Consider the following 107,222-nt stretch of genomic DNA (forward strand, 5'->3'; position numbering starts at 1 on the left):
GCTCCTACGGTCTCAGGAAGCACCTCAGACTTGGCCCCCAGAGGCTCTGCTGACCTCTCAGGCACTGGGTCTCCATGCTCCGCTCCCCTCACCCTGGTCCCACACACTGACCTATCCCTGATTGCTGTGGGGTCCAAGCCTGCTCTTACCTTCAGGTCTCCCCCACACTGTTCCTGCTGTTCCCTCTACCTGGGACTCTTCCCCTGATCTTCACCTGGATGACCTTTGCTCATCTGCCAAGACAGTTAGAGGCCCCTTTCCTCCCCTTCTCTTGACAACCCGGGCTGTAGTAGGGACCTGGGCCCCCACAGTGGATTATAATGTAGGCTCACCTGTCCTTGCTCTGTGGACTGGGAGCTCCGCCAAGACAGGGCCCACATCGCCCACGTCCATCTTGTTCACCATGGAACAGCCACCACCCACTGCAGGGCACAGCTGTTGTCTTGCAGTGTGTCTGGGATGAGAGGGCAGGAGGACATGAAAGTCAGACAGATGTGGCTGAATCTTTCCTTCCATCTTCCACTCCTACCCATCTTCCTTCCTCAGAATCTTAGAGAACACTTTTCTCATATGGAAAATCTTAATTTCTGTTTGAATGTGTGTGCGTTTTATATGTAGGACCTTTATCGAGAAATAATTTGCATACCGTACAATTTACCCATTTAAATTGTACAAGTCAATGGTTTTTAGTATAGTTAGAGTTGTGCAACCATCACTGCAATCAACTTTAGAACATTTGCATCATCCCAAAAGAAATCCTATACATTAATAGTAGTCATTTCCAATTTCCCTCCAACTTTGTCTTCTCCCAGCCCTCGGCAACCAATAACCTGTTTGTGTCTTTATAGAGCTCCCTGTTCTGGACATTTCATATCAATGGATTCATACAATATGTAGACTTTTGTGATTGGCTCCTTTCACTTACCGTGTTTCCCCGAACATAATACCGGGTCTTATATTAATTTTTGCTCCAAAAGACTCATGACGGCTTATGTTCAGGGGATGTCATCCTGAAAAATAATGCTAGGGCTTATTTTCCGGTTAGGTCTTATTTTCAGGGAAACACGGTAGCATAATGTTTTTAAATTTCATCCACATTGTAATATCTGTGAGTACTTCCTTCCTTTTTTATGGATAAATAACATTCCATTGTATGCATAGAGCTCATTTTATTTATCCATTCATCTGTTAATGATCATTTGGGTGTTCCTACTTTTTGGTTACAATGAATAGTACTGCGGTGAACGTTCACCTGCAAGGTTTTGTGTCAATATATGTTTTCACTTCTCCTGGGTATATATCTTGGAGTGGTGAATGTGTTGTTTTAATTAAAGATAAGTTAGATTTTAAGTTACAAACGTGATACATTAGAGATCACCAAAGTGACAAATTAAAAACAAAAAAATATAGACTCACCCATAATCCCCACAAACAGAGATATCTACTATTTGGCTCTGCAGACGCCCCTTTGCTCATGTTTACTTATATGGAGCGTGAACGGGCAGCAGTGTGAGTGGAAACTGTGACAACTGCCTACCCTTGCAGAAGACAGCCTGTGTCTGCTTCCCTCTGATCCCTTGTGTGACTATCCATAAAGAACCATTCAGTGAAGATTAGGAATGAAACTGTCTTTGACTTCAAAGGACAAACAGCTAAGAGTAAAAGAAAGAAGGAGGATTTTCAGCTGCCTGGAGGTGGGGAAAGATTTTCAAGGGGCTGGAGCCTCTCTTTTTTGGAAAACAAAACAAAACAATCACTAAAAAGAAAGGAGTCAAAAACCTGGGGAAATCATATCAAGGTTAATGGATTACAAATGATTTCTTTCCTTAAAAAAAAAAAAAAAACTGTATGGGCAGCCAGATGGCTCAGGTAGTTAGAGTGTGAGCTCTCAACAACAAGGTTGCCTGTTCGATTCCCACATGGGATGGTGGGTTGCGCCCTCTGCAACTAAAGATTGAAAACGGCGACCGACGGGATTTGGAGCTGAGCTGCGCCCTCCACAACTAAATTGAAGGACAACGACTTGGAGCTGATGGGCCCGGGAGAAACATAGTGTTCCCCAATATTCCCCAATAAAATTTATTTTTTTAAAAAAAATGTAGCTATAAGATTAAAGTTTCTAAAAAATTTAATTATATTATAATATTATTATAATGTTTTGCCACTAAAAAGATTCTAAGAGGCCTTCGAGGGATTACTGATGAAAAAGAATGATTTTATAAAACTCAGCAATTTCTTAAGAAGATTACTGCCAAAAAGGCTTTCTTGCTCCTTTATAGTTTCTTCCAAGAACCGGCTCACTGAGACAGAGGCCAAGCAAGAAGACAGCTACAGACCTGAGCAAAGCTGCGAACATCTCAACTCCGAGAACAAGAGTTGTTTATGAGCACAAAGGAAAAAGCAGGTAAGAAAAGGTATTAACGGTTTCTCTTTTTAAAACTATTGTGGAAAAAAATAAAAATTCTTAACCAGTCATGACTCGTAGTAAGAAAGGCTGATCTTTGTGTTTGCTTTCTTAAGTATCTTGGGCCTCTCCATTCCCAAAGTATATGTTCTTTATTACAAAAATAATTATTGGGCGGCCAATGGCTCAGTTGGGTAGAGTGCGAGCTCTGAGGGTTGCCGGTTAGATTCCCACATGGGCCACAACTAGATTGAAGGCAACTGAGCTGCCACTGAGCTTCCGGAGGGGTGACCGGATGGCTCAGTTGGTTAGAGCAGGAGCCCTCAAGAACAAGGTTGCAGGTTCAATTCCCACATGGAATGGAGGGCTGTTCTCCCTGCAACTAAAGATTGAAAACAGAGAGTGGACTTGGAGCTGAGCTGCGCCCTCCACAACTAGATTGAAGGACAACAACTTGGAGCTGATGGGCCCTGGAGAAACACACTGTTCCCCAATATTCCCCAATAATAATAATAATAATAATAATAATAATAATAATTCTTATAAGCATCCCTTCTTAAACAGTAATTAGTAATTCTAATCTTTATGCTCAAGTGTTTTTAAAACAGTCCCACTTATTCTAAAAAGTACTATTGAATAGAAACACATACTTGTGTACTCAGAAGTGCAGTCTCGAGATGGCTGGATGCTTGGCTCAGAAGCTGCTACTTTCTACTCATTCACCCTGGGCAGACATTGCCAACTGATCACAGCACTCGTTTCCACCAATATAAGGACTGTCTCTGCAACCCTGTCTATTCTTCTCAAAAGACAGGGTCTAGGTGTGGATCAGAGCCGTACCAAAAAAACCAAAAAAACAAAAAACTCATTTCTTTGCCGGTGCAAACCCAAGACGCCACCTAGTGGCAAAGCTTCCTAATTGCAGGCAGAGTACTTAGAAAGAGGACCGGTTCCCTGAGCCAGCAAAGCCAGACAAAATGACAGTATGTGAATGATTCTGCCTAGTCTTGCATAAATACAATAGCACTGTTAGGGAAGAGCTTTGAATTATAACGTGGGTATTTCTTGCTTTATCGCAAGAGATTAGCCAACAGAAGCATTTCAGGGAAAAATTAGTAGTAGCAAAGGGCCTTTAGGAACCTCCAGAGCCTTCCCCAATATTCTATTTACCAAAGACCAAGCCTTTGATCTGTTCCAAGCCTCAGATCCCCAGGCTGCCCAGATTTCTCATTCTGCCAACTACATGTAACATGCTTTGGAATCACCACGGTTTTTTTTCCTGAGCGGTATGTGCCAGGCACTGGGCAAGGAGCTCATTTAAATGTTCCTCATAGCAACCTGCCCTGAGACAAGTGCAGCTATCCCCATTTTCCAGGTGAGAACACTGAGGCTCAGAAAGGGGAAGCAATTTGGCCAAGGGCACACAGTGAGGAAGACATAGGCAAAATCGAAACCTCTCCTAGCTAAGTGGGGGCTACAGATCCCACAAAATTAGCCCCATGTTGGGTCCCTTTCTTCTTGCCGGAGGAGTCCAAGGCAGGTCAGTTGTGCTCCTGGGAACGTCCCACTGGGCCGGGGCACAAGCAGCCCAGATGGGCCAATGGGCCCCTCTCAGGAGGGAGATGGACACAGTGCAGCGTCCCAGGTCTGATTCTGGATCTGGACTATCCTGGCCACCTGCTCCAGGATTCTGCAGCCAGACTTTGAGTCCCATTCTGCTATTGCTAGCTGTGCGGTTTATCAATTTCCCTGGCCTCTCTTTCCTGGACAGAATACCTCTGCACGGGTGGCTGTGATAAAGCATGCAGTGTGCAGTCACGTAGATAAAGGCTCAGGGCTGACCCAATAGGAAGCAGGTCACTGCTGGCCCCTGCCCCCTGCCCCCACCCCTTCCCTCTCCATGTTCCTGTCCTCCACCGGTCTCTTCTCTCAGCATCTCTGTCTCTGGCTGTGTGACTCTACTCTGAGCAGCTTTCTCTGTCTCAGGCCCAAGCTCCTCTATGCTGATTTTAGGGCTCAGTCTGTCTCTTTCTGCCTCTGTTGTTATCTCTGTCTTTGACATTCAATCCCCACCCTCCATCTCTCTTTCTCTCTCTCATCTCTCTCTCTCTGCCCCTCCTCTTCTCTGTCTCTCGTCCCTCCCTCTCTCTTCCTCTTCCTCCCTCCCTGGGATAAGGGAGGGCAAAGCCAACCTCAGCTTCTTGTGGCTCCCGCCTGCAGGCACGGGCGCAGCCCTAGCTGTCTGCCAGCCCAACTCCTGAGGCAGGCCCTTCCCTCTGGCCAGAGCCCCCACCTCCTCATCACCTCCCTGAACAGCCACCACTCAGGTGTGCTGTGAGCAACCTAGTACCCTGGGCTAGGCCTGCTGAGGACAGGGGCACAGGTTCCTTCCTGGGAGAGCAAGGAGGGGGCTGCCTCCTAGGCTACAAGCTGGTTCAGAGGTACAGTTCCTGACCCAACCCTGACACGTGGATTCTCTGCCTGGCCAGAGGTGGAAATCTGTGGGGAAAGCTCACTGCAGGACCCTCCCAGGCTGCAGGCATAGCTACCAGAGCTGGAATAGTAAGTGTTGCCATTTTATACATGCACATACACATATTTCATTCTTAGGGCAAAGGATGGCAATGGTATGTATTCTTCTTGGTATAAATCTTTTACAAACCATGCAAAATGATTCACAACGAAAACTAACACCCTCAGCCGCACAGTTCACCTTCCCAAAGGCAACCATTACCAGTTTCTTGAGAAATCTTCTAGAGACAGTGCCTGATTCAAGTATTTATGGGTGTATATTCCTGCAATTTCCCCACAAAGAGCAGCACCCTTTACACACAGCAGCACTTATTTTTTTCACTTAACAACTGATGTTGGAAATTGTGCCACAACAAAACACTTAGATCTATCTCATTTTCATATATATTCCACATATAACAAAATTCATCCTTTAACACATACAGTTCGGTGGTTTTTAGTATATTCAGAGTTGTGTAACCATCACCAGTAGTTTTAGAACATTTTTATCACCCTAAAAAGAAATCTCATACCCAGTCACTCCCTATTCCTTTCCCTCAGCCCCTGGCCACCACTAATCTACACTCTGTCCCTGTGGATTTGCCTATCCTGGACATTTCATATAAATACAATATGTGGCCTTTTATGTCCGGCTTCTTTCACTCAGCATAATGTTTTTAAGGTTCATCAATGCTGTAGCATATATCAGTACTTTGTTCTTTTTCAGGGCTGACTAATTCTCCACTTTATGGGCATGCCACCTTTTGTTTATCCCCTTGTTCTTTTTAATGGCAATATAGCATTCCATTGGTGGATGTACCTTAATTTACCAGTCTCCTGCAATGGGCATTTCATTTTTTTCCAGTCTTTTGCTACCACAAATAGTGTTGCAGTTAATTTCCTTTCATTCTTTGCAAATATATGGGTAAGAAACTTCCTCAATGTGGAATTCCTAGGTCAAAGGAGTATACATTTTACTTTTATTACATATTACCAATTGTGTTCCAAAAAGGGCATATGTGAAGTGACATTTTCCCTCACACCCTTGCCAAGCCATTGTACCAAATATTTTAAGTTCTTCCCATCAGTTTTGGAAGGTGCAATCTAATTGTGGTTTTTACTTGCATTGCTTTTCTTTTGAATGAAGTTGGATGCTTTTTCATTCCAAGTTGTTTGTTTATAACTTTTGTCTGTTTCTCTATTAGGCCATTGATGTTATTGATTTGTAAGAACTCTTTATATGTGAGGGAAATTTATTTTTATTTTTATTGATATGTTGCAGATTTTCCCCCAGTTAATCATATTACTTCTTCTCTGGGAAGAAATTTTTATGTATCCAAATGTATCTTTTATAGCTTCTGGTATATGTATCTTTCCTAAAACTCTTAGAAAAACTACAAAAAGTGCCCAGCATCTATGCCTATTTATGATCCATCAGGGGAACCAGACAAATCAAAAGATGGCTTCCGCACAGAACGCTGTGAGTGGGGAAGCTCCGTAGACATGTGACCCAGTCTTGGGGAGTGGGGTACCTTCCTAGAGGTAGGGAGGGGGTGATGTCTGAGCTGAGACTGACGGGTGAGTAGGCTTCGACAGGCAGAGCGGACAGGGTGCGAAAGTCCTGTGGCCAGTTGGAGAGCACAGGGTGGGCTCAGGTCCTGAGAAACGTTTGGTGTCCAGGGTCTGAGACAGAGGGAGAGGATGAGCAGGCCATGTTCAGCTCAGCCTGAGAGCAGCCGGGAGACTGAAGGTTTCCCCTCACAGGGTTACTTGGCTCCATTTGCCTTTGGGAAGATCCTGAAGAACTGAAGGGTCAGAAAGGAGGTGAGAGGCCACCGAGGAGACCCAGGCCACATCCCATGAGGGGGTGGAGGCTGAATGGGATAGAGCCAAGGAATAGGCAGATGGAGAGGACCTAAGGTGGGCGGGGCAGGGAGAGCCTGGAGTCCAGGTGCTTGAAGAATGCATATCCCCCATTAAGCTGTTTATCCACTTAAGAGTCCCCAGGCCAAGCTCCAGGCTAGGAATCCATTTCTCCTGGGCCCAGTGGCTCCATTTGTCTAACAGGGCTGCCCTTTCATAATTTATATCCGTAGCAGGCAACTCAGAGCCCAAGGGTCAGCTAGTACCAGGCATGGACAAGAGATGGAGGAGGGACTGGCTCCCCATCCTTGGGCGTGTGGGGGTGCAGTTCTTAGGTGGGCCAGAACCTGTGGGATGCATGAGGTCCTTGGTGTGGTGCTGGGCTGGCGCCCTGGTCCTGCCCTTCTGCCTGGTTCCCACAGGACCTGAGACCAACAACCTGGGTCCTCTTCCCCAAGTGCCCTCTGTCTCTGTCTGTCTGCCCATCTCTTTTCCTGTCTCTCAGTCTTTCCATCTGTCTCTTTCTACATCTCTCTGACCTGCTTGTCTCACTCTATCTCTGGCTTGCTGGCTCTCTTTCTCTCTCTTTCTGAATATCTCTCTCTGTGTCTCTCCCTCTTTCCATCTCCTCCGCCTGTTCTCCTCTTCCCTCTCAGAAGCACTTCCTCAGAGGTGGAAACCATTCATCTTGGAGATGTCAGGTGGGGCAGGCCCATGTGCTCACGGCCCAGCAGGTACCTCCTGACACTGGGGGCCTGGTGGGCAGCTCCAAGTTCTCTGCTCTGAGTGGCTCCTTTTGCCTGCCCTTCCCATCTGCCAGATCCATCTAACCTGCACGGACTTTTTTTTTTTTTTTTAAGATTTTATTGGGGAAGGGGAAGAACAGGACTTTATTGGGGAACAGTGTGTACTTCCAGGACTTTTTTCCAAGTCAAGTTGTTGTCCTTTCAGTCTTAGTTAGGGAGGGTGCCGTTCAGCTTCAAGTTGTTGTCCTTTCAGTCTTAGTTGTGGAAGGTGCAGCTCAACTCCAGGTCCAGTTGTCAGTTGCTAGTTGCAGGGGGCGCAGCCCACCATCCCTTGCAGGAGTCAAACCGGCAACCTTGTGGTTGAGAGGACGCGCTCCAACCAACTGAGCCATCCGGGAGGCAGCTCAGCTCAAGGTGCTGTGTTCAATCTTAGTTGCAGGGTGCGCTGCCCACCATCCCTTGCGGGACTCGAGGAATTGAACTGACAACCTTGTGGTTGAGAGCCCACTGGCCCATGTGGGAATTGAACTGGCAGCCTTCGGAGTTAGGAGCTCGGAGCTCCAACCGCATGAGCCACTGGGCAGGCCCCCTGCAGGGACTTTTGGCCGCCACTCCAGATGCATCCAGCAGGGGGTGGGTTTCATCTCATTGGGGCTGAGAGATGGACACCGTACACAGAAGGTCCTCTCTCTTGGCCGACCTTGTTCCTAGACCTTTGGTCACCAAGCATCCCCTTACCAGCCTAGAAGTTCCACTACCAGTGATTTAGGGCTTAAATGAGGAAGAATCCCTGTTACTGACCCCAACATTTAACAACATTAAACATATCAGTCATGAGCACTCTAGCATGACAGCCAACAACCCCTCCCTCTATCCCGCAGCTAGGTGGATGCTGCCTAAGGAAACGTCATTAGTTCATTTTTGCAGGAGAGGAGGTGTGAAAAGAGAAGCAGAGCAAGGCACCCCAAGAAAGGTAGAAAAGAGGGGATTTGGGGGAAGTTACCAGAGTAAGGGAAGTGGGTCAAACGTTCAGGAGCAGACCTCTCCTTTGTCCATTCCTTCACAGTCAACAAAGCACAGTCACAGAAAAGTCCCCAACTCTTGTATCGACCCATTTTCCAGATTGGGACGGGGGGAGGCGGACTGAGGCCCAGAGAGAAGAGACTCACTCACACTGAACATCCACATCTCCTAACTCCAAATGCAGGCACCCTGTCCTGCCATGCTTGCTTGTACCCTGCCCTGTCATTTTATTGTCCCCCTCCAACCCACAAAGGTACCTCTTCTCCTGAGAATTCCTGAGGAGGGCGGGAAGGCCCTCTCAGAGCCCTAATTTATGATCTTCCGGCAGCTTCCTTCCTCCCATCACTCCCTTCCAGCCCCAGTCTGTGTTCTATGAGGAAGGAATGAGCTGGGTGAGAAGGGCAGCTCCATGGAGCATAAATAACTTGGCTGGCAGCTGCAGGCTCTCTGGGTCCCCCAGCACTCTCGCCCTGGCCCAGTGGGGTGCCCCCGGCTCTGGGACTGAGGGGCAGTAGGGCCAGGCCTCCAGATCAAAGGCTCAGAAAGCGGGCATTGTTCCCTAACCTGGAAGCCTGGGGAAGGCCGAGCCCTCCAGCCAGATCTTTTGTCTGGGCAGAGGCTTTGAAAGTCCCTGACATTTACACGGACCCTTCCCTTTTATGACATCCAAGGCTGCTGCCACAGTCTCTGGGTCCTTGGGGGCTGCCACCATGGACTCTGGGCAACCTTGGTCCCCTTGGACTGCATTCTCACCTATAGAATGGGCACAGGTCAGGTGGAGCACCTGAGCTCATACAAACTGGTATGTGAACAGGGCTGATATGGGCACCCGAGCTGGGGAGGCTGTTCTGTGAGATACAGGCAGAGGAAAGAGGTACTTAGTCAGGGCCCCGTGGGAGGTCACAGGGAAGAGAGGCTGTGACCCAGGTTTGTTTGCTATGAGGAGAATAGCATTTCCTGTTTGGACTAGGCCAGGGTATATGCGTCAGTGAATGCACACCAGAAGAGCTGTTTCCCGGACCCCATGGCCTGCTCCAGAAGGGTGTGTTTGGTGAGCGTGTGTGTGTGTGTGTGTGTGTGTGTGTGTGTATGTCTCCTAGTCCATGCCCCTGTGTGGTCCATGTGTTCTCTCTCACCTCATCAGCTCCCAGACGGGAGTCTAAATCTGAGCTGAGTTCTCATTTTTCCCCCCAAAGAAGCCCCCCTGAGGGGCTCTAGCAGAGGACAGCAACGTGATCTGGTGGGTAACCATCACTCGCCAGCTATGGACGTGGGGCAAGCCCCACACCTGGGGATAATAAGGCAGCCCCCTGGATGCTGGAGAGGAGGGCAGGAGACAATGCAAGCAAAATGCTTAGCACAGCGCCTGGCACACAGTCTGCTCTGGAACGGAAGCTGCTGTCGTTACTGGCGGTTGTGGTCTGGTCTTGGCAGCAGAGAGGACCAGGCCTCCAGGGAGGAGGCCCCGCCCACAGGGACAGGCCCCAAGACCTCAAGCCAGGGGCCCCTCTCCTCCACATCTCTGCAAACACTGAAACCTCAAGTGACCAAGACCCAGTTCCCTACAGCATTTCTTGCCCTTCATGCTCAGGGAGGAAAGAGGACCAGAAAACATGCTGACATCCATCAGAAAAGTGCACCCTTAAAAGGGAGCTTCAGACTTGTGCCTGTACAGAGACCTAAAGCCTTCACACTTTCCTAGAAGCATGAATTCTTAAGCCAAAGGGATCTTGAAAGGGTCCCCTGACTTTTTTCCCCCCAGACAAAGAAATAAGGCTCAGAAAGGAGAGGTATCTTGTCCTAGGTCACACAGCTCCCAGTGGTTGCTCCTAGAATTGACATCTAGGCCTATGAAGTGCTGCGCCTATTCAGTAACCACCGGGCTACACCGCCACAGGGTGTGACTGTAGTCATAAATAAATACCCTGGACCAAAGGATCCCAGCCTCAACAAGGACAGAATCCCTTGATGTCAAAATGTTGATAACAGGTCTAATGGAGAGGGTCCCTTGCTGGAGAAATTCTTCAGGGGCCTGAAGTTCTCATGAGTCTAACGGTAAAGCTGTATGTGTGCCATTAAATCACAGGAGCATCTTGGACATGTTGCAAACAGACCTGGTGGTGTCTCCTCATTCTGTGGCGCCCAGCGGGGGTCCCAGGCACCTCACAGGCCCTCCAAAACCCTCCCCAGGACAGATGCCAGCTCTTCTCCTTCTTAAAGAGCTGCATGCCCCTCAAAGTGCCCTTTGGGGTGAGGTTTCTGTTCCCAGCACTTGACTAGGCTGAAGATGGGCCTGGGAGCCTCTCAGGAAAAGGCCCCTTGAGAGTGATGAGTCATCCAGGGGATTAAGTCACTGATCCAATTGTGTCAAAACGAGGACTAACCAGAGAAGCACAAAGCTGCATGTCTTGGGGGTAAGACAGGTGGCACGTAGTCGGTGCCCAAAAATCACATATGGAAGAGAGGGAGGCAGGCAGCTCCCCAAGGGGGCAAAGTTGGTGCCATGGTGATATCATTAGAAGAAGTAGGGAGCCTTTGAGGGACCATGTGAAGCAGGGGAAAGTGCGTGCCAGGACATTACCATATCTCATTCCTGTCTACACCCCCATAAGGAACGTGCAACTGTCCTCCTTACAAGAGGAACTGAGGCTCAGAGAAAGGCAGGACTTGCCCAAGCTAACTCAGGCAGAGGCGGCAGAGGCCAGGTTTGAACCCAGTTCTCACTACCTACCTGCCCCTGCAGGAGACAGGGGTCAACTGCTTCTATATCAGCACAGCCTCCCACATCCCGATTCAGCTGCAGGACCTGCTGCTGCCCGACCCTGGTGAGTCCAGGACAGGCAGTCTCCAGGAATCTGAGGTAGGGGCCGGCAGATCCTTCCCACTGGAGTGTTGCTCACAATGATCCTGGATCTGGACAAGCCACAGCAAGATTCTGAGGGACAGGCCCCCAGTGCACCACCAAGCTTAGCAGGGGAGCTCCCCAGCCCAGGACTGCCTGCTGCAAGTCAATTCAGGCAGAAGGGGGTTAGAGACTCCTGGAGTTTTGCAGGGTTTTGGGGTCCCCTCTAATGAAAGCTGTGGTCCCTTCCCATAAACACATACTCGTATCACACACACGCCCACAGGCATCACACACACCTGCACACACACGTACACACACACACACATTTGCACACACCTTGGTGGTATTCACAGCCCTCTTCCCAGAAGCTCATTCATGTACCCCAGATGAAGAAATTCCACTCTAAGTAAATCCTCACCTTGTTACAGATGGGGACACCTAGGCCCAGACCAATGTGCTGTCTATATTCTCCCCTAATTGACTCCCTCTGAAGTCAGGAGATCTGGATTCAAATCCTAGCTCTTCCAACCACTGGCAAATGACATCTCCTTTCTGTGCCTCAGTTTCTCCATCTGTAATATGGCAACGAGTGGACACTTGACCTTATAGGATTAACCCATGTCTTCTTCCAGGGGGACGATGAGTGCCTGGGCCTCAGTTTTCTTCTCTGTAAAATGGGGATAACTGTGCCCACCTCTTTCAGAGTGGTTTGAAGATTAAACAGACAGGATGTGAAGCGGAGGTGAGGTACCCTGCACACTGCTCCCTGCTCAGGAAGCCTTTGTTGCATGGATGGACGGATCCCGCGTGCCTCAGGAACTGGATCTCCCAAATATGAGGGGAAGAGCCCCCGCCCCATCATTAGCTCAGGCCTGGCGGCTTCAGGTCCTGGCTGCGTCTGAGACCGTGGCCCTGGGACTCAGTTCCCCAGTCTGCAACACGTGGGAGGGCATCTCCGAACTGGCACCCCGCCCCCAAAAGGACCACGCGGCGCAGAGCGCCAGGCTCAGGTGGGCACCTGGCCGGCCTCCTGGCGGGGGCGCCCGGCCCCCCCGGGGCTCCTTCCGGGTTGGCAGCAGCAGCGCAGGGGGAGGGGGGCCGCGCAGAGGGGCCGGGCGAGGCAGCGAACGCGCGCCCCCGCCCCGCGCCCGCCTCCCGCCCGCCCTCCCGCTGCTGCGCTGGGAACCGGGATCTGCGCGTCCGGGGCGGCTGGCGGCGCCGGCGGGCGTGGACGACAGGCTGGGGGCGGCGACGGCGAGGGGCCGCGCGCGGAGGGCGCCGGGCGCAGCATGGGCGGCCCGCAGGCCTGGGCACTGCTCTGCCTTGGGCTCCTGCTCCCGGTAGGAAGCGCCGCGTGGAGCGTCGGAGGAGCCCAGTTCTCCAGCCGCAGGTAAGGGCTGGCCCCACCACTTCTGTGCCCTGCCAGCCCCGGGTTGGGGGCCGGGACTTCAGGCACTCCCTCCCCCGCCCCGCAATGTCTGTACAAGCCCGGGATTGGGAGAGGGACCAGTCCCCCACCGCAGTGCCAACCTGGGTGGGGGCAGGGACCCTGGGCCGTCCCGCTATCTGGCAGAGACTCCCAGCAATGCGGGAGTCCTCTACTCCATGTGTCTGGAACCGGCAGCCCCCGACAGCCTCCTCTACCCTCACCATTTCACCCCCAGAGCCCCGGAAGAGGGAAAAGGGGAACAACGAGGGAGAAGCTCCCCCAGGACTTCCGTCCCCCTAACCCAACATCCCCCCTCACGCCCCCGCCCAGCACATAGGAAAACCCAGGACACCCCCAGCGCACACTTCGGGGACCCTCCTCCCTTTCCTTGCTCCTGGCTTTTTATAGTACCGGCTATTTATTTCCCTTGGAAGAGGAAGAGTTTGGGGTGGAGTTTCACTGCCCATGGGTCAGTATCAGCCCCCAGGGACCTGGCATTTGGGACAGACATGGAAGGGAGTACTCTGTCTTCCTGAGGCTTTCTCAGGAGCCAGGAGCATTCTCTCTGCTGGTGTCCGTGGAGCATCTCCCAGTACCAGTGAGGGGGCCCTTTATATACAGTGTCCTCATGAATCCTTAAAGGACTGAATGCGTTTCAGGAGCACTTGTTTCCATTTAGCAGATGAGCAAACTGAGGCCCCAGAGAACAAGTATAATCTTCTAGGCTCATGGGCCATTAATAGAAGAGTTAGGATTCAATACTGTGTCTTTCTGGCCTTGATGACACTGTTTGGACCTGCCAAGTCCTATCCTGGCTGCAGCCCCCACTCCTGCTGGGGTCCCCTCTTGAGGGCCAGCTGCCTCCGCCTCCCTTGTCTGAGGCAGACAATAAAGAGTAGCCAGGCCTCTCCAGGCCTTTTCATCACATTCAAATGTCTGCCCAGCCCTCACCCCCTGTGGCCTCACTTCTTTAATTCTTTTCAGAAATTCTCCTTTCCCAGTGGTCAGGGGGCAGCTAGCAAGAGCAGGTGACATGGAGAAGGCTGGAGGGCAGAGATGGCTGAAGCATCAGAGGCCAGAAGAGTAGTTGTCTGAGACAGGGATGGACAGGTGGCAGATGTCACAGCCCCCACCTACTGCATGCTGACCACTGCTGACCTGGGCTGGGTATTTTACCTGTATCCATTGCCTCCAGAATCTTCCTCACTGCCTTGCGAGGCATGCATTTTTATGGTCCCCATTTCATAGCGAAGGAAACTGAGGCTCGGAGAGGGGATATGACCTGCCGAGGACATGGCTGTGAACCCCCAGGATCCCAGGTGCTAAGATAACTGAGACTCTGAACTGGAAATTCCCAGTGTCAGGCTCAGGATGATGGTTTAAAATACTTAAGGTCCTGACTGCCCTCCATCCAGTTCAGGGCAGATCCTCCCAGCTTGGGTTCTTTGCTGGCCCCCTGCGCCCCGAGCTTCCTGGTTGGGAGTGGGATGGTGGCTGTGGGCAGGTGTCTGTTCACAGTGGCCTGAGCATCCAAAGGCCCCGTGGGCAAGGCTCTTGCTCCCATGTTACAGATAAGACTGAGGCATAGAAAGGAATAAAAGCACCTCAGTCCAGGCCAGCCAGTTTCCAAGTCCAGTTTCCTTTTCACCCCAGCGGAGGTCATCAGCTTGCGGGTCTGGTAGGGGTTTGCAGGTCTTGGTTAGGAGTTAGGGGCTTGGGCCTGGCTCTGTCACCCACTCAACATGTGATCTCAAGTAAGTCACTTCATAGCCCTGGGTCTCAGTGTCCTTCTCAGTTTCCTCACTGTTTCTTCCTTCCCCTCATCCCCTGCTCATGGGCCTGTTCTGAGGGTGGGCAGTGCCCCATGGGAAGGACCAGCTCAGAGCCTGACATACAGTGGTTCCTGCTATCACCAACATTAGATGGGGGAAGGGACCTCTAGCTGGAGGAATCTGGTCCTCAGCTGCCAGGACTTCCCCTTGTGGCCCCATCCCAGCATCGTTGGAGACAGCAAGGGGATGTCTCGCCGCATCAGCCCTCCCTCCACCCCCAGCCCGGCGCCCCAGGCGCCCCTTGGCAGCCAAGGGACAAGAGGCAGAAAAGAGGCTTTGTGCCTGGGGAGGGGGAGGCCCGGGAAGGCATCCAAGGGGCCGCCCCCAGCCCCAGGAATGTGGTGAGACTTTGAGACCCCACGAACCAGGGTGCCCGGAGGCCATGCAGAGCTGCCTTGGCTCACCCCTGCCCCTGTCCACCCCTCAGTCCCTGCTGGGGCTGCTTCCGGCCCCTCGGAGGTCCCTTCCAGCCTGAACCCCTGTTTCCTTTAACCACCCAGCTCAGCACTGTGGCTCTAGAGTTAAAGGCATTGCTAGTGTCCTGGCCCAGGCTTCTTCCCCCTGCAGTACTGGCTTCCTGTGGGCAGATCCTAGGATCAAAGAGAATGGAGCATTCTCTACCCCAGCCCCTCTCCAGGGAGCTCAAATCCCAGCTGGATGCCCAAATGGGTGACCTGGGTGACTTCTCTTGGAGCCTCAGTTTCCCCCTCTGTAAAATGCAGAGCCTGCCTGACAATCCCTATCCGGCAGTTGAGGGGATGACTTCACATGGAAGGTACTATGCTGGTGTCCCCAAGCCCAAGGGAAGGCTGTGGGACCCCTATCAAAGTCCAGGAACAGGAATGCTCAATAACTGTTAGCACTGTGCTAAGTGCTTTGCTTGAAACCTCCCCTGCCAGAGAAAAAATCTGCTGTCCCCGTTTGCAGATGGACAAAGTGAGGCCCAAAGAGGGTCAGGGCCTTATCCAAAGTCACCAAGTTAGGAAGCAGCAGAGCTAGGACTGGGACTTCCCCTCCAATGTGGGGTTCTGGCTCTAGTCACCCCACCCCCACCCGGTACGTCTCCTCTCTTTCCTCTCCTTTTCATAACGGCCCTTGGCCCCCAGCCCGCTTGGCTGCCTCCTGCAATTAGCCCCTATCACTGTTCCGGATCGCAGCCCTGGGCCCCGCAGAGACAAAGTCCCCTGGGCCCCTGTGGCAGGGGACGGAGGGCAGGTGGGGGGGGGCTAGTGGGGGTAGCTGGTGCCAGGCTGAGCTGGTCTGGCCTGTTTTCTCTCCCCCGGCAGCCTCTGGGGGCGCAGGAGGTGCTGAGTGGCCAGAAGTGGCAGGCCCAGGAGAGAAGGGCTGCCTCGTCCCAGGTCCTGCCCTCGCCCCTTCCCACCGCAGGTGGCCCAGCCTCGCCAGGTTCTTGGGCAACTTACCGCTGACCACACCCCAGGAAAGGAAGCCCCCAGGGACAGCACGATTGAGGCAGGGTTTCCAGGGACTGCAACCATCTCTTGGCACCATCTACTGGCTCCTCACCCAGGGCCACTGTCACTCAGCCATTCAGCAAACCTTCCTTAGTGCCCTCAGGCTGAGCCTCATCCTGGCTTGATACTGTGCCCTTCCCCCAGCACCTGCCTGGGAGGGAAACGCTCAGGGCTGCTGCAAGTTAAGGGGCCCCTGGAGGTGCCCAATTCTGTGGGGAGTAGGGGGTTCTCAGGCCTGAGACCCCCAACGATGAGTAGGAATTTGCTGGAGTAGAAGAGGCCTTTCCAGGCAGAGGGAATCTAACATGCAAAGATCTGAGATAGGGGAGAATTCAACACCTGGGAGGAAAGGCAGGAAAGTCAAAGAGGGGCGACAAGAGTGTTCGGGAGAGGAGAGCAGCATGTGGGACAGGCAGTCAGGGCTCACAGGGTGATGGTGAGCCTGACGGGCCTCGGATTCCATGGCGGGCAGTGGCACCGTGAGGTCTGTGGTTTACAGAATTCCTTCTGCCTCTGGAAGATGGACTGAGGGGCAGGAGGGCAGCAGGCCAGGCTGGGACCCTGTCGGGGAGCTCGGGCTCATCCCACAGGGACCAGCGGGGCTGGGATCTTCAAGTTGTTGGTCACCCCCCAAGGGGAGGGGTCAAAGGGCTGACCTTGACCTCCACCTGGCCTCAGTGTCCCCTCCTATCTAAACTGTCTAGTTAGCTGGCCACCAGCTCCATGTCTCCTAAGCAGAGGATTCAAGTAAACCCCAACTCGTGGGAAATAAACCAGGGAGCCAGGCAGCAACTCACATGGGGGAGATTTTAATTAAGGAAGAAGAAATTGTTTTCTCTAGCTCCCCACTAGGAAAAGGAGGGGCAGTCACAGGCCATCTCCGCTGCTGCGGTCCAGGTCCACGTGTGAGGGTGCACAGCGCTGTGTCTGCAGGTGTGGACCCAGTGCAGAAAGGACGGTCATTTCTGGAGCCCTGTCCTGCCGGATTCGCCTTGGTCTGATTGCTTGAGTGTGTGTGTACGTGTGTGCTTATGCGGGTCTGTGTGTGTGCACATGGGCACATGTGTATCTGGGAGTCGTATGCACATATGTGCATATGTGAGTGTGTCCGTGTGCATGTGTGTTTGCAGGTGCCTTATGCTCACTGTGTGTGCATATGATGTGTGTGCATGTGTTTGCGTGCGTGTGTCTTATGTGTGCATCTGTATAGTCGCATGGGGTCTTCATTCTGTCCCCAGGGCCCCCTCTGTGCCCGGAGCGTCTGACTATCTTCTGCTCGGGTTGCTCCCTTCCTTCCTCCCTCCTTTCTCCACTCACAGAACTCCTGGCCCAGCCTGGGGGGTGTCACATAGGCTGCAGGGAGCTCCCATCTCCCCTTGAACTTTACCCCAAATTTTATCTATTTTTCTGTAGAGGAGACACAACTCACATCCCTTTCCTAAGGGGGTTTCTGTCCCACCCCCACTACAAAACTCCAACAGGTTTAAAACCAAACCTCTGGGGACGCAGAGACTCTGAAGGGTTGGCGGCCTTTTTGAAATGTATCTTTTTAAACTTATAAAATCCCCAGCTGCTTGTTAGGAAAAACCTTGCCAGCATGTGGTTAAGAGCACAAGCTCTGGGTTCAGACAGACCTGAGTTCCAGCCGTGACTGTGTCACTCATCACGGGTGCCTAGGGCATTCCCAGACCCCAGAGCCTCAGTCTTCCCAACTGTAAAGTGGCACTCATAATCAGGCATGCGGATGGCCCTGGGCCCAGCTCCTGGCTGCAGCAAGCATAACTGGATGCTGCCCTGAGCACAGGAGATGGAAGCGATGGAAAGCCCCTGCCTGCTTCCACAGGTGGCAACATGATGTGAGCGTGTGATATTTCCTAACTTTATACACATATAGCTACGTATATATGTGCATACGTGTATAAATATTCTTTTGGCTTTCTCCTTCCTTAGTGTAATTGGAAAGCACTCCTTTTCTATTGGTCTGCACAGGCTTTTCTCCCTTAACTAGGCACAGTGGCTTACACATGGAGACCTTGGGCTCTGTCACAGCATCTGGCTCTCCGTGTTGCGTGGTCCTGTTTAGGCTGTTCCCCATTTTGCACCATTCCCGACGGCACTGCAGCAAGAATCTGTTTCCTCTTCCATGGGATGGCAGACCCAGGGCTCGGTTGAGTTTCTGCCACATCATTGGACCAAACAGAGCCATTCCCCCTCCCTGGTTTCCCACCTCTTTGCCTTTGGCTAAGCTGTCTCCTCCTCCTGGACTGATTCCAGCGTGGCACAGACTGGTGAAGGGACTTTCCCAGGGTCCCACAGCAAGTTAGTCAACTGGTCCCAGCCAAGGTCTGTCTCCTTCAGGTGGGCCTGGGAGGGGGCAGGGCAGCAGCTGGGGGACTGGATTTCAGTGGTGGCAGGCACCTCTGTGATGGCTGGGACATTCCAGGTGCTCAGCAGCCCTCAGCCCTGCACGGGGTCACGGGCCTTGTGTTTTTTGCCAGGGCTGGGAAAGGAGGGACCGTTTCAGGTGACCCTTCTCAGCCTGAGCCCCCCGCCCCACCAGACTTTCCTTTGTGGCCTCGAGCCCAGGGTCAGCAGGTTCCCATGCTGGGGCCTTCACAGAGCCACGGACCGTGGCTTCGGAGACGGGGAGGAGACGGGAGCTGAGGCCTCTGGGATGGAGTCAGGGGCCAGGCTAGGCCATTCACATTCCTCGGTTCAAATCCGGCTCCACCATGTACCAGCTCTGTGACATGAGCAGTTTCTTTCTTCTTCCTGAGCCTCATTTACCCCTCTATAAAATGGGGGGGTGCCTTCCTGGCTCACCATAGGAAGATGTAAATACCCTTAGCATACAATATGTGCTTAATATGTACATTGCAATATGCTTTTTAGCTGGCATTTGTTGAAGTCAGTCGTCCATGCTTGGGACGCTGTGTAACAGCCGGGACCCAAGAATAGGTGAGACAGGGCATTTCCTCTTGAATGCCAGGAGAGGGGCGGGGCCGACATTAATCACTAGCTGAATTCCACGTGACAGGTAGACAAAGTGCTACGCGATCCAGGGCAGGGAACCATCAGTTCTGTGACAGATGGAGATGGGAGTAGGGAGGGTCAAGGGGAGAGGTGACAGCACAGCCAAGCTTTGGCAGTGCAGAGTGAAGTGAGGGAAGACTACTCCGGGCAGTGGGCCTAGCATGAGCAAAAGCCTGGAGGTATGAAATCTACAGCAGACGTGGGCACAGGAGATCTCAAGAACTCAGGGTGAATGGGGTAAGCAAGGGAGGGACACAGCCAGGTTTCCATTTTATGGTACTCCCTCTGGGGAGAGACACGGGCAAAATGGAGGAACCACTGCTGTTGTCCAGGTGGGAGGCAGGATGCAGTGAAAGCCTGGACAGGTTGGGTTGAGAAGGGAGAGGCCCTTCAGAGATGCCCTCTTCCCATCTTGCCCCCTAAAGCTCATTCCCCAAGATCTCCCGAGAGCCAGAGCTGGACCAGAGCTGAGCCGCCAGCACAGCCACCTCCTCTAGGGCTGTGGAATTAACTCCTTAGCCACCGAAGCACAGAAACTCCCACTGGGGCCCAAAGGACTCTGAGAGCTCAGGGGTCTCTGCCTGGAGACTCAGGGCTCCTGGAGAGAACACAGACCTTCTCACTTGTCCTCCCAGCGTCTTGGGCAGGGGACTACACATGGCACCTCAGCTTCCTCTCTGGGGGTCTGTTTCAGGAACTGGTGCTCATACGTGGTGACCCGCACCATCTCGTGCCACGTGCAGAATGGCACCTACCTTCAGCGAGTGCTGCAGAATTGCCCCTGGCCCATGAGCTGCCCCGGGAACAGGTGAGTGAGCCTGTGGTAGAGAAAGAGCTGATGGCATTCCAGGGGGAGGCACAACATGGGCAAAGGCCTGGTGGTGGTGGGAGGGCATTGGGAGTGCCCAGGAAGGCTAGGACCCCGGGGTGGGTGGAGCAAAGGGAGCGTTGGCCCTATGTCCATTCTCAGCACCTCTCCTTGTACTCTTGGGGTACCCTGGAGGACTTCCTGGGGGAGGGGTCCCACCATTCACCCACATGCCTTCTCTCAGCAAGCATTCACTGCTAGGGATAGGCTGGCCCAGCTTGCAAGGGCTTCTTGTCTAGCTGGTATGCAGATCCCCACAGCTGGAAGGTTGGGAAGGAGTAAAAGAGCTGAATCCTAGAATGTAGGAGGAGAGAGGCTCCAAAGGGGCCCAGAGGCGGCAGAGGACCCTGGGGGCTCTGGGTTTGTCCCCACGGACAGTGGGAGAAACAGCAGAGGACCCTGTCTGAGCCAGGCCACCTGGGCACTCTTTCAGCTACAGAACCGTGGTGAGACCCACATACAAAGTGATGTACAAGACAGTGACCGCCCGAGAGTGGAGGTGCTGCCCCGGGCACTCGGGGGCTAGCTGCGAGGAAGGTAGGACTGCCCCCAGGTGTGGGCCAGGTGCTTCCCCAAGGGTGTGTGGGAGGGAGCTGTAAACTGTTGCTTAGTCGATAGGTACCGCAGTGTACAATGCCATGCACACTGGGGTACCCTGCATAGAGCTGCCCGCAAGGCACAGCTCGGACACAGTTGGCACCTGTTGTTTCCTGGGTGTTGGCCCCCTGCCTCAACGAGAGACTCTCGGACCCCTGGAGAAATTTCCTACATGCTGTGTAGCTCACATCTTAAGTCACACCGTCCCAAGCCTTTCCTCTACACTTGGGGAAAGCTGATCCAGACATTTATAAGGGATATAGTAACAGACAGCACATGGAAGCAGGGCTCCACTTAGTTCAGTGGGTCAGCAAGGTGGGGATGGTTGTACCCTTCCTACAGGTGACGAAACAGGCTCAGGAAGGTAGTGGACACACAGCTCCTAAGTGGCAGTCAGGATTGGAACCCCAGTCTGCCTGGCTCCCCCCAGGTCCTCAGGGATGGGAGGACTCAACTGGGTGTCCGGTGTATAGAGTGCATCCCAGGCAGAGGGACCCGCTTCCCCCTCCCCCTTTTCTGTGTGCCATGGGGTGGCTCAGGGGTGAGCACCCAGCAGGGGCACAGAGGAAGCAGCCCGGGCCTCCCTATCTCTCTGCTAAGTGGTCCAGGCTGCACCCACCTTGGCAGCCGGGCGGAACCCAGTGAGAGAAAGGTTTTTAAGCACCACGGGCTGTGTTCCCAAGAATGGCCCAAAGAGATTGGGCTCAGCTAGAACCAGCCCGAGACCCAGGTGTGTGAGAACCTCAACAGAAGGAGGCATTCAGGGCCCCAAAGCAGCGTGTTAATGTCATCACCGCAAGACATACTCTGATGCCAGAAACACAAGCATCTGAATCAAGGAACGTGTGAAACACGGCCTCTGAAATCAAGGAAACGTGATGCTAACACAAGTCGCCATTCCTAGGTGCTTCTTGAAAGATTTACGTGCTTCACCTCCCTGGGACCCCACAACAGCCGCGGTTCACAGAGGGGGCAACAGAGGCCCAGAGAAGTGGAGTCACATGCCCAGAGTCACATGGGGTGGGGGGCAGGGCTTACCAGAAAGTAGAGCAGGGAGAAGGCCTGACAGGTTCCGAGGAGGGGTGGGGGAGTCCCGAGTGGAGCTGGGGAGGAGTGGGGTAGCCAGGGAGAAGGAAGCAGCCCAACGCCCAGCAGAGGTTCTGTACAGAGAGGCAGCCACCAAGGCCAGTGTGGGAAGCTGGGAGAGGCAGGCATGAAGGGGAGCCAGGTACAGCACCCTCCTGTCCCTGCTGGGAGGAAGAGGGGAAGGCAGGACCCTGGGGGCCAGGAGGAGAGCCAACCAGGAGGAACTGCTGCCAAGGAGGCCACAGAGGAGCTGGTGGTGGGGAGGAGACAAATCTCAGGGTGTGGGGGTCACCTGGCCTAGAGCGCCTGAGCCCAGGCAGGGCGTGCTCAGACAAAGGCTACTCTGTCCCTGGCTCCTCTCCCAAGGACAGACCTTCCCGGGTCTGCAGGGCCATCATAGAGCAGGTGAGGGCAGACAGGTGGGAGCAATACCTATGCCCTGGAGTCCAACAGCTCAAGGCCATGCATCTGGGAGCCAGAGTAAGGGCTGGGAGCTCTGCCAATGGAGAGGCAGGGGTGCAAGATGGCCCAGGCCAACGCCAATGTCTGCCAGCTCCCTCTTCAGGGCCTTCAGGTTCCAGGCCAGGGACGGGGTTATCCAGGGCTTCATGGGCCAGGCCAGCTGTACCATACACCAGCTGTGTGGCCTTGGGCTGGGGGACTTCCTGTGCATTGTGTAAGTCCTGGTGCAAGGGCACAGGGCTAGGGGGCGGGGAAGCTGCAATTCAAGCAGCACTTGTCTCATGCCCACTCAGAGGGAGGGAGCCTTCTCTAGAGAGCACCACGCTGCTGTGTACTCTTGCAGCAGCCTGGGGCACCCCGTCCTGAGCCTCAGTGTCCTCACCTGTGAAATGGGCAGGATAGTAGAGCCTGCCTGCCAGGGATGTTGTGAGAATGAAACGAAGCAGTAAAGACCTGCAGGTGGTATGGTAGCCCATGGTGGGCACTGCATGATGACTGATGGGACAGGAAGGGCCTCTCCCACCCACCCACAGGGTCAGAGCTGAGTAAAGGGATGCCCTGGCCTGGATATTCTGGAAAACTGTTCTGCTGGAGCCCTGGGAATGGGGGTGGGGAAGCATGGGGACATTGCTAGCCCATCCTGGGCCCTGCCCTTCCTCTCACAGCCAGGTTCAGGCAGGCTCCCCCAGCTGTTTCCCCTGCTGGTGACCGCCCTCATGGTCTGCCCAGTGCTGTGACATGACCCTGGGGCCATAGAGCTGCGTCACCAGGGGCGACAGGACTCAGAGCAGCCTGTGGTGAGCTGAAGGAGGACAGTGAACACCCACCATTCCAAAATCCAGCCCTGGATCAGTTGCACTCTGCTGTGTGACCTGGGGCAAGTTACTTTACCTCTCTGAACCTTATCTCTATCTGGAAGTTACCCGAGATTGAAAAGTGCCCACCTCATACCTTATTATGAGGACCAGACTTACAGCTTGCTCATAGTAGATGCTCCGTAAATGTCTTCTCTCTTCTTCGGCCCCTGTGCTGGGGGTTCTGTGGTGGCTCTCAAGAACTGCCCTGCCTCCCACTTCTGAGACCCCACTTCTCAGTCAGCTGCTCAGCAAACAGGCCTTGAGTCTCCAGACCTGACCTTTGTGAGGCCATGGACTCCAAGGCTCTTAGCCCTGGTTTTCCCCTCTGCGTAATGAAAACATTCACTCTGTGATGAGTGAGGATGGTCTCTGAGGTTTATGACAACCCATGGCCTTAGTTTTACAGATGGGGAAACTGAGGCTCAGAGAGTGAAGGGGCTGGCCTGGGGCCACTCAGCACATGAAAGCCAGGATTGGGACCTGCCTAACCATGGATCCATCAGGGGCTCCAGGCTTTGGGAAGTGGGGCTAGATGGCGGGAGAGAGCCTGGTTGAGGCTCTCAACTGGCTGCCTGCTCCTCCACCCCCCAAAACTATGGGCAAGGAAGAGCCAAAGCCAAAGTGTATCATGTGGGCTGGTCCTGACCCGCTGAGTGGCCTGGGCTGGTGAGCTTTGCTGAGAACAGGGCTGCTGTGGCCACCATGTCACCTTGCCTGCGGGGGCTCTCTGCAGGCAGGTCTCTCGCCTATCAGCCCCACTGTTCAGACAATGACAGTGAGGCTCAGAGAGGGTGTGGGTCTCACACAAGGTCACACTGCAAGAAGCATTATGGCCAGGATTCTCCCAGGGCTCTGACCTGAGGTCTGCAGCATCCCCTTGCCTCAGACTCTTCTGCAGGAATAATGACAAGGAGAAGAAACGTTCCCACCATCCTCTGTGCCAGGCACTGTGACTTGTACTCACCTGCCTCGTGCCATCATGTCACGGTACAGAAGGTCCAGATGTGGAAACTGAGGCTGGGAGAGAGGAATGCCTTTCTTAGGGTCACAGCTGAATAAAACGCCCAGTATGATATGGAGCCAGGGTCTTTGCTCTGCAGCAGCGCTGGCTGAGGACTTCCAGGGGTATGTTCCAACATTTGGGGCACCAGGAAGCTGGCAGAAGCCAATCTCAGCTCTAGCCTCTCCCAGACAGAAAGAGGAATAGGGTCTCCCTTGCCCTCCTCCTCCATGGGGCCCCCTGGGAGCCAGGCTGCTTCTGTGTCTCTCTCACTGTCCTACTGTCCTCAGCACACACATCCCTTCCCCATCTGTGGGTCCCCACAGCCTTTCTTCCATGATGGGGAACCAGAGAGCAAAAAAGTTTGCCCAAGGTCACACAGCAGAAAAGCTTAAGAACAGACTGGAGGTTCCAGCCTGGGCCCTTCTTGGGCCCTTGGTCTCCTCCCATCCAGAGCCAGGCCCTTCTCACACACGTCTTTCAAACCCTAATCACGTGCGACACCTGTGCTTTACTCTGCCGATTCAGAGTCCCGAGGGCTAAACACTGTAGGAATCGGCCCGCATCTGCTACCATCCACTCCACTCCTGTCTGGGTGACCCCAGAAGCCCCACCTCCCACCTCCTGTTCAGTGCATCCTCCACCCCCAGCCAGGCAGCTCCCCTCTTCGCCCTCCCAGATGCCCCAGCGATGTGCCCCAGCCTTGCCCTCTCCATTTTACCCCCGGCCCACACTGGCCCTTTCTCCCACCCCATCGCCTGGGTAGTGGTTGCTCCCTCTGCCTGTGACCTTGGAGCTCCGACCTGACTATGGTGACCGCCCCCACACTGGACATCACTACCCTGTGTCTCCAGTACCTGGCATGGACCTGGCATAAAGTGGATGCACAAGAAATGAATGGGAACCTCTTTTTACCAAAGAAGAGGCCAGGCCAGTCGCAGACTGAAGTTTCCCAGACGCTTGCTGGAGAGTTCTTGGAGCTCCCAGCCCCAGCCCTGACCCCAATCCCTGGCTCAGGCCAACAGCAGCAAATATTTACATTTGCAAAGTAAATTCCCTGAGAGAGAGACCTGGGCTGGAGCTGGAGAGGCTATACCCCTGTGGCCTGTGGTTACTGGACCCAGCTGACTTGGGGGTGGCTTGTGAACATGGAAGCCTCTCTACTGGGAGAGAAAGTCAGAGATGGAGCCCACAGGCACACACCCCCCAATTTCTCACATCCCTGTTCCTAGCTTAGGGCAGGGTTTGAAGCCCAGCTTCCCTAGTCCTACTGTGTGAACAAACAGTCTCTTCTCTGTGGGCCTCAGTGATCTCATGAGGATCCAATGAAAAGGAGCATAGAAGCTTCTTATCTCAGTCCTGGCACTGGGCAGAGAAGGCAGCTGTTTATGGGGGGCACAGGGCTAGAAACTGCAGATGGCACTGGCCTTGTGGAGATCAAGACAGGGAGTGATAAGAGCATCAAGTGGGGGCTTTGTGCCCTGGTCTGTCCAGGAAGGCTTCCTGGAAGAGGTGACATGGGAGCAGCAGCTGTGGGGAGGGTCGTGGGGAGGCTGGGTATATGTGTGTGTGTGTGGGGGCGTGCTGGTGGGGACCTCCCAGGTGGTGGGAAGTGGCCTGAAGTCAGGCTCCCAGAGTGGATCTGGGGTTTGTGGTTCTGGGATCAGCTTGGAGTCCCTGGGAGGGTATGGCTGGGGCTGGGAAGAGGCCCTTCAGGACGGACCACCAGGCCAGGGTGAGGGGGACTCTCAACCCATTGCGACCTGCTCCAGGGACCCTAGCCCAACACCAGTAGGAGGGATGTGACAGTTTTGTCCTGCAGGAGACCTCCCCCTCAACCCATGGCTTTTCCCCTACTGTGTGCTATAGGGCTATTTTATAACCTGGTTCATCCCTTAAAGTATTTCTGTCTATCAGAATTTGGGGGAGTTTAGGGGCTAATTTTTGTGAGTCCTGAATCCAGAGCCAATATTTTCTAGTCTTCTTGATAGTTTTATTTCTTTAAACTTTCTTCTTTCTTTTCTTCTTTTTTTTTTTAAATTTTAACTTACAGTTCCTTTGAGCCAGTTACATCTGCACTGCTGGTCAGGCCATGTTTTCATTAGTTTTTCTGGTCCTCTCTGGCTTCCAGCGAAATGTCCAGAAGCAAATTAGTTGAAAAAAAATATTCAACCACAAGTTCATGAATTAATAACTCGAGGACACCCTAGGTGACATGAGAACATTTAAATTCATTTACAAGAGAGTTATGTCTGCCGTCCCATTATTTGTCTTTTATTTTGTATGTTTGCTTTAAATTCATTTTCAGCCAGTGATTCATGCATTCATCAACAAAAGGTTTATCCAGGCCACTGAGGCCCTACTGCACGCCGGGCCCTTTTCCAGGCCAGACACAGGAAAGAGGAGGTCCCGGCTTTGGTGGGTGCATGTTCTAGCCAGGGGGGCAGGTGATCAGCAGGAGGCTGGAGATCTGGCACAGTAAATGACATGTTAGAGGGCAGAAAGTGCCATGGAGAAAAAAGGGAAATGATGGCAGAGTAGTAGGGAGGGCAGGCAGGGCCGGTGCTCTGCCAAAGCTTCTTCCAGAGAAAAATCCACCCTTACAGGCTTGGAGGATTGGCTGCTGCTTTTGGTTAACTTCCTGAAAAGAATAAGAGTATGGCCTTTTACTTCTTTACCTGGAAGCAAAGAGGATGAAGAGGGCTTGGCGGGGCCATTATTCTCAGAAACTAGCATTCTTGCTGGCACCAGGCCTCCCGGTGGGGCTTGGAGGCTGACTCAAGGTGCCAGGTGACCCAGGAGAGAGGAGGTTGGGCCCTGGAGTTATACTAACCTGGGTTCGAATCTAGGCTCCAGCCTTTAGGTGGACGACCGAGGGCCCATCACTTCACCTCTCTGCCTCGTTTTACCCCAAGGTGAAATACTCATATTCACTCATCCATTTACCTGAGCATTGGGGACCGAGGAGTGGTAATACCAAGCTTCTCTGTGCCTGTTTCCCCATGTAAAGTGGAGGTGATACTGGCACCCCCTCATAGGGTTTTGAGGGTTCAGACTGTACATGTGAAGTGCTTAGAATGTGCCGGGCCCAGTAGGACCGAGCGGAACTTTGTAAAGCACATAGCACTGGGCACGGCTCACAGTGGCATACCACCCCCAACCATAGAGCCCCCAACCTCTGCCCAGTCCTGTGCTGCTAACCCACCTTCCTCTGTCCTGGGAGAGATTTACCCCCTGAGCCGGGCTGAGTCACAGGTGCCCGAGGAAGGTATGCTGGGGATGCAGGCCCAGCCTGCACACGCCCATGGTGGGGCCTAGAGCAGAGTCTGACAGCGTCCCTGCTGGGGGCTGGCCAGAGGGACCAGTCTGGTTTGAGTTCCCGGCGTCTCTCACTCCCTGCACCAACCCACAGCCTGGCTCAAGCTGCCAGACCCGCACCTTATTTGGGTCTTTTCTCCCCCCAGACAACACTTTGTGGCCTTAAAAGGCAGGCCCAGGGGGCAGAGTGGGGCAGTTGCCACTGCTGGCTCCAGAGCACCTCCAGCTGTGCCCCCTGACCCTGGTTTATCCAGCCCATCCCTCCAGCTGTGGAGAAACCCAGGCCCCCAAAACCAGACCAGCCAGGCAGCCTGTTCCTCATAGGGGTGGTGTTGGGGGTGGGCTCCTGGAACAGGCCCCCCTTGCCCTCACAGGCAGCCAGGCTCCCTCTGGTTTTCATTTAAAACCTTGGCTGGATACACTTCAGCATCTTCTTACCAAGTGGGGCAGGGAGAGGATGGACAGCAACGTCGCAACTGCCATTATTGAGTGCCTATTGTGTGCAAGGCCCTGTGTGTTCTCAGTGGGCTTTTTGCACACATCGCTGTCCTCAGGCCTTAAACCAGCCTGGGAGATATAGTGGCCCTATGACCTCATTTTACAGATGGGAAAAATAGAACCAGAGAGCACAAGTCACACAGCTCAGCAAATGGCAGGGCTGGGACCCAACCTTGCATCTGTTATCTCTAAGCTCTTAACACACGCAGCTTGCTGGGGTTGTTGGGGAAGCCCCCAGCCTCACCCATGGCCCCTACCCATTGTCAGCCCCTCTCCCCAGCCCATCAGGTTTGCAGCCTTGTTCCAGCTCAGCCCAGTTTATGCTGTGTGGCCCAGGTAAACTGTCCCACCTCTCTGGTCCTCTGTCTCCCTCTCCATTAATGGGAATATCGTGTTTCCCCGAAAATTAGACCTAGCCGGCCTATCAGCTCTAATGCGTCTTTTGGAGTAAAAATTAATATAAGACCCGGTATTATATTATATTATATTACCCAGTCGTATAAGATTGGGTCTTATGTTAATTTTTGCTCCAAAAGACACATTAGAGCTGATGGTCTGGCTAGGTCTTATTTCGGGGAAACACAGTAGGGATCCCTGCTGAGGTAGGAGGGGCGGGGCGGGGGCTCTGACCAAACACGCAGGCCGGCAGGCTCTCATCCCCACTCTCCCTTAGTTGCAGGCTCCTCTGGCGTCGTGGAGCCTGGCTGGTCGGGCAGTGCCATGCGGCGGATGGCGCTTCGGCCCACAGCCTTCTCAGGTGGGTCCTGGGGCAGCTGCTTGGGGTCCCTCTGGGCTAGGGAAAGTCTGCAGGGGGCATGGGCAAAGTGGGGAGTGCCCTAAAAGCCATCTGGATCCAGCAGTAGAGGGTCAGGAAGAGAACCCTGCCCTTGCCCACACTGGAAAGAAAACTTTGGGGGGTGAGGAAGGGCCCCAGAGGAGAGTCTGGCCTGGGCCCCAGCACCCAGAGACCCTTGACCCCCAGACTCTTGCAGACGCAGGTCCAAGCCCCCAGTTTCCTCTTTTTATTTAAACTATGCTTTTCTGAGCGTCTTCAATGTGCAAGCACCATGCCAGGTGCTCTGCATCGCCAACTTGTTTAATCCTCACAGCTGTGTCCCTACCCCCCTGGAAGGCATCACTGTCCCCATTTTAAAGAGGAGGAAGCTGAGGGTCAGAGAGAGGACTTGCCCTGCCTGAGGCCCCACAGCCAGGAAGGGGCAGCGCTGGGACTCAACCCCAGGCTTTGTGCCTGTTACACACTCATCCACCATTGCTCTGAGCTCAGTGTCCTCAGGTGGGAATGGGGGTGACGCTTGTCCTAAAACACAGGATATTGGTAAGGACTAGAGAGTCGGGCTTGTAAAGTGCTCAGCGGTACCCGGCAGCCAGGAGGCTCCAAAACCTGCCGGAAGTGTTATGAATAACTAAGAAGTATCGCCACGGAGGCTGGAGGCACAGGGCTGCACCGTGGTCTGGAGGGAGGGTCAGAGGGTGGCAACTCTGAGGCCAGCTCACTCCAGACTACAATGTGTTGGTCCCCAAAGCCAGCAAGCCCAGGCCAGACTCATCCAGGTAGGAAGCAACAGGATTTCCTGCCCTGGCTTCCCGGAAAGGAGTTATTTTGTTCGCAGAGGCTGCAGGAGTTGGATCCCCGGTCCTGCGGTGGGAGAAACCCACAGGGCGTGGTCCATCCTGGATAAGTTGTTCTCTGTAGCCCCTTCCTTGCACTGGGCTATCTCGTGGGTTGGGATGATCAGATGTTTGTCCGCTCCCTCCTTCCCGCTCCCAGGTGCTCAGGGACTCCAGGGGAACCTGGGATCCCTGGCCCCAGCCCCAGCCTCCTCCCTCCCACAGGTTGTCTCAATTGCAGCAAAGTGTCGGAGCTGACGGAGCGCCTGAAGGTGCTGGAGGCCAAGGTGGGTGAGCGGCTGCCTCTTTGCTCCTAGCCTCTCCACCCCCTTCCTGCACCCCCTGCCCAACCTGCTCAGCGGTCCCACAACACCCGTGTTCAGGCAGCTAACTTCCCTGCCAGGCACTCACCACCCTCCCTTCAGTTTCCATCCAGCTTTTTTGGCCTCTGCAGAGTGCCCCTCCCCAGGAAGCCTGCTCATAGTCAGATAGCTGGCCTGCTCTTCCAGGAGGCCCGTGAAGCTCCCCCTTGCCCCCCATCCCCATCCCAGCCAAATATTCATAGAGACCCCCCAGAGCTCTTGGCTGGGTCCCTCCTTCCTCTGTCACCTTCACCTTTTATCCTTCCTCTCCCATAATACTATCTTCCTAGTTTCAAAAGCAAAATATCTATTGCACTTCTCAAATTATTTCAAGATAAAAAGTTTTTAACAATTAAAAACGAAGACATTCTAAATTCAGAGACACAAGAATCTCAGAACTGTGGAAAACCTACCAGAAAACCATTCCCAGCAGTCACCTGTTCCCTCAGAGAGAGCGACTGTCAACATTTAAGCATCTTTTCTGTCAGATTTTCTAAACACACGTAGACTTTGTCTGCATATCCTTTCCGCCATCATTCTCTCCTCTGGAAATTTGTCTTAAGATTAGTTGCAAAGATGTTTACCAAAGTGTTAAGTATTAATAAGGAAATTTGAAAACCAGACAACAGAAAAGGTGATTGCATAATTAGGGAGGATGGCTCAATGGAATACTAGACAGCTGTGAACAACACCTCCATTTTCTAACCTGAAAAGATGCCCCTGACGTATCAACTGGCAAAACCAAGCTTCTGAACAGAATGTGTTAGAACCCCAGTTATGAGGCGTGGGAGCCCTAGGAACCCCACACTGTTCCCCAAACTCCCTCCGAGAAGAATCTGGCATGAGGGCAGCTCAGTCCTAGATCCGGGGTATGGTTCTCAGATCTTTCCGAGAGTTTCAGCTTTTCTCTGGACAGACCCACACGAATTTCCCACCCCCAGTGGGCATTCTGGCCTCTCTTTAATCCTCAGTCAGCGGCTCGGGGCGCTACCAACCTTTCAGAGTCTCCCCGACACTGCATCCAAAGTGTTTTTGTATACACCTCAGGCTATTTCATGTCAGACCCTCCCAAACTTCCCTCCAAAAATCCTTCCAGCCGTCGTGCTTTAACAGTCCAAGAGAAGTTTCACATTATTTATGCAGGTACGATAGGGAAAAACCACACGGCCGGGTCACAGAACTCAACCTGAGTGGCAGTGGTGGTGGTGTGTAATGACTTTTCTACGATGAATGTGATGAATTGTGCAGTTTGAAAACCACAATGGCTTCTGATGAAGTTCTGGGCCAAGGTGGGCTTCACTGGCTCCTGGGCCTCCTGCCCCTAATCCTGGGGCCCTTCGGCTGGCCTGTCCCTGGTGAGACCCTGGTACCCATCCCTTCTCTCTTCCTCTTCCTCCACAGATGGCGGTGTTGACGGTCACCGAGCGGGCAGTGCCCCCGACCCCAGCGGTCCCCGAGGACCTCGCCCCACTCTGGGGCTCCCCAGCTGCCCAGGGCAGCCCTGGGGATGGAGGCCTCCAAGGTGAGTGGGTCAGTGGGGAGCACACGCCCTGGTGGGAATGAACTGGAAAATGAGATGCCACTCCCCTCCCCCCCACCCCCGCTGCTGATTCCCACTTGACCCGCTTGTGGGCCCCAGCTCACCAGTGGGCCTCAGGGAATGGTCTCCAGGGGTCCCTGAGCACTGGAGTCCTGAGAGGCAGCAGCCTCAGCAGACACTGCCCACGTCCCCCTGGTGGAACTGGGTGCAGGGACTCAGGATGACACACATCTCTGCCTCTCCACCAACTCCAGGGCTACCGGGATCCAGAGAAAATATGAGGGCCCCCCTGCTCCCTCGAGATGGTAGGTACTGGCTGGGGGGTCAGGGCCAGGGTTGGGGTAAGAGCAAGGCCAGAGCTAATGACATTTCTCCCCCAGATCGAGTTGGTACCCGGGGGCCTCCTGGGCCCATTGGCCCCAAGGGAGATACTGGTAGCCAGGGCCCAACAGGGATGAGAGGCCCACCAGGTGAGTGCCCACAGCACTGCCCTCTCCAGCTTCCCTGGCCAGCCTCCCAGGTGGACCCACACCGGGGCCTGCCTTCCCCGACCCTGACATAGCCAGAGGTGGTCTGGGCCCTTTCTACTCGCTTCTGTCAGCTCACCACCCTTCCAAGGGTGCCACACTCACACCAGGGCTCCCCCAAATCCTCTTTTACATTCACTCAGCCCATATTCCCTAGGCACTTACTCCCAACAGGCTGTGAATTGGGCCTTGGGGTGGGGTCAGACCAGTCCCTGCCCTCCTGGAGCTCCCAGACTGGTGGGAGGGTGGGCTCAGGCAGAAGAGAAACAGCAGTACCTACCCAATATGACCAGGGTTCTTATGGGAGACGTTGCAGGTATGGGAGCCCCAAGGAAGGAAGCCCAGACCCAGCCTGGTTGTGGTGGGGGGTGGGGAGGGCTTCCCAGTGGGGTGACATCTTAGGTGAGGCCTAAAGAATGACCTGAAGTATACACCGTGCATAGCAAATGGAGAACTGATAGACGCAACAGCTTGTGCAAAAGCCTAGAAGGGAGAGAACGTTCTAGAAATCAACATTTGGTAAGCGCCGACTGTGTACCAAGTGTCCATTGTCCAAAGCCTCCAGAGGAGGACTATGTTCTTCCTGCCAATAGACTGTTAGGGAAGTAAGTGCCAGGATCTGCCCTCTCGTACCTGCTGTCCCAGGCTGTCTTGTCCTGCCCCCGGCGGCCACCCTGAGCCTCTCTGCCTCCTGCATACCCACAAACCCCCCTGGTTCTGTTGCAGGTCCACAGGGCCCCCCAGGGAATCCTGGCCAGGATGGAGCTGTGGGTAACCCTGGAGAGAGGGGCCCTCCGGGCTCACCAGGGCCTCCTGGCCCCCCTGGACCCCCAGCCCCTGTTGGACCACCCCATGCCCGGATCTCCCAGCATGGTGAGTCCCTTGGGTTTACAGCAGATCCAGGTAGAGGTGGGGAGAGGCTGGCATAACCATCACCACGGGGCTGCTGCTGTCTACCAGGCACCTTCTGTATAGCAGGCTTGCCCTTGGTTAGCCAGTGTCCCCTAATCCTCCAGTGGGTGCTGTTGTTCTCCTCTGTTCACTGATGAGGTAAACTAAGGGCCAGAGAGAGGAAATCACACAGCCAGGGCATTGGGGGCCGGCTTCAAACCCAGGTGGCCTCCAGAGCCTGTGCTCGGAACCACCCATCCTCAGGCCCTCCCACCAAGGCGTGGAGCTGGCCAGGATCCAGCCCTCAGAGCACAAGGAAGCTCAAGGCCCAGCAGCAGGGAGTGAGCCCAGAGCTCCCAAGGCCACAGCCATGCCCCTGTGCTCAGAGAGGCTCTGGCGCGCTCTGCCTAGCTGGGCCCTTGTGTGCCCTTCGCCTCTTCCCCCGCCTGACGTACATGTGTACTGCCAGAGGGCAGAGCTTGGACTGCCGTGTTCAACCCCATCTGGCTGATACCTTTGGTGCATGACCAGGCAACATTCATTCATTCCCCTGTTCATTCCATCTCACCATTCGTTCTCCCTCTCAGAGCCTCGGTTTCCTCATCTGTACAGTGGGGATAGTGACTGTGCTAGCCTACCAGAGCTCTGTGACATTCATGCCCAGAAGCATGGCCCAAAGTGCGTAGTCAATATATGGTAGTTTTCGTTATTATTCCCATTTGACATGTGGCATTACAGGCTCAGTGAGGTGGAGAATCTTACTGGATGTCACCAGCTAGACTACAGCAGGCTTAGAACCCTGGTCTCCTGCCACCTGGTCCTGTATGGCCAACATTTTCCTAATTCCCCACCCTTGGAGCAGGTGCCCAGTGGCCCCAGCCATGCTGCAGGCTGTCCCAGAGGTCAGTCAAAGCTGGCTTGGCAGAGGTGGCAGGTGAAGACTGACCACCCCCACTTCACTCAACCCTGCCCAGCCCAGCCTTTCCCTGCCCATTCTCCATCTTTTTTCCCCCAGGGGACCCATTTCTGTTTAACACCTTCACTGAGACCAACAGCCAATGGCCCCAGGGACCAGCTGGGCCCCCAGGTCCCCCAGGGCCCATGGGTAAGTTGATTCCAGGTCTGGGATAAGGGGTGGGGTTGAGGGATGGCAGAGGGGTTAGGGCTGTGACTATCAGAAGGGAGCTGATCGTGGACTTCCTGGCATTGTCCTCTGTTTCGGTCCTGAGGACATCCTGTCTTTTTCCAGGTCCCCCTGGACCTCCTGGTCCCATGGGCATCCCTGGGAATCCTGGACATATGGTGAGTATTCCTGCAAGTACTCCCACTCAGACAGTACTCCCACTGTCCATCCATCCACCCATTATCCATTCATCCTTTCTTTCCTTTGTTCAAGCACGTATGGAGCACTTAATATGCAAGCTACTTTCTATAAATCTCATTCAATCCGTGTCACAAGAACCAAGAAAGGCAGAGATTCTTGCCCTAGGGCTATGGCTAGCACATAGTAACTTGCAGAACAAGGTGGGCACTGTCTGAGTCCAGGGCCACAGCTCTGAACACTGAGCTATATGCCAGGCATTGGGTATGTGGTGAAGGGCCTGGAAGGCCCAGCCAAGCTGGCGCTCCCTCCCCGACCCTTCTGCCCCCCAAGTCCCTGCCCATTCTACCCTGCCCAAGCACGAGGTTGAGGCCCTGTCTTGTTGCTCAGGGACCCCCAGGCCCCACTGGACCCAAAGGAATCTCCGGCAACCCAGGAGAGAAGGGCGAGAGAGTGAGTACTGAAGCGGCCCCCAGGTGGGGGATTCTGGCAAGTCTTGGGAGCCTGCCCCATAGCTAACTCCATTCCTTTCCTCCCTCCCACACAGGGACTTCGTGGGGAGCCCGGCCCCCAAGGCTCCATGGGGCAGCGGGTGAGTGATGCCACCCACCCTGCAGCACCTGCTCCAGGATCCCACTGGCAGAAACCGCTGCTCTGACTCCACGCCCTGTGGCCAGAGCCCCTCTCCGTCTGGTCGAGGGCATGCTCCATCTCCCTTGCTCTGTGTCTCTGCACCCGGTTCTCTTTCCCTCTCTTTTTCTCTATATCTCTAACTCTGACTCTGTATTTCTCTTTCCCCATCTCCCGAACTGTGATTGTAGATTTGTCTATTTCTCCTTTTAGTTGGGTCAATTTTTGTTTCATTCAGGATTTTATTGTCTTCTTGGTCCTTTTATCTTTGTAAAATGAGTATCTTCCTCTATAGTAATCCTCCTTGTCTTAAATTATACAGATACTTTGTTTTATATTAAAATAGTCATGGCAGCTTTCTTATGCTGTTTGCATGGTGTATCTTTTCCAGTCCTTTTCCTTTCAGCCTGTCTGCGTTGTTCTGTTTAAAGTGCATCTCTTGTAAACAACCCATATTTGAGTCTTGCTTTTTTTTAAACAGTCTGATGTTGAGTTTACATTTAATGATATGTGTAATTATTGATATGATTCCGTTTAAGTCAACCATCTTGCTATTTGTGATCTATTTACACCAATCTCTTCTTTATTTCTTTCCCCTCCTTTTTTTCCTTCCTCCTTTTGGGTTGAGCATTGTTTACAATTCTGTTTTATCTCTGCTAATGACTTTTCAGCTATACCTCTTACTGTTATTTTTTTTATGGTTGATCTAAGAAAAGCAACATGTCTCCATGGCTGATCACAATTTACTTGAATTAATATTATACCATTTCATGTAGGAACATTACAACTGTATAATTCATCTCCCTCTGTCCCTGTACTATAGCTGTCATATATTTTACTACTGCATTTGTTACAAACCCCACAGCATATTGGTGTTACTGCTTTAAACAGTCAGTTGACTTTTTAAAAAGTTAAGAAAGAAAAATAGTCTTATGTCTATTGATATATTTATCATTTCTTTATACTTTCCTCTGGTATCATTTCTCTTCAGCCTAAAGAATATCCTTTAGTCTTTCTTGTAGTGTGGGTCTGCGGACAACAAATCCTCACTGCTTTTGTTTATCTAAAACTGTCTCACTTTACCTTAATTTTCTTTTAATTTTATTGGGTAACAATGTGTTTTTCCAGGACCCATCAGCTCCAAGTCAAGTCATTGTTTTCAATCTAGTTGTGAAGGGAGCAGCTCACTGGCCCATGTGGGAATTGAACCAGTGACGTTGGTGTTATGAGCGCTGTGCTCTAACCAACTGAGCCAGCCGGACACCCACCAGCAGCTCAGCTCCAAGTTAAGCTGTTGTTTTCAACCTACTGTTTTTTCCCCGAAAATAAGACCTAGCTGGACCATCAGCTCTACTGCGTCTTTTGGCAAAAATTAATATAAGACCCACTCTTATTTTACTATAAGACCGGATCTTATATAATATACTATAAGACTGGGTCAATATAATATAATATAATATAATATAATATAATATAATATAATATAATATAATATAATATAATATAATATAATATAATACTGGATCTTACATAATGTAAGACCAGGTCTCATATTAATTTTTGCTCCAAAAGATGCATTAGAGCTGATGGTCCGTCTAGGTCTTATTTTCGGGGAAACACAGTAGTGGTGGAGGGGACAGCTCACTGGCCCATGTGGGAATCGAACTGGTGACCTTGGTGTTATGAGCACTGCACTCTAACCAACTGAGCCAACTGGCCGCCCTTACCTTAATTTTTGGAAGATATTTTCACTGGATATAAAATGATAGGTTGGCAGTTTCCCTTTTAGCACTTAAATGATGTTGTTCCATGGTCTTCTGGCTTACATAGACCATTATAATTTCTCACGAGAAGTTGGCAGTCATTCTTATTGTTGTTCCCCTGTATATAATATGTCTTTTTTCTTTGGCTTTTAAGATTTTTCTCTTTACTCTTGGTTTTCAACAGCTTGATCATGATGTGGTTGGATGTGATTTTCTTTGTATTTATCCTGTTTTGGGTTCTCTGAGATTTCTGGATCTGTAAGGTTGCTGGGGTTTTTGTTTTTATTGGTTGTTTTGTTTCATTAATGAAAAAATTAAATTTAAAAATAAAATAAAAAATTTAAATATAAATATAAAATTAAAAATTCATTTAAAAATAATAAATTAAATGTAATTAATTTGCTGGGTTCATAGCAAAATTGAGTGGACAGTTCAGATAATTCCCTGTCCCCACACATGCATATCTTTTCCCACCCCCCCACAACTATCAACATCCCCTACCAGAGTGGTACCTTTGGTACAGTTGATGAACCCACATTGACATGTCATTATCATCCACCATCCATAGTTTACATTAGGGTTCACTCTTGGTATTGTACTTTCTATGGCTGTTGACAGATGTATAATGGCATGTGTCCACCATCATACAGAATAGTTTCACTGCCCTAAAAAATAATCCGTGCTCTGCCCAATCATCCCTTCCTCCCCTCTAGCCCCTGACAACCACTAATCTTTTTACTGTCTCTATAGTTTTGCCTATTCCAGAATGTCATATACTTGGAATCATACAGTATGTAGGCTTTTTAGATTGGCTGCTTTCACTTAGTAATATGCATTTCAGTTTCCTCCGTGTCTTTTCATGGCTTGATAGCTCATTTCTTTTTAGTTCCGAATGATACTTCATCGTATGTAGTACAGCTTATTTATCCATTCACCTACTGAAGGACATCTTGGTTGCTTCCAAGTTTTGGCAATTATGAATAAAGCTGCTATAAAGATCCATGTGCAGGTTTTTGTGTGCACATACATTTTCAGTTTATTTAGGTAAATACTGATGAGTGTGATTGCTAGATCATATGGTAAGAGTATGTTTAGTTTTGTAAGAAATGGCCAAACTATTTTCCACAGTAACATACTGTTTTGCATTTCCGCCAGTTACAAATGAGAGTTCCTGTTATTCCACATCCTGACCAGCACACACACACACACACACACACACACACACACACACGGTGCCAAAAAAAATGTGCACACATTTTAAGAAAGGAAAACTGTATTAAAATTGTAATACTCAATATATACTGATAACGAAAGATGAATACAAGTCACATTTGACTTCTGCAATTACAAGAGGTGCTCAAAGTGGTTACCATCAGCGTAATTTTAATACAGTTTTTTCCTTTCTTGAAATTTCTAATACATTTATATTTATATATATATATATACATGTATATATGTATACATGTATATATATGTATAATATATATATGGTGTATTTTCTTTATTCATCAATGGATGCTTAGGTTGTTTCCATCCTTGATTGTTGTAAATAATGCTGCAATAAAAATGGGAATACAGATATCTCTTAAAGATAGTGATTTTATTTTCTTTAGATATATACCCAGAAGTGGGATTGCTGGATCATATGGTGGTTCTTATTTTTCATTTTTTGAGGAACCTCCCTATTGTTTTCCATAATGACTGTACCAGTTTATAATCCCACTAAGTGTAAAGGGTTCCCTTTGCTCCATGTCCTCACCAACATTTGCTATCCCTTGTCTTTTTGATAGTAGATATCCTAACAGCTGTGGTAAGGCGATTTCTCATTATGGGTTTGATTTGTATTCCCTGATAATTAGAGATGTTGAGCATCTTTTCATATACCTATAAGCCATTTGTATGTCTTCTTTGGAAAAATGTCTATTCAGGTCCTTTGCTCATTTTTAAATAGGATATTTGGGGATTTTTTTGCTATTGAGTTGTATGACTTCCTTACATATTTTAGATATTAACCCATTATTGGATATGTGGTTTGCAAGTATTTTCTCCCATTCCATAGGTTGCCTTTTCAGTTTGTTGATGGTTTTCATTGCTGTGCAAAAGCTTTTTTTAATTAGGTTGTTTTCTTATTGTTGCATTTTAAGAGGTATTTGTATATTTTGGATAATAGTTCTCTATCAGATGTGTCTTTTGCAAATATTTTCTCCCAGTCTGTGACTATCTTCTCATTCTCTCAGTATTGTCTTTTGCAAAGCAGAAGTTTATAATTTTAATAAACTCCAGCTTATCAATGATTCCTTTCATGGATCATGCCTTTGGTGTTATATCTAAAAACACCATTGCCATACATAAAATCATCTAGGTTTCCTCCTATATTTTGTTTTAGGAGTTTTATAGTTTTGTGTTTTACATTTAGGTCTGCGATCTATTTTGAGTTACATTTTGTAAAGGATGTAAGGTCTGTGTCTAGATTCATTTTTGCATGTAGGTGTCCAGTTGTTCCGGCATCATTCGTGGAAAAGACTGTCTTTGCTCCATAGTATTGCCTTTGCTCATTTGATTAGTTGACTGTATTTATATGGGTCTATTTCTGGACTGTCTGTTCTGTTCCGTTGATCTATTTGTTTATTCTTTTGCCAATACCACACTGTCTTGATTACTGTAGCTTTCTAGTAAGTCTTAAAGTTGAGTAATGTCAGTCATCTGACTTTGTTTTTCTTTAATATTGAGTTTACTATTCTCGGTCTTTTGCCTCTCCGTATAAACTTTACAATTAGTTTGTGAATATCCACAAAATAACTTGTTGGGATTTTAATTGGGATTGTATTGAACCTGTAGATCAAGTTGGGAAAACTGACATCTTGACAATGTTGAGCCTTCCTATCCATGAACATGGAATATCTCTCCATTTGTTTGGTTCTTTTATCTCTTTCATCCGAGTTTTGTATAGATCTTGTACCTATTTTGTCAGATTTATACCTAAGTATTTCATTTTGGGGATTGCTAATATAAATGGTAATGTGTTTTTAATTTCAAATTCAAACTTCAAACTTGTTCATTGATGGTATATAGGACAGTGATTGACTTTGTATCCTACAACCTTGTTACAGTTGTTTATTAGTTCCAAGAATTTCTTTGTCGATGCTTACAGATTTTCTATATAGATGACCATGCTACCAGCAAACAAAGACAATTTTATTTCTTTCTGTATACTTTTTGTTTCCCTTTCTTGTCTTATTGCATTAGCTAGGACTTCCAGTATGATGGTGAAAAACATTGGTGAGAGGGGACATGCTTACCTTGTCCCTAATTTTAGCAGTAAAGCTTTTAGTTTCTTATCATTAAGTATGATGTTAGGAGTATATTTTTTGTGGATGTTCTTTATCAAGTTAAGGAAGTTCCCCCTCTATTCCTAGTTTACTGACTTTTTATCATGAATGGGTGTTATTGGATTTTGTCAAATGCTTTTTCTGCATCTATTATTATGATCATGTGATCTTTTTTCTTTAGCCTGTTGAGGTGACTGATTTCATTAATTGATTTTCAAATGTTGAACCAGCCTTGCATACCTGCAGTAAATCCCACTTGGTCATGATATATAACTCTTTTTATACATTGTTGGATTTGATTCACTAATATTTTGTTGAAGATTTTTACATATGTGTTCATGAGAGATGTTGGTCTGTAGTTTTCTTTTTTTGAATGCCTTTGTCTAGTTTTGGTCTTAGGGTAATGTTGGCGTCAGAATGAGTCAGAAAGTATTCCCTCTGCTTCTGTCCTCTGAAAGAGATTTTAGAGAATTGCTGTGATTTTTTTCTTAAACATTTGGTACAATTCAACAGAGAACTCATCTTGGCCTGGTGTTCTCTGTTTTGAAAGGTTATTAATTATTGATCCAATTTCTTTAATAGATATAGGCCTATTCAGATTGTCTAGTTCTTCTTGTGTGAGTTTTGGCTGATTGTGTCTTTCAAGGAATTGGTCTATTTCATCTAGGTTATCAAATTTGTGACCAGAGTTTTTCATAATATTCCTTTATTATTCTTTTAAGATCCAGGGAAATCTAATGATGTACCCTCTTTCATTTCTGATGTAGTAATTTATGTCTTTTCTCTTTTTTTCTTAATTATCCTAGCTAGGGGCTTATAAATTTTATTAATATTTTCAAAGAATTAGCTTTTAGTTTTGTTGATTTTTCTCTATTGATTTCCTGTTTACAATGTCATCGATTTCTGCTCTAATGTGTATTATTTCTTTTCTTTTGCTTCCTTTGGGTTTAATTTGTTCTTTTTTTACTTGCCTAAGGTGAAGCTTGGATTATTGGTTTTAGATCTTTCTTCCTTTCTAATTATGCATCCAACGCTACATATTTATCTCTAAGCACTGCTTTCACTGCATCCCACAAATTTTGATGTTGTAATTTTATTTTCGTTTAGCTTAAAATATTTTTAAATTTCACTTAAGATTTCTTTGACCCCTGTGTTATTTAGAAATGTGTTGTTTTAATCTCCAATGTTTTGGGATTTTCCAGTTATCATTCTGTTATTGATGTCTAGTTTAATTCCATTGTGGTCTGAGAACAAACACTGTATGATTTCTATTATTTTAAATTTGTTGAAGTATATTTTATGGCCCAAAATGTGGTCTATCTTGGTGAATGTTCCATGTGAGCTTGAAAAGAATGGTATTTGCTAATATTGGGTGAAATAGTCCATAGATGTCAATTCTATCTAGTTGATTGATGGTATTATTGAGTTCAACTATGTCCTTACTGATTTTCTGCCTGCTGAATCTGTTCCATTTCTGACAGATGGTGTTAAAGTCTCTACCTAATAGTGGATTTATCGATTTCTCCTTGCAGTTCTATCAGTTTTGATCTCATGTATTTTGATTCTCTTTTGTAAGGCACATTCATGTTAAGGATTATTATGCCTTTGTGGAGTATTGATCCCTTCCTTTATCATTATATATTGTTCCTCTTTGTCCTTGGAAACTTTCCTTGCTCTGAAGTCTGCTCTGTCTGAAATTAATATAGCTACTCCCACTTTCTTTTGATTAGTGTTAAAATGGTTTATCTGTTTGCTTTTAATATATGTGTCTTTATATTTAAAGTGGTTTCTTGTAGAGCAGATATAGTTAGGTCTTGTTTTTTTTTTTAATCCACTCTGACAATCCTGTCTTTTAATTGATGTTGTAGACCATTGATGTTTAAAGTGATTATTGATGTAGTTGGATTAATATCTACCATATTTGTTACTGCTGTTTTCTATTTGTTACTCTTGTGCTTTTTTCCTCGTTTTGCCCTCCACACTTTATTTTGCCTTTTGTTGTTTTAATTGATCATTTCATATGATTCCATTTTCTCTCCTTTCATAGCATATCAATTATACTTTTTTTCTCCACTTTTTGTGTGGTTTCCCTAGAGTTTGCAATATAAATTTACAACTAATCCAAGTCTACTTTCAAATAACACAATACTGCTTCATGAGTAGTGCAAGTACAGTACAATAACAAAGTGTTCCCAATTCTTCCCTTCCGTTCTTTGTATCATTGCTGTCATTCATTTTACTCATACATAAGCATATGTAAATATATGTATATATAGAGGATGCCAAAAAAATGTATACACGTTTTAAAAAAGAAAAACTGTATTAAAATTGTAATACTCAATATATACCAATAACAAAAGATGAAAACAAGTCACGTGTATACATATTTTTGGCACCCCCGGTACATATATATATACATATAAGCATACATAATCGAATACATTGCTGGTATTCTTCTTTTGAACAAACTGTTATCTGTTAGATCAATTAAGAATAAGAAAAATGAAAGTTTTTATTTTACCTTCACTTATTCCTTCTCTGATGCTCTTCCTTTCTTTATATAGATCCAAGTTTCTGACCTATCTTTCCCTTCTCTCTGAAGAAGTTCTTTTAACATTTCTTGCAAAGCAGGTCTACTGGCAAAAAATTTCCTCGATTGTTGTTTGTCTGAGAAAATCTTTTCTCCTTTACTTTTATTTATTTATTTATTTTTCTCCTTTACTTTTAAAAGATAATTTCTCAGGGCACACAATTCCAGGTTGGTGGTTTTATTCTTTCAATACTTAAAATGTTTCACTCCACTCTTTTCTTGCTTGAATAGTTCCTGAGGAAAAGTTGGATGTAATTCTTAGCTTTGCTCCTCTAGGTAAGGCATTCTTTCCCCTCCTCTAGATTCTTTTAAGATTCTTCTTTATCTTTGATTTTCGGAAGTTTGAATATGATATGCCTACATGTTGGTGTATGGATGGGGGGGTGTTGTTTGTTGAGTTGGTTTTAGAGATTTATGCTGCTTGGTGTTCTCTGAGCTTCCTGGACTTGTGGTTTGGTGTCTGACGTTAATTTGGGGAAAATTCTCAGTCGTTATTGCCTTACATATCACTTCTATTCCTTTCTTTCTTCTCTGGTCTTCCCATTACATGTAGTATGTTATACCTTTTGTAGTCATCCCACAGCTCTTGAATATTCTGTTCTTTTTTTTTTTCAGTCTTTTTTTTCTCCTTGCTTTTCAATTTTGGAAGTATCTGTTGTCATATTCTCAAGCTCAGAGATTCTTTCTTCAGCCATGACCAATCTACTAATAAGCCCTTCAAAGGCATTTTTCATTCTGTTACAATCTTTTTGATTCCTAGTATTTTTTAAAATATACATGCAAAGTATTTTTAACCTGAAAATTTTAAATAATAATATGGAATCATATGCCTCATATGCCCATGTGCCCAACACCAAGCTTAAGGCATAGAATCTATCAGTACCTTTCTTTCTTTTTTTTTTATAAATTTTATTGGGGAATATTGGGGAACACTGTATTTCTCCAGGGCCCATCAGCTCCAAGTAGTTGTCTTTCAATCTAGTTGTGGAGGGTGCAGCTCACTGGCCCATGTGGGAATCAAACCAGCAACTCCATTGTTAAGAGTTTGCGCTCTAACCAACTGAGCCATCTGGCCGCCCCCTATCAGTACCTTTCAAGTTTCCATGTGCCCCTCCCCTGTCACTTCCTCCTTCAAAAGTATCTTTAAAGGAATATGAAATCTTGGCCAGGAAACTGAAGGACGTGTGACTGTAGGTAGTGTTTTCATTATTTTTTGCTGCTCGGGGAAGATTCAGGGAGGGGATGATCTGGGAGATAAATGGCTGAAATTCTTTTGGATTTGAGTTTCTGGACCATAGCTTCTGATACCAGAAAGAAGGGCCTTTTCTAGGTTTGGAGTATTTCTTACGAGCCTTGGGAAGAATGATTGCCCTGAGATACCTGACCATATGAAGAGGACCTTCAACTGAATTCTAGTGTGTTTTTTTTTTTAAGATTTTATTTTTGGGGGGAAGGGGAACAGGACTTTATTGGGGAACAGTGTGTACTTCCAGGATTTTTTCAAAGTCAAGTTGTTGTCCTTTCAGTCTTAGTTGTGGAGGGCGCAGTTCAGCTTCAGGTCCAGTTGCCGTTGTTAGTTGCAGGGCTGCAGCCCACCATCCCTTGTGGGAGTCGAGGAGTTGAACCGGCAACCTTGTGGTTGAGAGCCCACTGGCCCATGTGGGAATCGAACTGGCAGCCTTCAGCATTAGGAGCACAGAGCTCCAACCGCCTGAGCCACTGGGCTGGTCCCTCTAGTATTTTTTTTTATTCTGTCTTCAGATTTCCATCTTTCTGCTTACATTATCTATCTGTTCTAGTATGTTGTCTATTTTTTCTATTAAAGCCCTTAGCATATTAATCATAGTTTTGGGGTTTTTTTTTTATTTCTTTTCTGATAATTCAAACATTCATGCCATATCTGACTCTGGTTCTTATATTTGTTCAGTCTGTTTAAACTGGATTTTTTGCCTCTTAGTATGCTTTGTAATTTTTTGTTGAAAAACATGATGTACTGGGAGAGAGGAACAGCAGTAAAGAGGCCTTTTGTAATGTAGTGGTAAGGTGTTGGGGTCAGAGGTAGCAGTCGATCGTCCTATGATTAAGTCTCAGTTTTTTGGTGACCCTGTGCCCCTGGACTGTGAACTTTGCCAGTGCTTCTTAGTTTTGTTTTGTTTTTCCCCTTTAGTGGGACAAAATGGCTAGAAGGGGCTGGAGTTGGGATATACCCCTGCCCCCATGTGGAAGGCTAGAGCAGATTAGAGTTGGGTATTTCCCTATCCCTCGGTCAATTAGGCTCTGATAAGACCTGAGCAGGATAGGATGTGATAAAATATCAAGTTGGTGCAAAAGTAATTGTGGTTTTTGCAGTTATTTTTAACCTGTCAAACCACAATTACTTTTGCACTGACCTAATAATTTCTCCTGAGGGCAGGCCTTGTTAAGAAGAAGAGAAAGCTCTGGCATATCTCAAGATGGCTTCTTTCCCCTTCCCCCTACAGAAAGTGCAAGGGGATTTTTCTCTGAAATTCACTGTAAGGACCTGGTATAGCTCCTAGATGTAAAACTCACAAAAGTGTGGGGGGCTCATCCACCTCTGCCCACAACTGGGTCCTCCTGGAATTTTTAACTTTCAGAGTTGTCCACACTGAGCCCCAGCAATTTGTCAGTTAAGTTTAGGATTTCTTACGTGGCACTGATTCCCAGGGAGATTTCTGCTCCAGTAAATTCTGCCTGTCTGTCTGCCATTTGGGGGTCAGTGGCTCGCCCTATAACCTCATTTCTTTGATGGATCTAAGAGCTGTTGATTTTTCAGTTTGTTCAGCTTTTTACTTGTTGTTAGGACACCATGGTGACTTCTAAGCTCTTTATATGCTGGGCCAGAAATTTTGTTTTGTTTTGTTTTGTTTTTAAATCAAATTTGAGGGAAAAAGATTTGGTTAACATTTCTTCAGAAATTTCTTTTTCTGTTCCTGAGCTCTCTTCTCTCCTTCTGGGATTTCAGTTACACTCAATACTCTCCCATGAGTCCCTGAGGCTCTGTAAATTTTTTTTGAAAATCTTTTCTCTGTGCTTCAGTTTGAATTAGTGCATTGACCTGTCTTCATGTTAATTGATTTCTTCTGTTATGGCCAATCTTCTGTTAATCCCAGCTAATGATTTTTTTATTTTAAATATTATCATTTTCATTTCTAGGATTTCCATATTTTTAACAATTTTCACATCAGGATTCTTTTTCTTACAATTTTCACATCTCCTCAAATTGCCCATCTCGTTAACCATTATATGAATTCCACTAGATTCTTTAACATATTTATCATAGATGTTTTAAAATCCATGTCTGCTAATTTCAACATCTGGGTTGGTTATGGATCTGTTTCTACTGACTGATTTTTCTCTTGAGTATGGGTCACATTTTCCTGTTTTTTCATATGTCTAAAAATTTTTCATTGCATGCTGGACAATGTAGATAAGATAGTGAAGAGACTCTGTTATATAGTGAAGGATTCTGTTATCTTCCTCTGAAGAGTATTGATTTTTGGTCTAGGATGTGGGTTGAACTCAGCTTTGTGACTTTAGGATGGACAGTTCATGGACCATCCAAGGATTAATGGGGAATAGTTATTCAGATTCACTCCCCTACCTTGGCTCTCTACTTTTTAGTAGTTCCCCTCAATTTCCTCCTTCTTTGGAAGTCTTGACTCCATCCTCTGACTCCTCAGGCCCCAATAAAACTAAAGCTTTCTCTTTGAGCTGTTTGCTGGGCTGAGGGGTCTAGGGTGTACCCTCAGAGGAAAAGCTATAAGTATATGGATTTTACCCAGTGTAGTTACACCTTCTTTCAAAGATCCAATATCCTCCAGTTTCTGGCTGCTCTTTATCACTTTCCATTGCCTTCAAACAGTTGTGTTTTGCATTTTATCTAGTGTTAGTCTATTACAAGCTACTCTCTGTCTCTTCTTCTCTCAGTCTCTCAGCTTCTCTCAATATTTCTCTGTCTCTCCCTCCTGCCCTCCCTCCCTCCATCTCTCCTTCCCTCTCTCATTGCTTCTACCTATCTCTCCTTGCAGGGAGAACCTGGCCCCAAAGGAGACCGTGGTGAGAAGAGCCACTGGGTAAGCTCCAGCCCAGCACCGACCTCCCGCTGTTCCCTCCTGCCCTGGGCACTCAGGAGATTATTTTGGAGTGGGGGCACCCCAGCCAAATCCCTATTGCAACCTGGTCTCCCAGGGAGGAACCTTGATAGTTCTTAGCCATAGCCCCCTCCCCAGTCCTGTCCCTCTCAACTGGGCAGAACCAGCCTTATCAGTAGACCCCACGCTCTCTGTCTCTGTCTTTGTCCCTGTCTCCGCCTTCCCTCTGTGGCCTTTCCAGGCCAGGGCGACCCTGCCTGTTTCTCCTGGGCAGTTTGGGCTGACCCAGTCCAGACTGCATCTCCTGCGTCCAGCCAGGGCTTTGGCTTCTGCTCCCCTGCCTACAGAAGAAAGGGAAACATGAAAACAATATCCACACAGAAGAATGGGACACAGGCCCTTAGGAAAGCCATGAAGTACAGGAAGGGAGGCATAGAAATGCTGAGGTACACAGGAGTCCGTAGTAAAGTCACGGGACCTAGACACCACCATACACACAGGAAATCCATGAAGCATGGAAAGAGAGGCCTAGAACCTGTCATATACGTATATACATGGCAAATGAGGTTAGGGGACCTAGACTCCATTATACCCAAAAGACCTATAATTAACGTGAGGTCCTAGACACCATCACATACATGAGAAGTGGAAGGAGAGGCCTAGAAGTTGTTATAGGCACAGGAGAACTATGGAAGGTAAGATAAGGGGCTCTAGAAACCACCATACACAAAGGAAGCCCATGAAGAATAGGAAGGGGGGCCTAGAAACTCACATACACAGGAGACATAGAGTAAATGAGAAAGGGGACCTAGAAATCCCATGTGGGGTCCTAGAAACCTTCACAAGTATTGAAGACGGTATATGAATTTCAGGGCCTAGAAAGCTATCCACCCAAAGACACATTGGAGGAGGGCCAAAAGCCCCACGATGCAGGGACCTAGAAACCATCGCCGACATAGGAGACATTTGGAAAATGGACAGGATGGGGGCAAACACCCCTACAGGAGAAGCTCTTTTGGAGGCTGTTATTGTGCCTTCCTCCTCCTCCCCCTTCCCTCTCCCTGGTGCAGTCTGGCTGGGACATCCTACTTCCTGGCAGACACTGGTTAATGAGGATGTGGGAAGCACCCAGCGCCTGCCTTGCCCTCTCTGCTCCTGATTGTGGGGTCAGTGATGGATACAGCCGTGGGAGCCCCCCCACCCTGCACGAGCCCTCCCCCATGTCTTTCCGTGACTTCTGGGGCCCTGCTACCTTTCTGGCAAGCCTCTCCCAGCTTCTCGTTGCCACTCTACTCCCTATCCCACCCCCACCCCCAGTGGCTCCAGAGACTCTTAAATATTCTGCTAATATGGGCATGAGCTAGGCTGGGGGACAGGTAGATCCCTATGAGCCCAGCTCTCTGCCTCCCTCCACCCCTTCACTGGTCTCTCCCAGCACATTTTCCACCCAGATCAGGAAAGGTGGGAGAATGAGGTGATGTCTGAATTAGGCTGGGCAGTCCCATCCCTCCAAGGGGATCCTGGCAGGAGAACAGATGCCTGAACTGTCCCAGACCAGGCCTCGAACTCAAGACTGCCTGTAGGAGGGGCCCCCAAGAGGTAGCAGGGCCCCTGCCCATCCACTTGCCTCCCCTTACCCACCTGTACTTCGGCCCCTGCTTGCTGCCTGCCTGGGAGGGGGCCTGCTGGGCTGGGGGGGGGGGTGCATGAGGCTTTGGGGGCTGGGGGAGCAGTTCTGTCTGGGGCAGGTGGGAATGAGGTCCAGTGTGGGGAAGAGCCCTGAGGGCTCCTATACACACTCTACCTACCAACTGCACTTAGCCAAGCGTTCAGATCCACTGGCCTGGCTGCGGCTCAGCAGTGACACCCAGTGGTCATGGGCCTGCACTGTACGCATTGCCCAGGAGTGATTGGGCTGAAGAAGCCTATCTACGTAGACCTTATTCAGACAGGAAAAGCTGTGGCCCAACTCCACAGCAAATTGTTGGTAGAGGAGGAACTGAAGCCCAGGCTTTTCAGCTCCCAGGACCAGAGCAACCAGTTAACATTCCCCTAAGCACCTCCTTGGTGGGTGCCAGGCCCCAGGCGAGGCACTGTGGACACAGATGAGATTTAGACACAGTCCCCACCCTTAGGGTGGTCACAGTGGGCTGGGGCGGGAGGAGAGCAGACTAGTAACCACCAGTGACAGGACGGGGAAGCTCAGCTGTGATGAAGGAGGATTTAGCATCCTCCTAGGGGAGGAGATCCTTGCTGAGGCCTGAAACGTGCATTAACCAGGCAAAGGGTGTTCAAGCAGAAGAGCAGAACGTCATGTGCAAATACCTGGGGTGGCAGTGTGATAGGCGAGGGGTGAGATAGAGATCAAAGAGGCTCTCAGGACTTAGGAGGCCTGAAATTGTGAGGAATTTGAACTTCGTTCTATGGGCAGTGGGAGTCATTGAAATAGTAATGAGCAAGGAAGTGATGCGGTCAGATTTTTGTTTGCAGGTGATCCTTCTATTGCCATGTGGAGAATGGATGGGAGAAGCGGAAAGAGACTAGGCAGGAGGCTGTCAGGGTCATCCTGGCAAGAGACTGTGGGGCTAGAAGTGGGAGGAGGAAAGTGAGGATGGACAGGTGTCTGGGGCTGAGAGACCCTTGAGTGCTAGTTTGGCTATGAGGGGATGCGAGAAGTTAAAGGAGACACAATCGTAAAGGAGAGCCAGGAGAAGCAGGCCCGCTGAGCTCCGTCCATGGAAAATAGGAGATGTCTGTCAGATGGCCAAGTGGGGTTGTCCAACAGGCCCTGGACACTCAGTTCAGGCTGGGAGGGGACTGGGGCATCATCAGTGCAAACAGCAGGCCACGCATCTGGGAAGGATCCAAATAGCAGAATCTTTTTTTACAATTTTTCCTCAAGATTTTTATTTTGAAAATTTTCAATATACAGAAAAGTTGGTGTAATGATTATCCTTCTACCCTTCCTCTGCACGGACCAATTAGTACTTTGCCACATTTGTTCTCTTTATATATTTACAGACCTTTTTTTTCCCTAATCCATTTGAAAATAAGTTGCAAACCTGCTAGTATGGGCATGAGCTAGGCTGGGGGACAGGTAGACCCCTGTGAGCCCAGCTCTCTGCCTCGCCTCCACCCCTTCACTGGTCTCTCCCAGCACATTTTCCACCCAGATCAGGAAAGGTGGGAGAATGAGGTGAAGTCTGAATTAGGCTGGGCAGTCCCATCCCTCCACGGGTTTCCTAACACATCAGTGTGTATCTCGAAAGACCATAGACATTTTGCCAAAGAGCCACAATACCACTGTCACACCTAAGAAAGATGACATTAATTCAGTGAAATGATGCCATTTAATACATAATATATACATTTTACCAGTCATCCCAAAAATGCCTTTTATAGCTGTTTTTCTCCCCTTCCGCTTCCCCCGCCCCCCACTCCAGTTCAAGCCATTGTTTCTCAGTCTAATCGTGTAGGACACAGCTCCCTGACCTATGCTGGTATTATGAGCCTTGCGCTGCCCCCCCTCCAGCTGAGGCAGTTGGCCGCTCACAGCGGCCCTTGCCAGTTGCCAGCCACTCACGCTGGCCACCGGCCACCGGCCACACCTGGCAGCACACGGTAGCCCATGGCAGCACTCAGCAGCCCACAGCCAACCTCCGGCTGCTCACAATAGCCCAGCTCCAGGGAGAGCTGTTGTTCACAATCTTAGCTGTAGAGGGCGCAGCTCACTGGCCCATGTGGGAATTGAACCCCGAACCTTGGTGTTAGCAGGGTGCAACCACATGAGCCACCGGGCCGGCCCCTTTTTTTAAACTTGTCATCAAGATTCATGCATTACATTTGGTTGTCACATCTCTAGTCTCTTAATGTAGAACAGGCCCCCTGCCCTTTTCTTTCTCTTGACTGTCTTTTTGTGAATGTCTCACCATCTAGATTTGTCTGTTTCCTGGTGTTGAGATGCAGGTTAAATACTCTTGGTGAGAGCACTTACGGGGGATGTGGTACCCCCTTACTGCATCTCATCAGGAGGTTCCTGATGTCAGCTTGTCCCACTGTCTATGCCAGCAGTGGCTTAACATAATTTTTGAAGGTCATCCATTTTTAGATCCTCCTCCTGCGATACTTGAAGAGGGATTACTTTGCTGTACAGCCTGTGTTGACCCTGTGACCCCTAGGCTGCAATGGCCAGTCAGTGGCCTAAGGGTAGCCCCACCCATGTGATGTGGATAGGATACCTGGATCATAACACAGTCACAGAAGGGCCACAGTGGGCTTACTAAGGTGTTGGGAGGCCTCTTGGTTGTTACTTAGGGGGATAAACAGCTACTTTAAAGGGCTGAATTGTAATTGTAGCAATATGCATAGTATACATCATTCCTTCACTTCATACTGAGTAAAAGACGCTGAGAGAGACTCCCAGTTGTGTCAGGGCTGGAATCGTTCTATTTGCTGTCCTGGTGCTCTGTTGGAATTATGATATCTACATCCCAGAAATAGCTTAAGGCTGGACTAGAAAAGAAAAAGGAATAAGGGAGTGGAGTTTGGGCAAGACCATGGACCCTGTGCTGGGGAAGGAAAGGACCGACAGATTGGGAACAAGTGCAGGTGAGTGCCAGCTGGCGGTCTCTGACATGAGCCCCGGCCAGCAGCTGGCACTGTTTGGAAGTGGGGAGCCCCAGAGCAGAGAGGCCTGGGGTAGGTGGCTTTGTGGGCCTGCTGCTACATCCCTGGGCCTGGGCAATAGAGATGCTGCTTAGAGGGTGGGGCTGAGGGCTGGGCTCCGGGACATGCAGAATATGGACCTGAAATAGTCAGAGCCTGGGAGGGATAAGCCCAAACTGAGAAGGGCTGGAGAGGGGGTACCAGGGCCTGAGCCTCAGCTTTGCCAGCATTTTAAACACTGCTTCCCATCAGCGATGCCACTCAAACATATCCTAATTTTACTTAGATATATTCATTTTGACATGAATGAAAAGGGTACAGCAATAGGCTTGATCCTACTGGTGGAGTTAATTGGGGTGAGACTAATGTAGTATTTAAGGCAAAAAGTGTGTCAGTTTAAAGAATATTACATAAACAAGAGTACAAGTGGCCCAGGGATGTGGCAGAATCACACAGGTGATGTGAAAACAACTGGTGTCTGGCAACAGAGTTGGAGGGGGGACAGTACGCTGTGGCAACCTCCAGGGAACTTTCTGTGGCAGGTTCTATGGCAGGCTCTGGGACAGCAGCACTGCCCCTGCGGAGTGGCATTCCCCCACCCCCAGTGCAGCAGGATTTGCAGCCAGCTGGGATCCATCAGGACTTACTAAGGGGGCTGCTTCCGCCTGTCTTGTCCCCCTCCTGTCCCCTCCTGGTCTTGTCCCAGCTGTCCATGGGCCCTGGGCTGTGGCAGGTGGTGCGGGCTGCAGGTGCATGTCCAGGGTGGGGCATGGGCCACCAACAGGCTTTGCAGGGCCCCCTCCCCTGCCCCCTTCACGGCTGCATCTGTCTCTTTCCTCCGCAGGGGGAGGGGTTGCACCAACTACGCGAGGCTTTGAAGATTTTAGCTGAGAGGGTTTTAATCTTGGAAACAATGATTGGGCTCTATGGTGAGTAGAGACAGACAGACGGACAGACAGCCCAGCCCCTGCCCACCAACCTTCCCCAGGCCCTCCAGGGTGGAGCTGCCTGGGCCCAGTCATGAGGCCGGAGAAGGTGCCTGCCCCAGGCAGGTGGGGACCTGAGAGGCCAAGACCACCCATCCCTCAATGGCTGGTTCCTTTTCCACAGGTAAAGGGGAGCCCAGAAACCTGGACCCCACCTCTGTGGTCAGGCCTGCGCCTCCAGGCATTGTGGGTAGTGTGGTTTCCAGGCCTGCAGGGGAACCGGAGGTGACAGATTTTGAGTTTGGAAGAAATTGTGGGCAATGAATTCAAACTCCAGGCCAGCAGGGAATTATGGGTAACAGAGCCAGACTACAACAGTGCAGGGGATTGTGCATAATAAAAATCAGAGCCCAGGCCCACAGGAGGATTATGGATAATGGGTCTAGACTTCAGTCAGGCTTCAGCTCTAGACAAGAGCCAGTCTCCAGGCCCACAGGATAATAGGTCATGGAACTAGACTCCAGAAGTGCAGGGGACTGTGGGTGACAGAGCCAGGCCCCAGGGGACTCTGGACAATATATTACGCACCAGTTCTGATCCACCCACCCACCCATGAGCCCCCAGCGGCTCTTACAGGGTAGGCCTTCCTGGCCCTGACAGTTCCAGTTCTCCCTCTGGTACTCCTGCCCTGCCCTAAGGGTCCCTTTAGGGACCTGAGAGAGTCAGACCCTCACCCCAGGCATTCACCCACCAGTTCTCCACCCACCTGGTCACTTGAGGAGCCAGGCAAGCCCTGTCCCCTCTTAAAAGGGGAGACTGAGATCTCCACAGAAACTCACACCCAGGCTTCTGCCCTGAAACCTGCTGGTGCCTAGCCCGTAGACCTCACCCTTGGCTCCCCGGCCCAGCCCTCGGAGGCCGGACTCGCACCGTCTGCTCTTCTCAATCTCCCATCAGGCTCCTAGCTTACAGAGTTTCCTGCAGCAGCAGGCTCAGCTGGAGCTCCTGGCCAGACGGGTCACCCTGCTGGAAGCCATCATCTGGCCAGGTAACGGCAGGGTGGGCAGGAAGGGGTAGCCCCTTCCAGGAAGGGCCTGGGAAGGGCCTGGGGTCACAGAAGGCGACTCCTAATGCTGGACCCAGGCCAGCACACACTCATTCTTTAGTCCTTCCATCCAGCTAGCAAATGGTGCCTGGCACAGAGAAGGCTCTGGTAACTATTATGTTGGTGCAAAAGTAATTGCGGTTTAAAAGGTTAAAAAAATTGCAAAAACCGCAGTTACTTTTGCACCAACCTAACAGTTCTTGAGTGAATGAGCATCTGCTCTGTGTTGGCACCTTGCTGGCACAGATTCCAACATATAAGACAGACATAGTCCTGCTGTCATGGGACTTAGGGTGTGGGGGTGCAGGAGGGAGCCCCACAACTGCCTGTTAAATCCAAGGTAAAGAATACCATGGTGGAGTGAAGACAAGCATCCAAGAAAACACAGAAGTGTCCCTGACCCAGGCTGGGGGGTGTGGGAGGGCATCTCAGGGAGGGCTTCCTGGAGGAGGTGTCGGCTAAGTGGAGCCCTAAAGGGCAAGACTCAGGATTGAGTGAACAGGTAGAGGAACAGCCTGGGCAAAAGCCAGGAAGCCAGATAGAGCCTAGAGGGATTGTTCTGAGAAATTGCTGAGGAGTGAATGCTGAGGCTAGAGGATCTGGCAGGGCCCAATTTGAGAAGGTCCTCAAAGGCAGGTCGGGGAGGCATGGAATGTTAGACAGTGAGGGGGCAGTACCTTTCCCTGTTCCTAGCTCGTCAAGATGGGGCTAAGAGGTCTCTCCTCATTATAGGAGCTTGTGGCTGGCCCTGGAGAGAAGCAGGGATTGGCTGCCCTCGGGGCTGAGCCCCATTCCTGACCTACCTGCTAAGAGGCCCCAACAGCCACCCTTCTCCCACCTCCAGCCACCCCGCCCCATCACACAATCCAATCGTAGTGCACAAGTGCACACAGGTCTTGGACGTCATTTCCAACCTCGCATCTGGGGGAACTAAGGCCCCCAAGCAGGAAGGACCAAAGTCAGAAGCAAGCCTCCTTCATTCAGCAAAACTATAGGATGCACCTACTGAATGCCAAGTCTGGGCAGGCACTGAGGCAGATCCCAAGGGTACCTGCCTTGGGGAGCTGCCTGTCGAGTGGCAGGGGATCCCCAGTATCTGTGGAGATGAGAGTCATGAGGTACAGGAGCATCAGAGGATGTGAGGAGCAGTCACTTCTCATTCGGGGGGCTGGGCAGGGGGTGGGGGTGGAGAAGGCTTCCAGGAAGACAGGACACTTGTGTTAAGATCCCTACGAGTGCGCCAGGAGGAGAAGGTAGGAAGGCCAGCCCTCACAGAGAGTGCTACATGGGCAACGGCCTGGAGGTCAGAAGGTGTGTATGTGGTCTGCTTCCAAAACTCCTCTTCCCATATCACAGGGCTTCTCTAACGTCTAAAAACATCACTGACCTCCTTTCCTCTCACAGAGGAGGGACCAAGGACCTAATCCCGGGCTCTCAGCACCTTCTCAGGTGTCCCCCGTCTCCTCTCTCAGGAAGATTGGGGCAGACGCCAGAAAGGGACACCTGTGGTCTTGGATCTATACCTTGCCCTCCCTCAGCCAGCTGTCTCCAGCAGCTCAGGGAGGAGGTACCGGTCACCTGGAGAGGCCCACGCCCACTCGATGGCCATGAGCCTGGGAGAGGGGCCCCACGAGCCAGCTCTGGTTGTGGGCCTAGAAGGGGTGGTGTGGGAAGAGGGTGGCAGAGAAAGAGATGGAACCTTCCCCAATGGCCATCATACACAGCAGGTACTAACTAATGACCCCAATGGGGCTCACAGTTAGGTTATAAACAATAATGATGATAATAGTAACAGCTGTCACATATCCGGCCCACCCGGGCTGGGGGATTTACAATAATCACCTCCAGTCCTTACAATAAACTGGCTAGGTGGGTGATACCATGCCCACTTCACAGAGGAAGTAACAGGTTCAAAGGGCTCATGTGACTCCCTCAGGGTCACAGGGACAGCAGTGGTAAGGCCAGGGATCTATCCTAAGTCTGTCCTCTAAAGCACTGGCTCCTCTGTCTCCATCAGCAAAGGTTTGCAGACACCTCTTCTCCACTTGGCACTGGGTGAAACCCAGGGGAAACCAAGTCCCTGAATTTGGTCATGTCAGAACAGCACCTCATGACCAACCCACAGTGACCAGAACTGCAGGAGACCTGAGTCGAAAGCATACCAACCTAGTGACCATAATAATCCGTCATGTACTGTGAAAACCACTTTCCACTCCTTCTCATGTTTAAACACTTACCACATGTGACAACAGGAGTGTTATACCCATATTCCAGATGAGACTCAAAGGTCTGTGACTTGCCCAAGGCCACATGGGACATGGTGGGGCCAGGACTTGGCCCTAGCTCATGTGGAACCTGAGTTCTGTGCCACCCTCCTCCTATGCTCCCTGATTTAGGGCAAGAAATGTCCCATGACTGTGACCATACATGCTTATTTGCCCCAGGGGCCCCAAATGTCAACCCAGAGGTGTATCAGAGGCTGGGGCACATAGGGTCAGAGCACTGGACAGTTATGAGGGTATAGGCACTCTCCTGGCAGTGCCCTCAGTGAGAGGCTGGTGCTCACCAAAGACCAGCCTTTGAACAGGGCTTTGGAGGCTTAGCCAAGCCCTCCATCCTGGGGCTCTCCTGCCTGAGTGTTGCTCACCCCCTGGAGAAAACAGCCCATCCTTTTAATCTGCCTGACCAGCTTATTTAACTTGGAGAAGGGAATGAGGTGATAGTCACAGAAGGCTTCCTGGAGGAGGTAGGTCCTGCTCTGGGTTTTGAAGAACGAGTAGGAGTTTTTCAGGTGGCAAGAATGCCAGTTACTCACTTTCACTCTTGGGGGCCAGCTCATTTCCAGGCTGGGGCATATCACCATAGCCAAATTGGAACTGACTTCAATAATTATAGGAGTTGGCTGGGACCTTAGAGTATATCTGGAACTGTCCCCCTGGTTTTAGAGATGAAACAACAGGCCCTGACACATGTCCGATTTGCCCAAAGCCACAGTCAGTGGTACAACCTGGCCTTCCTAAACCCTTCCCCACCACAGGTGGCCTAATCTGAGAAAGGAAGAGTCTGTTCCCTGGTCTTAGTTTACCTAGCTGCGAAAGGGGGATGATTCAGGGCACACCTCCATTCCAAAATGTAGAGAACAAAAGAACTATACTTTTATGGAGTATTCACTACACTAAGCATTTCAGAAACATGGTGGGTTCATTTATCCCCACTTGACAAAAAAATCAAATATTAATAGACACCCTGAGTGCTTTCATTGGGTTGGGGGCTAATAACCATCCTTGGGGTGGGGGAACACTAACCAGCTTGCAGACCCCCTTCTTTCCCACAGCTCTGCCTTCCTGGTGCCAGGGCAGAGTGCCCAGTCCCCCCCAGTCCCCGAGAAGGCCAAGAGGAGGTGGGTGCTTCACATAGACCTCACTAACACAGGTTCTCTCCTTCCCTCCGGCAGAACCAGAGGGGTCAGGGGCAGGCCCTGCCGGCACGGGCACCCCCAGCCTCCTGCGGGGCAAGAGGGGAGGACACGCAACCAACTACCGGATCGTGGCCCCCAGGAGCCGCAACGAGAGAGGCTGAGGGCGGTGGCGGCCCCTCGGGGTGGGCAAGGCCAGGCTTCGCCTCCCAGCCTGGACTCAGCCAGCTGCCTCCAGGGACCGCCCATCCATATTTATTAATGTCCTCAGGGTCCCTTCTGCTACCTAGACCTTAAGGGTAGGCAGGTCTAGGCCCTGGCACCCAGTGCCTGTCTGCCTCCTATGAGGCTGAGCAGGGGCTAAGGCCTGAGACGGAGAGGTGGCCCTGGCAGGAGGTGAGGCCTTGCCTGGGGCTGTAGGCCTGTTTCCCTTTATGAAATGGAGTGAGGCCTGCAGAGAGGAATTGGCAGGTTCAAGGTTTCTGTCTTCCCATCAGCTGCCCAGGCATCCAGGCCCAGAGGCACTAAGGGAGCTGCTCAGCCCTCAGCACCTGCGGGGATGACGAGGGAGGACAGTCTCACCTCCCTTCCTCCCCACCAAACCTCAGAGCCCACCCGTGCCCCTCATCTCCTTGTTTTCTGGTGCTGGGTTCCCAACCCTGTGATCTAGCTGCCTGATCTTACAGGATGTTGGGAGCCCCCAGTCCCCGCCATGTCCCAGGTGGGGGGTGGGGGCATGGAGAGGGATGGGCCACCTGCTCCTACAAAGCTTGACAGACACCAGGAGGTAGGTGTCTCCTGGCCAATAAAGGCCCCCAGCCTGATTCCCCACCCGGCCTGGTCTCAGTGTGTGCTCAAATGGGGGGCAGTGGGGCAGGGCCAGGGCCTCATACCTCTTCTCAGTGGCTTTCACTGCCCACTTGCAAAGCAAGTCTGAGCTGGCCTGTACAGGGCTGAGGGGGCCAGAGCTGCCCTGGCCATCACCTGGGCAGCTGGGACATAGGGCTAAGTGGGCAGAGCAGTCTCAGGTCACCCCCACCCCCTGGCCAGGTGTCTAGCAATGGCTGTAGCTTCTGAGAGACCAGGGAAGCAAGGAGCTGCGAGACCTCAGGGCAGCTTCTAGGTCGGGTGACACACAGCTTCCCGAGTCTGTTTCCTCACGTGAGAAAATGAGACTGAAGGTGTGGACCTCAGGTTTCCCAGTCTATTTCTGGCCCCCAGCTGGTGACCAACAGCAGGCCCCGTCTCTATCTAGATGACCAGTGTAGGCTGCTCCAGGATATGTGGCCCCCACACCACCCCTCAAAGTCCAGTTTCCCAGTGCCTCTGCCTTACCCCTATGCCCAGCCCATCCACAACTCACACCCATGCCCCACCCTCAGCCTCTTGGCTGTGTAAACCTCCACTCCCTGGGAAGGAGCAAGGACAGAGGGGCGAGGAGGGAGGAGCTGCTGCTTCAAAGCTGAGGAAGTTCCCCCACAGCACCCCCCCACCTGTTGCTTCCTGCCCACAGGGCCCAGCAGTACACAGCCACTAGCTACCAAGCCTGCCCTGAGCCAGACCTAGGAAACCTACTGAATTGGCCCGACCAGCAGGGACACTAGGGGCTGTGGACAATCTTCCTGGGGAAGCAGGGAAGGCTTCCTGGAGGATGGTCTGGCCTCTGTGTAGGCTGAGATCTGAGAAGGAATAGAAATTAGCTGGGAAACAAGCAAAGAGTGCTCCTTGGCAGTGACTCCAGCCCAGCAAAGGCCCAAAGCGGAGGACACAGCTTCCTAGAGGAAGAGGCTGCAGGGAGCAGGGACATCAGGAAGCTGTTCTCCTGCAATTGGCTGTTCGTTCACTGTTCATTCATTCACCTCCCTGATGCCAACAAAGAAGAGTCAGACACAATTGCCCCCCCGAGGAATCCAGTTGAAAAGTAGACTGGTTTTTATTCTAAACAGTACCGGGGCAGGATTCTGGAAGGTCCTCTCCGGCCACACAGGAGACTCAGCACGCGGCTGGGACTCAGACTAACCACCCATAGGCCAGGCCTTTTGTCACCTGAGGGCCTGCCTGTGCTAGGGGGGCCCAGGACCCTCAGGATGTGCGGGCCCACCTCTCCCCTGAGTCACCAGGGCCTCAGTGCCCACCTCCCCACGGACCAACAGGGACACGGCGCCCTCAACATGGCCTGTGGCTGCCAGTGCCACCACCGCCTGCTCCGTGGGGAAGCCCATGCGCTCCAGCTGCTGCAACCTGTCAGATGGAGGGGACAGGGAGAGTGTCAGGGCCACCTCCAGCCCCACACCAGGGTACCCCACCCCTACCCACCCTGCCTTACCGCAGAGAGGAGACAGAGGACTTAGGCAGCCATAGTGGGCTCTCGGGACCCTGGGCTGGCCCCTCCAGGAGCGAGGCCTGGATCCCCTCCTGTAGCATTTGTTCATCCAGGGATGCCCATCGTGGGGTCCCTGGGGGGAAGCTGGGCTTGGTCCATGCCAGGCCCACCTCTGAGGAGCCCTTCCAGGTTGGCTGCACAGGCCCCAGGCCTGGCGGGAACAGGGCAGAGTCTTCACTGTGGGACCAGAGACTAGGGGGGGCCATGTAAGGAGGTCCAGGGGTAGAAGACCTGGAGGGGCAGAAGCAGAAGAGAGCCTGACTGCCAGCCACTGCCACAGCTCCTACCACCAGGGCTGGTGTCCTCAGCTTCACCCTCACCTCACTCCAGGATGAGTGACAGGCAGGTCAGCCATGCTGCCCGGGGTGGGAAGGAGTCTGAGTGGCCAGCACCCCGCCAACGACCTGCACAAGATGCCCTCCTGCAGTGCCTGCAGCCGCCGCTCAGAGATCTCCAGCCACCGGAAGGCCCCGGCTGCGTCTGTCTGCCCAGGGCAGGGCGGTTGGTCAAGGAAAACCAAAACCAGCCAGTGGTGAGCCCACACTGCATGCCAGGCCCTGTGCCAAGTGTGTGGTGGGCATTTCCTCCTCTCCTCACTATGGCCCTGCAAGGGACGTGTCGTTACCCCAGTCAGCTGTGGAAGTTCGGAGAGGAAAAGGGACCTGCCTGAAGCTACTCAGCCAGTGAGAGGAGCAGCCAATGTGCCTCACCCCAAAAGCTGTATCATCCAGTTTCAGCCACCCCGTACCCACTGTTTCCAGAGCCCTACCTACCTGCTCAGGTCTGTGACTCAAGGCGCAGCTTTGGGCTCAATAACACATCCCCTATTGCCCTGAGCCAGGGAAACTTGCTCCCCATACTGGGATTCAGCCAGGCCTCAGCAGCTGGTGTCCCCGATCCTAAATAACTACAGGGGTCTGCCTGTGCCCGCTGTTCTCTCAGATTGCAGTTTTCCCCAACAGGCATTCAGCATCTGGAGCAAAAGCCTGTGTTTAATGCACATGCACCACCAGCCATAGGTGGTTCTCCCTTTCGGCGCCCAGAGAACCCCAGCTCATTCTCACCCCTGGCCTTTGTATTTTCTGTGCCCTCTGCTTGGCCCTCTCCTTTTTCACTACATTTTAACCCCTCATCCTGCACGCATCAGCTTAGATGCCACCTCTACTAGGGAGGTCCAGGTTAGGTGCCTCCTTGGGCCACCTCAGCACTCTAGGCTCCCCTTTAAATTGGTATTGGTACCTCCACCTGTGGCCACGAGCCCCCAGGCCACAGCCCAGAAGCCTGGCTGGAGGAGAACATGGAGATGCTCCTGGAACGTCTACGTGTGCACAGCTTCCCGGCATTGTTGGGTCTGACCCCCTTATGCCACCTCCTTTCCAGGCACCTTGGGGGCCCAGCCTCAGAACCCACATGTCCATACAGGCCCAGAGCCCAGCCAAAGGATACAGGCCAGGCCAGCAAGGAGGCCACAAAAGAGTTGCAGGAAGGGTGGCTCAGAGCTGAGCAGGGGTGTCAGGGCGAGCAGCAGCCATGGCAACAGCCATGGTGGCAGTGCCCCATGGGGCCGTTGTGGGCGGTAACCCTGCCCTGCCAGCATGGCCAGGTGGACAGGCATATATCCGCAGCCACCAGCTGCACCGGACACCCCGAGGCCTGCCAGTAGCACAGCCATTAGCCCGGCGGCCAGGGCGAGCAGCATGGAGGCATGCAGGAACTGCAGGGTGCCCAGGTGGCACTCTTGCTGCCAGCCCAGTGCAGGCAGGAGCAGCAGACTCAGGAGCAGGCTGGGTAGGGCCGTGTGGCCTAGAGCATGGGTCAGCAGCCGGTGTGCTGGGAGAGAAGAGGGGCTTATGTGCCAGGTTAGTGGCCCCAACCCCAAAGGCTGTCCCAGGTGTGCCAGGTTGGGAATTACCCTCTGCCAGGGCCACCCGCTGAAGCCAGCCTCCCCTCCCCAGGAGCCAAAGTCTGCCCACTGCCAGCAATCACTCGTGGAGGGAACCAAGGGTTTCCAAACACTGGAGCTGCTCCCAGGACGTATTAAGCAGAACAAGGTGGACCTACCACTCGGTCTTCTCAAGAGTAACCAACTATGGATGAGTCACTTAACCTCTGTGAGCATCATTTGGGTTCCTCAGATGTAAATGGAAGCTGCTATTATTATTGGGGAACAGGTACTCAGCTGGGGTCACTCCTGAACCCTCAGCGCCTCCTCCCCATTCTCATGCTTAGCTGAAAGCCTTAGTTCTTATTTCAAGGAAAGCCCTCAGAAAGGGAAGCTGTCTGAAAAGAATTCCTATTCACAGGCTCTCACCCCTCCGCTGGCTCCTCCGCCCTCCCTGGCTGTGGACGAACTAGGAGTACTCCCATCCAAGGCTGACCTTCCCAAGGGTACTGGTTCTATCCCTGCCTGACCACTGCAGGAGGCACACAGCTCCTGCCAACTGGTCTCAGGCCCTAAAGCAAGTCTCTTGCTTCCTCCAAGGCCCATGTGACCAGCCCTCACCCTGCCAGGGATCCAGCAGCAGCTCCGGGGCCAGGGTGAGGCTGGGGCCGGCCCCCACCAGCCACAGGCTGCTCATGAGCAGCATCAGGACTGAGGAAGCAAGAGGCAGCGCCGGGGAGAGGAGGGCAGGGGGGCCTCTGCCACGCATAGCTTGGCTGAAGGTGGTCAAGGGTGGTCCTGAGGCTGCGTGCTAGGGGTAAAGGAAAACAGTAACAACAGTTATTATTGCAGCTTTTGTCTGACTCTTTCAACTACCCTACCAAGAGCTCCATTTTACAGAAGTAGGAACTGAGGCTGGAGAGGCAGTCTCAGCAACTTGGCCAGAGGAACTCGGACCGTAACCATGTGCTTAGCCATCTTGCCAGTCCACCTGCCTATGTGTGCGGATGGAGGGGCGAGGCCAAAAGAGCCCTCATGGGCCCTGAAGAGGAGCCAGGGGTGGGAGGCACAGGGCCAGGGAAGTTAATTGGGGCCCTGGACTCCCAAAGAGGTACCCCTGGGGCAAGTTCAGAGCCATCTCCAGCTTTCCTCAGGCTGCGACCAGCCACCTTCCTCCCTACCCCCTCTACTGTGTCCAGGCTTAGAGCTCTGGATGGCCTCAGATGCCCTTGACCAAGGGAGAGAGACCAGCCAATGGGCAGGCAGATTAGGGAGGGAGTGGGGCAGAAGAGCTTGGGGGGGGGGCAGCAGGAGTCCCACACCCTGAGAGCATACAAAGTGACACTGGACTGAGACATCCCCTTCCTTAGAACCCTGAGCACAGCCCCTCCCCTTCTCACAGGACCGGTCCAGTATCCACTTCTTCCTGTTGTGTATCCCTGGGCAAGCTTTGCATCCTCTAAGCCTCTCCTTCCTCTTCTGTAAAATGGGGATTAATAAAAGCCTTTCCGTGTAGGATGAGAAAAAGGAATGGACTAAGGCAGGGCGAGCCCACAGCAAACTGTGGGAGGCAGATGCTTCAGCCTCAGTGGTTCAAGCTCTGGCCTTCAATCGTGCCCATTCCCTGCCCACATGACAAGGCTTTTTCTCCCCTGTGCTCTCCCTTCACACCCCACCTGTCCTGCAGGCCCTGCTGGAATCCCCTCAGCCTTGGCCAGGTCTGTCTATCTCAGGAGTCCCACTGAACTGATTTCAAAGGGCAGGAAGCAAAATCCCACAGAGACAAGGTGGCCTCATCTGCTCCCTTGCCAAGGGCACCCTCAGCATCAAAACCCACCTGCCAGTTTCCTGCAGGAAAAATGTAGAAAGCTCCTCTGTCTGCAATGTCCTTTCCTCCATCTCTTCAACAGGCAAACTCTTTTCGCACCCCTTGAAGCCCAGTTCAAATGTCCCCATCTCCATCTCTGGGCCCCCACATCATGAATCTTATCATATCTAATGAGCACGGCTTAGCCTTTCTCCCTGGCAGGTGATCTGAGCTGGAGTGGGGGTCGGGGGATTCGCTCCTCTCACTCATCCCCAAGTTCCTCAGGGTGCTGCTCCCCACATATTGCTGGTGCTGTATATGTATTCACTGAAAGAAAGACACTAGCTTGGCACCACGACCCGCTGAGGGATTTGAGTGAGATTGGGTTGAGAGTAGAAAGGGAGACAAGTGCCACCCTTGTCCGGAAACAAGGAATCCACTTTAGGCTTTCTCCTGCACCCTCACAACCAAGTCCCCCCTCCACCTCTCCAGTCCCCCGCCCTCAGGTACCTTAGCAAGGGTGAACTCGCCCATGGACAAACAGAATTGGGATTTGAACCTCCCTGGCCTCAGTCTCTTTATCTATAAAATGGGGCTATAAACCATCAGACCCTACCTACCTTACTGGGAAACCGGCGGACAGAATGGGAAGGCAAGGACGGGGAAGATTCTTCCGGGTGATGGAGAGAGTGGGGGTCCCAGGGTGCGGGTCGGACTCAGCTTTGTGACTTTAGGAAAAGTACCCAAATTCCTTGGACCTCAGTTTCCCCTTCTGTAAAAACAAGAGTATTGGATGAAGAATGATTAAAGGGCCTTTTCAACCTCGACCGTTACTGGGGGGCTCTCGGGGCCGGTCGCAACGTTCGGGGCCTCCCATCCTGCCTCAGCCCCCGCCCTCGCCGGCCTGGGCCACGTGTCCGGGGTACTCACTGCTGAGCGCGCCCCGGCCCGCGGAAGGCCGGGCACGATCCCAGGCTGGGAGTCGGTACTCAACCTTCCCCCCAAGGCCCGAGCGCCCCAAACCCATTCTGCTCGCGGTCGGGCGCGTGACCCCGGCGGACCAGCCGGCGCGCCACCCCCTCCCCCGCGGCCCGCCGATTAGTCAGCAGTTGTTCTAGGCCCAGATCCCTTCCCCCAATCCTCCCTCCGGCCTCCGTTTCCCTTCAAGGCAGACTCTTCAGAGACAGTCCCTAGAGCCAGCGGACGTAACCATCCAACAATTTAGCCTCGTGCGAAGAATCACTCCGCCTTCGTATCAAGATCCGCTCACCGGCCGCTTCAGCCCCTTCGCTGCTATTTGGACCCGCGCGTCAAGTCCGGCGCTCTTTAGAGAGGATTAGGAAAAGAGTAGAGGTCGGGAGAACGAGAAAAACTGTGGCTCATCCCTCTTTCCCACACCCCCGTGGCCTGGCCCCATGGTAGCGCCCGAGGTTGCGGGTTTCGCGCCTGCGCAGTGCGGCGCCTAGAGGGAAAGCGAGAGGGAGACGGACGTTGAGAGAACGAGAAGGAAGGAGAGAAAATGGCGTCCACGGGTGAGTGTGGTGGAAATGCGGCCGCGCCGGCGATGGCCGGGACTCCCAAATCGGGACAGCTCGTCTCTGGGGGTGGCCGGGACAACTGAGTGGAGTTTCTGAGAAGTGTGTGAGGTACCCGCCGCGGCCCGACGAGCTCGAGGGCCCACGTTCCCGTCCCCTCCCCCACTGGGTAGGCCGGCTCTGGAACCTTCCAGCGCCCCCGCCGTACGGGGGGCTCGCGGCGGCAGGGGCGCGCGGGGCCTGCGGTGGCCTCCATTGTGTGGCGGCCGTCGGGCCCCGCGCGCCCGGCCTCCCGCCACGTGGGCGGGGCCTGCGGCCTTCAGAGCTCCGCCGGGGATGGCGCTCGGTCCGGCTTCGAGCCGGGCACCCCAAAACCTGAGGTGGGGGGGGCCGGACGATGGTTCCCGAAGTCGTGAGCCCGCTGCCCTTCCGACTTCCCCACCCCCATTTACAGAGAGACGGCCCAAACCCGAAGGAGACTCTATTTCACCGAAAAGCTTGGGGAGAAAGCAAATAAAAAAAGCCATCGTGGATTTGTGAGCCGAGGGGCGCCGACCTATGAGCAGGAGCCCCGTCATGCTTAGGGCCTGGTCTGCTGGGGCGTCCGGTGCCACCTAAGCTGCCCCTTTCGGCGGGTTCCAGCCCCAAGCCGAATTTCTGCCCGACTGGGCTTACAAGGGATGTGCTCCCCCTCCCTTCAAAATCTCCCCAGTCGGCTGTTCCCTCCGGCTTCTTCGTTTTCACCATCATTAATCCCGCCCCAAAAAGCAATTAAGTGGCTTCTCAGGGTTATTTTTCATCAAACGCCGAGAGATCCGTTGTATGATGAGACCAGCCCGGATCGCGAGGCCAGAAATCCCTACCGAAAGAAATCTCTCTAGTTTCTGGCCTAAGAGAAACAAAAGGCCCGGGTCGGCATTTGTACTATGCTTAAGCAGTCGTCTCACACTTGCACTTGCCTAGGTTAAGCCGGTAGAGAGGGAAGGAGGCGCGGAGTGGGAGCTGGAAATGTGGTGTCTAGGGTGGGCCTTCCTGCGAGGAGTATTTAAGAGTGTAGCCTAAACATCACCTGCACTTGGCAGCCTGTTCCCGCACTAACCTGAGGTTATCGGTAGGGTGGGGCATTTTCCCCCGGGCCTTATTCTTAGGCGGTCTAAGTCTAGGCCTTAGAAGCTGTAGGAGAAAAGGTTAGACGGAGCTCTTCTCCAACTGTGTGGTCAGTAAGCAGGCAGGTAAATGCTGGTTGTTGGTGCCAGGGTACAGAGTGTCCCTAGAAGAAAGGACTCTGAAATATCACAGCCCAAGACATCCTGGTGGAAAGGGATTTCCTCAGCCCATTCCACCTTCCTCTTCTCCCTTCCCTGTTAAAGCTTGGGCAGTCAAAATGTGTTAAAATTTTTGTGGCTGGATATGCCAGTTTTTTGTCTGCTTTGCTCAGACTCTGTTTACTGCTAACCTCTGAGTACTATGTACTATATTAGTATTACAGTTGCAGTTTATGTAGAAAGTGACCCAGCTGGGGTATGTTGGGGGAGTCACATAACTTATCTGAACTTTGGTTTCCTTTCGTTCAAAATAAAGGAGCTGCTACACCTTTTAAGAGCTTTCAAAGCCCTTAACTTTTGACCTTACAGCAAAGCATTTTTGGCTCCCACAAAATTGCCTCATACTGACTTTCACTTTTTATGTAGTCTGAAGTTCTAAATCTCCACAGTTTGTATAGTGACTGCCCTAAAGTATCTAAAAGCCCCCATATCTTGGGTAGTGTTAAATGTGTTTCCTCCTCACTTGCATCTATATAGAAAAGTATCTAAAATGCAGGGTATGTCCATTTTAACAAATTAAAATGCACACCCCGAGTGACTGCATGCAGATATTGCCAGCACTCTAAAGGCCCACCTAGATCACAGCCCTCGCCCCCAGTCTGTCCATTTTCAGTAAAGTCTTCAACTGCACATTTGGGGGTTAAAAGCAAAACAGTGATCGGTAAATAATCTGACTAGTGTGTGACAAGAGCATTTTTGAGGCCATATAATTGTGTGCTGTGAGTAGATAACGTAAGTTCTCCTAAAACAAATTGGCTACCTTCCATAGCCCACCAATGTGGGGCTAAAGCATCTGGTTTCATGTTGATTGAGAACATTGGTTGTTCTATATCAGCTTTGCCAGTTTTATGTTTTACATAACCGTTCTTGTATAAAAGTGCTCTTGCAAACATTGAACTTAGATGTCATGATTTAGAATCATTTCTCAAGCAGAAACCTCGAAATGTAGGTTAAACTATCAATTTTCAATGCTTCCTTGTTGTATTTTGTGAATACCACATGGAATAAGTGATTTTCATTTACTTTTTATTTGCCACATAAAGAGCATGGTTTGTAGTGCCATTGAAAATGCCTTAACGTTTAACTTTCAAATGCTATAAGGTTGTCTTTGAACAAATCAATTCATAGCCTTTGGGCAGTTGATTTAATAATGTTGATTCAGGTTTCTGAACTAAGGGTGTACAGAGGAAAGAAAGTTGAGTCAAGTGTAGGGGTAGAAAGATGAGCCAACTGCAAGAGATGAGTTCAGGCAGGCCTTTGATGGGGGGGTGGAAACCCTTCCATAAAGAGCTGAGATGTCAAACTGTTGCTTTCAGAGGAAGGTCTACTTTCTAACTGGAATAGAAAGGACACTTGTTTGGGCCTAATGGAGGTATTGTCTTCTGACAGATACGTATATTCTTATGGAGAGCAAAGAATTGGACAGAATTTTTTAAAATAATTAACTTTATATATGTATACTCGTACATTTAATTCGGAAGTGCTGTGAGAACTTCTTAACCATTTTGTTTTCTGTTTTCACTACTTGTAGAGACCTCACTGGACCAGAATTTTTAGTCCCTTTTGCTACATGTTGCAAATTTCTTAGAAAAATTATAGAAAGTTTTACTTAGAAAAAGAAGGGGAAGAAAAATTGCAGCATTTTCTTAAAAGTTGAAATCATTTTAAGTTTTAAAAAGATGGTGTTGCCAGAAAACAAATTCTTCCCAAAAAGATTAAGTGCTTTCTCTGCCAATTAATTAAGGATTCTGCCTTAACTCTGCTTCACTGGGAGTTATAGCTTTCTAACTTTTGAGTTATTGTACAGATGTAGCACTGATAGCTGTGAGCTATCAGTTTTAAAGCACTGATAGCTTTAAAACACTGGATTGAGATGACTGTTCTCTGGTTTTCTGCCATTCCATTTCATAGTCCTAGTGCATTAAGTTTGGTCTAACTTACCAAAGGGAGGGAGCAATAGAAAAACTAGCTTTGGATGAGATGTAGCTACTAATGTAACCAGCCTGACTTTAAACATTGTTGATGTTTCAACCTACATTTTGTAATGTTGCTTGCCTCCTTTTTATATGAAGATAAAACTTCTGATCCTGTTGGTTTGTCTTGTTCTCTGATAGTCTTAGAATGATGATCATGTATTTGAAATGACAGCCTGTGGTTAGGGCGGGGGGGTTCGTGGTCATGGGAACATGCAAAGTATCTCTGCCAAAACGGCTGGTCTTGAACTCATTAGCTGGCACTTTTCTGAGTTTAACTGGCTTAGACTGATTTTTTGGTTTGGTGTTGAGAAATAAGAGGTACTCATTTGGACCTGTGTTGGCCTGTAGGTCCTCTCTAAATAGTTTTCAGAATTTACCTTCCTGCCATCTGAATTCCTACCCCCTTTTTTCCCTTGTCTTTGCTGACTTCACACTATTTTTTCTCCTTGTCTCCTCTAGATTACAGTACCTACAGCCAAGCTGCAGCCCAGCAGGGGTAAGTCATTCTTTTACAACAGTGTTTTGTGTGTAACTGATTAATGTCAGTACAGAGCCTGCTGTAGTTGTAGAGGATTTAGTAGTGGAATCTGAATGTTCCATATTCAGTTCTTGCATTTAATTTCTCTTACAGCTACAGTGCTTACACCGCCCAGCCCACTCAAGGATATGCACAGACCACCCAGGTAATCTTGATAATAATATGCAACTTCATCCCCAAGTAAAATGCTTCTATCAGCCATTAAAACAATGAATACTTTTCAGAAATTAGGTGCTAGAAAAGTGTAATGTGCTTGTAATCATAAAATAACTAGTCGTTTAAAATTTTCACAGTAGGAATGCTATTATGGATGATACCATCCCCACATTGGGAATTGCTAGCTCTCCGTACTTTTTAGTATCGTTTCTCAAGTTAGGTGCCCTGCTCCATGCTTGGTCCTTCTGTGTATTTTATTGTTTAAATTTATTTAACTTAATCATACAGCAGTTCTGCAGAGGAAGGTGATACTATGACATTTTGCAAATGGGGGGGGGGAATGCAATGCATAGATATTGAGGCATTTGCCAGTGGCCAAACAGTAAGTTCTAATGGCTACCCAGCTAAGGAGCTTCTGAGGGCTCCAGTCCCTGAGTCTGTTTAAAAGCCAAGGCCAACAGTTTCTAGAAGTCAGCCTCCTGGTGTTCTCAAGATCACCTCAAATTCAGAATATGATGTCTTTGGCAGATTTTCGTAACTGGTCAGATCTAGGATATGATTATGCTAATATCTGAAAGAACACCTCATTCCTTGCCAGGTTTTATGTATTGCTGATGTCCAAGTTCAAAAGACAGTGCTGTTGATGTGCTAACCTTGAGACGTGCGGTGTTCTAGTTCATTTTTGATAAGTTTTTTTAAATCTTTGGTGTGCTGAAAATTTGGTTTTCAAAATTGTCTGACAGGTTTCAGCCCCATTTTTCTTTTCTTTTTTTTTTTGTTCTTGTCTTCCTAACATTTGTTTCTAGTGAAACTGCTACCTGTGCTTAGTGCTGGCAATTATACACCTGTTCCCTTATTGTTCATCCCTTGAGACTGTCTTGTTAATCTGTATAATTAACTGCGATTTTGCCCAGTTATCTCAGGAACTTTTTTTGTAGTTAAGTTTACAAAAATATGAGTGAATTAGATATGGGAAAACAAATATTCATAATACTATGATTACTTGTCCGTTTTTTAAAATCTTTTTACATGATGCGACGGCCGGGATGGACCTGGGGGGTATTATGCTAAGTGAAGTAAGTGAGACAGAGAAAGACTGTCTGATCTCATTTATGTGGGGAATCTATTAAACAACAACATAAATGAACAACAAAACAGAAGCAGACTCATAGATACAGAGAACAAACTGATGGTTGCCAGGTGGGGAGGGGGTTTGGGAGTCGGGTGAAAAGGACCCAGGGATTAAGAAGTAAAAATTGGTAGTTACAAAATAGTCACCGGAATGTAAAGTACAGCATAGGGAATATCGTCAGTAATATTGTAATTACTGTGTATAGTGCCAGGTGGGTACTAGACCAGTCGGGGGGCTTACTTTGTAAATTACATGAATATCTAACCACTATTCTGTACACCTGAAACGAATATAAAATGTTGAATATCAACTAATTGGGAAAAAATTGAAAGCAGTGTTTTTGATTCTCCAATTTAGAAATTTAGAAGTAAGTCAGTCTTTTTTTGCTAAATACAAGGTTCTTATGTGAAGTTCTTGCATCCATTTTCTTTGAGCAGGCATATGGGCAACAAAGTTACGGAACCTATGGACAGCCCACTGACGTCAGCTATTCCCAGGCTCAGACCACTGCGACCTATGGGCAGACGGCCTATGCAACTTCTTATGGACAGCCTCCCACAGGTCAGGCCTGCCTTGGAGATACTTTTGGGTCACATCAACTAGGGTGTTTGCTAAGAAGCTTGTTACTTGTGCTCTTTGATGTATATTCCGGTCCGTTATCTTGGCATCTGGGCATCCTTTATTCTTAGAAGGAGCTTTTTTTTCCCTTCTCTTCCTTTCCCTTTTCTTTATATTCTTCTTGAGGGATTCCTAATAGAATGTGGGTGGAATAAATTCCAAGGGAGAAAAGAACTTTTCCTTTTTAACTATTTTATACAGTGTATTGAATAATCTCACGACAAAATAGAGAATATATAAAAGATTATGCTAATACTAAGGCTGGGTAAGAATGAGCCTTCTTAAACCGAGCTGCTTAAAAATCAAACTGATTTTCACATGTTTGCTTCATCTGATAGTGTACCCTCTACTTTTTGTTTTGTGCTTTCCACAGTAGAAGGGACCAGTACAGGTTTGACTATACTGCTCATTCTTGCATGGGAAATGCTTTCCATCTTGTTTAACCCTGTAATGTTAACCCTTTAGGTGTTTTCATTCGTTTAACCCTCGAATTTTCCAACATCACACACAACAAGGTGCTAATGGAAAACTGCTTCAGGTGCCATTTGCAGATCCATGTCTTTTTCTTTATGTGATTTTGGGAAAGGTTTTTGTTTTATTTTACATTATCTTGTGTTAAGCCTTAATAATAGTTGTTAACCTTCCCAAAGATATTTCGGATGACTACACCCCAGCTGATTTCCCCATATTCCCTGAAGGATAGATTGCATGATTAGATTTATTTAGAGGAGCAGACTGCCACCCTGCATGTTAATTATGTTTGTCTGTTTGTTGGTTTCCAGTCCAGACATTTTATTTTCTGTTTAAGTGTTAATGAATTATTTTAATCCATAGTATGTCTTATATGTATGACAGCATTCCCGGGAGCTAAAAAATAAATAGTAAACTATTCTAAGATTAGAATAAATTGTATCCTGGGGTACTGTTGTATCCTGTATAATGGGGTTGAGAGTGGAACATGTGAAATATTTACAATAATTTTATGTTTAGTACTGTGTAACATTTTAGGATCCCTACCTTCTCCCCACTCTCATCTTTATTATCACTAAAGAATGTTTAATACAAAAGTCTCACAGATGTAAAAACTCTTTATTTTCAAACTGTTTTCAGTTTCCCCAAGTTACATATAGTCTTATCAGTCTGTAGTGGGGGAAACCTATTTGTAATTTAATGTATTGAGTGACAATGTCCTGGATTTTTGATGGGAAGTACTTCCTAATCTATCTAATACATGTCTTGAATAGGTTGAGAAATGTTTAAACTTTCTGTTGGTGACAGTTACAACTTTAGGAAAAGCTGGAACTAAGACTATGCAGTTTGGATTTTTAGTATGGGGTATTAAAATTGTGGGTTGAACTTTATGTAGTCAAGCTATTACATTTTTTTATTGGGATACAATTGACATATAACAGTTTCAAGTGTACAACATAATGACTCAATATTTGTATATACGGTATTGTGAAATGACCGCCACAGTAAGGCTAGTTAATATATCATCACACAGTTACAAATTTTTTTGTGTGATGAGAACTTTTAAGATCTCCGCTCTTAACATCTTTCAAATAACATATGCGGTTCTACTCTATTTTATATAAAGGACTGGAGCATCCTTGGATTTTGGTACCCTCGGGGTCCTGGAACCAGTCCCCCACAGATAACTGAGGGACGACTATATACAATACAATATTGCTGACTGTGATTACTATGCTGTATGTTACGTCCCCGTGGCTGATTTATTTTATAAATGGAATTTTGTATCTTTTGACCACCTTCAGCCATTTTTTAAAAACAAGCATCATTTGAAAATAAATAATACCACTTAGATCTAGGCTTTGGAGTCCCTAGATCATTTTATAGGGACATGATAAAGTCAGTTATAGGAAATGCAGTGGTCTTCCAGGCTCTCTAGAGCCATGTATTCACATTGGCATTGATTGAAAAAGTCCTGTTATGACTGGGCACCAAAAGTATAGGACATTCTAGTAACAGAAATTAGTAGCTTTGATGAGCAAGAGATTGCACTTAATAAGGAATGATTGTATAGACTTTGTGGAGGACGCTTCATATCTCCCTTAATTCTCCCATGAACCTTTAGAGCAGGGGTGTCCAAACTTCTTTCAATGTTTTTTACCAAGGTCCATATGCAGTAAAATGCACAAACAGCCGGGCCACTCACTCAAGGTAAAGTACGTATTGCCTCACCTGGTTTATTTAAGTAAACTAAACATATTTTTGGAATTTGCTGCGGGCGAATAAAAAATGGATTGTGGGCCGCAGTTTGGACACCCCTGCTTTAGAGTATAGGAACCAAAATTAAACCTGGTGAACAAACGGAGGCCGAACCAAACTAAGTAGGGCCTTAATAGGTAGTAAATAGGTTTGAGCACAGATACTACTTTTATCTTTGCCTCATGTTGCCTTTACATGTAAACATCATTGGATAATTATTGGAAGGAATGTATTAAAACACATTTTTCTCTTCTAGAATTTTTAAAAAAGTTTCACGAGAAATTGGTTATATAAACCTCAATTCATTAATTGGAATAGAAATCTTAAAGTTTACTGTTCAAGCGAAACAAATATTTTGGTTGATGTGTGTAATATTTTTTAGTACCTTTTTCTTAAAGTTGTCAGCACATAGATGTGTTGTCTTTTTGCTGTTGGCCTTTTTATTATTGTCATTAAATCATTTTGCTCTGTTAATTTTTGCTCATTTTGCTTGGCTGCTTGTGTTGGTACTGCAGATTAATTAAAAGATTATTAATTAACCCAGTGTCTATAAATGTAATCTGTAGCACTACAAGGCTCTAACTGTTGCTACCTAGTTTTGTGACATGAATTATTTCCTGATCAGCTTTGTTTTTGTTGTTGTTTTGGTTTTTTCGTTTTAATTGCTCTTGTAAATCTTAAAGATGGCCTGTCATGTAGGGGGGGGAAATCTGTGTGGGAGTAATAGGGTAGGTGGAATTAGATTCCAGTTAAATTTAAACAAATGAGCTCTTTATATGATTGACATTAGGACTGTGCAAAGAACTTTAAAATAAGTTCAGATAAACAATACCAACTCAAAAAACTTCATGGCTTGAGGCTCCCTGTTTTGTGAAATAATACTTTCACAAATACATGTCAACCCAACAGTTTTGAGAAGGAAATTAACTGTCTTTGTGTATATTTAATTTCAGAATTTCCCCAAAATGGGATGGAGAATAAAGTTATTGTATTCTGTGCTACAAAAGGTGTCACTTTAGATTGTACAAAGGGAAGTTGGTATTTATTTTTAGCTCGTAAGTTGTTTGTATAGTGAGGACACTTTATTCTAACTGAAGTTTAAGGTCCTAAACCTTAACTAAACTTAGCAATCTTGATTCAAGATTTGTTTTTAGTGCTCAAACTATTTTACATTAGGGAGATTTGGATGTTTCCTTAATGGGTATAAATGCTGACAGCCAGACCCAGCTTTTTAAAGCATGGCTTACTTGTGCTTGTTGCCCCTGAGAAGTTGGAGGAAGGAGAGCCCAGCACCAGAAAAGGTTATAACATCTCTCAGAGGAAGGGACTCAAGTAAGGAGCTGCAGATTGGGGGGGGGGGGGCAGGAGGGTTGTCACACTTCAAGCCCAAGATCCAGATGAAAGTGCGTGAGATCTGGCAGAGGCAGGAACTAGAGAGAGAACCTGTCTTGGTGTGTGAGAGCGGGTCTCTGTGACACTTGGTTAGGGAAATAGAGAGGCCCTAGGGTCCACCTCCAATAATGGTAAGCAGGAAAATGGCCTGTTTGCTTGTGGTGGGTAAATAAGGGAGGAAGAGAGGTGGTTCATTGGATGACCAGCCTAGACTCGCAGTTTTATTACATGAAAAACATTTACCTTTTAAAGATCTATCTTTGGAGTATTGAGTTTAATTTTAAATTATTTACCAAAAACAAGGTAAATACAGGATTTCCTTTGTTGGCTATACTTAAGCAAATATAATTTGTAGTGTATCTTTATAACTCATATGTTATTTCACATCTTAGTGTGGTAACAAGTGTTTTTTTAGTTTTACCTGAAACAAAATTAGCAGTTCTTAGAAGTGTTTGTTCGTTAACATCTCCCATTAAAAATTAAACATATGTTCTCTGGAATTTCCAGTTTTCCTTAATGTGAACTGCCTGTGATACAGTGCTTGGGACTGAAAGCAAGTAATTCCAAATTACAGATTTTAATGCTAAAACTAGTATCTGGATCTTTATTTTGTAGCTATCTTTAGATGCTATGTCATTTGCCTTTTGCTTTCTAGGACATTTTATTCCTGCTTTAGAGGTTTTTGGGGTACTTAAGTAGTTAGCTGACTAGCTTGTTAAGAAGTATGCCAGCAAAGCCAGTGTAGAATTAGCAAAAGCAGACTTCTCTCCTATTGAATCCTTGCCAAGAAGAAGGGGTGCAAAGGAACCCTGTTTTGTATACCAACACTTTTCTGTAGTATACTCTGTCCCCTCCTTTCTGTTTGGTGTGGTTTTAAAGCAGAAGAGACAGTGCTTTACTGAAGACTCGGTATATTCAGACAACTTAGGTTTTAAATACTGGTTTATTGTTACTCTTACTGAAGGGGAACTATTTAATGGGATTAAATATGATGTTTGCAAGTAGGTGGTTTACAAATTGTTCTGATAATGATTGTTTAGGCAGCTCTCTGAGGAGCCAGAAATCTGACGTTGCTCTCCTTTGTTCCAGGTTATACTACTCCAGCTGCCCCCCAGGCATACAGTCAGCCTGTCCAGGGGTACGGCACTGGTGCTTACGACACCACCACTGCCACGGTCACTACCACCCAGGCCTCCTATGCAGCTCAGTCTGCGTATGGCACTCAGCCTGCTTACCCAGCTTATGGTCAACAGCCGGCAGCCACTGCACCTGCAAGGTAAGGCCCCACTCACCCACTCCTAACTCGACAGTGCGTCAGCCTCAGGAGGGAGAACAACTATGCACACTTAGGGAATTCATGACTGAGTTTCTTTTCGCTTGTTGCTCTCACCATCAAATACTCTCAGGTGTTGACCATGTTCTTATAGTCGTTACAGTAATACAGTAGAACACACCACACGTTATTCTCCATTTAGTAGAGGAATGGTGCCGTCCAGGGGTCAAAATAAGGAGTGTCATTGAATGGGTTGTCTAGTTTCAGAAGAGTGACTTTGGGGGCTAGGAAGAGGCTATTATATTTACTTTTCTAAACGCACGAGAACATTTGAGTGTGTGGTTTCCCTCACAACAGAATAACTGACGGAACTGTACTGTACTTTTGATGCTTTTCTCTTTGGTTTTATTGGCCCTATAAATGGGTGACAGCCTTCTGTTTGGGAAAAACAGTAGTTCGCAGTTTTGGGGGGTGGGATGAGATGGGATATAGCATGACGTGATTCAAGAAATAGTCATGTAATCCATTTGCCAATAAAGGGTATGTCCATATCTGGAAGTCAAACATTGGTGTCTCAGCTTAAGGCATTGACGTGATTTTTTTTCTCTGTATTATGTAGTGGCTTGGTAATCTCAATGTGACAGCAAGGATAAATTCTTAACTGAGTACCCTGCTATGGGGTGACTATTTGGGCAAAGTTTATACTCCATGAGACTTGTTAGCAGGTAAACAGTATTAATTATTACTTAACAGAAGATTTCAGGTCTTTGCTTTAGGCAATGCACTTAGGTGGCTTCTGCATACAGTCTTGAAGGAACATTGAAATTCTGATTTGAAAGAAGACTTTTTAGGGAATAAACGAGATCAACTTGTAACCTAGACTTTTTGTCTGCTGTAGAGGTAAGAAATTAGCTCTGGAAAACACTCATGAAATTACTTCCAAAATGCACAGTGAGTAATCAGAGCTACTTGATAGTTTAAATTTGCTAGACAGCCTGTGTGATAGTTAGGTGAACTAATTACTGTAGGACCCCGTTTCAATTGACCTGGGCATTTCAGAGTGTTGGCACATGTTTGAAGTCCCATTTGGTGCTCCATTGCAACAAGATATCCAAGCCATAGCTGGAGGGTTTTATATATTGATTGGTTTTTTAATAAGTCATCCTTTTTGGTTCCCTTTTTTTTTTAATTTTCAGTGCTTACCACTTTAAAATGCTGTCTTGTGATCAGTGACAATCACTCCCTTTTCCACTGGAAGGGGGGCAGTTTGTGACCCATTTCAGCTCCTTATACAAACCAGTACTTCCCCATCTTTTCTGGTCTACCTGCTGATTCTTGGGGCTTTGCTTAAAACAGCTCAAGCTCACTTTGCTACAGCCCTGTTGCAAACTGTTAGGACAAAGAGGTAATAATACTACTGTGGTTTTTTCCTCGGGATTGATTTTCATCACTTCAGGATATTTCCCGGTTCATCTGAGCAGTCTGTCTGCCCTGCAGTGGTAGTCTCCATTGTGGAGACTTTGAGGCAAGGTTAGACTCAGCTTATAGCAGTCCAAGTTAGGAAATGTTTTCTTAGATCTGCTCTAATATTAATAAGTGAGAAAAATAGACCCACAGATAGTTCAAATTTATAAATGCCATGGACTTAACATAAATGTTACTCTAAACTAAAACTTGTATTATTCAAGTTTGTCTGTCTTCAGTCCTTTCTGAGAAATAGCATTTTCTTCCCTAACAAACCACCTCCCCTCTCAGGTCATTTAAATTGGTAACACAAAATATTGTAACTGCCTTTTATAGCTGTTAGTATGGAACCAAAGGAGCATGTTGATGTCTCTTCTGTGGATGTGATTAGTTCACCCCCTTCCTTAGTGTTTTCTTCCAGTAAATACAGTGGCCCGACACTGGGTATGATGTAGTTCATTTCTCAATTGTATATATTTCCTAGCTCAATCCTACCATTGCATATTGCTCATAGATTATAAAGTTCTTACCCAAGAGTTTGTGGTTGAGAATAAAGTCTCACTTTTTTATTTCTCCTTTTAGACCACAGGATGGTAACAAACCCGCTGAAACTAGTCAACCTCAATCTAGCACAGGGGGTTACAACCAGCCCAGCCTGGGCTATGGACAGAGTAACTACAGCTATCCCCAAGTCCCTGGGAGCTACCCCATGCAGCCAGTCACGGCACCACCATCCTACCCTCCCACCAGGTCAGTCTCTTCCTTCTGGGTGGCTGAGCTAGTAGAATAACAAAACACTTTTTTTCAGGCCATTGACCAGCTTGCTTCTGCTTCCTCCGGTAAAATATGTCATCTGACTCCCAGTATAAGCCTGACCACATATTGTTACATTAAAACCTCAGTCCTAGGTTCCCATAGCAGTACCTAGCAGCCAAGAACTCTTCCCTCTAAATACAAACAAAGACAATTTTTTCCACTCTGGGTTCTTTAATTTTGCGCTCTCAGTTAATTCAGATGAATGAGAAACAAAAGTATGTGAAAGCGAGTCAAGTGCAGGACATTATTTTAAAAAAACTTCATCTTAAAGTGCAACACATAAACAAGTTCGGGAGCAAATACAGCTAGCTGACTTGGGTGGGTGTCTCTCTGCAGCCTGGAGCAACAGTGGGTAGGACTTCAGTTCTTCCACAGAGCCCTGCCAGACCTGTAGGGCCAGACCTGTTACTACGCTCTGAGCAATTATTGGGGGGTGAAGTTGAATAGTAAGTGCACTTGGTGAAGAGAGGCTGTTGAATCCATACAGCTGTGGTGAGGGATATGGTGATAGAATCTTAGTTTAATTGTACTTTAAAATGTGTTGTCTTTGTTTTTCAATTATGGTTTATCTGGAGTTTAATACCAGTTCTTTAAAGCTTTATTTCTATGTAAGAATGTCTGTTTCGTTTCCCTGCCATGTAGTTGACATATTGAAAGATGACTATCAAACTAATACTCAACTTTCATACAGTGTCTTGATTGTGAAGTTTTCTTATACATCTTTTCTTTATTAATGCCCAGATTTCATAGCTGATTGATTGGCATGGCTGAAAGTTTGAAACTATAATATATATAGCGAAGTAATTTGAAACTTAGACAAATCTTCAGGAGAAAATTGCCATTGGTACAAGTGGACTGGTACCTTCAGAAAAATCATTGTCATTATTCAAGGGAATTATTGGAGGTAGACTTAGAACTGAATGGTACACTTAATTCTACCTCCTTTTTCTCACTGCTTTTTTCATTGGGATGCCTTCCCTGAATGCACATACGCATATTCTTAATACAGGAACTCCCAAATATGCCTTGAATTTAGTTGAAAATAACTTGTTTTAATGAGGTAGGAGGTAAAAAGGGAGGTTCTCTCAGGGTTGCACATTGTACAGATTGGTTGTTTTTAATAATTACCTCCCTCCCATTTAAAGCTTTATTGTTCTGAATATAAAAATACCTGCTTGTTTTAAATTCAAACTGTTAATATGTAAAAAGTAACTGCATTTTTAAGGGTTTCTATATCACATGCTATGAATATCTCTTGTATCTGGGGGGGGGGCTTCAAGAAATAAGCTTCTCCTTCCTAAAAAGCTTTTTTTCTTTTTCTTTCAGCTATTCCTCTACACAGCCGACTAGTTATGATCAGAGCAGTTACTCTCAGCAGAACACCTATGGGCAGCCGAGCAGCTATGGACAGCAGAGTAGCTATGGTCAACAAAGCAGCTATGGGCAGCAGCCGCCCACTAGTTACCCCCCCCAAACTGGATCCTACAGCCAGGCTCCAAGTCAATATAGCCAACAGAGCAGCAGCTACGGGCAGCAGAGTGAGTTGCTAAGAGAGAAAACCAAATAAGAATGGTTATGTTTGGAGTTTCTGAACAGGGGGAGATGCTCGTTACCATTGTTTACCTTGGGACTGCAGGATGCGGCTTTAGGGCATAGCATCCTAGCTAATAGCTTGGATGTCCCAATAAAGCCTTCAGTGTTTTTCTCCAATTTAATTGTTTATTAGTGCACCTTGCAAAAAGAAAGTTTGTAACTGACTAGAAAAAAGGTTTTGCACTGCCAACCCCGCTCTATTTGGGAAGGTTTTATGCACTGAATGAGGCCGGCATTCCTTATGGCCTGCCCACACCAACTCGCTGAGAGAGAGAGCAAGTAGTTTTTAAAGACTACTGCAATTTTGATAGTCAAGTAAAAACTATGTTTTGATTTTGTTTATATCCATAAAGCAAAAGAAAAAAATCCCTACAGAATAATTAGTTTTATTTACGTGGAGAAGTAATCAAAAACTGTCTTCACAGTTTAATCTCTACACGGATTGTTGTTTTTTAATTAAATTCCATTCATGGGCATATTTTGTTACGACTGAAGTGAGTAGTGCTGCTTGATGGAGCCCAACCCTTAGCAACTTGCTAAAGCCCTGAGAACCCTGGCTCTGTTTTTGTTTGTTCAGTGTAGTTTAAAGCAGCAGCTTTTGGAGACATCTTAGAATACAGAACCCTGTAAATTGTGAGCCATAGGGATGTCTGTTTGGGAGTGGTTTATTCTAAACTAACTATATAAGGTTACTTCAGCCTTGACGAACCAGCAGTTTTTGTTGAGCTTAAAAGAGCCTGCTGATGAGGGGTGCGGTATCAAGTGTAAAGAAGATGGTGCCCTGGTTAGTGCCTTGCAGTTGAGAATTGTGATTCCAGGAGCAAGTACAACAGGCAGTGGTGTAAATGCTCGTCCGTGGCTTACAGATGTGACTCTTTCCTCAGGTTCATTCCGACAGGACCACCCCAGTAGCATGGGTGTTTATGGGCAGGAGTCTGGAGGATTTTCCGGACCAGGAGAGAACCGGAGCATGAGTGGCCCTGATAACCGGGGCAGGGGAAGAGGGGGATTTGATCGTGGAGGCATGAGCAGAGGTGGGCGGGGAGGAGGACGCGGTGGAATGGGGTAAGAGCAAACCTTTTCTCCTTTTACCTAATTTTGTTTCATCCGTAGGATTTTCAATGGAAAAAAGGGACTGAAAGACATAAGAAATTTATTTCTGCATTTCCATGGACAATCTGTTGAGCCCAAGCCACTTCTAAAACATGGAAATGTCATCTTTATGGCACATACTAAGTGGCAGTTTGCTTTTTTCCCTGCCAATCTACTTGGTTGGGTTGGGGAGAACAAAGAATGGTTTTGAAACTAGAGCTTTCAGTTCCCTTCGTGGTTTCCAGAGGTCAAAAACCTCTGTGGGGTAATAGATTTGGGATGGAACACACACAACCCATCTAACAATCCTAGGTTTTTAACTAATTGCCTCTAAATAGTTGTCTTGAAATACCTGGTGTACATACTGCAGAAAAGGAATGCAGCTGTTTTCCACAATGTTTGTCCCCAACTTCTGTTTGTACTTGGAACTATTGAGCGTTATGTTGAAGATCTTGGTCCCATAACCCTTGAACTATGACCTGAGGTATACCTCGTACAAGAAAAATCCAATAGCTTTTTGCAGAGAAATGTGTATAATTATAGGATTACTCCTTATTGGAGATTTTGAGAAGTCTAAATCGGTTTGACCATTTTGATTGATGGCACAATCTGGTTTAGAAAATTTTGTTCAGATTAATAACATAACTTTGCTATCTGTACCTGCCCTTCCCCTCCCTTCTCCCATCCCCTCTTTCCTTTCTGGTATTTGTACTTTGATGAAGGTGAGGGATAATGTTGGTGGTTAACATGATCAGAAGGCTTAGTTCTGTGTGTGTTCTGTCCCGATATAAACTAGTAAAAAGTTATGCAGAATGTTAGATTAAATGTGAATTGTATTTGGTGCCACTGTTGATTCAAGGAAAAATTGAATTAAGATTTCTTTTTTATAGAGGTGGACTTCAAAATTAGACTTAAAAAAATTAATCTTTTACATTAGAAAATCTATTTACTGTTGAAAGATACTGATTGAAAATACTGTTTTGCATATTCTGCATAACTTAGAAGTCTTCAGTGAAATCTTTATTGGAAGAAACTCATTTTACAACATGCAAAAATTTATAAATAATTCGGTATAGAGTAAAATCAATCTTTTAATTTGGAGAATGTCATTCCATTATAAAGGTTTCACTTCTTTATGGATGTTTTAAAATAGACATAGACACTTGAAATTACTATCATCACGTCTCCAATCACCTAGAAGTCGTAGTATTTTTCAATCACAGAATCAATTTCAAATTTATTCATTTGATACTCCAGAAGTAATAATTCTTCTGATTTTGCTAGACGTTGCTAGTAGAGGGGGTCCCCTCTTTCTGGATGAGAAGTCTCTCCTGGAGCCATAGGAAAAAAATCATGGCTTTCCCCATAGGTTTTTCAACAGACTGTGAAGCAGTCAGTTGGATCCTTTGGGGATAGGACAGGGGCGTTCCCCCCTCCTCTTTTTTATTGTGGTGTGGTGATGGTTTTCAGTGTCTTCTGCAGGTAAGGCACTCAATGTTGTTAACATGCCCTTTTTCATTGCCTCAGTATTTTGATATTTTCATTGGCTGTTAAACGTGGAAACTTTTTAACATGCTTTGTCGCATTTATATGCTACAGGTTACAAAGTGAGAGCCTTGTATACACTTCAATACTTAAAAAGTACCCGTACTCAGTACTCAGCCCAGTACTCAGCCGGCAGCATAATGAAAAGTGGGACTAGACACGTGTCCATATGGAGAGGAAAAATATACATAGAATATTTTTAACAAAATGTATTCATTGTATAAATGGAATCCTTCTGTAACTTTGGTAACTGCATACTTGTTGTTTGGTAATAAATCAGAGGAGGTATAATAATACTCTAGAATTGTGTAACATTAAAGTGTAAAATTTTGTGTTTAAAGAAAGAGAACATTTTATGGTGTGTACTTTTAAAAAGGAAACAAAGCTGCATGCAACAGCTTGAAATTGTATATTCAGGTATTAAAGTGCAATACTGGTTAGAAGAAGTTCAGGGCCTCCCACTGAGGAGCTGCCTTTGTTTAATTTTAACGAAGAAGAAAACAAGGCCCAATTCATATTCCCTCCCCCTTTAAAATAATACAAGGCAGTAATTTTATACTGCCATTGTCATTCTCAACTGATATGTCTATAAAGTTGCACCCCCAGTCCATTGAGCCTTGGTATTGGTTGTAAATTCTCCTTTCACAGCGATTGTTACATTCATTAGTGCCTTGAAATGTATGGCTTTATGCTGAAGATTGGCTGGATGCGTCCTCTGATGTGTGTTGTAGGCATTTAATGTGGTGTCTCCTGCTTTATCATACTGTGCCTTGTTAGGAATCCCAGGGCCTCACTGGGCTCTCCCCTGGGAGAATTTGAGGGTGCACCTTTATGAACATGGAAAGTCTCGTCACAGCAGTTGCCCAACTTGTTACTCCTCTACACCAAGCTCTCTTTGTTTTTCAGCTGATGGGATGGGTGTTTGGGATCTATTTTTTCCCCCTCCTTTGCCAAGTATTGCACTATTAATACCAGCCCCCGAAATGAAAGGAACCAACCATACTGGTGTGTACGATCAGACAAGCAAGGTTGTATATAAAGGAAATTTGAGCAAGCTGCCCTGAAGAAAGGCATAGTGACAAGATGAGAGAGATGCATTGTTTGGAGATGTGTTTAGCCAGTGCCCTTCTTCCCCACGAGCCCCCCCAAGGCTCAGAGCGGTACTGGCTTTTAAAGGGAAAGGCCTTCATTTCTTCGTTTATCCCCCCAGCAGCGCTGGAGAGCGAGGTGGCTTCAATAAGCCTGGTGGTAAGTTTTTGAGTATTACCATGGATAGTGTTTAAAAAAATACAGTCAGTTTTTAGAAAACTATAATTTGTTATTAGTTTCATAAGCGGTTTAAAAATGATCTATACAAAAGAGACTAATGGGTACTGCCGGCATTGTCTTAGGGGTAATAAGGTTAACCTATGGTTACAAAACAAAGGGTAACTTGAAGTATTGAGCAACTGCTTCTGTAATATGGGGGAGACTACAGTTTTTAAATTTGGTTTATGTGGAGAAAAAATTTTGACTTAAATTTAACACTTATCTGGCACATAAGCATTGAGAGTGAATTTGGTTAATGGTTTGAAAGTAAACCAGCAAAGAAAAAGCAAACCCTAGCAAACTTTTCACAAATGTTAAAGGGGCACTGCTCCATTTTAGCAGTGCAGGTCATTTTGAATTTAATGAAGCCCCATCAAATGGTGGTGTAGTAGATAGTTATGTGTGTTTGTAAGGTTTGTAGCTTGCAAGACGTGCACTAATAATATTTTATATGCTCTTTTCCTGGTTGGCAGGACCCATGGACGAAGGACCAGATCTTGATCTAGGTAATTTTGAATTCTTGTATTTTACCATGTGTTTTATAAACAAGTAGCACAGAATTGAGTGTGTGCTAGAGTTCAGCAGTCAAGGGCAGTCTGGGGCTTCCTCGAAGAGCATCTACTTAAATAGCCTTAAACAAAGTAAACCAGAAGTCTTCGGGTGTTCTTATGGTCGGTGATTCTCTTAGCTTTATAATGAATGCCAGTTGGCGGTAGGGACCAGTTGGTTACTAAGTCCCTGCGGATTCATGACAGTAACTCCCTTCTGTCGTCTTCTCTCTGGAAGGCCCACCTGTTGATCCAGATGAAGACTCGGACAATAGTGCGATTTATGTGCAAGGATTAAATGACAATGTGACCCTGGATGATCTGGCAGACTTCTTTAAGCAGTGTGGAGTAGTCAAGGTAAGTACAAGCATAACCATGCAATCTGCCAGATCTGCTGACCGCGGGGCCTTTACAACAGACTAAATTGATGTTGAAAGTAGTTTCTGAAGTTGGCTGACTTTTCATTCTGGATGTATTATGGTTTGCTCCTTAAAATTCAAAAAAAAAAAAAAAAACACTTTTAATAAAAGTGCTAAATGTGGTTTAAGCATACTTGATAACTCAGTCATTTTTATAATAATCAGTTAATTGTAAGAACACTGGGACCTACTTATTGTGAAATACAGAATGCAACTTGAGTTTTTAAGTAATGAACATTAATGTATCCACTTCCCAGCATAAGAAGTGGGGTTTTATGAGTACCTCTGAAATACCTGGTGTAGTTCTCCTCCCAATTTTATCCCTTCTCCCCACTCCCATCCTGAATAATGTTTATTAAACACTACTATAAGGCAGTACTACTCTGGGACTATACCAGAAACAAACAGGTAAGAACCCATGGGATCTACATATAGCAGGGAGCATATAGTTAAAAAGGACTATAGTGTGTTTAATGGTGATAAGTGTTGTGGGGAAAACAAATACAGCATAAGGGCAGGGATAAAATGAATGGGCCCGTACACGTCGGAGTGGGGAGGATATTTCAGAATAATGGAGAGAATAGCAAGGCAGAGGTCCTTGAGCAGGAGTTTGCCTGGCAAACTCAAGGAAGCTGGTGTGACTAGAAAGTTGTGGTCTGAGCTACTGGAATGGTGGTGGGGTTGTTACGTGGGGCGGGGGGGGGGGTGGTCCCTAGGTCAGATGCTCAAAAGTTTGGGAATTCTGTATTTCATTTATAAATACATCACTCATTACTCATACGTTCTCTTACAGACAGACGGGTGGTTTTTAGTAATAAGCCAGGCTGCAGTGAGCGTTCTTCTGCACTCGTTTCTCTAGTGTGTGTAGTTGATTCTTGTTACTCACGGTAGTTAAGTTCTGTCAAGTCACTACAAACACTGAATTAGTGAGCGCAGAACCACTTCTCCTAGGGGACGTGTGTATGCATATAGACGCAGATGTCTCACATAGATTCTAATCATAAATGCTAAAAACAACTCCTCAGGTAGATTATTTTACAAAGAGAAAAGGGGGTTCAGAAGTGTTCACTGCCTGGCATGGTATTCAGATTTACCCAACTAGCCGCCTCTGGTCATCTCGAGAGAGAGCGGGAACGAGAGGGCAGAGTGTCATCTTGTGTGACCTCAGCTGGGTAAACGTGTGCATTAGGCAACTTAAAGTTTTTTGCTGCTCTGTGTGTCTGCAAATAACCACAAAAGTACCACTAGTGTTGATTGTGGAATTACAAATAAATTTTATCAAGTAGGTAAATTTGCAAATGTTGAATCCACGAATAATGAATCAGTTCTACCCAGGCGTAAAATTGCTGGTTCTTGAGGTGTGTGTGTGTGTTTAACTTCACAAGGTAATGGTGTGGCTGACCACCACATTCACCACATCCTTCCCACTCCTGGGAAGCGTGGCTTTTTAACTTGCTAATCTGATAGAAGAAACTGGAAATGTGACTTTTACGTTTGCTTTTCCCTGGTTGCTAGTTATGTTATAATTGCCCACCGTCTTCTGTGAAATGCCTGTTTGTGTCTTGTACTCATTTTTCATTGGGTTATTTGTCATTTGTTCATTTGCACGTAATTCTTTTATGTTACTTGAATGCTGATCCTTGGTTAATTTGTATGATCCTGTATTAATAGCACAGTTAATTACTATGTCTTTATGCTAAGTGTTGATACCTAGTAAGGCAGATTCTTCTGTTTCACTCTTTAAGAATGTGTTGCTGTTCATTCCTGCTCTTCTGTATACATTTTAGAATGAGTTTATGAGGTTGCTTAAAAACCCTAATTGGGTGTTGACTAACTCTGTAAGACAATTTGGGAATTGATGTTTTTATAACATTGGGCTTTTTTTCTATGAACATTGTATGTCTCCATTTATTTAAGTCTTATAAAAGAGATTTTTAAAATACATATCTCATCCTTCATACCACTATTTTGCCATATTTCCTTTCAGTCTTTATATGTCCCTTATATAAAAACATAGGTATCAATACATAAACATTATAACCATTGCTTTTTTTAAAGCCCTATAATCACATGCTCTCAAATATCACTGTATATATAAACAAATATGTATAGATTAGACTTTGATCTAATCTGTATATACATTTAATGCAAAACACACACATGGGAGGCAGCCGGTTAGCTCAAATGTTAGCTCAGTTGTTAGAGCGCGGTGCTCTTAACAACAAAGTTGCCGGTTCGAACCCCACATGGGCCACTGATCTGCGCCCTCCACAATTAGATTGAAACAATTACTTGACTTGGAGCTAATGGGTCCTGGGGGGAAAAAACACACACACACACCCCACCCCCCATATTCTTGAGCAATGTGGCTCCTGAATTCAAGCCAGCTGCATCTGGTGTTCAGCTGAAAAACTAGTGATCTGTTCTAGTTCTGGAGGAAGAACTGGCTGTGGTAGACTCCATCAGGAGTCCTTTGTAGCACGCTCACAGCCCTGTGTGCTGTACTTAGGGACTTAAGGGGAGTTTTTACTTGATGGAAGTGTCTTACGTGATGATGTCAAAGCCTGACTGCCTCCTAAGAAGTGGGTGCTCCCACTGGGCGCCTGTAGTGTGGCATGGAAACTGCTGGGACAGGTACAAGGACACCAGGAGGAAATGGCTAGGGAGGGAGGGGGGCCCGTGCTGTTCACTTACGTGCTTTGGAACTTTGGGCCTATTTTGGTTCTTAAGATAAAATGCATCTAAGAGGGGAAAAAATCATCTAAGTACATATTTTTTGTAGCAGTTTAGGAAATGATTCATCCATAATTCCACTACTCAGATAAATTAATATCTTACTGAATGTGTGTCTGAAAAATTACTGCTTTTGACAGTTTGAGGGACTTCTCTGAATTTCACGTGGACTTTTAGTTCCCCAAAATTAGTATATTCTGCTCAGTGTCTAACCGTGCAATTTTACACCTAGATGAACAAGCGAACCGGACAACCCCTGATCCATATCTACTTGGACAAGGAGACAGGAAAGCCCAAAGGGGATGCGACAGTGTCCTATGAAGATCCGCCGACTGCCAAGGCTGCGGTGGAGTGGTTTGACGGTAGGCGCCTGGAGTAACGGGGTGTGCACGGGCGTTCTTACCTGGCTGCTCAAGGGCACGGGGGGCCTGGTCAGGAGTGTGCACGTGTCAGCTTGTGGTAAAGAGGATCTTGCTGGTGTATTTAACTGTTAGAACGTCATACTCTGTAGTAGTTCTAGGGACAAGGGACAGATACACTTTCTCCTGTGCGTGAGTGCCTAGCGGCAATGGCAGGAAGGAGCTCCTTGAAAGCTATAGGAGCCGGAAGACCGTTGGTCTGTTCCTGGGGGAGCACTGATGGCTGTCGGGATGCTGCTTGCCTGGCTCCCGTCAGCCACGTGAGGCCCAGTCACAGTCTGGATTAGGAGAGCCCTTAGTTTCAGTCCTCGTTATTACAGATGACCTTGCTTAAAGTTGTAAATGTTTCTCTAAGCACAAATATCAGAAGGTACCCCAAAACCACCAATAGCTTCTCCGGTACACATTTGAGTTTATGTGTATACGGCCTTGACAAAACCAACTTGGAAGTGTCAGAGGACAAGTCTGGGCTCTTGTCTCTTGGCCACTTCATGTTCTTCCTGTCCCTGCTTCTCCCCCTACACTGGACAAGGGGGCCAGTGCACACTGCGCCTCCCCCCAGCTTACTTCCTCTTTAGGATGAGAGGTTTTTAATGTCTTCTGAAGGCTTTTTCTGGCCTTGCCAGTAAAGCTCTTAAGCGAAGACGGGGCGGGCACACTTACGCAGCCGGAGCCATGGGATTGGTGACGAGGGCGTGGTCTAGCCTTGCCTAGTCCCTTGGGCAAGGAGGCTGGAAGTAACTGGTATTCTGTTGTCTTTTTCCAGGGAAAGATTTCCAAGGGAGCAAACTTAAAGTTTCTCTTGCTCGGAAGAAGCCTCCGATGAACAGCATGCGGGGGGGGATGCCGCCCCGCGAGGGCAGGGGGATGCCGCCGCCGCTCCGTGGAGGTAGCCCCTGGACACCTGCTCTGACATACTTCTGTGCTGTTTCGAACATTTTTTTACTAGACTTGTCTTTGAGAAACGATTCTAGGGTGAGGCAAGCCCATTAGAAACACTAAAGAGGGATGTAGAGTCAATACGAGACTACTGAATGCTTGGCGGTAAAAGTTTGTGGAAGTAAAAGGAAGCGAAGAACAGAGCTTGATTGGTCAGGGAGGCTGGAATCCCTGTGGAACACTCTGCCTGGTGTCAGCCATGGGGCTGCTGCTGTTTTTTCTGCTTTGGTCCCTTCATCTACGTGGGGATGCCTGCCCTTGTACTGTGGGAGCTAACTGATAATATACTTGACCCTTAAACAATACAGGGGTTAGGGGTGCCAGCGCCCCTTGCAGTCGAAAATCTGCATATAACTTAAGGTGGCCCTCCACATACATGGATTCCCAACCATGTAGTTCAAACCCATGTTGTTCAAGGGGCAGCTGTACGTGAGAAGCACAGAGCTAGGTCCTGGGCCTGTGAAAATGTAGGGCAGGTGATGGGACAATGACAGCTATGAGCTCTATATGAATTCCCTTAGTGGTACATACAGAGGGTGCCAAAAAAATGTACACGTATTTTAAGAAAGGAAAAAACTATTGTAAGACTCACTATCTACCAGTAACAAAAGAGGAGTACAGGTCACATATATACATTTTTTTGGCACCCCCAGTATTTCCCAGTAGCAAATCGGGTGCTATAAAGAGGTGATTGCTCTTTTTATTGCAGGTCCAGGGGGCCCAGGAGGTCCTGGGGGACCCATGGGTCGCATGGGAGGCCGTGGAGGAGACAGAGGAGGCTTCCCCCCCAGAGGGCCCCGGGGTTCCCGAGGGAACCCCTCCGGAGGAGGAAACGTCCAGCACCGAGCTGGAGACTGGCAGTGCCCTAATCCGTATGTACTTTCGGCAAATTGATAGCCTTCTAACGGTCACCCTACATGCCATTCTGGAGAGAAGTGCTGGATTCTCTCTGGTTAGATGAGCTCTGTTGGGGGGAGGTGGGGGGGGATTAATCAGTCGTTCACCAGCGTCGTCAGAACCTTCTAAAGAAGGTCCCCTGGACTCTAGGGTCCACATACACGTTGTACAGACGTTTTGCTGGATTAAACACTGGTCCAGTGGGTGCGTTTTCTGCCTTAGGCTGTGGCTCTGAAGCCATTCTGTGTGGACAGATCCTCTTAATGTTGAACCAGGACCCAGTGTTTGTGGTGATGGAGTGAGTGTGTGCCTGCTCCTGTGTCTCCTTGGCTTGTTCAGCTTCCTTCCTTGGTAATTTCTGTTGTGATGTAATTTTGTGCAGGGGGTGTGGGAACCAGAACTTCGCCTGGAGGACAGAATGCAACCAGTGTAAGGCCCCCAAGCCTGAAGGCTTCCTCCCGCCGCCCTTCCCACCCCCGGGTACGTACAGGTTTTGTGAGCATCCCTTCAGCTTCTTGGCACTAAACCTCTTACTAACTTGGCGGGCTTGGTAACTGCAGCTGCCAGCCGCTAGGAAGCAGCTCAGTGGTTTCTGCAAGTGCGGCCCCGCACTGGGGCTCTTGAAGCCCCATCACCACTTCTAAATGGTGACCCAGTTGTTTGGACCAAGTAAAGGACCTACTGTGTTTCTGCTCTGGGAGGTCAGGCTGTGAGGCCTGTCCACAGAGCCTTTGCATCCACCCATTCTGTCTGGCCACTGACCTGGCCTCCTGTCCTTCCCCTTAGGTGGTGACCGAGGCAGAGGTGGCCCTGGCGGCATGCGGGGAGGAAGAGGTGGCCTCATGGACCGGGGTGGTCCCGGTGGAATGTTCAGAGGTGGCCGTGGTGGAGACAGAGGTGGCTTCCGTGGCGGCCGGGGCATGGACCGAGGTGGCTTTGGTGGAGGAAGACGAGGTGGCCCTGGAGGTCCCCCTGGACCTTTGATGGAACAGATGGGAGGAAGAAGAGGCGGGCGTGGAGGCCCTGGAAAGATGGATAAGTATGTGGTGGTGGAAAGCGGCTGTGGGCCGCTGGGCCGCCGGGGCTCAGCCCCCTCCGCCTGTGATCCGGGGCTCGGGTCGTGGGGGGGCTGCCGCTGGCCTTTCCCACCTCACTCATCGCCCCTTTTTCCTTCCGCCTTGGCAGAGGCGAGCACCGGCAGGAGCGCAGAGACCGGCCCTACTAGACGCAGAGACCCCGCGGAGCTGCATTGACTACCAGATTTATTTTTTAAACCAGAAAATGTTTTAAATTTATAATTCCATATTTATAATGTTGGCCACAGCATTATGATTATTCCTTGTCTGTACTTTAGTATTTTTCACCATTTGTGAAGAAACATTAAAACAAGTTAAATGGTAGTGTGCTGAGTTTTTTTTTTCCTTCTTTTAAAGATGGTTGTTTAACTAAGACTAAACAATGGGAACCCCTTGTGAGCATGCTCAGTATAATTGTGGAGAACCAAGAGGGCCTCTAACTGTAACAATGTTCATGGTTGTGATGTTTTTTTTTTTTTTTTTTAAATAAAATTCCAAATGTTTATAAACAGTCATCCTTCTCGGCCTCTGTTCCGCAGTCGCTGCCTGTCTACTTGGAGCAGGTCCCTGACCCACCAGGGAGAGGGGTGCCATCCAGATAAACAGCTGATTCATGTGTCACGTGAGGGAAACTCTGAAATGGTCGTGACACGAAAAACAAGCAAGACAGCACAGTGTTGGTCATGGGGTTGCCTCAAGGAAAAGGGTTGGGGTGTCACTCTGACCCTGAAGCGTATTTCCAGGGGACATTGCCTCAGTCTCTGGTTTGCAGTGAGGACTGCTGTGTTCGAGGACCTGTCATAGTTTGGAACCTCCCAAACCCCTTTGCTTCTCGGGGATCTCTAAGTGCCACTCACAGATGGCGGTGTGGCTTAGTGGGAGTTCTGAGTCAGGCTGCACACATCAGCGAGGTCTGCCTGGGCGAGAGCTCAAAAGGGAGCCATTTGTATTCTTCCTGCTCACACGCTGAAGCTACAGGGTGAGCGTTTTAAAATCTGGTAAACAACCCAGTACTAAACTAGGTCACTTAAAATCGCGCTAGTTGCCTTGTGCAGGGTCATCGGTCAAGGCTTTTTCCAGTGGGTATGTTTCTGAAATTGGGGACAAGATGAGCCCCAGACCCTTCACCTACTGGCCTTTTTGATCAGCCTTGTCTCTGGACTTGGATAAAGATAAGTACTTAGGTCCGGGGCAGTAGATTGAAGTTTTGCCCACCTGTGTGGGTGTGACTCGTCATTCAAAGATTGAGGCACTGACATGCCTACCTGGGAAAAGGTTTTCCAAGCAAGCAATTGTAACTAATAAAGTCAGTTTTATCACCAGACGAGATGTTTTAACAAACTCAGGCCTTAACACTACCAGTCAAAAACCAAGTGTCCAAAGGTTCAAGGAGAGATGGTCACCTTTAGCCAGGGGAGGGAACCAGAATTTGGAACGTTACTTCCCTCCCGTCCCCTGCCCCCAGTGGGAGCAGGGGCACCACTCACTGCTGGCCTGTGTTCAGGTGGATGGGGGTGGGACCTCTGCCCTCTGTACAGCCCTCCCAGGACCTTATTACCAGGTCATTACCCTGGTGAATACACATTGCTCTCCCACCTTTGATAACCCTTCATCATCCTCCTCCAGCCACCAAACCATTTTTCAGTTCCCTTTGTCCCATTTCCAGAACCACCTTCTAATTCTGGCCTCTACTGAAACAGCTCTCAGATTCACCACCGACCACCACGTTGCCAAAATGTTCCCTCACAGTCCTCCCATCACTTTGCTGCCTCCCCTCTTCCTGAATTCTAAACATAGGGGGATCCCCAGGCTGGTGTTAGGGCTTCTCTGACCCCCTCGCTGCCTGGCTGACCTCCCACCATGCATACTGCTGACTTTGCACCTTTCAAGTGCTAGCTCCTCCTGGGTGTCTGCTGGGCTTAAAGCAGGGCTGCATCCTGCCCTGCTCCTCCCTGCACCTCATCCCAGCAAACGGAAGCACCATTCCGAACCTAGGAGTCCTTGGCTCCTCTTATACCTGCCCCACCCCCCACCTAACCCATAAGGCCATCATCAAAATACAGTACATCCCCAATGTCCTCCACCTCCCGCCATGCAGTCCAGGCCACAAGCCTCTGCCTGGGCCGGCCGGCTGAGACCTCTCCCTCACCCCTCTAGCCCTTCCCCCCCCCCCGACACCGTAAGTCATTGCAATTGTTGAAACACTGGGTGCTCGAACTACGCTTGCCATGACCCACAGGCCCTATAAGATGTGGCCCCCACAGGCCGCTATGGCCTTGGCTGGCCCACTCTGTCTTGTCCACTGCAATCCAACCACATGGGCCAGTGATGTTTCTCCAAGAGACCAAGGACACTCCCACCTCAGCCATGGCAGGTGTTGGAAGTACCAAAGCCAGGTGCACACCTGCGGCTCAAACTTCACCATATCCCTGGGCGCCTGCAGCATGCAAGCACTGCCTCAACAGGTTTAATTCCTAATAACCCTATGAGGTAGGAAGTATGCTGTTCCCATTTCTCAGATGAGGAATGGGGCCTGCCATGTGGGGTCTCAGCTGCTGCTCCCCACCCAAGAACGCAGGACATGGTGAGGACAAAAAGGAACAACAGAGCCATTGATAGGGGAGTCATACCACTATATTCTCCATGGTGGCTGGTCGAGACACAAAAACAAACATTTGCCAGTATCCCAAGAAGGGGTCTTCCTGCACCCCAGTCTCACTGGCGGCCGGGCAAGACACAGGAAGTAGGATCCACACAATCTGCAATCTGCCATCCACACTTGCTAACCACACTTGCTAGCCGCAATCTGCTGTCTGCTTCTCTGTCTGCCAACCAACCAACCAGTCAACCAATCCCCTAGCATAGCCACAGCAGTTATATTAGTGGCTAATGGCTAACCAGCCACAGCGGATGGCCATCTTATTACAGCTGATGGCCATCTAATAACCGAGCCAGCACCTTGCCACGTGAGGCCAAGAGCCTGGAAACTGTTCTCTGGGACTCTGTCCCCACAGGGCCAAAGTGAGAGTTGAGGGCAGTCTCCCTCCAGAGCCTGTGCTCTCACCCTCTTGCCTCCCCCGACACAGATTTCCTGTTTCTTAAAGGCTGGGTGCTCTGGCAGCAATGGGCATGGATCAGCCACTTCCTGGCCTGCAGCCCACGCTAAGAGATGACAAGCAGTCTTCACTGAAAGCTGCTGCACAGACAACCATCGCATGTGAAAGGCATTGCCGGTCTCCTATCTAGAGCTTGAGGCCTCCTGTCCCTGCCCAGAGGGGTATCTCATTAGCTCTAAACAGCCCTGTGAGAGGTGTTTACGTCCTAGGTGCCTAGGCCTAGAGTGGAGCTGTTTGTGTCAGGCGGGCCTCTTTCTCTCAGCAAAAGAAACATCTGGACCACACTCAGATGCGGTCAGGCAGCTTGTGAGCTATGTCTCAAAGGGCTGTACAAAGCTGGTTGGTGCTGGGGGTGGGCAATGGGCAGGGGCAGGAGAGAAGAGGAGATGTGGAGGGAGAAGTCAGAGAAAAAGTCGCCTCCTTTCCACACCCTGCTCCAAATTCTCAGCTCCTGGTCAGAAGAAAAATTTCCAGCACTGCCCAGTGATCCCACTAGGCCACACCCCACAGGCCTGGGCAAAGGTTGTGAGGTCAGTGGGGCGACTAATCCACGCCCCATATGTGGGCAAAGACCTAAAGGGAGCAGCTCACCTGCTCCAGGGGCAGGAACATGGGGCCCCAGGGCTGCAGCCACTGTGGGGTCAAGGACAACGCAGTGAGTGGGGCCAGTGCAACTGGGAAACAAGCACCCAGACACCAGTCACCGGCTGACAGCTGGCTCTCAAGCTGCCCCAGTCCTGCCCGACTCCTGACAGCTGCCAGGCGCAGGTGAGCAGGGAGCGGAGAGTGATGGAGGCAAGTTGGAAAGCAGGCCCTCTTGAGCTTTCTGGTGTTGCTTCTCTCTCATGGAGGGCACAAGAGGCAGCCCTCTCTCATGGAGGGCACAAAGAAGTTTGGGGGCACTTGTCCCACAGCCAGGGCAGAAGCAATTGTCATGATTGGACCTACATCTGGACAGAGCGGCCTGAAACCCACTGTGGGTCACTCATACATCCTGGGCTCTGCTCACAGGATCAATCCAGACTGGAGAGCTTCAAGTGGACCCAACCAGCACCCAAGCTGCCCAGCACCCGAGCTGCCCAGCACCAGGGTTGTGGCCTGCCAAGTGAGGGCTTTGCTTGAACATTGCATGGCCATCCTCCGACCTCCAGCTGCAACCAAGGCTGAGCGGGCTGCTCCCTGGCCCTCAGCAGAAATCCGGCCACATGCCCACTGGCTAAGCCAGACCGAGCCTGCATTGGAGCCACAACATTTTGTACACCAAGGTGGCCTCTGGGATCTGTGGGGACGGGCTCAGGATAACCATCGCCCACACCTCTTTATCCCTCCAGCAGTTTCGATGGCTTCCCTTGGTCCTACAAGGAACAGGAGAGGTTGCCACACAACAGACGGGGTGAAAGCCAAGGACCTCCATGGCCTGGGCCAGGGGTCTGGCCACACCAGTCAGCATCACATCTGCCAGATGTCCTAGAATCAGAATGTTGGAGTCTATGGTCTGGAGTGGGCCTCTGTGGCCTCAGACCACAGCTCAGGGGACCGGAGATAGGGAGGAGAAAGTCCCCACTTGCTTCCCGCCTCCTCAGAGGAGCAGTGCACATCTGTATGCCCTGGCTGCACTAAGCCGAGTAAGGGTATCATTCTTCACTTTTCTATGACATGACGACTACTGCGGTCCCATTTTACAGGTGGAACTTAACCATCTCACCCAATGACCACTAGCAGGGCCTGGGTTCAGTGGGATCTCGCCTATGTCCAGAGCCCTGCAGTGCAGCAAGATTAATATAAGCAGGAGTCAAACTCCTGCACAGCTGCTGACCACACACATCCTTTGTCCACCCTGAGCCTCAGTTTCCCAAAATTGTAAAATGAGAACACATAAAAGCATCATACTTCATAGGATTATTTTGAGGATTAAATTACTTAGTATCCACACACTAAGTAATTCCCCCCAAAACCCGTCTTTAGCCGTCTTCTCCGCCTTGGGTATCAGCAGGCCCAACCTGGGAGGCGTTCGTAACTCCATCCTCACATTCGCACCTAATTCACCAGCACATCCCTCAGTTCTCCCCTCAAAATACAGCCAGAATCCAAATCTTCCCACCAACCCCACTGGCACCTCCTGGTTTCCCCCAGAGCTCCTGCCCTGCCCACCACAGCAGCCACAGGGATCCTAAGACCAGTCAGGTCACACGCGTCCGCTGCCCTCCATGGTTCTCACGTGCCTGGAAAGAGGAATGGACTACAAAGCCCTCTCGATCTGCCTCAATCTCTCTATCCTCATCGCTTCCTCCATCTCCCTCCACTCCAGCCTCATGGGGCCTCCTTACTCTTTTTTGAACACACCAGGCACAAGCCCACCTCAGGGCCTTTGCACGGACTGTCCCCTCTACCTGAAAAGCTCTCCTTTCAGATATCCACACAGCTCTCTTCCTCACCTCCTTTACTGATCACTGATTCAAAATTACAGGCCCATTCCACCCCTTGCATTCCAGAATACTGCTGCCTTTCACCTAGCTCCACCTCTGTCTCCTCCCCAGCACCTCACCCAAGCCCTAAGAACTAGTTCTGTTTGTTCTGTGCTGTCTGCTCTTGGTTCTCAGTGCCAAGAGACTCAACATACTGTCAGCCATTACTATTTCTAGTTATGGGCCTTCCTCACTCGTGGTGGGGGGAGAGCCTGGAGGAGAGGGTAGAGCAGAACCTGCACCACCTGGGTATCCAAGGCTTTGGGGTGAGTGCCCACTTTTTGAAAGGTCATGAGGACCCAATGAGATGATGCATATGAGCAGCCTGGCACCAGGAGATCTGGCACACAGTAGGTACTCAACAAATGCCCCTGATCCTAAAATGAGGGTATTCCCTTAACAGTCATGTTCAAACCCTGGCTCCAGCTGCTCTCCTGACTAAGCCCTTGTATGGGGCATAAAAGTATCTCTCATAGAGGTGACTCACCAGTTCCTTCAGGTCTAGGGCACAGAGCAGGCCTGGCACACAGTAGGAGTTTTATTAAAGCTCTAAGCCTTGGCTATTATTGGTAGTGCTTCCCCTGCCAAGCTGGCCCCACTAGGCTAGCAAGGCTGTGGCTCAGGCAGTCCTGATGTCTCCGCCCAGCCGGCAGCAGCAGGGGGCAGGATTTCCCGCTGATCCCAGCCAGGTCCCTCCTCTGCAGTTTGAAAAGAAACCAGCAGGGGATTAACCGTGCCAAACCAGGCCAATCAGGCAGCCCCTCTCCCCTTAAATCAGCGCCTGACCTAGGCGGCCAGAAGTGGTTGAGTCTGGCTCTCTCCTGCTAGGGCTGGGATCACTGGGTCAGAGGACCCTAGGCCTTAGTCACCCACCTACCCTCGGAGCCTCAGTGTCCTCATCTGAGAAACGTGTACCCCTAAACTCAGGGTTTAAAATGAACATTCAGTGTGGAGCAGGACATCCTGAGTGGGCATAACGGGGGCCATCCTCCCACTCCCTGAGGTCGGCACTGCCTGAAGAAAGCTCGCCACTCCTCATTTATCTGACCTAGGGAGGTCCACCCCAGCCGGAGGTGACTTTGCAGCCCCTGGCCTCTACCGCTTCCTGAGTTATCTTGGGAACAGGCCGTGGGGCCTTCTCCAGGGAGACCACTATAGGGGGGAGGGGGTGCCATTAGAAGCACCCAAATCCCTCTCCAGAAGACCAACCAGGGAGGAAGGGCTGTGGGACTAGCCTGGGTGGGGATGGGACTTCTGGGCTGGTAGAGTTGCCTGGGGGCCCTGGCCTCGGACTTTGGCCCGGGCCGGGAGGGCCAGGCACTCTCGTCACAGACCGGGTTCCTGGCCCGTCCCCCAGTCAGGAGACTCCAGCTCCTCCCCCAGTCCGCCCCGCCGGCCCGGGGAACTGAGCGGTCCCTTTAAGAGCGCGCGGCCCCACCCGCCCCTCCGGGCCTGATCCGAATTCCAGGGAGGCGGGGCGGGGACGGTGGGCGCAGTGGAAGCAGCGGCGGGACTAGGATCCGCTGTGGCTGCGGAGGCGCCTCTCGGCGGCGGCCTGGCCCGGCTCCGGCCCCAGCCGGGGCGATGCTCCCCGAGGCCGCGGGATGAGCCAGGTGAGCGCGGGGACCCCCAGCACCGCCGCGCCTTGACGATGTGCACTGACCGGGAACCAGGCGGCGGCGGCGGCCTCTGTTCCCTGGGGCTGTGTGACCTTGGGCGGCCCTGTACCCTCTCTGGGCCAAAGTCCGGAAGGACAGGCCGGGCTGGCGGAGGCCATTCCGAGTCGTCGCCGCACACTCCGGCTTGGGCTCTAGGGAGGTTCCTCGGAGGCGGGGCCTGGCCCCGGCCAGCCGGCTGCCGATCGTGTTTGGGATAGTCAACGCGGCGGCTTCCCCGGCTCCGCCATCCATTGGTCTCCGCGACCTTGACGGAGTTTATACCTTCTCTGCGCCTCAGTTTCCTTATCTGTAAAATGGAGATAATATCACAGCGCGCTCAGCGCTGACCAGGATCAGTGCAGTTGGTGTTACTATTACTGCTATGTCATTTGTTATAATGACACTTAGGGAAGGGGGCTAAGGGAGGACCCTGGAGCTTCCTGGAGGAGGTGGGGTCGGGAGCATCCCTGAGCAATGGAGCTAACCCCTTTCTGAGTTTTGACCTAGGCTCCTTTCCTGTCCACTGTGAGTCCGAAGCTGTGGGCTTCATCTCTTTCTCTCTCTCTCTCTCTCTCTCTCTCTCTCTCTCTCTCTCTCTCTCTCTCTCTCTTCCCCCCCCCCCCAACCCTATCACAAAAGGGCAGAAGGGATGAGCTTCCTCCCTGCCTGGGAGGGAGCACTCAGCCAGGTCCCCCAGTTGCCCCCCCCAAGAGTGAAACAGCAAACACTTATGGACACTAAGTCATTTATAAAAATTATTCCATTAGGTCCAAGAGGAAGTAATATTATTGTGCCCATTTTGCCAACCAAGAAACAAAGATGCAGAGAAGTTTCTCACAGCTGGGGCTCAAACCCAGGCATTTGGCTTGAAATGACAGGCAGGTGCTGGTGGTCAATGACTTAGTCTGTACTGAGTGCTTTCTGGGTCCTCGCAGCAATCCCGACCTGTGTTCCTGCCCACAGTGACTCGGCTGGCCCGGGCATGGCGGACCCAGTGGCGGGCATCGCAGGCTCCGCAGCCAAGAGTGTGCGGCCATTCCGCTCCAGCGAGGCCTACGTGGAGGCCATGAAGGAGGACCTAGCCGAGTGGCTCAACGCCCTGTACGGCCTGGGGCTGCCCGGTGGTGGCGATGGCTTCCTGACAGGGCTGGCCACAGGCACCACCCTGTGCCAACATGCCAACGCTGTCACTGAGGCCGCCCGTGCTTTGGCTGCTGCCCGCCCGGCCCGCGGTGTGGCCTTCCAGGCACACAGTGTGGCACCTGGTTCCTTCATGGCCCGTGACAACGTGGCCACCTTCATCGGCTGGTGCCGCGCAGAGCTCGGTGTGCCCGAAGTGCTCATGTTTGAGACCGAGGACTTGGTGCTACGGAAGAATGAGAAAAGCGTGGTGCTCTGCCTGCTGGAGGTGGCACGGCGCGGGGCCCGCCTCGGCCTGCTCGCCCCTCGCCTCGTACAGTTCGAACAGGAGATTGAGCAGGAGCTACGTGCAGCACCCTCGGCCCCCAATGCCCCCACTGCTCCCACTGCTGAGGAGGACACTGAAGAAACTGCCGCTGCTCCGGGGGTTCCTACCCGTGGGCCCCGCATGACGCCCAGCGACCTGCGCAACCTCGACGAGCTGGTGAGTCCCTTGGCCCCTGCTATGATCTTACCCTGCGCTTTGTGCCAGGAACCAGACAGCAGAGCCAGTGCCCACCACTAGTCCCTGAACCTATCTGCAGGACAGCCTGCCCCATGGAAAGGGTGCATGTGTTGAGCACCAAGTGTACACCTGGCCCCAAGGAGATGAGCAGGCCCATGGAGGAAGAGGTACACGGTGCGGTCACATGGCCCAGCTGGCCTGGGATAAAATCTGGGTTCCATTGCATGACTACACCCCTTCTTTATGTGCTAACTAGGTACCAGATAAGTGCTGTGTATTCCTTTATCCAGGGGCCACATGATTTGAGCCCCTCCTGTGTTCCTTCAACCGAGTGCTAGATAGTTGTATCCACCACAGCACAGAGCTTGAGGTTGAGTGGGTGCCGGTGGTGCTTGGCCCTCGGCAAGGTGCCTGGCACACAGTAGGTACTCAGTGAGTGCCTAGGGAAGTTCTCAGGGGATCTGCAGGCCCCTCGCATTCCCCAGGGCCCTGGGCATATCACTTCTCTAGGAAGCCAAGCCCACAGCTGCTGCTGCTGCTGGAGCTGCAGACTTAGTTCTATTCTACTATGCGCATAGGAGGTGCCAGAGCATGCCCCCAGCTTCCTCCTCCTACTCCGAAGACCTAGGTGTCCCTGACACCCCCGCAGCTTCTTATCAAGGGCTTAGGACTATGATGTGTCCATCCTGGAGGGGGGTAGCCGGATGGCGTGGGCAGAGACTGCCACCCCACCCCTGTCCTGGTTCAGGGTCACCCGAGGCTCCACCTGCTCATTTCCTCCAGCTCCGCTGTGGGTGTGGAGGCAGGCAGGGTTGCCCACATAGCCAGCCTGGCAGCTCTGGGCCTGGAGGCACATGTGGGCAGATATATGCATGCCAGGCGGGTGGCTTGTGTGTGCATGTTGGTGTGTGCTGTACCCCACATTTGTGGCACCCCGTCTCGGTATGATGTGGGCCCCCTGCACTTGTGTCCTGTAACTTGCCTCCTCCCAGGACCTGGCCTCCCTATGGGCCTTCGTGTCTGTGAAGTGGGTGAAGGGAGAGTGAGGACAGCTCCAGGGCTCCCCCAGGCTTAGGAGCTATGAGGAGGTGCCTTGTTGGGGTCCCAGGCCCTGGCCTGAGCACCATCTGGTTGGTTCCCTGACCCCTGATAGCCAAAGGGGAAGGCTTGCTCATGGAAGGTCAAGTGTAGAGGCTGCACCCAAGTCTGGGGCAACACAGCCCATGCCCCCATTCACTGGACTTCCTCCTGACCCTGGGGTCACTGACGTCAGGCTCCAGGAGGAGGGACTTGACCCCTGACCTCCAGCCTTTCCTCGCTGGCCTTAGGTGAGAGAGATCCTGGGCCACTGCACCTGCCCAGACCAATTTCCCATGATCAAGGTCTCAGAGGGGAAGTACCGCGTGGGAGACTCCAGCCTGCTCATCTTTGTGCGGGTAAGAGGGAGGGGCTGCCTGGCAGGTGGCAGCCCAGGGGTTGGGCTGCCAGGCCCACGGGACTGGCTGTGAGTCGCCCTTGCTGGGCTCCTACAGGTGCTGAGAAGCCACGTGATGGTACGCGTGGGTGGCGGCTGGGACACATTGGAGCATTACCTGGACAAGCATGACCCTTGCCGCTGCTCCTCCTCAGGTCAGTGCCCATGGCAGGGGCAGGCAGGCAGCAGGCTCCTCTCTGTGGCTCCACCCCTCACATACCACCTGTCTTCTCTCCCTGCAGCCCACCGCCCACCCCAGCCAAGGACCCGCACCTTCTCCCCCCAGAGGGTGTCACCCACCCCCAGCCCCCGAGCTGGTAGCCCAGCCCCGGGGGGTGAGCGCCGGGGCTCCCGGCCTGAGGTGACACCCATTAGCTTACGCAGCTCAAAGGAGGGATCTGAGACGCCACTCAGGTAAGAGGCAGGAGGACATGAGGGTAAAGGGTGTAGAGGGTGTGGGGGCGTCCTCCCTAGACTGGATGACGAAGGAGCTGTGTTCCAGAGTGACTCACACCCTGGGAAAAGTTCCCGTGGGTGGGGACTGGCTTGGCTTCCCCTCTCCATGGCAACTCAACCAAATGAACAACACAGCTGGGGCGGGCTCTGGGCCTGGGTGGTGGCCAGTCCAACCCCGCTTCCCTTTGGCCTGCCCAGGAAACAGGCAGGCTGGGGACCAGGAGCTTAGGGCCCTAGAAGCCTTGCTTCTTCCTCTGCCTTGGGGTGGGGGTGGGGGCCCTGGCTGCAGGAAGCTACTGCAGAGTCTCTCACTTCTCCCTGGAAGTCCCCAGGACACACAGAAAACTTTGACAGCCCTTACCAACACCCGTCAAAGCACCACAGGTGTCTTCCCCGCCCCCTACCAACCACAAATCTGCTTCTTCATTCCTCTCCCTGCCCTTTCTGCATGCCAGTCCTCTTTCCGTGATGCCCCATCTCTCTCTCTTGTTCCCCTGCCTCAGAGCCCGAGACCAGCTTCCCCCCCACCCCCGCTCTCGACGCTATTCCGGGGACAGCGACTCCTCAGCCTCCTCAGCCCAGAGTGGCCCCCTTGGTGCCCGCAGTGACGACTCAGGCACTGGTCCCCAGAGGGAGCGGCCCAGCCGGAGGCTGACAACAGGTGCCCCGGCCTCCCTGAGACGGCCCCCTGCCCCTCGCAGCCAGTCCCGAGACCGGCTAGATCGGGGGCGGCCCCGGGGAGCCCCAGGAGGCAGGGGAGCCCAGATGTCGGCCCCCAGCCCAGCCCGACGGGCCCGGAGCCAGAGCCGCGAGGAGCAGGCTGTGCTGCTTGTGCGGAGGGACCGAGACGGGCAGCACTCGTGGGTGCCGCGGGGCAGAGGCAGTGGGGGCTCCGGCAGGAGCAGCCCCCAGACTCCCCGTGCCCGCAGCCCTGCAGCCCCCCGGCCAGCCCGGGTCTCCAGCCCCAGTCCAGAGTTGGGCAGCACACCGGCCAGTGTCTTCCGCACCCCACTGCAGCTTGACCCGCAGCACGAACAGCAACTGTTCAGGCGCCTGGAAGAGGAGTTCCTAGCCAACGCCCGAGCCCTTGAGGCTGCTGCTGGTGGAGCCCCCACAGAACCAGCCCCTTCCCCAGCTCGGGCCCCAGACCCTCCAGCTCCTGACTCAGCCTACTGTTCCTCCAGCTCTTCTTCCTCGTCCCTCAGCATCCTGGTTGTCAAGTGTGGCCAACCAGGGGACTCGGGCCGGATGACCAATGGGCTACCTGGGCACCGAGGTCCAGCCCTGTCCAGCTCTTCCGATGAAGGCAGCCCCTGCCCTGGTGTTGGGGTGCTGCCAGATGCATCTGGGAGCCCCCTGGCTGGCCCTGAGTCCCCAAGGACCTGGGCACGGGGCCGGATGGACACACAGCCAGACCGAAAACCCTCACGAATCCCCACACTTAGGGGCCCCCGCCGCCCATCTGGACCCACAGAGCCCGGGGCCTGGCATGCCCTGCACTCGGTCAGCCCAAGGGCTGAGCCAGAGTCCTGGATGTGATGGACCAGCCTAGCTACTACCCCCCAGGCCCTCATTCCTTCTCTTTTTCCTTTGTGGCCTTAACCCCTCTGCATCAGGGAATATCCCCCAACCCCATGCCTCTCGGGTACCAGACCTCATGGGACCAGACTCCTTGGGACCACATGGCACAATGGGACCTCTGCTGTACATTCCGATTGGGGGATGAGTGTTGCTATTTAATTACTAATATTATTGAATGCCTTAGAGGAGGCTGGGCCAGTCCAGTGAGGACCCCTCCTGAGGTCCTGTAGCCCTGAAGAGCCTGACAGTAAAGTTTTGTTCCAGCCACTTGTGTCTGCTTCTTGGGAATTCAGTCTGGGGGCCATCATAGCCCTTTGAGGGCCCTCATTAAATGTTGGGATTCTGGAATTAACTGCCTGGCAGCTCTCATCTCCACAATTAAGACTACCCTGTCCGTCCCAGAAATGCCAGATGCACTGGAAACATTCCCCCTTTATTAGCTCGGGAGAGGTGTGACTTAACAATTTGTCCAATGAGGCTCCAGGAGCAGTCGAAGAGTTTACAATCAGAGTCATAGTCAAGTCCATTCCATCCAATAGGATTGTGACCCAATGAGGTCCCAGAAAAGACTGATGTTATACAAAAAGTCTTGGGCCTGGCTGGGTCCAATGAGATTCAAAGAGAGGCCTGTCGCCCAGGAGACTGGGTAGGAGCTTTACTTATCCAATCAGGGAGGATACTTCTGTCCAATCCAGGTCCTTGGTGGTTGCACTCAAACTGTCCAGCTCCCCCATGGGCTTCGTGATGGAATTAGGTCACATGAGGCTGCAGCGCGCCGGATGTAATGCCCCTTGCAGCCGCAGGGCTGGGTGCGCAGGGCGGGCACGCACCAGAGCGCAGCGCAGCAGCTCCCGGAAGAGACGCAGCACGTGCCAATTGTACTTAGCAGAGCACTCGAGGTAGCCGCAGCGCCAGCCCCTGCGTACGAGGGTGGCCAGTGCGCGCCGAGGCCCGAAGCGCAGCCGCTGCCGGTCCCGCTTGTTGCCTACCACGAGGATGGGCGCCTCGGGTGCGCCCGCTGGCCTGGGGGCCAGATGGGAATGAGGGCCGTGGTGCCGGGGACCCCGCGGCCAGAGAATTCCCCCCAGTGGGCATATACATTCAGGCGCTTCCCCTTTTGCGGCCAGAGGCCCCCAGCAAACACCAGACGCATGTGGCCCCAAGACCTTCCCATGGCAAAAGGCCTAGCCCAGCAGGCCTGAGACCAGGCCCAAGACACAGGAAGAGCCCACCCACTCCCCTCTGGCAAAGGCCCAGTCAGACTGGCAAACTCTCCCCCACCACCTCCAGCTGCGTGCCCACCTGGTCTCCGCTATGCGCTGCCTCAGTGACTTCACATAGTCGAAGCTGTCTGGGCTGCAGATGTCATAAACTAGCACGAAGGCGTCCGTGTCTTGCAAGCTCCAGTCCTTAGGGTCCAGCCACTCCTGGGGGCGGGAGGCTGGAGTTTATCAGAGCCCCCTTCCCACTCTTCCAAGTCCTGACCTTCGCAGGGGCCTAACCCCATAGTTCATCCTCAGGCCTTGGCCATCCCCATCCTCATCTGTAAGCCCTGGCCCCCAAGTTCCTGGGCCAGACTGTCCTCATGGCCATCAGGGTAAACATTTCCAAACTGCCTAAAGCCGGTCAGTCACCACCAGCCCTCTTTCACTCTAGGTCTCCTCTCCACCCACCCTCTAGTTTTCCCCTCCTTCCCCGCTTCCCACAGCTCAACAGGGGTCAATCCTTTCCCTCTAAACCCTGGCAGATTACTACTTCTAACACTAATTCCAAAGCACTGGGTCCTCAGAGCCCACTGATTGTAGGAGCTTGTAAACGCTCAGGCCTCTAGGCCTAAGCACACGTTCTTATTTCCACCTGGAATGCTTTTGCCACTTCTTTTAATCAAAACTTTACTCATCCTTACAGGTTCAGTCCAAATGCCACCCACTCCTGGAAGCCCTACTTAATCCAGTCTGCTTTTGCCTCTTCACCTCTCGGAGGCATCCAGCTCCAAGGATTCAGTCTGTTCTTGACTTAGCATAAATTACTAAAGGAGACTTTGCTCCAGGTCACAGGAATGAAGGAGCAGAGAATGCCCCTCCTCCCCCCAAAGTACACCCCTGTATCTGGCCCCAGCTTCTTTCACTAAAGCTCTGTTCAAGGCCCCAAACACTCAACGCTCACCCTTAGGGAGACACGACCACGCTCTGCCACCCACTGATCCAGACCCACCAGCGGAGGCTGGCAAATTCAGAAGCATTTACGCCAGTGAGAAAAAGCCAGTTTGCACAATCGCCCGGTCTCCGGCCTGGTCCTGTGAGCCTCCAGGCCAGAGAGAAGGGCTGAGACACACAAACACCAGGACACACACATTCATCCTTCAATCCACGAACACATTTGGGCACCCTGGGGCTGTCCATGCGGACAAGCACGTGTGCACCGAGTACCCCCTCCCCCCCTCCCCACGCTGTCACACGCTCCTTCGCCCCTGGAACCGCTACCTCTAGACTCTCGGGGTTGTGACCCGGGCCAGCGGCGTCGCCGTCGCGGATGCTCAGGTCGTAGACAGCGCCGTCGAGCAGCACTGCGGGACGGTAGAGGCGCGGTCCGTTAGTGGGCTGGTGGCGCTCGGGGTAGTCACCGAACAGAAACTGGCGGATGATAGCCGTCTTGCCCACGCCCGGGGCGCCCAGTACGGCCACCCGCAGGCTGCCCCCCATGGCCGGCGCGCACTGCCGCGCCCCGTGCTGGAAAATCTCATGCGCCGGCGCCGGGCCGTGCGCCCCGCGCGCCCTGCCCGGTGCGTCCCGGCCCCGCCGCGCTCCTCATCGCTACCGGTAACACTGAGGCCCGGAGAAGCCAGGCGAGGACAGAGCAGGCAGTGGGAGGGCACACAGACAGCCGAGAAGGCCGACGGCGGACAAACGAGTAGCTCCGGCGGGTGCAGAAGAAGCACCGAGAGAACAGAGCCGGCGCGCCGCGCGCAGACACCGCCTCCGCTCCGCAACGCTACCGGAGGCGCCGCCGGCAGCGCGGAGCACCAAGGTCCGACCTCCTCGCCGCGAGGGTCCCGCAGCAGAGCCGGGCTCGGGGGACAGCGCTGCCCTCGGCGCCTCAGTCCCTCCGTCCTTCTCTCGCTCCGGCGCCCGGAGTCGCCGCACCAGCCGGCGGCGCGAGCGAACGAGCAGAGCCTCCGGAGGTGGCGATGAGGTAACCGCCCGCCGCCCCTCCCACCTCCCCCTACTCGCCCGGGACGCCCCTCCCGGGAAGGGTCGCAGGAAGGTGATTGGGGTGCAGGGAGCCCGTGAAGGGACCTAGCTCCTTCCGCGGATCGCGATTCTCTCAACCCGCTCCAAAATAGAAGCCCTTCCCGCCCACGTCCGCTCCTCCAAACAGCGCTCTCCGAGGCTGACTCCAGACAAACCCCGGCCCGCTAGACTCAGGCCGCCCGGGGTCGGATCCGTCCCCAGCGGTGTGACCTTGGGCGAGTCGCCGCACTGCGTTGGCTCTCTGCTCCGCATCCATCAAAACCAGACACCATTTCTTGAGAGCCTACTACATGCGGGGTCCTTTACTAAGCAATTCCATGCGTGATCCTTGAATCTATAGCCTCAACCTGGTATCTCCATTTGAAAGGAGAAAACTGAGGCCGGAGAGGGGATTCTCCAAAGTTGGGGGCAGTGGGTAGCCCCTGACCCACAGCTTTATGGTCTCCTCCGAGGAGCCCTCCCACCTTCCTCTGCCCACAGGGGAACATGGGCAGCACTAAACAATATGTCAAATGACAGTCATCGAGGGAGGGCAGGACAGGGGGTGCTGAGCCTAGTACACACCGGTTTACAGCAGCTTAGCCCCAAATGCTTGTCCCAACAAGGCTGAAAGATCCAGAAATTGGTGGACCCCACCTCTGTCACTGCTAAGGCCAGGTTTTCTGCCTGAGACTCCACCTGTAACTCTCTCAAAGCGCCAAGCCACTCTCCCTGGAGCTGGTGAGAAGATTCTTCCCCATCAGGCTTGGAAGGCCTTGATTTGCCCAGCTCCCCTCTCCTCTGCCTCTGCCTGCCTCCTCCACATAGAGGGGACTCCCACATCTCTGATCAAATGCTCAGGTATTTGGTGAAATGGACACACTGCTCTGTTTCTGCATTGACCAAAGTTTTCACTTACTGTTTGCCAGGATGCTGAGATGGATTTAAAAAATAAAAAAATTAAAAAGTCCTACCTTAGGAGGGAAGGTTCTAGAACACATGGGATCCAGGAACTGTAAGAGCACAAACATCCACTCCCCATCCTGGGGGAAGTAGAGGAGTGAAGAGGAGCTAAACCTTGAAGTGGGGAGGGCGTGCATCCTCCAGGGAGAAGGTGATGGCCACCAGAGAGTGTTTCTCCAGAGCATTGGGTGTGTTTTCATTCTCCCACATTGGATTAGGGACCTGGATCTGCTTTCACTCTTCTCAGCCACTAGGGAGCTCAGAGCCAAACTTGTGGGTATCTCTGGCAGTTGTTCCAGGTCTTCAAGCCCAGCGAGGGGGCACTCCTGGCTTCATCTTCATTTCCTGCCATGATATTTCCCTTTACCTGATTTCCCCACTTTGTAACTTTTCAGGCTTCTGGATTTTGTGAGCCGCCTCATTTCCTTTGGGGAACAAGGCAGGGAGTAAATAAACTAAGTCTCCCCTCCCTTTTGGTACTCAGCAGACTCTTTTTCCGTAAGGTTCTCCGTGTGGCCTACTCCACTGCCTGGAGCGCCCTCCCTTCTTGCTCCTGTACATCCTTGGGAGCCAGCTCTGGGTGTCCTTCTTCTGGAAAAACCTTCCTTGCTTCACTTTCCGACAGAGTGCCTTCTTGGGCAGGGCTTCTTCAGGAACAGGCAACAGGGCTGGTGGAGGGCATACCTGGGATCCGGTATGGTTTCTCAGGGCGAGGTTTTGGAATGATGGAGGACAGTGAATGTCCTGTAGTTCCCATGAAGCCCTATAGACTCTGCAGGGGTGACAAATTCCCTAGGAAACTGTGACATCAGCATCACTAGCAGCACTTCCCATTTATCAAGGACCTGTGATGTGCAAAGCTCTGACCCATAGCTACATGTTCATTAAGG

General features: G+C 50.0%; 5 protein-coding genes across 16 annotated transcripts; 3 read left to right on the plus strand and 2 right to left on the minus strand.

Annotated features, from left to right (window-relative positions):
- The first annotated feature begins 12,681 nt into the window (after nucleotides 1-12,681).
- Nucleotides 12,682-57,480, plus strand: EMID1 (EMI domain containing 1). 3 transcript variants are annotated; one of them, XR_004422121.1, is made up of 17 exons: nucleotides 12,682-12,782; nucleotides 19,853-19,966; nucleotides 20,460-20,563; nucleotides 28,518-28,601; nucleotides 29,699-29,760; nucleotides 31,237-31,357; nucleotides 31,630-31,680; nucleotides 31,756-31,845; nucleotides 32,629-32,775; nucleotides 33,809-33,898; nucleotides 34,043-34,095; nucleotides 34,505-34,567; nucleotides 34,662-34,706; nucleotides 46,476-46,520; nucleotides 52,048-52,132; nucleotides 53,087-53,177; nucleotides 56,689-56,736. XR_004422121.1 is itself a non-coding variant. In XM_033098364.1 (16 exons), the coding sequence occupies exons 1-16, from the start codon at nucleotides 12,682-12,684 to the stop codon at nucleotides 56,811-56,813; spliced, it is 1,386 nt and encodes a 461-aa protein (XP_032954255.1). In that variant the 3' UTR covers nucleotides 56,814-57,480. The 3 variants fall into 3 exon arrangements, 2 of the variants coding, with proteins under 2 accessions (XP_032954255.1, XP_032954256.1); XM_033098364.1 differs by lacking the exon at nucleotides 52,048-52,132 and having other exon boundaries at nucleotides 56,689-57,480; XM_033098365.1 differs by lacking the exon at nucleotides 53,087-53,177 and having other exon boundaries at nucleotides 56,689-56,953.
- A 1,073-nt stretch (nucleotides 57,481-58,553) lies between these two features.
- On the minus strand, nucleotides 58,554-64,134 carry RHBDD3 (rhomboid domain containing 3). 3 transcript variants are annotated; one of them, XM_033097223.1, is made up of 8 exons: nucleotides 63,652-63,955; nucleotides 63,342-63,493; nucleotides 62,752-62,843; nucleotides 61,536-61,725; nucleotides 60,479-60,862; nucleotides 59,353-59,512; nucleotides 58,976-59,263; nucleotides 58,554-58,890 (listed from the first exon to the last, which is right to left on the minus strand). In XM_033097223.1, the coding sequence occupies exons 4-8, from the start codon at nucleotides 61,681-61,683 to the stop codon at nucleotides 58,713-58,715; spliced, it is 1,158 nt and encodes a 385-aa protein (XP_032953114.1). In that variant the 5' UTR covers nucleotides 61,684-61,725; nucleotides 62,752-62,843; nucleotides 63,342-63,493; nucleotides 63,652-63,955; the 3' UTR covers nucleotides 58,554-58,712. The 3 variants fall into 3 exon arrangements, with proteins under 3 accessions (XP_032953114.1, XP_032953115.1, XP_032953113.1); XM_033097224.1 differs by lacking the exons at nucleotides 62,752-62,843; nucleotides 63,652-63,955 and adding an exon at nucleotides 63,992-64,134; XM_033097222.1 differs by lacking the exon at nucleotides 62,752-62,843 and having other exon boundaries at nucleotides 63,652-63,953.
- Nucleotides 64,121-90,249, plus strand: EWSR1 (EWS RNA binding protein 1). Of its 6 annotated transcripts, none has more exons than XM_033097215.1 (18): nucleotides 64,121-64,253; nucleotides 68,017-68,053; nucleotides 68,189-68,240; nucleotides 69,821-69,944; nucleotides 70,375-70,392; nucleotides 74,712-74,898; nucleotides 76,942-77,109; nucleotides 78,502-78,713; nucleotides 79,653-79,833; nucleotides 82,616-82,653; nucleotides 83,187-83,219; nucleotides 83,500-83,618; nucleotides 86,646-86,775; nucleotides 87,599-87,721; nucleotides 88,481-88,643; nucleotides 89,051-89,148; nucleotides 89,455-89,707; nucleotides 89,854-90,068. In XM_033097215.1, the coding sequence occupies exons 1-18, from the start codon at nucleotides 64,241-64,243 to the stop codon at nucleotides 89,891-89,893; spliced, it is 1,989 nt and encodes a 662-aa protein (XP_032953106.1). In that variant the 5' UTR covers nucleotides 64,121-64,240; the 3' UTR covers nucleotides 89,894-90,068. The 6 variants fall into 6 exon arrangements, with proteins under 6 accessions (XP_032953106.1, XP_032953110.1, XP_032953107.1 ...); XM_033097216.1 differs by having other exon boundaries at nucleotides 64,150-64,253; nucleotides 82,619-82,653; XM_033097217.1 differs by having other exon boundaries at nucleotides 64,150-64,253; nucleotides 70,378-70,392.
- Nucleotides 90,250-96,689: 6,440 nt separating this feature from the next.
- GAS2L1 (growth arrest specific 2 like 1) lies at nucleotides 96,690-102,406 on the plus strand. Of its 2 annotated transcripts, none has more exons than XM_033098116.1 (6): nucleotides 96,690-96,938; nucleotides 97,919-98,607; nucleotides 99,957-100,064; nucleotides 100,161-100,257; nucleotides 100,345-100,516; nucleotides 101,062-102,404. In XM_033098116.1, the coding sequence occupies exons 2-6, from the start codon at nucleotides 97,966-97,968 to the stop codon at nucleotides 102,095-102,097; spliced, it is 2,055 nt and encodes a 684-aa protein (XP_032954007.1). In that variant the 5' UTR covers nucleotides 96,690-96,938; nucleotides 97,919-97,965; the 3' UTR covers nucleotides 102,098-102,404. The 2 variants fall into 2 exon arrangements, with proteins under 2 accessions (XP_032954007.1, XP_032954005.1); XM_033098114.1 differs by having other exon boundaries at nucleotides 96,692-96,938; nucleotides 97,947-98,607; nucleotides 101,062-102,406.
- Nucleotides 102,407-102,480: 74 nt separating this feature from the next.
- Nucleotides 102,481-106,779, minus strand: RASL10A (RAS like family 10 member A). Of its 2 annotated transcripts, none has more exons than XM_033098118.1 (3): nucleotides 106,344-106,779; nucleotides 103,442-103,566; nucleotides 102,481-103,162 (listed from the first exon to the last, which is right to left on the minus strand). In XM_033098118.1, exons 1-3 carry the CDS (start codon nucleotides 106,530-106,532, stop codon nucleotides 102,895-102,897), a joined length of 582 nt encoding a protein of 193 aa, XP_032954009.1. In that variant the 5' UTR covers nucleotides 106,533-106,779; the 3' UTR covers nucleotides 102,481-102,894. The 2 variants fall into 2 exon arrangements, with proteins under 2 accessions (XP_032954009.1, XP_032954008.1); XM_033098117.1 differs by having other exon boundaries at nucleotides 104,623-106,777.
- Between the last annotated feature and the right edge of the window lie 443 nt (nucleotides 106,780-107,222).

The sequence above is a fragment of the Rhinolophus ferrumequinum genome, chromosome 25 (assembly GCF_004115265.2).
Source record: "Rhinolophus ferrumequinum isolate MPI-CBG mRhiFer1 chromosome 25, mRhiFer1_v1.p, whole genome shotgun sequence".
Classification (NCBI taxonomy): domain Eukaryota; kingdom Metazoa; phylum Chordata; class Mammalia; order Chiroptera; family Rhinolophidae; genus Rhinolophus; species Rhinolophus ferrumequinum.

Bases quoted from the DNA above. Each gene is read 5' to 3' on its own strand.
- EMID1 (XM_033098364.1), top strand. From the start codon at position 12,682: ATGGGCGGCCCGCAGGCCTGGGCACTGCTCTGCCTTGGGCTCCTGCTC. The intron at 31,681-31,755 runs GTAGGTACTGGC...TTTCTCCCCCAG, and splicing joins CCCCCTGCTCCCTCGAGATG to ATCGAGTTGGTACCCGGGGG. The intron at 34,096-34,504 runs GTGAGTATTCCT...CTTGTTGCTCAG, and splicing joins CTGGGAATCCTGGACATATG to GGACCCCCAGGCCCCACTGG.
- RHBDD3 (XM_033097224.1), bottom strand. From the start codon at position 61,683: ATGCGTGGCAGAGGCCCCCCTGCCCTCCTCTCCCCGGCGCTGCCTCTT. The intron at 60,863-61,535 runs GTGAGGGCTGGT...CTTCTCTCCCAG, and splicing joins GCTGCTGGATCCCTGGCAGG to CACACCGGCTGCTGACCCAT. The intron at 59,513-60,478 runs GTATCCTTTGGC...CTGGGCAGACAG, and splicing joins CCTCCTTGCTGGCCTGGCCT to ACGCAGCCGGGGCCTTCCGG.
- EWSR1 (XM_033097215.1), top strand. The intron at 87,722-88,480 runs GTAGCCCCTGGA...TTTTTATTGCAG, and splicing joins GCCGCCGCCGCTCCGTGGAG to GTCCAGGGGGCCCAGGAGGT. The intron at 89,708-89,853 runs GTATGTGGTGGT...CCGCCTTGGCAG, and splicing joins GGCCCTGGAAAGATGGATAA to AGGCGAGCACCGGCAGGAGC.
- GAS2L1 (XM_033098116.1), top strand. From the start codon at position 97,966: ATGGCGGACCCAGTGGCGGGCATCGCAGGCTCCGCAGCCAAGAGTGTG. The intron at 100,065-100,160 runs GTAAGAGGGAGG...GGGCTCCTACAG, and splicing joins GCCTGCTCATCTTTGTGCGG to GTGCTGAGAAGCCACGTGAT. The intron at 100,258-100,344 runs GTCAGTGCCCAT...CTCTCCCTGCAG, and splicing joins TTGCCGCTGCTCCTCCTCAG to CCCACCGCCCACCCCAGCCA.
- RASL10A (XM_033098117.1), bottom strand. From the start codon at position 104,841: ATGGGGGGCAGCCTGCGGGTGGCCGTACTGGGCGCCCCGGGCGTGGGC. The intron at 103,567-104,622 runs GTAGCGGTTCCA...TCCCGCCCCCAG, and splicing joins ACAACCCCGAGAGTCTAGAG to GAGTGGCTGGACCCTAAGGA. The intron at 103,163-103,441 runs GTGGGCACGCAG...TCTGGCCCCCAG, and splicing joins CAGCGCATAGCGGAGACCAG to GCCAGCGGGCGCACCCGAGG.